Genomic DNA, 144179 nt, shown 5'->3' on the forward strand with positions numbered 1-144179 from the left:
CGCCTTATCTCCAATATACAGATCAGACTCAATTAAAGTGCAAAACCTGAGGAATTGTTTCCCCGCAACCCATTTTTCATTATCTAAGTCCCAACACGGGTCCCAATTGTGCCATAATTTTAACTTTACTTTATTTTATTTGAATTTATGCAAATTGATATACGGCATTTATGCAAATTAGTATACGGCTTTTGGCGGATTTGGGCAACAAAAGGATCTCGAAAGGTACCCAGGACTAGAATAATGATGAAATCAATGTAAAAGGACTAATTGTTGTTTAAAGTACCCCAAAAAGCAATGTAGGACGAGAGTTATGGCCAAATCAACATGAAAATCATATAAATAGTGGCCATTTTGAATTTATGCAAATTACGCATATTTCTACCACTTGGATTTTTTTTGGACTTTTTGGGGGACCTTATAAAAAAAGTGATATTTACACATGTGTACATAACTGAAGTTGGATTATCAGGAAAAATTCAATTGTGATATGTCCACACATGGCAGCCATAATTTTTACTTGTAATTTATGCAAAATAATATACGGCATTTATGCAGATTATTAAACGGCATTTGGCAAATTTGGGAAACACAGAGATTTTGAAATTTACCTAGAACTATAATAATGATGAAATCATTGTACAAAGACTAAAATTGTCTTTTAAAGTACCTGAAAAAAGGTATCTAGTATGAGAAATATTACCACAGTCAGTTGCCGTGTCACGCGTAGCTGCTCTATTTTCTCGTCCACACAACTTACAGCAACGCGAGGCCAACGAAAGTTGGCAATAAAAGGGGCTTCAGAAAATTCGCAATTTTCATGACAAACCACAACCGATCGAAACAAACAAAGTTGTTTTTGGTAGTTAAAGACCTACTTCATACATCAATCAAGGTATTTTTTTTCTCAAAAAAGGATTTCGGTGCATTTTGACGATATTATTTCACGGACAAATCTACTAAAAATTAGGTCATGAAATTTCCGCCTTTCTTTTTTTCTTCGACGACGACAGTCTCCTAAATGTTGAGGTAATCAAAGGAAAGAATGAACCTTCGTCTACAAAAAATCTCGTGAACGTGATGTCGTTAATATTTTAAGAATTCGATGTACACCTAATGTTTCCAACAACTTCCATTTTTCACAACGCGAAAAGATCATCGCCATTGTAAAGCATAGAAAGAGGAACCCAAACGCCGGCGTGACCTTGTGACTCCATACACCCACTGATTGGTCGAGCTCGAGCATGGCCTGCTTAATATTCATAAGTCATTTATTGCACGTTCGCACGTGCTATTCACAATGTTTTCATGCCAACGTCGGCGTACTTACGTTCGTTTACACGCGTACATGTGATTGCAAATCATGAAATCTCGCAATAGTCTTCATTTTCAACTGGCGATTTGGACCAAACATTAGAAGTCTCCTGCACGTGTTTCAAATGAAAATGAAGCGTATGCTTTCCTCTATCTAATGAATTAAGCCGTGTCTTTCGGCCTTTTTTAAGAATCAAATGTACACCTAAAAACTATCGGCCCTCGCTTTTGTCGATAAATAATATGATTTTGTTTGACAGGCCGTAAGAACACTTTATATTTATCAAAAGCAGTTATTTTGGGTATCAAAATAAAGCACACGATTTCAACTTTTAACATATTTAGCCATCTTGGCCAAACAGTGCATGTATCCAGGCACTTTTCGTGTTTTTCTGTAGTCTCGCATAAATCTCGTAAAACCTCGCGTACGCTTTTGGGCCATGCGTGTGCGACCTCGGTACAAGAAACTGAGGTCAAACAGGGCTGTGTGCGTGACACGGCAGTGACTGACCAAATCAATGTTAAAGTCCTAAAATTTGCAAAATCCATTTGGGATTTATGCAAATTAGGCATATTTCCACCACTTGGATTTTTTTTGGGCTTTTAGTATGTCATTTTAGGGACCTTATAGAAATGCAGTGTGGTGACAAAAATTATGTTGCAATTTGTTTGATGTCAAACCATATATTGCCTGGACTAAACCTCACGTATGTTGCTTCATTATGCAGACTAGGCCAGTAGTACCTGTCCTTGACAAGCTTCAGGATCCTTCCATAGCCGAACTTCTCCATGTTTTCGTGAAGACTCTTAAAAACCTCCTCCCTCTGCTGTCGGGGAAGCACTGCCCGATACGGAACCTGGCCGCCCTTCTTGTACATCAGAAGTCCTCCCCTCACCTATAGTCGACGCCGTACTCCTAGCAACTTCTGCAGCACTCTGGTTTCTTGGGACATTTGCGTCCTTGTCATCAGGGGGCTTGCCGTCTTGAGCTCAACAACCCGCCTAATTACGGGATCATTCAGCTGAGCATCCGTGAGGCTTATCCTTGCAGAACTTGTACCTCCCTGAGAGCTGGCCTGTGTCGCCTCACCAGCGGTGCTTGAGTGTATTTCTGGCGCTGGATGGGCGTGGGCTTGGGGACTTCTTGAACTGGCTGCGGGTTAGGGTTTTCGGAACTGGCTGATGTGGGATGGGGACTTCTGGAACTGGCTGTAGTACATCTGTGGGACGCTGTTTCACTTTTACATCTAACAGGAAGCGCACTCCAGACTCTGTATGTAGCCTTTCTGCCGTGCCTGTTCTCCAATCATCTGCCGCATCATCTATTAAAACAATTCCTGGCTAAATTTTACTTAAAAAAATATATTCCCTACCAGGATTCTCCACCCAAAATTTTGTTTTTAAAGTAACCGTGAAAATAGACAAACTATGGGGGAACTCGCAAAAAGACTCAATTGGGATTTACTAACAAAACTAAACTAAACTCAGGATATTGAAAGGAAAAGGCGCAAGGTAATTGAATTAATAGAGACAAGGGACACAATTGTAGATTTCAAACTAAAAAGGACCAAATATAGAATCTATTTACAAAAACCTTAAACCAAAAAAACAACAACCCAGAAACTAAAATCAAAGAATAAAACCCAAAACCTGAAACTTAAAACAAAGACTTCAACCTAAAACCAAAGACTTAAACCAAAAAACTTAAACCCTAAAACCAACACAGTGTGTAATAATAACTAGACCTTAACGAACACTCAGGCAGAAAATCTGTAAGACAAGATAAGAAAAAATAACATAATAAGAAACAAGTGAACAATGCAAAAGTCAAGCTACACTAGATCTAGATAATATACACAAAGTCAAGTCTTAGCAAGAACACCAAAATCTCTTGTGAATATTTAATGAGCAAGATAATGTCCGGACACTTCCTTGAGTTGAGCAACAAGCTGGGTCTTATCAACAAGGGGCTAATGCAACATTCCTGAACAATAAACTTGTGCATGTCCATAGCACATAAGAATTAACAGAAACAGGTGGCTAAGTACAAAATAAAGGAAAGGCAAATCTACACTAAATGAACAGCTTGAACAAGTCTACCTATTGAATAAACATAGCAAACTAATCAGTAAGAAATCAGTGGGAAAACCACTCCTCTTGGCTTCAGTCATGTACAATAGAACAAAAGAGGGAATGAAGAAAACAGCATCCAAAATCAGTCAAGAAAACCATGGAAAAATAAAACACAGAAAACCAAGTCAACAATAATTAACTTCTTGTGACAACACACTATTCCTACAAAATCCCAAAACTTGCAACTATCAGGATCCATCATATTAAAAACAAGCAAAAATTCTTCAAGTCACTAAACTCAACTGGTATAAACTTGAAATCACAAGAGGCTGCTCATGAACTTTATAAAACCTAGTTGTCAAAACTCTGAACAAAGCTAAAACAGATCGAACCTTCTAAAAACTTCATGATACACTTAATGAGAAAATACAAAGAAAAACATATACCAATAACTCTAGCGAAAAAAACACTCACACAGGGCAAAGCGCACCCAAGGAAAATCAAGGGGAAAGAGAGGCTCAAAAATATAGTGTTCTCTTTGCTGCCGCTGGTCTGCTACTCATCATGAGTGGTTTGTGGTCTTACAGGGTGGCAGGGCACATAGTCTTGGGAAGGGAACCAATGGCATGAGTCTAATTTACATACAATGTGGACTTGTTACAGGGGAAAGCTCATCTGCAGGGGGATACACTACCATGGAAGGGAAGGAAAATCTAATAAAAACGCTGGATTTATTCAGGGGGGGGGGGGGCTAATACTAAAGCACTACAAAATACATTGGAAAATACAAGTTCAATTTGGCCCTGCCACAAATGCAAGTGCCTATAGGCTGTGTACATGTACAAAGAAAGCCCAGTGTGATCAGCCGAGCGTACTCTTTACAAAGAACGCACGTACACGGTGCACTTTATCTCCAGTTTCAACATCAACTACAACGGTGCACCTTTTGACTTTTGAATGAGAAATAATGCCAAACACTGAACCCCTATTCATCACCCGCTAGCCTGAGCGCGGTGCACGATCGAAAGCGCTCAGTGAACCTGTAAAAAGCCCTTCTATTCAAACTTTTTCCTACTCCCTGCTGGAAACAACAGGTGGGAGCTGATCTAGAAATGTGTTCGTGCGGCAATGCGGCTACGCCCGCTCCCCGGCACATAGACTTAACTCAGTCTGCGGCCATGGCCGCTTGAAACAGTTGCAGTGCTGATTCGTAAGAATTAGACTTGTAGTTGGGGAGGAATTCTAGGGTTCCCATGCGACCCCCGGAATATATATTTTCAACCTACTTTTTTGTAATCCTTAAGGTGTCTAGTAAATGAATTTTGATGTTCCCAACATCAAATATTGTCCCATGGGGTTTATTTGGCGGCCATCTTGGCGGCCATCTTAGATTTCGACGAAAATCGGTTATTGACATAACTTCTGAACCAGGCACCAAAGGAAGACAAATGAACACGTTTTTCGGGGTAATTTGGGTGGGAGGAATCGATTGATTGCGTTATATTTTATAATGTGGCGGCCATCTTGGCGGCCATTTTGGATTTCGGCGAAAATTGGTTAGTTGACATAACGTTTGAACTAGGCATCATAGGAAGACAAGTGAACACGTTTTGGGGGTAATTTGGGCATTGCGAATCGATTGAATGTTATTTGTTTATGATTAAAACAAGTTAAATACTAAAACTTAAAATTTGCACTTACAATCTTGCAAAACACTAATCTGCATGTTTTCCAAACTCTAATATTCCAGGGGTTAAAGGGTTAGGATGTGCTGGGGTGGAATGGAGAATAGAGCTGTTTCATTCCAATTGAAGTTTCCCATTGTATAGCACAACGTCTCATCATTAGCCTCTCTTAACGAAATCCTACTGTCTGGCTTCTCGTGCAAACCCTGTTTCTGCTGAATGGCAGAGGGTGTCAGCAAGTCCTGGTATTATAAAAAGATTGCTTCGGGAAGGTGGAGCTCGTTGGTTGTCAGTCCACCTAGGAGAAGGACAACAGTGATCACAAACCCTAAAAAGTTAAAGGTAAAGGGGACGAACCTGTGTTCACAGGAACACAGGATCTTAGGAACACAGGATTTTAGGGTTTGTGATCAAACCCAAGTAAGTAGAACTCGTAGGCCTGGGTAGGCATTCTGCCTAGGAGAGGAAAAACTCTGATCACAAAGCCAGGCTGATCGAGCTCGTTAGTCTTGGTTGACAGTCAATTCAGCCGCTGCCTTGCAGATAGCCCTAGGAATGGTAAAGGCTAAGAGAGTAAACCCTACAGAAAAATCAGGGGTGGAGCCCCTATTGTGGTTGGTAGTGATACAAACCATTCCCTTTTTTGTGGCCAGGAAAGAGAAGCTCGTAACAAAAAAACCCACCATATCAAGACTAGGGGTCACCGCAAATCACCACATGCTGTATCAACAACCCAGAGAGGACTCAGCAGTTTGTTGACAGTCTAGGAGAGGCTCTAGAAGAACCTACAGGCGGTGGTGACACTGTGGAATTCAAGTGGTCCAACCTGCGTGATGCCATCTACAACCTCGCCAATTCTGCCTACGGGAAGAGAGAACGTAGGAACGCTGACTGGTACATCGTGCCGTACTGGGAAAGAATGGTGTTCCTTCGTTTTGAACGAAGGTAGTACGGCAGCAGCGTAGAAACTGATCATCGCCCAATGAGAAGCTCTGCACAGGGCGCTCTATCCAACTGTGACCGGTGTCTTTGTTGAACATTATAAATATGCATGTTTCAAAAGAGCTCGTCCGAGAGAGGCGTGAACACAGCTCGTGGCCAAAGCGGAGTGCATCATAATATATGTGGACACCAACTGAACATCCTCAGACAAGGCTTTCTATGATCAACCAAAATCTCATTTGAATGTTAACAACACACCCGAATATCTTCAGACAGTGTATTATATGACCAACCCTTATCTCATTTGAATGTGAACAACACACCCGAATATCTTCAGACAGTGTTTTCTTTGACCAAGTGAACCCAAATCTCATTTATATGTGAACACCAACCTGAATATCAGACAATGCTTTTTTATGACCAACCCAAATCACATAACTGTATGTGAACACCAACCTGAATATCCTCAGACAGTGCTTTCTATGACCAACCCAAATCTCATTTGACTGTGAACCAATCTGAATATCTTCAGGCAGAGTTTTTTTTTATGACCAACCTAAATCTCATCTCTGTATGTGAACACCAGACTGAATATCTTTAGATATATGACCAACCAAAATCTCATTTGAATGTGAACATGACACCCAAATATCTTCAGGCAGAGCTTTCTATGACCAACCCAAATTCATTTGAATGTAAACGCCACACCTGAATATCTTCAGACAGTACTTTCTATGACCAGCCCAAATCTCATTTGTATGTGAACACCAACCTGAATATCAGACCACGGATCCTAGACGCCAGGATAAACGACTCGGCCCAACTCCTGGTCAGACGCGTGATAACGGCCTGTACTTGTGGCAAATACCATGAATACTTTTTAACAAAGACCACTGCGTGCGGTGGATTTCAGATTTGCAAGGCTCTGCGCCCGATCTGGCGATTTATATTTTTGAATATTCATGAGTCTACGTTTTAGGTCTTTATTATTGAATTATGATAAGTGATAACTACATAACCATGGTAATGCTGAGCACAATATCTTTAGCTTTAAGATGAACAATGAAATGTCGCTTTTGTTTCATCGGTTCGGCATCACATCTCTCTAAAACTTTTTAATAAAAGCCGCATTAAAAGCGAAATTTGGTCTGACCAATTAAGGCAAGTCCGCTCAGTGCATTTTGTACTAGAGCTCAGAACAGTCGTTTATCCTGGTGTCTAGGATCCGTGATCAGACAGTGCTTTTTCATCACCTACCCAAATCTGTTTGTTTTTGTGTTTAATAGGAAGAGGCGTAATCATACATGTCGCCACTACATTTTAAATTAAATGGAATGGAGTTTTTATCAGACTGGTGTTTTCTTAAAAGAAGTGTTTTTTTGGCTAGGAAAATAGCAAGGAAGAACCGGTTTTGTGCAAGCAAAATTCAGGGAACAATCTGTTGATACTAATAACTTGTTGGAAAGTTCCAAAGTCATTCCAAGAAAGTTGCCGCCGTGAATTAGGGTTTAAGACATCACCTACCCAAATCTCATTTGAAGGTGAACACGAACCTGAATATCCTCAGATGGATGTGACCACCAACCTGAATATCTTCAGGCAGAGTTTTTTTAATTACCAACCTAAATCTCATATCTGTATTTGAACACCAGACCGAATATTATATGACCAACCCTAATCTTATTTGAATGTGAACACCAGCCTGAATATCTCTAGACAGTGCATGATATGACCAACCAAAATCTCATTTGTATGGGAACACCTGACTGAATATCCTCACAGTGCGTTCTATGACCAAACCAAATCTCATTTGAATGTAAACACCAACCTGAATATCTTCAGACAGCGCTCTGTATGACAAACTCAAATCTCATTTAAATGTGAACCCCAACTTGAATATCTTCAGACAGTGCTTTCTTTGACCAACCCAAATCTCATTTGTATGTGAACACCAACTTGAATATCTCTAGACAGTGCATTATATGACCAACCCAAATCTCATCTGTATGTGGACACCAGCCAGCATATCCTCTATGACCAACCCAATTCTCATCTGTATGTGAACACCACCAAACAGAATATCCTCAAACAGTGCCTTCTGAAACCTCAAAAAATTATATGCACAAAAAGCACCTGATTTATGATAACCAGGTTTGTTGTTTAAATTCAAATAAGATCGTTGGGCATCATGTCAGACAGCAACCAGACACCCGAGCCCCTGCTATAAGCATGACCAGTTTGCCCTCTCCCAATCCTCAAGGATACACATACAGCAAAAATCACAGAGGCCAATAAGGAATCGCATTTTAATGTTATATTGAATATGTAGTTGTTGGGGGTTATTTTTTGCATTCCTTGTTTCCGACATTTCAATATCTCCACATTCCCTTTTGTTTGGTTTCCCAGCGATTTTTTTCTCTTACTGTTGCCCTTGTCTTGCTATTGTGTTTTTGAAAATTTCCTGGCGATTGGAACCTGTTTCTTTTTGGCCTTGACCTTGAATAGGAATTTAGGAGAGGGCCTTGGTCGAGGAAAGACACTCAGGAAGAACGTCATCGTCGGTCTGAGTATCTTCCAACACCATGGAGTCAGTGTCAGTGTTCGTGTCAACAGTCGAGGCAGTGGAGGACCGGAGGGGTACCTGTTGATTACAGGGGTCACCACAACCCGGGGGGGGGGCGGGGATTGAGACGTGGGTTTGACCAGTCTGGAACAGAGGGGAATAGATGGTTTTGAACTAGATTTCTTTCGTTTGGAAATGACATCGGTGGATTGTCGGGATGGCTCGGGTGGACATATTTTCCGAAGGTGGATGAGGGTGGGTTTGGTTCTTTGATAAGGGCTTGGTAGTTTAAAAAATAGCGGCAGGGCAGGGTTGCCACCGGGCACGGGGTCCCTAGCCGCGGGCGTGCCAGAATATCCCGAATAATGACCACCGGCTGCTAACGTGGCAGGGTGAGGTAATACGGCCCGCACCCGGGCGGAGAGGGACAGTTTTGTCCCCTCGGGGTGCAGGGACGCAGTCTTCGCGGCAGAGGCAGGACGGATGGGTGTGGCGGGTTTTGATTTTGTTTTGATTCGTTATTTTGGTCTTCTTTTGCTTTATGCTTTATGAATAAAGGTTGCAGGTACATTGGTTTCAGCGGTTGGTGGGATATGTTCGTCAGGGTCGTGTTGCGGTTTTTTTGCAGGAGCGGCTAAGATGGCTAAACTCTCTAAAATTAAAATAGCACACCGATTTTGTCGATAGGAATACTCGATAGATCACCCCGAGTGTATGAATGGATGTGGTCATTTGTTCTGATCGAGAATTGTCGAGCACCGATACCAGTCACAAGTTCCTTTTTCAGGCAACGCATCACAACTTGTACCAAAGCACACCAAGCAGCGCACACTGCAGAGTGACCCAACGTTGAAGAGCAAATTCAATACCGAGATAAGAAACCAGATGTGCGGTGCGGTAACTAGATTCGTTGTCATTAAGAGCGGAATATTTCTCTCCTCACCAAAGCCACTCTACTCGGCTGTGCTGTAGTCGAGTCCATCAAAAGTCCTCAATTACTTCAGAGTGCCTCACAGGTCAATCTAAGGGCGGATCCAGAACACAATTTTTTTTGGGGGGGGGGGCCAAAACAAATTTGGTCCCCCAAAAAAGTGGGTCAAAAAATACGGCGTGGGGTTTGGGGCCCGCTTAAGGGCCCCGAATTTTTTTTGGATTCTAGATGCTCTGTCGTGCGATCTGAGGAGGCAATACCTGACTACTTTAACCATTTTTTTTTTAGGAAAAGATGGCGGTGTACTCATTGCCTGCCTTTATTTCGATGTCACATAAAAAAAAAGTTGGTTTCGTTTGGGGGGGGCATGGCCCCCTTTGCCCCCCCCCCCCCCCGGATCCGCCCTTGGGTCAATCACGAGTAAACCAATGAAAAATTAAGTAAATATTCAATAAAAAAAGGCATTTTAGTCGCCTTTTACTTGATTTACTTTACTTTATCTCTAATTTAATGAACTGAAAATACATGTAACGTGGCGCACTTTGAGTTTTCGGCTCTTGCGCCTTGCTAAAGCAAAAGTTTTACCTGAAAAGTGAAATTTCATCAGGCTCTGAACATCACTGTTTATACATTTTAAGTTTACCCATACTCATTACACGAAACAGATACATTTATTTTGGCGTGATTTTCCAATTTTATTTTGAAGTGCACAGTGAACACTTTGAAAATGCGCCAAAAAAATGAAATAAAAATCTGACAATTTTCTAGTTGGGTATGTGAGTAAAGATGATAATGGTTTAACAAAAATTTTCAACTTTAAAGAGATTCTCTGAAAAATTTTCCGAGGTTCGTTCAAGTGCGCCACTTTAGCCGATTTGTATGCCCAATTTCCCGACGCCACCAATTTTTGAAATTCCTACTAAATTTCATGTCACTGAAATTTTTCACAAAGGTTTAACAGCAAGAATTGTTGGGGTAATAATACCAGTATTTAACACAATGAAATTGAAGTTTGTCAACAAAGAGTATCACCACTATACAAGTCAAATAAGGCCAGGTACCAGTGTCTGGAAAGAATAATCTGGTACCAAACAGTATCAAGGTTGCATTTACGCAATATCAACTGTGGACGCTGGGGTACATGTTTGGATACATTGATTTCCTAATCAATACATGTATATCGGAAACAAACCAGACACACGCGCTGTGCACAGTACACGTACTTAGATGCGCTTCTGCACCGCACAGATTGTGTCGCTTGCTCAGGAGAGAATCGTCTTCAAAATATTTTTTGTATTATATTATTGAAATAAAAATCTGATTTGGTGGTAGTTTTGGTCGAGTCTCGAGTCTCACAGGTTGAGTCCGCGTCCAAATCTGAGTCCGTGGGATTTTAGTCCGAGTCCGAATCATTTGTCATCGTGACTCGAGTCCGAGTCCGAGTCATGGAAAACTGGACTCGAGTCACGAGTCATGCTAGTCTGGTAATTTAACCCCTGATTGAATTATATCAAAAGACTACATATTATCTTTTACACAATCAATGAGACGTTTTTGATCATAAACGTTGGTGGGATCGACTCAAATTTGTACAAAAAAGATCGAACTTTCCAAACGTACAAGGTGCATTTAAGTGTGTTGCATAATGTGATTTGGTCATAAACTGTTCTTTTTTGTTTTATAACTTTTACAGTCTTTCAGTTAAACGGAACGGGAAAGGACACGTCATCTTCCAAACCGATGTGTAACCCCGGCGCTTTGGAAAAGATTTTGACAAGCAAACCAGCTGTTGTCAAAAAGGGAACAAGAATGGTCCTTACTACAACGAACGTGGCCTACTTAAAAATGGCTGAAAACATGCTGGCAAGCATCCAGCGAATTAGAACCCCTTCTTTCCCAAACGTAACCGTTATCACCGAAGACAAGCAGTCTTATGAATATATGACAAACCTCACGACATTCTACCAGGGGTTGATTGTGCAGAAAACCAGTGCTGGACTGACTACCTCTGAGAAACTGAAGTTGAACACAAAGACATACAACAACTTCGTTAACAGACGTCCACAGTATGTACTGGAACTACTTGAGAAGGGTTATGATGTGCTGTTTGCGGACACTGATAGCTTTTGGCGCAAAGATCCGTTCACAGATTTTGAGGGAGACTTTGATATTGCCGCGCATGACGAGGTACATCGTCCCCGAAAACCTGTATTTTGTGACGGTTTTGTCTTATATCACCCCACAAATAATACAATTAGTCTAGTAAGGGAATGGGTAACATTTTTAGAAACAACAAAGGGTTCTATTGCGGATCAAAAAGTTTTTAACTGCCTTATAAATAGAGAGCTAGATAAGAATGTCGCCGGGGGGTTAAAAATGAAGACACTCAATCCTGTCAACTACCCGGACGGTAAATTGTACTATCGTGTCCCTGGCTGGAGAGACAAACACATTAACCAAACAATTGTAATTCATTTCACTTACCTGAATGATCTTGATTCCAAAGTGAAGGAGATACAGAAACTTGGTTGGTGGTTGGTTTGATATCATGTTAAGGTCGCTGAAATGTGTTAACCCACTTATAGTGGTGCGGCATAGCCCCGCATTTTGTGATAAAACCATGAAACTTCGCATGTTCGTTCTTCATGCCATGATTTTTTTTCAGATATGGAGGCATTTCATCTTTGAGCTCGGGTGACCTTTGAGAGGTCAATGACCTTTACATACTCTATTTATGTCAATTATCCTTCGAAACGTTACTTTCCTATAACCCAAGTCTGCATCATATCCCTTCATACATGTCTTACAATACAAATAATGATTAGATGTTTGAATGACTCATATATCTGACCGCTGGTGACCTTTTAGGGGTCAGTGACCTCATTTGTAGCTATTTATAAGATTTAAAATCCAACTTTTTACCGTCCAAGGTCTAAATGGTAGGTGTATTTTCATACATGGGACATTTCATATTTAACCTATTGTGACTTTCCGAGAAGTCATGACCCTTGTAAATCCTATTTACAGAGATTTATAGAATTTACTCTTGTAAATTTTACTTTTTCATGACCCAAGTCTAAAAGTTATCTCTTTGTACGATGAAAAGAATTTTCAGACGAGGGGACATTATATCTGACGTCTGATACCCTTGGATCGGTCAATGGACTTTGTATACCTTATTTGTTGCTATTTACCATATTCATTCGTAACAACGTCATTTTAACTTGACCCAAGCCTCAATAGTGCCAAAGAAAGGTATTGTACCTATTATTCTACAGACATGGTATGATACCAGACTCAATAAACAATTTTGAGGTGACATCTGACCTCTGTTTTGTTTGTTTTTTAACTGGAAATGCACGGTAGGACTGTACTGCAATGAAGAAATATTTGAACTATTGGCACGCTTCACTGTGTACTTATTACACTCCATTTTATCCATATGGTAACCATATTTTCAACTTTTTACCAAGCTCACTGGTCAATGTTAGAGTGTGATGCTGGACCGATGTGCCTCTTACATTCTGTTGCGCTTGCGTCTGCCCTCACAAAAAGAGAAATGGAGATCAGAGATCATGAAAAAAAAAATTGGTGGTCTGAATTCATGATAATGCTGTAGAATAATTATCAAACAACACTTCTTTTGCACTATTTAGACTAATTAGGTCCTTAAACAATGGCATTTGAAAGATTAAATATGACATCAAAAAGGTAACCAGAGGTCAAATATGAATTGTCTACATATCTGAAAATTTAAATCATGGCAAGATTACCTAAGTTTTGATATAGGTCATGCAAAAAATTGGGTTTTGCAAAGTAAATCCTCTATTATCCAGTTCATTGACCCCTTGAAGGCCATCAGAGGTTAGATATAAAATCTCCTAGTTATGATTTTTTTTCACAGCATGAGCACTTAGCATTGAGATTTGGGTGTTGAAAAAAGTTGGGCTTTAAAGAGTATATCTTATATATAAATATAAATAGAGTTAGTACAGTTGGTTCAAAGGTCGTTGACCTCTGGTAGGTCACAAGAGGTCAAATATGAAATCTTCCCACAAGTTATCATTGCTTGCCTTGTATGAAAACCTATGACATAGACTTTGCTTATAGAAAAGTGATATTTTTAAAAAACAATGTGTATAAATTGAATACGTAGAGGTCATTGATATACTTTTCAATATAACACACTCGTTTATGATGTCTTATTGTAGAAGCTAGGTACATGGGTGAACGTATAAACGCTGCCTTGTGGGGTACCAGAACAATGGGAAGTACCCCACAAGGAATGCCCACCGAATTGCAGGGTACCGTTTTGGTACCCAACAAGTTTTTCACGAAATAGAAATATGGAATATACTCAAAACCTAGGAATTTCCTAGGTGGGTTGATCCGTTGCAAATGGAAGAGTTTTAGAAAAGGGATATATTAAGTCCGAAATTCAGCCCTGGAATTATTTCTGGTTAAAATAAGAGCATTTTGAAATTAGTGTGCGACATTGCAAAATGTCAGTACACGAGAACAAAGCAAGCACCCCACTTCTGTGCCTGTGTAACGGTGTGGGCACGTACATGGGCGTCGCCAGGATTTTTCTAAAGGGGGGCAAAGCACATTTCCCAAATTTCCTCAAATCGCTTCATTTTTCCAGCATTTTCGATTTATTATTTTTCGAGGGTGAGCAAGGATATTTGCCCCCAACCCACCCATTAAATTGACAGCAATATGACTTCGCACCTTTTATTCTTTTTTTCCCCTTGTTTTTCTCTCTCCTTTTCCCTCCAAGCGACGTCCATGTTTACGTATTCATTTTTTGGCTTTGTTTGTGGTAGTTATATTGTTGTTGTTTTTGTTCCGATTTAGCGAATGTTACAATTGGTAGAAGTTCTCCGGGAGAAAAAGATTTCCATTTTCAGAAACTTCTTAACCCTGAAGGGGCCGGGTTATTTGACCATCTCTCAGCCGGGGGGGGGGGGGCGGATTCCGCCCCCCTAAGATCTCAGCCATCGAGTTACGCAAAATTTTGAAACTCAGCACATGCATAGAGCAACTCTTCTTTAACATACCCATGAAATTTCATGACTATAGGTCAAAGGGTTTTGGAATTATGGCTAATTAATTATTCATATGTAAGAATGGCAATTCTGCTCTGTGTACACGACGTATATGCGAAAATTCAGTTTTCACGGCGCGTAGCGCCGGAAAATTTGTCGCTACGCGGCAACCCGTAGTCCTATTTTTATGTTTTTGGTATCAAAAGATGAGCAAAGCTCGAGGCTAAAAAGTCATAAATGCTTGGGTCGCGAAAAAAAAATGTTTTAGAGGCTATATCGCGGAAAATATTGAGGGGGGGGGGATTCCCCCCCCCCGGCCCCTTTAGGGTTAAATTGCTTGAGTTTCTTTTATTCCATAATGGTCTGAGAATGATAAATACAATTTCGTCAATTTTGTAAATAAGTTACTTGTGGGGTCTCTAATCTAAATGAAGTTTGTAATACTTTATTTGTTCATTGAATCTCTTGTCATTTTGTCTTTATTCAAAAAAATAACTTGTATCTTGACAAGAACTATTCGCAGTTACCCTTAGGTGAAATGTAAATATAGTTGTTTTCGAAGTAATGTTAGCTTCCATTGCTTCGGTAACTCTGCTCAATTTGTTTAATAAAGGCCCTGTCACACTGTCTGCGATCTTATATGCGCTGTCACTGCGTCCTTGAAAAATAGCTGGGGCGCAACAACAACTACAAGATCGCAGCGACAACTAAAAAGGTCACCAGATGGGCGCCAGAGGGTCTTAATGGTCTCCAATGAGCGTCAAGGTCTTTGAACATGCTCAAAACAATCGCAACACCTCTGCGCTCTGGCCAGGGCGCCGCAATGACGCAACTCGGGCGCTGTGGGAGCGTGAATCGTGCGACATTGGAGTGGCATTGAGGCAGCCTAGGCGCAAGACAGTCGATGTAGTCTCCATGAGAAAGTAACTCGACTGAGATGAACTTGTAGAATAATTTTGAAACTGGACTGTGTATTGACCGTTTTGCCGTTGTATTTATACAGCGCAAGTTACGTCACATGAGCGTTTTGTAGTGGAAAGTGTTTGGCGACTTGTAGCCAGTTTAATTACTACGTCATTCCTATTGCACTAACGTAAATTCACTGTGTGTTGGTGACTGGGCGGAGCGTAAGAGCCCAGTGGCTGAATGCGCGTACGCTATTGGTTGCCTTAGGCCCATAGGTTTAGTACATGCATATGTGTTTGTGCGGCGTATGCATGTTCACGTGAGGGCTATTCACGTGATCGCGCGGAGGATTTGTGCTGTGGACAGCGGACGGTAAGGTCGTATATTGCTCGCGCTCTGTGTTTTGGGTAATGCTGACGCGCACTGTGTAAATTTCCTGACTGTGCTGAAGTTGCACTGTGTGATGCTGACGCGCAGCCGTACTAGTGAATGTACTGTACGATACTGACGCTAGCTTGCATGGGTACGGGTAAAGCGTAAATCGGGTAAAGGCTGACAGCGTATACTTACATTGGCGTGTGTTATTTACATTGGCGTACACTACTTACATTGGCTTGTGTTATTTACATTGGCGTACGTTACTTACATTGGTGTGTGTTGTCTACTTAGTGTACGTTGTTGACTTCGTGTACATTGTTTACTTAGTGTACATGGTTTACTTAGTGTACGTTGTTGACTTGGTGTACATTGTTTACTTAGTGTACATTGTTTACTTAGTGTATATTGTTGACTTAGCCGTGCATTGTTTACATTAGTGCACATTGTTGACTTACCAGTGCATTGTTTACATTAGTGCACCTTGTTGACTGACCAGTGTATTGTTTACATTGGGCGCATTGCTCAAGCTGTGCGCGTTAATTTCTGCTTAGGTGAGCTGTTAGCTGACTTGCAAGTGTATTTAAGTGACCCTGATAATTAACCACCTCATTAAGTCTCAATCACTACTGCATATTTCTTGATTATTGTATAATAAATTACGATCATATTTGTGGTGCCGACATTCCTGTTGTCCAGGTGTATTTGTTGTTGGTTTATTGTGCAATTAACAGTGGGTAATCACAATCATCATAATCGGCGGTATACTTCCTCCAAAACGGACCTGCTCCCTAGGCCTTGAGGTCGCTCTGAGCGGTCTCTCGTCTTGGGAAAGTTTGCGTTCAGGAAGATCAGCTACACTCTAATAGGTGTCAGACTTGGTCCAACGAACTTAGGTTTGGCCCGGGGAGATCCCCGCCACAGTATGTTGGTCGAATAGAGAGCGCGACGCGAGCTACTAGGACGTATGAACAGCGAGCAGAGCGTAGTGTAAGGACAGTGACAGCGCAGCAGCAGCGACTAGATCGAGTAATTGAGCTTGACAGGGGCGTATAGAGAGCGAGTTGAATGCATCGCAAGCGTGAGAAGAGCACAGTAGAACGTAGCTTGAGCTTCTTTGAGACAGAAAGTTGTCATTATCTTGCGTCTTCGCTGCGATTGTTAAATTTATGAAATAGTTTTGGTCGCCGTAAGGTCTCCTATGAGATTGCATATAATGTGACAGGCCCTTAAAGCGCTTTCTCCTAATAGTGGAGTTGAATAGTTGGCATGTTCATTATTTCCTATATATTCAATTTGTAGTCTCGGGTATTATTACATTATAGATTATAAACTTGTTCTATTGGTGGACCTGCTGAGGTTCATTTAATACCAAAATTGTGCACTATTTTTGGCAAAAGATTGAAAAGGTTGACGTGTATGGACATTTTTGTCACACGTTTATTTCCGGAAATTGTAGAATATTGACAAAGCAAAACTTTCATATGCTTGTATCTTTCTACATCCCCAAATAGCGTGTTGCGTCAGTTTTCTATAATTAAATCTGTATTTTTTTGTAAAACAAATTGCTGCCTGTTTTAAAAAATGTACATGGTGATTGTCCTGAATATTTGGCTCAGCTATTACCGTTCGACCTCAGTCTTTCCATATGATCTGGTACACGGTACCCTATGGAGACATGTGAATAATAGGGAACAAAAGATTGTAAACGTCTCCTCAGGCAATTAGTCCATGGGCTAGACCAGATATTGGTACCACAAATGCTTTGTGGGATCGACTTAAGTATAAAAACATGTGATATCAACTCCAAATGAGTAGCTTAGTCTCTGTTTTTCTTAGTTTTGTGTTTTGACATTAAGTTACATTATAATTGCATTATATGTACATCCCTTAGCATATGGGTTGGCATAATATTAAAATACAGACAGGTAGTTGGTAAACAATGTATCATATGCCAGTAGTGCATGTTGATTGTTACTATTTTTGTTTCGGGAGAGGGGGGTGCTATGTTACGGCACTCTGGCTTAACCCTAAGGGGGCGAAATTTGTTTACGCGACCCAAGAAGTTATTACTTTTTAGCCTGGAGCCTTGCGCATCTTTCGATACCAACATTATAAAAATTGGACTACGGGTAGCCGCGCAACGAAAATAATTCCGTCGCTACGCGCCACTGAATTTCCCCATATACGGAGTGTACACAGAGCAGAATTATCATTCGTGCATATGAATAATTAATTAGACATAATTCCAAAACCCTATGACCTATAGTCATGAAACTTCTTGGCTATATTCATGATAAGTTGTTCTATGCATGTAAAAGGTTTGATAATTTTTCGTTACTCGATGGCCGAGATCTTGGAGGGGTCGGAATTCCCCCGGTTCTTTTAGGGTTAAAAATATCCATTATTTCAGTACCTTCCGCTGTGCTACAACTGATAATGTAGTAACCAACCGATAATGTATCACAAATTGACCGATATTGTATCACTAACCGATAATGTAGCAAAAATTGACTGATAGTGTAGTAAAATTTGTATTCGATAATGTATCACGTGTCGACGGATAATGTAACTACAAAATAACTGTATCCAATAATGTATCACCACGGAACGGATACTGTATCAACCGATAATGTATCAAATATCAACCGATAATGTATCCGTATAAAAGGGTTAGTTTGTGATGACTTCACATTCGAAAAAAGAAAGATTTTCATGAATATATTGTATGTGTGGAGTTTAATCTGTTTATAAAAGGGAGGCACACCTTTTTTATGGGGGCATCATGACTACCCCCCCCCCCCATTTTACTATGGCTGCCACGCCCCTAAAAGGGTGTGTTTGCGATGGCTCCACGTCTGAATTTTTTTCTCGCGAATATTAACGTTTGTGGGAATTAGTTTCATTCGTCTATAAGATGTGGGCACATTTTTCCCAAGGTGGGCATAATATTTACCCCCTCCCCCTTTTTTTTTTAAATCGCCCCTAAAAGGGTAAATTTGCGATGGGTCTACATCTAAAACATTTTCTCGCATGAATATGAACATCTGTGCCAAGTTTCACACTTTTATGCAAAAGTGCACAATTCATCGATATTTTGCCACATATCCGCTGGACTAATAGCCAATTTATTCAGATTAAAAACTATTTAAAGTTCGACAAGTTCATCATATTTATATAATTGCAAACTGTTCAACAGGTTGACAACAATCATCTTCAATTTATCTTAATTTAAAACAGCGCCACTACTGGAAGCAGTGACACCGTGCAATGGAAGTTCTATTCACCGTGCAATATAACTTCCATTGCACTGTGCGCCGCGCGCGCGTCGTGCGTTGGTACGAATCATTCAATGGCATGTGATCAACGATCCACCAATCAGATGACGGGGATTTATTCAGGTGTTGTATAATGTAAACTATGAGGGTGTGCGACAACAGCAGGTATTAATCTCGTTGGGGACTGGGGTGCTTCTGAAATAACCGTTTGTTCGTCACGGTGAAGTCAGCCAGTATGCTCAGACCGTCTGCATTAGTGGTTCTAAAGATAAACCAACTTTATTTGTGAAATTGTTGCTCCGATTAATTACCCCCGGTTCAGACAGGCGTTCCAGAGTCGCGCCGAACCAAATAGATTACGAGCGACTCCAGGTCAACCTAATTAGATTTTTTGGTTTCAGACAGGTGAACTTAATACATTGGAGTATTGTGTACAAACCAACAAATATGGGATCTTAGCAACAAGCCGGTATTGTGCAGTGTCGATTATGTATCGGCTGCGTGCGCGTTCCTCCATTACGCAAACGCCTGGCCGTGTAATACGTAATCGATGCATGATCCACGCATCGACGCTGATTGAGAGCGTACTGCGCGAAATGCGCGCGTATCGAAGAAGACAGCTAGCACCATAGCACGCACGCCATGTACGCTCACGTTATCTCTTGCACGTCACGCCACTTACAAACAATTTCAAGACTGCGCCGTGCCTGTGCAATATGGATACTGGGAGTCTCGGTTTTCCGCTTCAAAAAAATGTATCTTGTGTTGTATTGGGGCGACAGTGGGACGTACATTTATTGTAAGTTTTTGCTCTGTAACACGACATCGAAATCTCGTGCTTGGATTAAATCTGCAAAAAGAAAACCTTCAAATTATATGCATTGCGTCGCGCGTTAAACGCATCGCCTGCAGTCCTAATATCTTTGAAGGTCACTAATTATTTACATACATTTACATACATTTGCATTGAGTTCGGCTCATGACTAGAGCGACGTCTGAAACCAAGTCACTCCTGAGTCGTTCTAACGACTCCAACAGTCGATCTTTCGCCATCGAGCGCGTCAAGTCGCTCCTAATTGTTTCAGACGTCGGACTTTTGACGCACTTATTTCAAATCAAGACTTTTATTCGGTTCGGCGCGACTCTGGAACGCCTGTCTGAACCGGGTGTAGGCTCTGATCCTCACGAGGAGAAAACCTGACGGAGTGACTGAGTTTAAGTTTACCAGATTCTAAATTGACCTAGTTAAGTTGCGTTGCATTGGTGATTTGCACTTGAAACTTGAACTACTCGGGGTTACAGAACTGAACCAGTGCCCCATAATGGTTTGTTGGAATTGGCAGTAAACAAATCGTATTCGTTCATATTTAAAACTTATCTTGGAGTGATTGCGTGGCTTTGTGGTGGACGAATTTTTCAGCTAACTCGTGAGGTCCGGTCGTTGGTTTTGCATTATGCGGATACTACTTTTGACATAAGACATCAATACTTTCGAAATGAATATATTTGTTTATTGATGTAGAATTTACCATGAGCGGCCTTATTGACTGCCCGTTGCCTGTGAGAGAATTTTCCTACATTAATCACGGCACATACAGTACTCAGTACATGCAGTTATTGGGTCGTGCTGAACTTTTCGCCATCAACCACGTAACCGCACCTGTGTGGCACAATGTTGTAACCAGATTCAGGAAACCATTCTTATTGGTCAAACTTTTTTGTAACTGTATATTTTTTACCAACTTGAGCCAGCCTGAGTTCCAATTCTTTAGGTCCGAGTAATAACGGTAATAGACCGTGAAAACTACGGGAAATGGTTTTGTTTACAGTGGGTATAGATGGAGGGAACTAGGAACCAACGTCTTGAAAGAAAAGATCATCCTTTATCATCGGCCGGGAAATACTTCCAACTGTAATATGGTCCGCCCGATAGTCCGAAGGTTCGATAGTCCGAAGGTTTATTGGTCCGAAGGTACGATAGTCCGAACGTACACATTTTCCACAACCGGGGGTTTTAGTCCAAAAATGAAAACAGGTTTGTTAATCCGAACATTTGATGCGATAGTCCGAAGGTTTATTAGTCCAAACGTTCAATAATCCAAAGGTTCATTTATCCAAAGGTTCGGTATTCCGAATTTAGAATTAGGAACTAAAACTGAGCGGAGGAGAAAACATTCTTGTTTGTATGCATTTGTAATCTACAAGAATACAATCGAATTGTCAACCGAGGTGCTTGCAAAATCAAACTTTATTGTCTCTCAATCTGAGCACAAACAAAATCTTGGTATGCATGTGATGGAAAGCTACCTGAACATTACAACAAACTTTCAAATTCTAATCAATATTATATTTCCAAAGGCTCGCATCCCCTTCAAGTGCTTTTAATCAAATATCTGTTCATCAAAAGTACTAAATTTGGTAACAATGTTACGGAATTAAACAGACATGCATTCGGTAGGAAAAAAATCAAATAAGTTGAGAGAGATTGAAAAATAGGCAAACTTACCGACACTCTGTCATTGTACAAGTCCGGGTAACACTTTGAAAAAGATTTTAAAAAGTGGAAGATATAAAACCAGATTTAATAGTCTCATTTCAACTTGTAATTACTGATTTCAAAGTTATATCATACGCCACAGGGGTGGCAACACCGCAGAATTATTGTCCATGTTGCAGTACATGTAGTAGTAATGTTAGGCTTGGCCCAAGACGCTATTGATCGATGGTGGGCGGTGCAAAGTGCGCCCTCTAATGGCACAACAATTAAACCAGCGGGCCTACTCGCACTATCATCTCGGCCATTTCGTTTTAATGGTTTAACATTTCTTCATTTTGTCCCTAGGCTTTCCTGGGGAACCAATCAGCGATCGAGAAAACGGTTCAATTGCTCGCCCAATGGTTGTTAACATACGCGCTATTGAAGTACCTGATCAAGCATCATCGCTTTCTTATCCAAGCTTTCCTAGGGAACCAATCAGCGATCGAGAAAAGGTTCAATGGCTCATCCGATGATTAAAATGTTTGCGATGATCAAGCATTGACCCTATAAACAGGAACTGAAAGAAAGTTTTTACAAAATGCAACTATCGCTCTTGATCACTGACGTCTTTGGCCAAGACTATATAATGTAAGTCGTAAAATGATGGCTGATTGAATTAGTTTCAAATTCATTGAACAGTCTAGTTTTTATTTCTTTCTAGGGGAAGAATTAACCCTCGGAGCACTTTTTCAAAAAGATCACATCGGGGAACCACGTAGAAAATGTTATCACCACATGTGTTTACAGGTCAATAACCCTGGCATGCCTGTACATGCACAAGATATAGGTCATTCACATTGCCAGGGATTGTTTACAAACTGTCTGGGCTCCTGGCGGCACGAGGGGTTGACACAAAGGGATCGGCGGCGCGCGTAATTTTTATTCCTAGGAGGGTTAGGGGCAATGTCATGAATAATTCATGTTTATCCATGAGAACGGACAATGACATCAACAGCATTGTTGTTAGTTACTCAACTAGTTACAATACATTAAAGCATTTTAACAGTAGCCTAGTGGATAGCGAGATGAGCTATGGATACAAAGATCCCTGGTTCGAATCCACGTCGTCGCTGCTCATTTTCATCAGCTATTTTTCTTCTCCAAATGTATCAATGAGATAATTTTAAATTAAGGGGAAAATTGAACGAAAGTCTTGCAATGATTCAAAGGCAAAACTGAATTATTCATGACATTGCCCCTAACCCTCCTAGGAAAAAAATTACGTCGGCGGCACTTAGGGCTGGCCACTAAGATCTCCAATTACTACACAAAGGCATTGGGCGCCATCTTGGCTTCTGTCTTTCAACACTCCTTACTCCGGAGTGGCTAGGGTCTGGCCAATGGGAGTCTACAGGCTTGTAGTGTGTAGTAGAGGTGAGGATTACATGGAAGCTTGGCCTAAGTGGCCCATTGAAAAAAAAATATGCCCATATTTGGAAAATGTGGACTATAAAACTACCGTCGGACTGCTCGGAGGGTTAATAGGTGAAAATCACTACAACTGATTCTTTTTTCCTGTGTCATGTCAAAAAGATGAAGCTCATTCCAATCCCAACGAAATGTTTTAGGAATGGTAAGATGTTAAAGGCATTTGTGTTTTACATGATTTATTCATTAAATGCAGCCTTGGCAGAAGCATTCTATTGAGTTATGATATTTTATCCTACGGGCAAAGGGTAAACATACATAGTAAGGTCCGGTCGTTTCAATACTGGTCCATCAACATTATTATCGAGTTGTTCATTGTCTGCAAAGATGACAATCTAGAAAAATTTCATAAACTGTAAAACGTATAGCGACCTAAAATGTATGTTGAAACTTTACATGAAAGCACAATCGAACCTCAAATCTCCAAATCTGCACATTAATGTATTAGTACAAGCATCTACAATTTCCCGAGTTAATTTAAGTAAGGCATCCTTTCAGATTATATCATATTAGAAATGCCGTTTGTGTCTTAATATACTATGAATCATCTAGACAGCAATGATCTTCTTGACTGTTTGCGACAAGCCGGCCGCGTTAATTGCCGTCAACGTCAAGTGGTAGTCGGTGTAAGGTGCCAGCGGTGAGACACGCATACCAGTCTCAATTGTCTCCACCCACTGCATGACGTCACTACCTCCTGGGATGGTACCCAGCGATACCTCATACACCAAAGTGGAGGAAGAGGAGGGGAACAAGCCATCCCAGGCAAGATGAACTGTCGTGTTGCCCAGCGAGGAGGACCTGAGCAGACTTGGCGCTATTTCATAAAGAAACATCAATCCAAAGGCAGGTGGTTATGTGAGGTGGTTGGGTAGACAGGTGCATTTTAGGGGATGTAACCTTTACGGTGGTACCAAGTTAGTAGATATGTGCTTGAACCTACCAATTAGCGGCAATTAAATTGAGATTTCAATGTCGTAACCATTATCTTCATTCACCATTCGGACATTGAGCCAAATTGTTTGGGTGGAAGGGTAGGCCTGGTAGGTTGGATGTGAAATTTGGCTTTTAGACTGTTCGGATAATTTAGGATATGGCTTTTGAGCTGTGTAAGGATCCATTCTCCATTAAATCTCTGAACTTTACAGACTTTTGAATATCACAGTTGCGAACTATTCGCAACAAAATTAGAAACACTGAGGTACATACGTCCCACAACAGGCTTTGAAGACCCCACAGCAAAGTTGCTCGTGATATGCTGACTAATCAGACCGGCATGATTGATAGCTCTGACTGACAGGCTATAGGTTGCATCATCAACCAGGCTAAGACCTGACCAATCAAGGTGGGTCTCTGATGTGGATCCACAAGGTGTCCAGGAGGTGAAGGCGTTGGGACCACTAAGAAAGCACTGGAAAGAGAAAACGTGATTTCTAAGGAGGCCTGAGATATGTCACCAAATTCATAAAAATGTTTAGTGCAACCCCCATTACTCCATCCCTCTCCTTTACTCCAATGGTCAGATCCGGCCGTATCCATTATGAGGCTAATCAATATCACCTTCACACTTCAAGCTTAGAAAATGTCACAACTTGAATTTGTGACCACTGTATGTTGAGAGAGTCCAAAGATTGCTAGTTCATGCACATCATGCCAGATAATCATAATGTTACAGGTGTTGGTCTTTTAACAAGACAAACATATTTTACTCGAGTTTCCTGTTATGAATTCTATTATTGCAAAGACAATCGAGCGAGTCTCCCATGTGATGCGCATGGTAACGTTAAATAATCGTTAAAGAAAAAATATTCTGATCACAGCCTTTTCATTCCAAATCAAAGTATCCCGTGTCACGCCGCTACGCTGCGCTCTTCGCTCTAACTGGATCCGTTTGGCACATGTAATCCTGAAAAAGGCAGTGTTTTATTAACAATGTTTATTTCTTTAAACTTTAAATATCTACAGACCTCATAGGAGTGAATTCCGAATGGATCCATGAAACCACTCCATGATGCTCTTAGGGAGTTCCTCTGAGACTGGTATCCGTCGCGTGATTCGTATTGAGTATCTGACATGGTCTTCACAATGACAACTGCTGCTGTGGAATTAGGAGGCACCGTCACTATTGTAACACCATCTGATGATTTCCATGACGACTTTTGAGCATGATTGTAGCACGTGACGGTTGCATACAGGCGCTGGCCCTCTACCATAATTTGAGACAGACTAGCGGTGATGCTAGATGTCACATCAGGAGACGGTGAGCTTGGTAAGATGTCATCCAGTCCATGCTCAGAGCCTGAAAAATTAATTTGCAGGGACAGAACACAGATGTTAAGTGCAATCTGTCTATTCATAGGCTCTAATACTGATTGATGGTCGGAAACCAATAGGATGTGTACTCATCAACTATATTCACTGCTACAACTTAAAACAACACACCAGCTGATAATAAGATGCTGATTATCAAAAGCAGATTATCGGATGCATATTCTCACTACGTGCGGATTAGAGTTGGTCAAATGAGGGTCGGAAATTAGAGCAATGTGTAATCTTTTGATCATTCAAAGCTAATTCTGGGTAAGATTTTATGATGAATTAATCAAAGCAGATGATGACAAACTGGGAGTCAGGCTCTTACTACGAGGGTCATGTGCTAACTTACTGAAAGTCAGGTGATGACTGGATCATCAGGAATGTTAACAAATCATAGGATGTTAAATTGACTATAATGACCAGCTGAGGGTCCGGTTCTAACAAATGATCAGTCGCAGACTAGCTAAAGATCAGATACGGACAAATGCAGGGTAAGACGAGTATTACTAACGGCCGTTTCTACAATGCCAACTTGTACAGATGGCTAAGCAAAAGCGTTGCAGAGTTTCAGTGCATTACATCTGCATTTATCCGAGTGTGATGTAAATCTACTGAGGGTCAAGTATGACAGTCCAAACTTGACAGACGTATACTTACCAACTGCCCAATCACAGTGGTCAATGCCACTCTCAGGATCAAACGCAGACCAACTGAACGTCAGAGAAGAATTATCTGCACTGAAGTCAACATCTGTTACGGTGGAAAAAAAGACACTGGACGAGTTTTTTTTTTTTCGGTCAGCCGGCCATCGCGATATGAAAGGGGAGGCGGATTTGCCACCATCTGACTATGGGAAGCATTGTTCAAAGCATGCAGACAATGTTGGACGCCATCGGACCGAATGTGAAACTCTTCCTTGCATCAAGTAAAGAAAAGCTGACAAAAAAAGTGCCGTTTTGGGGGAGTTGTTGGGCTCATGGCACCATGCCAATAAACACGTCATTGAATACAAGAATGTCATTTTTTTTCGTTTGTTCACATTTCAACATTTAGATCAATGTGCTTTGTGCGTGGATGTTTGAGGATTTCTCACGATTTTGCATGTTAAGGAAGACACTGTTTGTATGGTTGACAAAGACAAATTGTTTGTCAATAAAAATGGGAACGAACAATTCATTAGTATCACTACGCACCACTGAGGATTATTCCCCGTACACCTACATTTTTGTGGCTGAAAGAGGATAGCTTGATTGATTCAAAGCCATGTTGCAGGAATATACAATAATCAAAAAAGGGGGATTTATTTTATACCGTACCATGTTCATCCTTTCCGTCAGTTACAGCATGAATGATAGGAGGCGTGAGATCAATCACTACAGGGTCAGAGGTCGATATGGAGATGAGGTCAGCCGCATTTCTTGACATCACAGTGACGTAGACATTTGAGCCATGTGCCATTCTTAGGTTAGTGTTCATAGCATCTGTCTGTGTACCCACTGATGTGTACGTTTGTAGTTGGGTACCGCCTTTCGTTGTACCTTACAAAATCAAAATCCAAAAAGTAATACCTATTAATTTTTTTTTTTTAAAGCTCTTGTCAGGTAAAGCATGAAAGGTTTACGGTAACACCATGTGAATTTTATCTCTCTTGAGATGGTTATTTTAACGTTTCGAACAGTGTGCTCTGTTCCTCATCAGGTAAGTCTTGTCAGTAAGTTAGTCGGGCAGGTTAGCATATTAAATGTTGTTTTTACAACACAATAATCTATGTGACGATGCAATGCTTTGCAAGTGTTATGTGTGAAAAGGTTAGAATGTTAAAATTATAAGTTACTGAGACCACAACTGTAAGCACCTGCTTGGTGTTTTCAGGACAAATAATCGTAAGCAGATGACAAGAATATTGGTAAATAGAATACAATATTCAACCTACCTATGGCCCAGCTGTAATCCACTATGGGACTCTCTGGGTCAATAAATTGCCACTTGGCCTGGACTGATGACCAGCCTTGACTGATGTGAGTATGGACTTCTACAGCCCCATCACCGGTGCTTTGTCCAAGGGTGATCTGTCTCACCTGTGGTAAATACGAATTTGATGATCTAAAGTACTAAACCTTTGAAATAAAAGCATTTTGGGAAGAGTTTGATTAACTGATGACTGAATGAATTCAGATCCTAATTAGGTATGTTTGTGACCAGCAGGTAATATTTTTTTGTTGATGTATGCTGTTACCAATACAATGGCAATATTGTTTGCTTAAACGTTTGTCTATTTCCTTCTATGGAAGTTATATATATAGAATCTTGGAATATGGAAATGAATGAATAGATGTTATTAATTAACCTGAAACACATGTAATGGCATTTCTACAGTGGCACATCGTTTTGACAACCGCCCCCCCCCCCCCCCCCGAAACGTTAATAGGAAATCGGGGAGATGTACATTTTTTATTGATGTGCCCTTCGCCGACAAAACCCGATATAAAACACAACAATCTTTTAATAGTAAATGTTTAAACACTGTGACTATTTACTCACCTGAACATTATCCAACAGGATTCCATTTGCCGTTCCAACTGAGGAGATTTTTAATGTTGAGACATCGTTACCGGCTGTGAAGTAAAACCTGTGCTGCTGCCATCGGATGGACCTCAGACTCTGGTCTGAGTGACCGTGTGCTGGCCGGTCATACAACCTGAAGACACGATTCAAACTCGGTGCCTCAATGCGACCTTCCTGGTTAAGCAAAGGGTAGTGGGACGGCACGATGTGACTCGCGAAGAGTACAACCTGGTAGTGGCTGCCCGTTGTTGTGTTGAAGGTTTGGGAGATGGATCCGTGAAGAGACAAGAAAGAACGACCATCTTGAGCAATCGTCTTCCCTGAAGCGACCAGGGAAATCTGGCTGTTGGACCCAACATCCCACTGCAATAGTTGTTCATCTTGTTTACCGCTGGTAACATCCTCACTGCTTGTTGTCGGCATTTCTTCAGTTGTCAAATTATTGGCAGTTGATGGATAACTTTCAGAATGACTATCATTGGAATATGTTGATAGTGACTGCACAGGTGAGGGAGTGAAGTTTTCTGAAGTTGACTGATTATCACTTGTACCTGTGCCTTCTTTAGATATCCAGCCTTCAGCAACCGTTGTTGTATCAACAACATCCATATCTGAAATGTTACATGGGAAGTTTCAAACGTCTATTTCATTGTCACTAAAACCTGATACTAAGGTTTATATTTTTCAAATTACGGAGATAAAGGTGTTTGCAAACAATACAAGTTTTTTTGTCTGCTGCAAATGAAACTTGTATGTATTATTGTGTTCCTATATTAATAATTGTTTGAAAGGCATATTTTCAAGATTTTTTGATTCACCTGCATTACCCGGTTTCTGCATCATTTCAAAGGATGGATTCTGAATCAAGTTATCCCCAAAGTGGATGTGTTCTAGTGGCTCAGGGGCTGAGGTGTCCACCACAAACCCATCTGAAGAGACTGTTAGAGACTTTAAGCCGGCGGCATCAACTGCTGAGATCTTGGAGAAGTACGTAATACCTAACAGAGATAGAAATTAATCAATTATTAACACATAGTTAAAAGTATTACAAAGATGTAGGCCTACATGACTCTTAAGCGTCAGTGTTCGGAGGGTTTGAACACATGTGCCTGCTTCCTTTTGGTTTAAACTAAGACTCTTAAAACTGTAGGGATAAAGTATTTGCCCATCTGTAAGCTTGGACTATAAAACGTTCTTACACGAATTGTACAAAAACATAAACCAGAATGCCCAAGCAATTTCAAGAAAAGTTCTTGAATCCTCTAACAGCCTCTACTATGCAGAAGAACTGAACATAACTGAATTGACGTCATTGGGGATTATATCATAATGTAAAGAAAAATTAGCTCGGCTGCACCTTCTCCAATTCTGCAAAATCCCTAAAGCTCCCTAGTAATTTTGAAGAATCAGTGAAGGATACAGACATGAAGCTGCTTGATTTTTATTGTTACCATCTGTGAGAGGTACTGATAGACTCCTGGAGGCAGACAGATGGATTCCAACATCAGTACTGGGCACGACATCATCATCTTCAGTGCTAGGTGTCTGTCCAACGCACCACTCATAATGGTCTATAAAGGATTCCAAATCCACAAAGCCATGCCAGGATGCTGATATCACTGTGCTGGAGTTCTGGTACTCGACATCGTGTAGATCTGGAATGAACGAGTATAACAATGACGGATAAACTGGAAAAGTGCAATTACTTGAGATGACTGTTGCTTGTAGCTGTGGAACATTATAACTGAAGATGCGAACCGGCTTAGTTTAAAAAGTTGTATTATGAAAACGACCTTATGCATACTAATTTGTGTGAGTACGTTTTGAAGTTTAATTAACGAAAATGGATGACACCAAAAGAGTATTCTCTTCTGTACGGAACCTGTTTGTTGTCATTCATGCCAGATCTTTATTTGTAAGGTGTTCAGCCAATGGAAATGGATTTTCATGGCAGCATTACTGTATTGGTTTGACCAAGCAAACGAATCATTGGACGATTTGGGTTATAACAGCTAAAAGTGCCGGGTAGTCGCGTGTTGTGTGGTAAGTTTGCACAACACAAGAACCCTATTTGTCCAGATGTTACGCGCATAATCAGCCAAGATGATGAAGAAAAAAAATGAATGATTTTTTTTCGTAAAGGAGAGACAAAATAGAAACTTAAACCTATTCCATCAAACACCAAGCCTGGATCTGGCCTCCTTGTATCCACCACGAAGCCGTCACTGCTTCTGAGCGTGTGCAGACCGGCTTTGTTGAAAGCCCGTACGTTGCTGTAGTATCGCATTCCACTCTGAAGGTTAAGGTTGGTGAAGCGCGTGCTGGACACCGTGGCTGGGAAAGTGTGATCGGCAAACTGACGAATATCTTCACCTTATCAATAATACACATTACAAGGCAGTTAAGTTATATATGAAAATCAAGGTCACGTTATGTATAACAAATGATCTATCTTTTAAACCTCAAGTAGAAATTTAACTGTTTTGCTAAAGCTAGCCATTATTGCGAGTTAATTCCTAACTCTTGCGTTGGTCAACTGGATATATATTTTTTATTTTTTGGGCGATGATTATTGTATAATTATTTCCAGATTTTATACCCTTACTAGGAAACCAACTGTCACGTAATTTTCTGGCATGACAATAAAATAAATGAACCAACAAACGAATAAACCACTGCTAGGATGAGATTTTCAATTAGTTTGAGTTGGCTTACCTCCTGGAAAGGTACTCAAAGACACTTGGTAGTGGGACATTGCTTCGTCTAAAAACACTCCCTCCCAGGAAATATAGATCCCATTAGGATCTGTCAGGTAATCGGTGTCTTTCTGGGCATCAGATGTAGCAAGATCTTTTATCTAGACATACAGAAAATAATGCATTAGGGTTCATGCTAACGGTTTGATATTTTCAGATTTACAACAATGCAAAGATGGCGAAGAACCCATGCTGCAGCTATAATCTATAGAGTTTAGAATTATTCTATCAAAATACGGCCTAAGCAAATAAAATTTTGCATTTTCCCCTCAGATCCATTTCATACATACATGCTCGTTGGTTAAGATTGTATGGAATGCTACATTAAAGTAGAGTCTGATTGACAGTGTAAGACCTATTAATACAGTAAAGCATGAATATCAGATAACATAACGTGTGGTTGAGGAAGCAATAAAAATGACAAGTCTTAGTAGGCATATTTCATTTAATTTAATTCATTGAGACAATGAAACAAAGGGTTTTAGTTCTCCTACCCAATAACCTGGACGCTTGTGGAAACCTGGACGAAAAAAAATAACGTAACGATCATCAACGAATCAGGCATTTAGTGAAGGTAACCAATCCTGTGCTCTGCAGACAGGATTGGATTCAAACCTGATCACACAAATTCGGAATGCAAAGAAGGTACCATTTCGTCAACTTATATCCCTCGTCGAAGCCTCAAGTTTGTTATTGATTATTTGTTTTCCTCACCTGTCTGCCTCTGATTGTTGATATTTTTGGCGGTGTGATACCAGGTGTAATGCCGTCTGATTTGAACACAGCGTATGTGTTGGCATCATACCAGGCCCGGATAAACACGTGATACTTTATCCCTTTTATCATCTTGTGATCTATAAAATATAAAACAGGGAAATAGTAAAAATGTTAATGTTGTTCGATTAACCAAGCTCACTTATTACAGCAGTTGCTTTGCAAACAAATGAAGTCAATGACTTTGTGAAATATGGCATCCAGGCGGTGGGGATTGTTGTAGAGGTAACCAAGATTGCAAAAACAAAAATATATCAATTACTTACATCTTATATGTTGCAACAATGCAATATCTTAAAGAACGTCAACATTACTGCGTAATTAAAGCAAACGGCTATTACAGTTGTTCACAGTGGCGTATCCAGCTTTTGATTCCTGCGCCGAAATGTAGACATGTTTTTTTCTCCGGACACTTGGCCTCCGTAAAATCAAAAAGCAGGGGGGGGGAGGGGGTGCTCTTCAAAACTTACCATGATTATGCGCACTGGATAATTTATGCCGATTCTCACGGCGCATTGTAATGATTTTGGAACTTAGTTTTCTATTTTTTGGTTCATTTCAGAACTCTCTAACCATAAATTGAAATATTTACTGAAAAAAATATCTTTAAAAAAAATCCAAAATCCGCCGGGAGACAAGGTACGCCACTAGTTCTTCAATAATTTCTTAAATGCACTTCAAGCCTAAAATATGTTGAGGACATGTTTATTTAGTTTTTATTAGTAGTAGTAGGCATTATCAAATGTTTATAGTTGCTGTGATATACACAAAAGAACAGTAATATTGAGTATGCTTGTTTCCTTCAACCCGCTTGACTTCACGTACCTTCATCCAGTGTGATAATAGTATAATTATCCTGTCCTATATCAAACCATATCCTTTCTTCCACTGGATCAAAGACTCCCACTGGATCGGATGAAGAGTCATCACCAATGCTCCATTCAAACCTGAAAAGAGTAAAGGTATATGAAGAGTACCGATGCGGAGTATGATCAGCGTATCAAAGAACTGGAAACTTCTATCACCATCCCATTTCTGCTTTGAGATACTGCAGCTTCATGAATTGCTGTCTCATTTATATCAATAAATTGCGTAATTATTGATATCAATTGCGATATGTATATTCCAACTCACCATCTGATATCAAGTCCTTTCTGCTCGGTTACGTTCCAAACTGCAGCTGCTATACACTGAGTGGCAGTATCATCAATATCAATCAAGGTATTGATATCATCATGCATCAGATCCAGTACATCAAGAACTTCTATCTCAGTGTTGGGATTACCTAAGTAACAGTGCAAGAAAGGGGTTCAAACAGTTGTGGTACTGATGAAACTTGGGATATTGGGTTTAGTTGTTTTAGGTTTAACATAAATAATTGTTTTCAATAATGACGAAGACAGAATTAACGAATTTCACTTCTAATTTTTGGCACTAAGTTATGAATCACCAAATTGTCACAATGAATCCATATATTCAAGTATTAAACACTTAGAGATATCATTTGGGTTACTTGAGGTTGATTTATTATATTTTTTAATAATTCAGCCTTGATGGATTTCCAGTTGTTTACATATATAATTAAGTTAAGATGGTCATAAAATCGATAAAAGGTTTTTTTTTCGATAAGTGCATCCTTATTATAGATGCAAGATTGATGCTTAATTAAAAGTATATTATCTAAATAAATCCCCACGACGATGTTTGCAAATAACAACAAATCTGCATTCGTGTACTTATGCTCCATCACTCATCATTTTTGTTTTAACATTCTTTCTCTTCATTTCTTTTTACCGGTTCGCTAACAACGTCTGTGGCACTGTTGAGGAATTTTGATTACAATATCACAGCTGCATGCTCAAAAGCAAAGATGAGCAAAACAATTCATTAACAAGAACGTTTCCTTTGCTATTTCTTAATAATTTAATGTGTTTTTTCTTTCTTTCAAACGTCGCTGTTGGTTGATATACACAATGTTACTATTGTAGTCATCAGTAAACTGTGATATGTGAGAAGCTCAGGAGAAAAAAGAAGGTGCCGTTGCAGAGAATCTGCAAAGGACATCTAGGCCTACTTACTGTCAGTTACATCATTGCAACTCTGGTCTGGATTACATGTTCTATCCATAGGTGCACACGCACAGTGGCCCTCGCATGTGGTAGGTGAGCAGCGCCGAAGCAGGACAAGAGCGCCCTCAACTGGTGAAGTAGGAGCAACCTCAAAAGTGGAATGATGACGGCCGCTTGGTTTCCCAACCTGGGAAGACATAAAAAAAAACGAATTAATGAAATGACAATAGTTAACTGCTGGGAAGATTGTTCCAAGTTGTCATCCTAAATACATTGTGGTTCTGGGCGACTGTGGAAAGCTCCCTGAAGCGGGTGTTAATTCGGCCTATGTCATCGGGGCACTGTGGCCCAATGGTTACGGTGTTTGACTCACGTGCCATGGTACACGGGTTTGAACCCTGACGGGGAACATGGTGCTTGTGTTCTTGGACAAGACACTTTACTACGATTGCCTCTCTTCAGGCAGGAGTATAAAATAATGGGTACCTTGGAAGGTAAAAACCAAATTGCACTGATCTCGAGCTGCTCCAGAAAAATGGTCTCATTCCTGATGAACAGGGATTATAATTGTGAAGCGCTTTATAACCATGGGTATAAAGTGATATATAAGCGCCACATAGATACCTAGCATCAAATATCTAGCATTACTAGATATTATCGCAGGACGAGCTTAAGGCACAGATTCAAAAGTAGCTATTTCGGGCTTCCAGATAAAGTCTTAAGAATTGTTGGTGTGTGTTAAAAGAACGTTTGAGCAATTGATCAGGAAAGACATTAACTTTTACCCCATTAACAGCCCAGAGCGAGATGTAGAGATATGGATGAGGTAAGTCTACTATACTGCCCTCTAGCGGTATGATGGCGGTCTGTGCGATGCCTTCATCCAGAGACATGCCCTCGTTGCTGTGGTTTACACGGATTGGACCATTCTGGGAAAACAAAACGTGCCTGTTACACATTTATGATGTTAATGTGTGAATTTTTAGGGAATAACATAATTTAGAAACGCGCATATCTGGGGGATGATTTGGGGAATAAAGAAACCAAAGAGGACCAGCCATGAGCAGGGTGGAGTCTTCATACAAAAAAGTACACAAATAAAAGTAACACAAAAATCATTCACATACCGCAAAACGAATGCTTGTAAACAATAAATTAAAAACTCCAAAGAAACATTTGCACACAGAACTGTAGGGGGAAAAGGAAAACTTGATTATTTTGGGGCTTTTTGTCCAAATTCTTTTTTTTTTCACACACACAAAAGCAATTTTAAACGTAACATCATTATTTCATTTCATATGGTATTACTGACAGTAATGACACACTCATTTTATATATTTCAACCAAAAAACAAAATTACCATAGTGAGTTCAGCCCCGCCATAGGTGCTTCCGATGGAGATCAAGTAGTGGCTGATACCAGAGTGTATATCAGAAAATCCCAGCCAGGCAAGGGCTAAGGAACCAAGGGATGTACGGGGGTCTTCTATCCAAGTCATCCAGCCAGAGTGGTAGGGTGGGAGAAATGGGGTAGACGGTGGAGTCTCTGTGGTAGAGTTGACCGAGTCGGTGGTGTTGCCGACTTCAGCGGTTGAGTTGGTGGATGAATCACTGGTGTTGTCGAAATCAACGGCTGAGTAGGTTGAGTCCGTTGTGGTTGGAAGATGGTGTGAAGGCAGTGGGGTGCCCGGTGGTGTCTCGGTGGTGTTAGGAACATCAGTAACATTAGGCTGTGTTAAGGTTTGAATAAAAAAAAGCCAAATATTTACCCGAATTCTTTTTCAGTGACTATACAAGTGTAACCTATACTGAAAGTAAAAGGTAAGGTGGCCAATTATTGACAAAACGGACATTTGATTTTCCTGCTTATACCATATTTCTCTTTAGCAATACTAAAAAGGGTTGAAAGCCTTCAACTTACAAACAAAACACATTTCTAAGTACCTTCCATTATGTATATATACTCTAGTAAAATACCTATAGCCTTTCCCTTGGCAACATTAGCGAAATATTAAAGAGACACACAAGCACGCCTAAATTTATATGACATGTTACATAAAATATTGTTAATAGGCGGCTACTTCACAATGTTTTCCCCTATCATTTCGACAGTTAACATACTAAATAATAACATGAAGAGTACTATTGCAAACTCACGGTTGTGCTTAGCTCATTCGGTCGAGTAGTTTCACCCAATTCAGTTGGGTCAATCCAGATGATATGATGCCTATCCAAGTTAGCAGCACTCTCCGTACCAACGGCAAACGTGCCAACGGACGGTGGACTACCATCAACCTAGAGACAATGCATATCACAATGAATGGTGAAGCTATACAGTATACAAAACTTGGAGAAAAGATTGTTGGGAAGAGAACTGCGATGATTGATTACATCAGAGACCACCATTTTACAGGGCAAAATATTGGTGTAGCTTAAACCTATAAATATTGCAAATTACAAATTAACGTAACCATTCTACAGGGTGAGTCTACAAAGAAAATGACCGAACAAAAGTATTCAAAAGATACATGGCTCGTTTTATTTAATAAAAATGACATTACTGGCTAGTAACTGCGAACATTTCACGGTATTTTACGGTATTTTAAAGTTATTTTTTTATTTTATATTTTAATAGAAATGCCACAACAGTCAAATGTCCACCAATGATAATTCCCCGATATACGCATTGTTGAAAACCCCTTTAAATGCAATAAGCGAAAACGTACAAAGAAAAAAGACAAATAATAATAATAATAATAATAATAGTGGATATTTATAAAGCGCACGTATCCACCAGGACTGGTGCTCAAGGCGCTACATCATTATTACCCCTGCTCATTGGGCACATGAAACAATCCAAATACCATCTCAGCTCCCTGGGGAGTATACAGCTCGATGCAGCCTGTTAGGCGCAAGGAAGCTAATTCAATCACAATAACCATCTCCGCCCTCACAGGTACCCATTTACTCCTGGGTGGAGAGAAGCAATGAGTGACAAAGTGCCTTGCCCAAGGGCACACGCACCATGACCCCGCCAGGACTCGAACCCACAACCTGCAGCTTTACCCGCAGACCACGAATCAGTGCCCTTAACCACGAGGCCACAGCACTCCACAAATAACCATTTTCAATCCAGAAAAAGACTTAAACTATACAAAAAAATAATTTTATTTGAATTTGTTTGTCTATGTGTAGTCTCAGGTTCTAGCAGTAAAACATGCATAACTTGTAATAGCAGGGATTTCAGATAAGATGAGGAATATGTTTTTTTTTTAATACGTGCATCATCGGTGTATCAAATGCTATTTGAAGGCAATACAATAATTAATCCCGGTCACTTTCCTTTTGACTCACCATGTACACAGATATTCTTTGAGTCCGAACAATGATGGAGGGAATTCAAAATGATTTGTCAATTACGAGAGAGTAGATGGTTAGACGTTGGTTCATTGTTTAGACAAACTTATCGCAGTTTTTCCAAATGATTGCCATGCTGCTATTAATCATCAATTTCTTCAAAAATTGCCATGCGCTTAAATTATGCAATTACAATAAATTCAATATAGGATTTGTCCTTCATAGATGAAGTTTATTAACACTGTATACTTTGTGCGTTGCCCGAGTGAGCGAGGGAAAACATTTTTCTCACAATACCTTCGGGCAACACTGTCACTGACTTTACAATACTTCGGTAAAGAGCAAAATCCTATACTGAATTTAACAACCCAACGCAAATTACATCTCATGATTAGTTACAAATAAATTACCTTACTTTAAGTGTCTCAATTTTACTGCCACAAGTACAAAAAAGAATTTACTAGTGATTCGTCTTATCCTACATGCAAAAGAAAAATTTAAAATATTGCGGAAGTATAGACTATCGTCATACAAGGGCGGATCCCGAACACAATCTTTGGGGGAGCAAAAAAATGGATTCTAGGCGCTTTGTGGTGCAATCTGAGGCAATTTCTGACCACTTTGACCAATTTTTTTTTTGAGGAAAAGATGGTGGTGTACGCAGAGCCCACTTCATTGCAACTTAAACAAAAAAAATGGGTGGCTTTTTGGGGCGGGGCGTGGCCCCCGTTCCCCCCCCCCTGTATCCGCCCTTGTCGTCATAAAGCAATTTTGGTAGATTCTAGAGGTGATTTGACCTTGAGAGTGAATGTAACTGATGTCACCTACCAATAAAGGTTCTGTCTGGCTATCTGTGCACAGACCAGCGAAGTTGCAAGCCACCACGGTGACGATGTAACGGCTGCCTTCATGTAAAGTCAGATTAGTGAATGTGTGATCCGACTCGCTCCCTGCTATCTGAGAATGGGTGAAAAACAAGATGGTTTTTATTCGTTGGAACCGTACATCTGGAAACCCCACTATACCATTGGTGCAATTTGCAATCAATAAAATATGAATTAATTATTTCATAACAGATATTTCTTCCAGTTGCCAGAACAGTTTTTTTTTCAACCAACTGGTAGGTGGTAAAACTGTTTTGGCAACCGTAATTATTTTTGCTGGTCTTTTCAAGACGAAACTAATAGGCTTGGTAATTTAGCTGGTGAAAACCCATTCACGGGCAACTTCTTTGAGAAAGAGTACCTTTATTGTAGGTATGTTGACATCTCCGTTGTGGTGAGTGCTGACGGATATGAAGTGGTTTTTAATACCACTCTCAGTGTCCCTGAACTTCCAAGAAACGTGAATCACATCCCGCGTAATCTAAACAAAGATTATTACAAAAACACAACAAGGTAAGAACTGAAAGACCGAAGAACGACAACCAGAAATTACCACAAAGTTAAACACAAGAAGACTGTCATTAATAGTGTTAGTATAAAAAAAAATAACTTCCACATAGCAACACTGCGAAAATACAAAAATGACACTGCAAACACATATATCAAAACATTAATGTTCTTACTTGAGTGTTTTTAAAAGCCATTTCCTGCGTCTCGCTCACAGCAGGTGCATGCACCGCATCAGGAGGGGTAGAGTCGACCCGGAACCCATTAGACGTAGCCTGACTCCACAAACCAAGCTGGTTATAGGCGCGCACAGTGATGTAGATATCTGTACTGATTGGCAACTGGCCTGAATCGGACAGGAATGTAAGCGCATCCTCTGACAGCTCGATGCGAGTAGAGGAGAGAATGTCTTCAGCTCCTTGTGTCGTACCAGCGCGCCATTCGTAGTGGGAGAGGCCAGAGTGAGGGTCGTGGAAGCCCCACCAATGAGCACGCAGCTGCAGCCTATCGACGAACAATTTAATACAATCAACAATAATTCAAATTGTCTGAAAAAGAAAAAGAAACTTCAAACTTGAAACCTAGCTGCCTTGATTTGAGTTAGCATACCTCGAGGAATGAATAACCACACTACTAATGTCTGTGATTAACATTAATTACCAAAATGAATTTGCAAATTAGAATTTAATTAGAACCACTCATTCATCCCACGCCATCCCATGACCAACTCCTAGGCATTGTAAATTTGAACGCTGTCCGCGGGAAAGAGCATGCAGGCTACGCGTTGTTAGGAACTGATTTCCGGACGGCAATACAACAACTCAACGCGCCACCCCGATCCATGACGCTCCCTTGCCGACCTGTCAACCCTGGGATTCTTCTTTAGACGGAAAGAAATTCACAGGTTGACATAATTATCCAACGATGGTCACACAAGGAAGGAGTATTGAAGGATCGACCACATGTTGACTAGAGAATGCTCACTTGTCTGGTCTTACGTGTCTTCAGGGGCGCAGAGATCCCAGCAAACATAGATCACCGACTAGTTGTTGACACGATCAGGCCTACCGCAAACCGCCGAAACAAACCTCCAAGCAGTTCGATGTCAGATCAGTCCTAGACAAAACACACGGTCCCATCATTTACAATGTTGCTGTCAAAAACAAATTTGAAGACCTTGGTACTAACCATTTAGTCCTCCATGCGATCAACGAATCTCTCTGCCGCCTCAAAAACCATCGGCGCCGCAGGCACCAGAGACGTCTTATGTTGGCCTCTGGAACATTGGATATTGTGGACGAGACCAGAACTGCGACGCACGTCTCCGCGGTGACACCGAACAGCACGTAGACTGAAGGCCACCTTCAAAGCTCAGTCCAAGGGTGACCTTGAAAAGTTCTATGGCAAAATTGCTGACTACCCCGAAGAAGGGCTGCGTAGAAGCGATCTGCGTCCAATCTTCCAAGCCATCAAATGCGTTGCCATCCACAACAGGGATGTAGTTTCTCGGCGCCCACAGCAAGGCGGCTGAGGAGACGCTGGCCCGCTGGCGAGAGCCCTACAACTCCTTGCTTTACCACCCTCCAGATACGCCCTGCCCAGACCTCACTACACAGGCATCAGACGCAGTTCCAGCTGAAAATGTCTCCTCAGAGACTCCCACCCTGGCTGAGGTACGACGCACTGTCAGGAAGCTAAAGAATGGACGTGTTGCAGGGCCTTATGACATTCCTCCTAAGCTGCTCAAGTGGGCAGAGCCCCCAGTTTGCGTGACCCTCCACGCCGTTGCCCCCAGCAGTCACGAGGGGCAGGTCAACAGTGGATGCGGTGCGTGCCCTAGCTTCTTCTGCTGTCAGAACTTCACCGCCAGTTTGAGATACCTCTCTATTTTGCATATGTTGATGGGGAAGACCGGGAAGCTCTATGGAAGGTCTTTAAAGCAACCGGAGTCCCACCATTCCTGCTTTACCTGATGAAGGACCTGCACAAGGACAGTTCATCCACCAAGCGCATCGGAGACGACACCTCCACCCCTTCCCCTACACTTCAGGTGTCCATCAGGGCTGCATCCTCGCCCTAACGCTAATCTGTTGTGCTATCGACTGGATTCTAGAGGTTAGAGGCACGTCCTTCACAGAACTGGACTATGCTGACGACGCCGTCCTATTCATAGGAAATCCCGACCTGTGGCCTATTTCACTCCAGTGGTTTGGTGAAGAAGCCGGGACGATTGGGATGGATACATAACGGACCAAAACCAAGATCCAGAACTTCACCGGCCTTGGTCCACTACCCACATCAGTCACTATCAAGGGCCAGCCTATCGATACAACACAGAAGATAAGGTATCTCGGCCACATCGATTACTTAGGGTACTCCTCTCCAGACATCCTTAGACGTATTGCACTTGCCAAATCAACCTTCGGCCAACTAGACCACGTGTGACGGAACAAACGCCTCAACCTCAGAACCAAATCAAAGGTATATACAACCGGTGTTCTTCCCGCCCTTCTCTACGGGTCAGGTGTTCTCCCCGCCCTTCTCTACGGGTCAGAAACCTGGACAATTCTAGCAGAGGTTGGGCGACGGCTCCAAGCCTTCAACATTATAGGTGCCAACGGCGGATTTTCGTTATCCGATGGTCCGATTTTGTCAACAACGCAACAATCTCGGATGCCACCTGTCTCGAGAAATCTATGTCACCATTTCACGGAGACGCCACTCCCACTTCGGCCACGTCCGACGGCTTCTGGAAGACACGCCCGCCAACGCCGCCCTCAATATGTGCGTTGAAGTGCGAGGGGGATTCCAACCGTGCCCGGCTTGGAGGATACCCAGAGACCGACCACGCAACACCTGGCTGCGCCAGCTGGAAGCAGACCTTTAGACGCGGGAGCAAAGGCTGTGGTAGTCGCAACTTGCCCACTTGCGGCATGTTTTTTATCGTTGATGTTTCGACGGTTTTAGGACGGTTCAGGTGTCGATATAGTAGGTCTTCATTATGCCCCCGGCACAAAAAGCTGGACCAGATTCGAGCAGTACTCCAACATGGCCCCTGACCATGTGAAGTTGAGTTATTGGTTCGCTTCCTGGCTCTTTAGGTTAAAGGCGGAGACCTTAGTCTATGTAAGCGGGTTCTTCACAAATTATTGAGCGATGCTGCGCTTGCAAGTGCTTTTGAAAACTGTGTCATCGATATACCTACAAACTCCTTTTCCTAACATACTTGGGTCACTGGCATGGATTAATCGTCTAGACACCATATTCGTTATTTGGTCATTGGTGTATGTGTTGAACATGTTTGTGCACAGACATAGACCTGTGAAAGGCCATATAATTCGTTGTCGTCACCATCCTGGGCCAATTTCATGGAGCAGCTAAGCACAAACATTTGCTTACAATGAAAAGTCTTCCTTGGCAAAACCAGGATTACCAACTAAATGTCCATGTGATGTATATCGCTTATGATTGGTATTCCAGCAGCTGTTGTTTGCTTAGCTTGAAAATCACATGGAGTTTTGGCTGGTAACCTGCATCTAGTAAACCAGAATTTAAGGTGCTAAGCAAATGTTTGTGCTTAACAGCTCCATGAAATTGGCCCCCTGATCTGTTTACCATGCAGCATCACCAAGAACTTCCATTTCTGGGTTCTGGTTCCTATAGGGTCTGTGAGGGCCAGGTCTTAGACATATCCAAGATCTTACAGAAGAGTTTACAGTGGTTGATGGTGTCATAAGCTGCTGTCAGGTCCACGAATACTGAACCGATGATCTCAACTGCCTCAATGGTTTGAGAAATTGGTTGTTTGTTGACCTCCCAGGACGGGCGCCAACTTGTCTGAGTATCACCAGTTATCCACGGAGCCAAGTCTCCTGTATAACGTCTGATATATCTAGACATGCAGATATATGCAAGCCGCGTGCCAGCCAATCGGAGTCAACTTTACTAAATCATGACGTCATTTCATTCCCAAATCAGTACTAAATAGTTTGATTGGTCAATTCGAATGCAGTGTTTTGTAATACAACAACAGACGGGCGCATGGGTGAATGGGTGAATTACCGAAGACCCGATATTGAAAGCGCCCGCCAACCTGCTCTGGGATAGAATGTTGATCCATGTTGGATTCGAGTCTGTTCAGGATGAGGCGCTGAAAAAATTTAAGTGTACCACATAGATGGGATATGGATGGTGATGGATCCTTTCCTGGTTTGAGAAGGGCTATCACTCTGGTCTTTCTACACATCTTTGGTGTTTTCCAAGTGTATACTTTCCAATTCTCACGCATTCGGCGTCTGTCAAACGCCTCAAAATCAGGTTAAACGCCGCACTTCTTGCTTAAGAAGGTATATTCTTTGTTAAAATAAAAAAAAAACATTTACAGCATGCATCAGTGCAGTGTCCTGCCTCTACCACTGTAACTGTTTGGGCTGTCGGGAAAACCACTCTCCAAATAAGCAATTCAGGTTTTTTGTTATTCAATTTTCGGAATTCAATTTTTGGTTCACCTTGATGATTGGTAATTTATGTCACCACTCCCAGGACCGCCATCATACACCCGCCCTGGCACCGGTGGAGAATCATCAACCATGACCCCATCAGATGTCTTTGATGTACAAAGGTCAGCAGCATTACAGGCTGTCACGGTCAAGAAGTAGGTCAGACCTGCCACTAGGTTCAGATTTTCAGCAAGAACACCTGTAAGCCAAATATGTGTACATCGATTTCTTTATGTACTTTAAATATTCTTTCTTGACCGTCAAACATGAACTTCAACGTAAAATTTAAGGATTACAAAACTGTAATAATAAAATCATGGTTAAATGCTCTATTTAATTGATAATAAATGTAAATGACAGACAAAAAAGCTGAAAGACCCGCGTGAAAAAAACTTAAATAAGTCAGTGGTTTGTTAAAATTCGTATTCGAAATTTACCGGTATCCATGCCCACTTGCTGCTCAGGAACGACATCGCTACACCCTTGACATGTACCAGCTCTCCAAGAATAACCAACGATGGCGCTGTGAGGATCATTAAAACCTTCCCATGATGCGCCGATCATTCTGCGATCCTCCTGGAAGTCTTGGTCTCTGTGATTGGCTTGAGCAAGCGCTGGGTTTCCATCAAGGACTTGGCCGGCCAATGGCGGGCTTGCATCAACTGCGAAAGCTCCGTAACTCTTCATAGATATCAGACCAACTCTGTTGATGGCCTAAAAATGTAGAACGACATAATGAAGAATTTTGTCACACATTAAACGTAATAGGGTCTGATATTTCGATCCTTGCAGTATCTGTATCAAAGGCAACAGGACATGCGAACAATGACAAATAAGAAGCAATGCAATTGTCTAACGCAGTGTTCTTTGTCATATATCACAGACATAAATCAAAGGGTTTTTTTGTTTCATTCACGGGAGGTCTTATACCGAGTCTGTAAACACAAACCCACCTTTACAGAAATGAAATACGCGTGACCTTCTTGTAGAAGTAAAGGTCTGGAAAGGTCACTGACTCCGTTCTCTGTACTCTCCCTAGTAAATTGCATGATGTCTGCATGTCCCGGATGTGAACCCACGGCCCACTCATAATACGATACACCACTCTCCTTGTCAGAGAATATATTCTCCCAACTGAAAGAAGAGCAGCAAACAACACAAATGAGTCAAATAATCACAACTGTTTAGACGCACCCTGTCGTGGTCGTGCTCGATAGGAGGGATGTCCACAAGACGTGGTTCAGTTTTCATATTATGATTGGTCTATTTCATGCCACTCTAATGCAATTTTTTTTCTCGACAACACAAATCCTGCATTATCAATAGTTCCATTCCTAGCTCTGAAGAAGTGATCACTGTTGGGCCATCTACAAAGAATAAAACTGTATTTGATTCAGTTGCTTCTGTAAATTAAAAATACAAAAGCAACACCACTCTATATATACATATTTCACTTGTTTAACTCACATGAGGCAAACTGGGCAAATATAAACCAGAACGGTACTCAGCTTTGTAGCTAGAAGATACACACACACGCAACCCTGAATGTTCAAAGGACCTGCCCCTTTCCCTTTTTGTTCCCTTTTGTTTGTACTCTGACAATCTCTCGACAACTCCCATGGGGTTTGTACACGAAATTCTCGAGGACTAGTGGCAGCTTCGGTCCCATTGTTTTCGCAAAAACCAAATTGTCCCAAGTCCTCAGTGGTATAGGATAACCTGTACACATCCCACACAGCCATGTACCTACTGTGAACATTCCTTGCTGTGTAGTTCAACAACTACCGAAGAAAAACATCATTTAACTCGCACTGAGAAAACTCTTTCAAACCAAACGTTCCTCTTCATTTAGCGATAGATGAACCTAACCCGATAATGTCTCTAAACCTGTTCCAGAAAGGAAGAAGCTAGTGTGAACGTGCATACGTGTGGAAGCCCACAAAATGTTCACGCTTTCTGTATCCCGTGAAGTTCTTTGTTCACAGGTTCACAAAGAGCATACATACATGAATCTTTCCATTGTATTAAGAAATATGATAGCGATATGACGAATTATGAACATAAGTCTAGTCTCTTGTCCACTACCTTGCGGAGATGGACGTTGTAGACCGGATGAAGATGCCTCCAATGTCCAACGTATAATCAGCACTGACGACAGGAGGTGACGTATCGATGATGATTGAATCTGACATTGCTTGTGATGACAGACCGACAAAGTCAGTCGCTGGTTGTTAAAGGGAATATACAACATTTGCAAACATCGAAAAATAAAACTACCAAGTTTTTGCGAAATACCTTAATAGGATGTTGGTAAATGACAGTCTAAAGCATCCTGTAAAATTATGGCACCTGGTATACTGTCATTTTCAAGAAAAGTGGTATTTTTGTATCAATTTCCAACGCTGATCGGCCGATCAGCGTTGGAAACAACTGGCTTTTTTTCAAATACTGGCCCCAATTGACCATTGCACTTGTTTGCAATCGATTACAAACCCATGAACGGGTACGAGCCAGCTAGACTGGTTCCCTGACCTTACAATTCCCCAATGTATGTTAACTGCTCTGTTTCTTCTTATATGGAGTCAGGGAACCAGACTACAGGAAAATGATCGTTTTTCTTGGTTTTTATAGCATTTTCGAACCCAAAACCTCCAAAACGTCAGTGTAACTATATTTGCTTTATATTTCTAACCCCCCAATTCCATCCATATCTGAAAATTACAGCAAAAGCAAATGATGTATATTCCCTTTAAGGAAATTACAACTTTTAAAAGCAGTCGGTCCAATCAACTTGTATACGATAATGGTCAAAAAATGATTTGATTCAACTTTCCACACATACAAATCACCATATCCGATCAAACGAACTTGATTTACACCGCGTATGAAAGTTATTTTTAAAAGACTGAGACCGCACAATATTGACCACCTTAATCTTCCAAGGCATATAAAATCGAATTAGTACCTGTTTGGAACTGAACGAACCATAGAGGAAAATTGACTACCCGGCTAACATTTGACTATCGTCTCAATCCGGAGTACCACGTGAGTTGGAAACATCGTCTTTTACTTCTTGGGAATAGAACCAGTACGGTACGGCAAATTGTATTGCAGCGGCTATCAGGCGACGTGTGCTGTTGAAGTTTGGTTTTCGTTATAATATCTTTAATTAGTTTATGGTGTCATTTAAAAAAAAAAAATTGTACTACAAATTTCGTATTAAATCTCATGATTTCTTACCTTTCACTGTAGCGTAGTACTTGTGTCCATTCTGTAATCTCAGATCGTGTATTATAACACTGTTGGTGATTCCAACACGCGTGAATGCTTTCACGTCACTTTCTCCCGGCATTGAACCTGCAACACACAAAATTAAAGGGAACAAAATAAATAATGGCCATTCGTAATTTCTGATTATTGAACCAAATTTGGTCCATTGAAAGAAGTATTGGCAAATCCACACAACAATATAATGTAAGAATAGGCCATACACATCCCCAAAACAAATAGAGTAGAGCCATTCTAGAACTATGGGCCGTACAGAACATAACAGTTCCTACCGATGGCATATTCATAGTACTTGATCCCTGAGTGGTGTGGTGCCATGCCGTGTTCCTCAATGTCAGTAAATGACTCCCAATGAAGAACTAATTCAGAGCTAGAACTCTGTCAAAAAGAAGGGGAGAAAAAAGGAGATTATGCAAAGGTAAAGGCAAACTTGCTCAACCACCAAGAAAGCAGTACCTCCTCTGAAATGTGGAATTTTTCCGTAAATTTGGTGTGATGCTCAAAACCAAGTTCAACAGTCCCAATTCAATAGTTGCGTTCACAGTTGCGTGGAATGAATTTGTGCAAACAAATATTTATATTACTTGATAGGCTTGATGCCTGTTCCATCCAATCCACACAGAGCCAGGGGTTGGTGGGGTCGTATCTATGACAACACCATCACTACAGGTGGACACCGCAGGCAGAGGTTCATTCCACAACTCATGCTCCAATGTCACTTCATCAGCATGGATGCAAATTCGATAACGCTTTCCATGAGCCAGGACCAAATCAGGAACGTTGACAAACTCTTTATCTACAAGATAAATCAAATCTATGTCATTCCCATGCCATCAAATGGGTCCATCCATCACACCGACTGGCCTGTTGAAAAGGCCATCGTGGCCTTGGGTTTTGAATCCAAGCGGCGGTCTCGTTGTCGTATATTGTTGTCTGATGTAGAGCGTTTCATTTCCCCAATGAGCAGGGGAAATAGTTATTCTTGTACAGCTTATCGGGACCTTGTGTGGAAAGCGCTTTGTAAGCACGTTTTTTTTATTATTATTTCACAATGGTCACCCTTGGTTCCTTAAATTCATTCTGAATCTTTCTTACCTGTTTCCCCACAGGCCTTCATCATTGGGTGATCGCAGGGGTACTGCAGACCATGGTCCAAGTTTCCTAATGCATTGGATCCGATGTCTTCAATGACTGCCCAGATATAGGCTCTGTGACGTAGAGTAGGCCAGACTGCTGATAATGAGGACGTAGATGAGATGTAGTTCTTGTCTGGTTCCGGCAACAAGGCATTCTGCTCAATGTTTACTTCATCTGTATTACAAAGGTTGATAAAGATTATCGTGGTTTTTAGTAGTCTTCGGACTTTCGACTGTATCACAGGCAATAAACGGCAAAACAAACGAAACTAACATAATGAGAGTGATACACGATGTATTTTTCTAAAAGGCCTAAGCGTGCACATTTTAATAAACTGATAAAGCACTTAAAAACTTGATTATGTAACTGCAGTGCATACTGACAAAACTAGGACTTTAAATGCAGTAATTAACTTTTATTAATTGATCAAATGACTTTAATTGTACATTATGATTTCAAATTCGAAAATGTGAAAATATCTTTCCTGTTTTCACATTTCTTTTTACTAACAAGCAGAAATATTACTCTTGGTGCAATTTTATAGAAAATATTAAACTGCCGCGGCTATACAAAAACATAAACAAAACAAAAAACCCAAATAAAGTTAGTAACCCTTTAATGAACAGGCCTATACTAAAGTGTGTTCATTCGCTTTCTATTTTTTTCTTTTTGGTGAAAAACATTAATGAATGCCTGAAGCTGCTTTTTCTTGCCTCAATAGGGAAATTGTGGGGGGCATGAGTGGGTAGTTAATACATTTTTGGTACAGCCCACCTGCAGTGGAACGTTTCAAAATTACAAGAAGGCACACAACAAAAATATCTGTCATTTCAGTATATTAGAACCTGGTTCAAAGAAACTTACGATCTGCATCTATGACAACATGAGGGACAACCTGCTTCACATCATCACAGTCAACAATCTCCTTGCTGGCAATGGAGGACAGACCAGCGTTATTGTAGCCCCTCACTGATAATCGCAAACACGAATCAAGGTCCAACGACCCATTGTAGGAAGCTGTGAAGCGGGCCTTTAGAGAGAAAAATCGTATGACTAGGGATCATGTACAGTTAATGTTGAGAGGTGTCTAAGCGCATTTCTCAATATCGGGGAGAAGTGTCTAAATGTATTTCTCAATACCGTGGGCAATCTGATTATACTGTGTTAACCTGATTATTTTTTTTACGATTATTGCTCAGAGGTGTTTTTTTTTGGGGGGGGGGGTTACATTCAGCAACCTTATACCAAAATTGTCAGTTGCCCTATGACTTGTTTACTTGACATGAAAAAAACCTCAAAGAAAGATTGATCGTACATAAATACTATTGAGATCTATATCATTTCCTGAGTACACGTGCACGCGTGCACCCTGGAACTTCTCTAACGCAGATCCCATTCGTCAACATTTCACTATCGTGGATGATATACAGTTTAAGGTGGTATTCTATTTTACTATATCCAGCGCTCCTTTCTGCTTCGAAAACAGCACAAAATACGTACCGCATCCCCAGTAACCATCAGATTCTGGATTCGTGTCCACTGGCTCAGTAAGGCTCCATCACTACCGTCCTCAGCAATGCTCCATTCATAGAAATCCATCAGTTCTTGTGGTTCGTCACGACGGACGTAATCATGCGCAAAGGGCTGAAAGACCACACGGAGCTCTGTCCCGCCTTGCGTAGTCTCAGTGCTGTTGACTGTGATCTGACCGACCTCAGGTGGTTGGGATAATACCCAGAATCCATCAGTGACGATCGGTCGGAAGCAAACATTACTATGGCAGAACCGCACCTACCATACAAAATACGACCTTTTCAAACATGTATTCTCATAAAAATATACATTCCACTTGTTTATTCAATATTATATTTCACGTTAAATAATTTCATAATGCTATGATATTTTCTTACCTTTGTTCTGTAGTGATTTCCACCATGGAACCCCATACCAGCCCCGACATGTTGATATGCCATGCCAAGATTTTGATCATCAAGCACAGGTATCCACTTTTTTGTAGTGTTGTCATCATCTGAAGTAAACAAAATTTGCATCAATCATAATATCAATGACGCCTACTGTAATATTTTTTTAAACAGATCCAAACTTAATTCAAAACATTTAAGCGGCTTGTTTGGTTTCTTGCACGTCCAAAGAGAAAAACATCAAAATGCTTACCTCTACCATCTTTTTTTTAAAACTAATCCTGTACATTTAGAAAAAAAATAAACAGGTTCTATTTCTCAGAGTGAATAACAGGGTTTTAAAATTTAAACGAAGAACAACCAAGAAGAACTACAACGTCGGTATGAACAAATATTTACAAAAAGCAAATGAGATGTGGCAAAATTTTGTTCACAAAATCATTTTGTACTCACCCATTCTTACTTTATGCATTGAAATCCAACACTTCAAAATTAGACTAAAAAAACTTCAATTGCAAAAAGCAAGTTTAATATAAATATACAATAGCTTTAGTCCATGCTTTCTATCGACAAAAAAATATTTCGGTAACTCCATTATGTAAACGGAAGTTTTAAATTAGTTCAACACCTATTTTTCCCCGCTTTGATGTGTTAAATTCCAATTGTCGTAGGCCCAGGTGTTAGTCCTTACGTGCATTATTCACTTGACATGTGTTGTACGCTCGGTTATTAGCTCCAGGACCATGTAGGCTGCATGGCAGTGCCTGCTAAATTTGTTACAGTTTACAGGTATTACTGCATAGTAATTTTGACATAATTTGCATCACTTTTATTCCATAAAATGATGAGATTTTATTTGTATTATAATTGTAGAATGGTGTGATGATATGACGAAAGCATTGTGACGAAATCTACGAGGGTTTGGGTAGCCCACTTTTGCACCGATGGCATGCGAAGTGTGACCAAGTGCAGTGCACGTAGGGGTAATGTAATGTAAGTGTAATGTGTGAGAGTGTGCAAGTCGTGGTCAGCCCTCGGCAAGAGTTGAGGAAACTGTGTTTTTTCCCTTAGTTGTTCGACACAAGGGTAACATAGCCATACATGTAGTTTGTGACTCGGTTGGAGTCTGTACATGGGTACGTATATGTACTTTAATTTTCAGTTATGTCTTAATTAATTTTATATAAACCTTGTCTTAATTTGTAAAACGAAACTAATTAGTCCCTGCCCAATTTTTACAAGCCACCAGCTGTCAGCCAGTGCATAGTAAAGTGAATGAAGACAGATTGGAGAAAGAGCTGTCATGTCTTCACTTCATTGGGCCCTTCTTTGAACCTGCGTGCCTTCCCACCCAAGCCCAGGTTGGCGGTCGCCCCACCTCCAGACCCGAACCCTCGCTAGAACAACAGCCTTCCCCACCCCATGAACCCCCCCTCTAAGTTAACAATTGCGGTTACCTATGTATATTTCAATCTCCCGTTCAACAGTCCAGACGACATTAGTCACAAACGGTACAAGCATCTCTGGGATTGTCCAACGAGCTGAGATGTCTGAAGTAGACGACTGGTATGTGATGTCATCCTCACAGGGTTTGTCAGCAACAGATGAGTGATGAGATAATCCTGACGGCACAGACACTGCAAGAAGGAGGCAAGGAACTGGATATGAAGAGCGAGACTGAGGAACGGATATAATGGTCAAAAAAGTAACTTGTCTAAACATAGAGTTGAGAGAGATCTAGAGGGTGGTCACAAAACTTAGATTGCTGAGGTAGAAGAGCTCATGAGCAATGGGTAAGTGTTAAGATAACCCTGACACTGCAAGCGACCTGAGATGTCAGAGGTAGAAGAAAAAGTGACGTCATCCTTGCAGAATTGACATGCATCAGACGAGTGATGAAAGAATCCCGCTGGAACGGAAACTGCGAGAAGGAAGAAAGAAACTGTGAATGAAGAAAAAGTAGAGAGATCTAGAGAAATGGTCCAACGAGCTGAGAATCTGAGGTAGAGGACTGGTAAATGGCGATGTCATCCTGACAGGCTTGATGGGCAACGGATGGGTAATGAGATAATCCTGATGGCGCAGACACTGCAAGAAGGAGGCAAGAAACTGTGAATGAAGAGAGAGAAAGGAGAGATCTAAAGGGATGACCGAATGAGCTCAGATGTCCGAAATAGGGGACTGGAAGGTGATGTCATCCTGACAGGGTTGATGAGCATCGGCTGATTGATGGGATAGTCCTGATGGCACATGCACTGCAAGAAGGAGGCAACAAACTTAGAATGAAGAGAGAGTAGTGAAAGATCTCTAGGGATGAACTAATGAGCTGATTTGTCTGAGGTAGAGGACTGGTAGGAGTGAGGTTATCATGAAAGGGTTGATGAGCATCAGATGATTGATGGCATAATCCTGATGGCACAAAAAACTGCAAAGAGGAGATAATGAATTGTGAATGAGGAAAGAGTAGGGAGATCTAGACAGATGGTCCAACAAGCTGAGATGACTGAGAAATAGGCCTGGTAGGTGGTGATGTCATCCTTACAGTGTTGATGAGCAAGATATGAGCCAGTGGATACATCTGATGGCATGGACATCGAATCAAGCCAAAAATATTGAATAAGGAAACTTTGAATAAAGAGAGTATAGAGAGGGGAATCTAGAGGAGTGGTCCAAGCAGCTGAGGTGTCTGAGGTAAAGGACTAGTATGTGATGTCATCCTGACAGGGTTGATAACCAACATATGAGTGATGGAAGAATCCTGATGGCACATGCACTGCAAGAAGGAGGCAATAAACTGTCAGTGAAGAAATGGTAGAGAAATCTCAGAACAGTGGTCCATAGAACTAAGAAGTCTGGGGGTATAGAACTGGTAGGTAATCACACTGACATCATGCTACTAGATCAGCAACGGCTGAGTGTTGGAAGAATCTTAATAGTACAGACCATGCAAGAAGGATGCAAAAAACAATAATTGAAGAGAAGGGGAGAAGAAGAGGCAGATCTAATTAAAGTGGCAGTCTTCTGAGATAAGCTTTATCGTCTTAGCAATTGTGCGTAGTAATTATGTATAAAGATGTATAAGATAAGAATGAAGCAGATAAGAAAGTAAAAAGAAAGGAAGTGAACACCTTACTTTCATCTTGATCACAGCCCAGTCCATCTTTGATCACAGCTCCCTCCAGTGCCACACCCTCCTGAATGACTTTGACGCCGTCTGAAGTAACGTTGACGCTACCGGCTTCAGAGTTGGCACGGATGGTCACGTAATAAGTCTGTTGATCAAAATGAAAACAGACGGTTTCAGCCCGAATGAAAAAAGTCTACAGAAACCACCAAGATGATGTCAGGAGATCTTAGTAATCATAAGATGGAGTTTGCGTCGGGGTGATGTAAATTTAATTCACTTTTCGACAGTTTCAAAGCAAAAGAAGAGTTCCGGGGAACCTCTTCAATAAATTAAACTGATGTTATTACCCCGAGCGAAGTAAGATCTAGTCCATGCAATCGATAGGAGGTTGCACTGCCGATATTGATGAAACCACCGCTGACGTCAGTAGGGCCTCCTTCTGATCCAACGGCAATCTCATAGTTGATATTAAGATGAGGATGCTCAAAACCAAACCAACGGGCTGAGATGCTGGTGGTGTTCATCTGAACGTCAATATCGTTGGCTACCTGTTTTGAGACACGGTTAAGCATGGTGATCATCCTCGTGATATCTTTTAAGTCTTAATACAACTGTTTACATTGATGTCTTCATGTAAAAGTCTGATATAAAAAAATGCACGTTTGGAAAGAAAATCATATAATTGACCATTTGAAACAATTTACGATAAACGAAGGGATTAAAACCCGTAGATTTGATATCAGCATACATTACCCCAAAGTCCACATCGGATTCCTCCTTAGGGGGTGCAACATCAAATACAACACCCACGGACGGCAACTGCACCATGTGTCTATACACGGATGAGGTCCCAGCTGTGGTTAATCCAGCGCCATTCTGTGCTTGAACTGTTACGTAATACTCATGATTGCCGTGGAGATGCCAGTTGATATCGTCCAATGAGAATGCAGCACAGTATGATCGTGACAAACACGGCCCAATTCGGTAGTCTTTCTCTGTCTCGAAGGTAAGAGTTTCCGTGCCACCCGGGGTACTCCCTGTATTTATGCAGATAAATATTTAACTTTCAAAAATTATAACAATTGTCCATCTCGGGATTTCAAATTTAATCCAAAACATGTTCGGACAATACGTTCCTGAAAATAACTGCAACAATTAAACATTTGATTCAATACTGTAATCATATTAAATTTGGCCGGGCAATAACCGTGGTCGATGATGTTATATTTTAGGTTAAAAAAATGACATTTTTGATCATTTATTTTTATCAAATATCACAAAAGTACGACTTTATTTTTTTTTCAATTGAAAACTAGATGATTAATTTAATGTAATTGCTATGAATATTTAATGTAACTTGAGAATATATAACTTTGTTAAATCGCTTAGACTTTATATATGGTAGCTTGTTATTTGACTAAAATGCTTATTGCTCGGTGTACCATCTACTCAGTGAAAGAAATCAAGTAAAATTCTCCATGATATCTCATTCTTGTATGCACATGAAGCAACTATCTCCCCATTCTGCAACCAAGTACCAAGTAATCATCCACATTGATAGAGACACACCCAACAAATACGGGCGGGGCTTTTCTGGACCAATAATCCACACTATCTAGGTTTGATTGACTCACCGATGGCAACTTGGTATCTCAGGCTGGTATCCTCGTCATCAATGAAACCACTCTCTCCCCATTCAGCTATCAAGTACTCATCCTCCGCATGAACCGAGACACGCCCAACAAACATGGGTGGCGTGGTGTCCACTACAATTGGTCCAACTTTCTGCGATATCGGAAGCAAAAACTAAATATTGGTATCAAGTCTTCCAGATTTGAGTTGTTTTGTACAAGTCCAAACTCAAGTCAGGCTTACTTTTTGGTGATCGACATACACGCATTCCAGTCTGAAATCACTCATCGTTCATGCCATGCACTTAAAAAAAACTACACTGAAGAAATCTGACAAGCATACATCAAACTGCTTTAAATCTTTTTCTAACAGCAAATTGAAGATGACTTCAGATAAAAAGCACATCTTTGTAACCAAAACAGCTTAGATTCTGTAACGTCTCCGTTTACTATACGTGTAGGCCTATTCATACGTGGGTGAGCATCTAATGAATTCTTCTTTTATCCTTTGGTTATCTGAGATGAACTCGTTAGCTCTAGTATTATTCATCACTTACCTTGATCGTAGACAACTGAGCCTTGTTGACTGCCTTCAAAACCAGATAGAACACAGATCCATGACTGATATGGGGATGGTACATCATAAAGTGATCTTGACCTGATGTTGACCTGAAGGTTACGAGGTCAGGGGTCAGACTTGATGGGTCAGTGCTAAGACCGATCTCGTAGTCATAAATGGAGCTCTCTGCATCCTCTCCGGTCCAGGAGATGGTAATCTGAAATTGGAAACACGACGAAACTATAAAATAAATTCTGCTTCACTACTAATGACTATACAAGTTTAATCACATTTGCCAACGGACGTTGCATACAGTGGTGATAATGTGAAAAGTAACAGTTGAGGGCGCCATTCCTGTTGACCACCTGCATTCCTTGGTGCTTTCCTTTTCAGACAAATATCGATGTGTTCGTTCACCTCATTTGACAATTGGTTGAACAGTCAATCACATCATGTGTTCTCAGCTTTCTGACTGTCATGCTTGTGACATGGGACCTTGGACTTAAATTTTCCAATCTTCACCTTAAGGTGTACTAATGTGTACCTGCTAAATTAACTCTGCAGCTAAAAAAGAATTCAGGACAATTAATGGGCACAGCTTCAAACTCAAAATCATGACATCTGACCACATGACAGGTCCAAAACAAAATGTTAATATGACCAATCGTACATGTTTGTCGGTCGGGAGGAAGAATGTCTGCTGAACGGCTGAGATCCAGAGGCAGTCCAGGTCTTCTTGGGGTATTTGTGTAGTGTCATTGGTGGCAGACATCTCAGGATAAACAGACAAATCATCTACCAGAGCTGCCTTGGAACTGTTGGTAAATTACATCAATCGGCTAACACATATGAGTACACAAAACTCCCGTGGTATTTGAAAAGCATTTATCAAGAACAAGCAGTCAGTTGCGCTTTGCAGAGTCACAAAACTTGAAGGTTAATAGGCAATTATAGAAAACTGTCTTGCATAAGAATATAGTACAACAATCACCCATCTGTTTTAATCATCCACAATTAAGCTAATAAAGCATCAGTTTGATGAGAAAGGAAAAAATCTCAGACTTTCTTTTCCCTACCTGCAGTCACTAGATGCATTAACCAGCTCTATCTTCCTGCGATGCTCGTTGATGAACCACACCCGACCCTCAGCATCCTTAGCCAGACTAGGCCACATCCGGGCATAGCTGATAGCAATCTGGGTCAGCTCTGGAGGGCTGGTATCAATCACGACGCCATCGGAGCACACGGCCTCTGAAGGTTCCATAGCTCGGTTGTAAGCAATGACAGTTACGTAGTAGAGGCCAGGAGAGGGCGCTGCCCAACTTGCACGTGTGGAAGTGGTCCTTATCATCTAAAGAAATTAAGGTATTGTAATAAATTAAATACACTTTTTGTCAAAAATTTGGATGCTAGCTGTTTCCGATTTTTTTGCTTTTGCTATGAGGGGGAAGTTATTTCTACTATTTGTGACAAGGTTCGAGAATGTTAATCGTTAGGGGAAAATCAGAAATTCGCATACTGCTTATATCAAGGAAAAAGGCGTCAGCACAAACTCACATCATCTCTGACCCTTCCAATCGACGCTTCGTCAATCCAGCAGGAGTTGTCAAACAGATACTGGTAGAACTTGACCCCACTCTCCTTGTCAAAGAACCCCTCCCAGTGAGCTGAGAGGTCATTGCCTTCCTGAAAGTCTACCTCATTGGATCCACGTATCCCATCATGCACCACGCCGGCTTGAGGGGCTGATGTGTCGATTGTTACCTGTGGGTCATACATATTGGTTAAGAATAAAGTTGATTACACAGACCAAGTTAAAACTTACTCTGAAAAGCTGTATACTATTGCAAAATAGGCCCACATACCTTGATAGTCTGCGTAGTCATCAGTCTTGCATGGTTGGTAACCGTCAGCGTGATGAAGTAGTCATGGTCGTGCACAATAGTGATATCTCTTTGATGGAAACCATAGTCTGCGGCATAACAGTTACCGATTGGGACACACATGCAGCTTACAGGATCACAAGGCTCGTCGTCCTGTGCCAAGGAACATTACAAATACAGCTTGCTTATTTTTATAAAATAAAAATGCTGTAAGTAATATCTGGAACAGTAATCAATGAAAGTGTATTGGCCTGAGGACATGGCTTATAACGATAGCGTTTATACTTTAGATGGCATGCCTTTCTATCAGCACGTTCTAAAAAATACATTTGAACGTCGCTGTGTTTTGTAATGGAAGATAACTCTCAAATACTAGATGTTTCGAAAATCTATTAAGAAGGTAACATATCAATTTTTGCAAAGAAAATTAATGAGTTCTACTGTGAAGACAGCAACCTCAATTGAATTGTTCATCATGTTAAACAGTTGAGAGTCACCTCAAGAGCCTGGATATACCACCGCAATGATTATGGATGCATGGATTTTGTCTCAATAAATGTGAAGGATTGAACTAACCCTCTGGAGGAGCTTATTTTAATTTTTTTTTTTTTCTTGTTGACAGTTGGACAGTTGCGAGTTATGCAGGACGACACTCGTGAGAATCTCCTCTGCTCACGATTTCAATCGATATGTATGGAACTTCACTTAACAGCTGCTTTGCATTTCCTGTATGTATGTTTGTAATACATTTGAAGTGTAATGGGCCTTATTCACGCGTTGGCCATTTTTGGCGAGTTCCCTGAAAGCATTTCATTAATTGTTAATTGCTAAATGGGATGGCGCCAGATTATTTATGCAGGCACAGTGCAGCCTTACTTTACTGTCATTTTATTTTAAATATGGCTTTAAACATTGGGGAATGTTTAATTACAAACTATAAATATTTCATTGAAGCAGACTGGAATTTATTAGAAATTAACTTGCTTTTATTTCTCCAAAATGTATCATCTTACCTAACTTTCAATTCAATATGGCCGACTCGTGACTAAGGCCCATAATCCTTTAAGATCGTCATTAATTCAGATATTTCTTATTTTAGAACTTTGGGAGGGCGTAGGAAATAGCAAGTCTAATAATATGATTACCGTATTGATTGTCCTCGCTGGGATTGTTTGATGGTCAAGTTCAACCTCAGTTCCAGTGTGATTGTCAAAGAGACGCGTTTCGATGGTTCTTACGCCGCTGTGAATATCATAGGTCCTAAATGCAACACTGGATATAATAGAAGAAATACAAAATATGCAATATCAGGAAAGAAAGCTCTTATGCTTTAACTGGTCACTGTTGTATCAATATTTTAATTAAATGCCAAAAACTGTTTCACTAATGTACCTATATTCTCCCCTTTCTGAAGTATTTGATTGGCCCGTATTTTAGTCTCTGACAACTTTGATTTAGGCCTACTTTTAGTCCGGTATTTAATTAATTTCCATAATGCCGTACAAAGCTGTTTTGGTCATATCCTTACTGCTAAAATAAGGTGACTGGGCGGATTACAACAAAATTCCAGCAGGTTTTTGTAAAATAGGGTCAACTTTCCAGTGAAAATAATCAACCTATAATGGGCAAACAAGTAATTGAATTGTAAGCCATGACCTCAATGTTATACAACGTTTCAAATTCTTTTCCCAGATGCTACTAAGTCATTGCCAATTACAATATTAATCTGCACCCTTTAGGCCTAAGCCAAAGTTGTTGGACCTACATTATGATGTGCTGTACGATAATGCATTCTTATCTATCCCTAAAAAAGCAAGCAGGTGGCAACAAAATGGAGATTATTGCAAGAGGTTTTGGCCATTCTGTGAGCCAGAGCTTTGAGCTGACTGAAAAAAAATGTATCATTTTGTAATTGTATTAAATCCCTGCAGAGTTATAATGAGCTGATTGGTGAACTGAAAGAATGATGGTTAGGCGGCCCATAGGCTTAGTAAAATAACAATTAAAAAAAATACCCCCCCCCCGAAAAAAACGCACTTTTCGATAGTCCTGTGCAAATTTCAACCCAAATGTCCCTGTGGTTAAATAGATATAGGGATTCTAATAAATGTACCTTTAATGTGTATAACATCTGGTGACACCATCCTGACGTACATGAATTTTCATCTATTACACGTCACTGTCACTTTTGTACATACAAAATGTCAAACTAATTATACTTGTAGTTAAATAGTAGATAAAAGGCTTTATAAAGTGCACTTTTAATGTAATGTGGTCATTATGACGTCATCATGACATCAGATACGTTTTCATCTATAACACATCCCTGTTCATTTATAAATTTGCATATTAAGTATCAACCCCAATGACCGTGTGATTTAATAAATAAGGGGCTTCATATAATGCAACTTTAATGTGATTTTCGTCTGTATCACACATATAATGTAAATACTAAGTATAATACCGGTCGTGTATGTAGTTCTGCAAATTTAAGGCTTCAAAATATTCAACTTTAATGTAAAGTAAGTTCACCCCCTAACGAAGTCATCATAACAGCACATCAATGTCCACCTACAATTTATCTATGTGTATATATGCATACAAATTTCCAACCCATTTGGCCGCGGTTAAGCAGATGTAGGCTACATGCATATAATAAACATTATATAATACAGCATGACACCTGATGACATCATAATGGCGTTCATCTGTAACACACCCCTGTCTATTATGCGAACACCAAGTGTCAACACAATCGCACCAGTGGTATTGTAGGTATAGGGCTTTGAAAAATGCACCTTTCATGTAATGTAAGTGGACACCTGATGACTTCACGATGACGTCAATTTCGGCACAAATATATTTCCAGATGCTGCTCAAAGTGTATGCCAAGTATAAAGGCGATCGGATTGATTGACTTTATGAGATTGATGCCTTCAGTAGCCAAAGTGCTGGCAACAAAAATAAGTGTACAAATGCTATGGACAAGAGTCTAAAAAAGTCTTGACAAAAATAAGGGCTTTCTACAAATTGCCGAAACAGCGAAACAAAAGCCGAAGCAAACGGAATACATACCTCATTTCATGCAGATCCCCTGAATTATGAACGGCTAGATTCACCTCCCCGTCCCGTACCAGCCAGAAGTCTTCAATGACAGGCGAGGATGAATCAGCGTGAACCAACACACTGTCCCTCAGAAAGTGACCAGCTAGGTCTCTGGCCTCCACCCAGAACCGAACGGAATCGCCGTCTACTAGGGTCACGTCATAAGTCGCTTGCTTAGTTAAGCCTTCACTGCTCCAGTGGTCTGAGTTGTCGTCACTCACGTTGACAGTGGTCCTGCCACCGCTGTGGTCAATGTCATATACCACGCGGAATTCTGTCACGCCAAAGGCATTGGAGATGGCTGCACGGCCACGAAGTCCAAAGTTTTGATCATAATCTAGGCAGGAAATATAGGCAAAGCAAAAAGTCACCATAGGATGTGATCAATGTTTGACATGAAAATGTCAATGCCCACAATTTTCACAGCGTGCAGTGGTAAGGAACAGCAGTATTTATTTTCGTCAAAGGAAGTATTTTCACCTTACTTTGATTCCGTAAAATCCATTTCTCTGCGAACGTCCGACTACATAATGTACAAGGTCGTTAAGTTTAGTCTGTAACTGTTTTCTGTTCATCAGATGCGATGTGTTACATTCATCCAACAGCAGCTCATTAAACTGAATTAACGGAATTGTCCCTAAACAATAAATTATAAAACTTTGGTGATAATAAAACATTGCCACAAATTCTCATTTGATTTGCATTACCATAAAAATGCTTAAAGTCACAATTTAATTCATTCTCTCAAGTCAAAAATATTCAATTAAACTAAAACATGTTAGATAGAAACAGGTGAACTCTGCTCTCTTTTTTATTTCTTAACCGGACCTTGAATGGAAAGTGGTTCACAGTCGAATGTGTAAAACTTACCAGGATGAATAGTTGCAGGGACATAGGGCCTAATGGGTTTAAGTAAACCTTGGTTGTGATGATATTCGTTGATAAAACGATTCGTCCAATCAAGGTGCACAGATGTCGTCCCTGCGAGGGAATCCAGGTGGGTCAGCCAGACATAGTCGGTTTCTTCCGTGGCTGAGAGTACACGCACAGACGCGTTGCTCTGCGTGAACGTAACGTCACTGTCATTGTCGTCAAAGAACACAAAGCGTCTGCTATGTTTGACATTGCCCGCGTTGTCATAGACACCGAGGACAACAGAGTAAACGCCTGTCGGGATGACAAGAAAGGCGGAGATGTTCTTGTTGGTTACTCACGAGTGAAAATACTATTGATATTGCTAAATTTTACTTTAATTTAGATCAAGGAGTACGACTTGCTCCTACTGTTTAACAAGAACCGCCTTTGCATGTTTTGGGTACGTTCAGTATCACTATTCTATGATACTCCCAACATCAGTAATCTATTATTTGAAACACCCAATTACCTTTAGCTATTACCACAAGTTCTACCAAAAACTGTACTAAACAAACTTGAACAAAGCTGTGTCACAGAGAAAGAGGGATGATGATTTGAATCCATTCCCCGTGGCTATAACCAAAAAGGAAAAAAAAGGACAAACAGCGAGCCAGACGAAATCTTAACAGTAAAGGGTGTCTTGGAGGGACCTCTAATGATGTAACGCGGTCATACTCTTACGATACATATGTTATTTTTAGAGAGTGGCCGAAATGTCGAGAGCTAAAGATGTCTTGTCAGGAGTCTACGGTACAGAAATCTGTCTGGAGTCTACAGTACAGAAATCAACGCTACAGGATTTGTTTGAACTGCCATGCGCCATTTCCACACATTAATACCCTCCCATTGGAACCCAGACGGCTGACAACATTCCAGGTGAGGGGTTTCTAGCTCTTCTATGTAAATTGGGGAAAAAAATTTTTAAAAAATCTTAGCAGATAACTGTATTTCAGTCAAGCAGCGTATTAGTAGACGTTTCAAAGGATCTTTTTTTGAAATTAAAACTAGAGTTTTCTAACAAACAGTTTTAAGTTCCCCAGGTCTTCATCAATCGCTAAGATATGACGATAGCCAATTACTTTTAAAAAGAAAACAAGTGCACAACAGCAAATGATTGTTGCTTCTCGTGGACTTACCAACTTCAGTCAAGGTGACATTTTGACCAGAGCTCGCTATCCCAGAGAAAATGGGGTCGCTGTCGAAGATTTCTGTCATCTCATCGCCATGGCTACCTGACAACTGTCGCACTTCCAGATAGTAGTCCTTGATGCCAGCCACACTGTCTGACCAGCCATCCCAGGTTACAGCCATTGTTGCCTGTTTGAAAAAAAATAATAGTGACAATATGCCTTTGTATCATATCGAGGTAAATTGATTCACAATAAGGCCAAAAAAAAATACCCGGTCTCTTCAAATTAACACGGAAGCTACTACAGCGCCCTCTATTGCCGCCCTCCTCAAATTTTTTGTACCAAGAAGCACCAAGGAATGGGGAAATTGCACCAAGGCAAATGATAAAGGGCACCAGGGCAAATTATGGAGGACACAAATGTATAATATGGACACAAAAAAGCAAAATAGTACGCACCTTGTCTGTACAATTCAAGCTTGAAGAAAAAAACACGTTTATGTTCTTGTAATATCTTATTGACGTTTTTACTGTTTCGACAAAAAAACACAAGGAAGTGATGTGTCCTTAGCTTTTAAGCATTAGCATGACAAATGCTTTTTCTTAAGAAAGTATTGTGCAATGTGTTGATTACCAACCCGCTGTGAACAAGCAAATGGGGAGGTCGACCGTTCATGACATATGCCTCTCCCAGCCTGGCCAGCTATACAAGCAGAATATGTAGTACCCCCATCACCTTATACCATATGCACACCATAGACTATTGTTACCTAACACATCACCCAGATATCCCAAAAGAATTCCCGACATTTTGATAAGGCAATGACCAACACAAAAGAGGGGGTGGTCCCTCTGTCACATATCGAGCTACATATATGTGGCCAGCTATCGTGGCATGTTCATAGATATTGCAGACTGCATGCAAACTGTCAATTATCATGAGTCAATTTATGGTTTGTGGGCATGTGCAACTAGAAGTCTATAAATAGAGACTACTGATCTATGTTAAAATAGTAATGAGTGTTGATTCGGAATGTGGTACATTCTTATGCCGCCTCAGCGAGAAAAGGGTGGCCGTTCAGTTGTCATGTAACACTAACACCTTTTCCAGGACTGAGGAAGTCAGTCTTTGGATTATTTCTTCCATGCATAGTGTTATATCCTTGCCATTGCATTACCAGGTTTTCGTAAATTCCCCAAACTTCACCTGAGAAATAACATTCTCCGTGTCCAGCATTGTGTTCCTACAGCCACTGCCACCCACGCAGTGATACGGCTGAACGAAGTCAAAAGTGAAAGACGGGCTGCCGTATCTTGTGCTGCCGCTGTAGTACCGGGTGATGATGCTGCTATAGCTGTCTCGGTTGTAAAGTTTCATGTAGCCGCCACTGGTTGAAGATACATCAGCCCTCAGTCTGCCGTACCATATCAGTGTTAGAAAGAAAATTTGAAGGACCATTAAGTACTGCACCAAACAAAAACAAAATAAGAAGAAGAATATATAGGCATCGGGTTGGCATAATTTGACTTCAAAGACATGGGCTAGAATTTCATACAGGTTGAAAAATGAATCCTCAGCCCGACCTGATACCGAGTGCTTCTATGAAAATATCCTTCCATGTGTTTCTTGCAACCTTTGAAGATGCACATTTTTCCATCGTCTTACTGTGAAAAGTATTTTCAGACATCCGATCTCATAATACAAGTGCCACTGAGAAAACCGTGATTTTATTATAGGAATTAAGTGATACAAAATCAAGAATACCCAGTGCATAAAAACACAGCATCCACAAGCAGCTGTTTAACTGTTACCGCATTTTGTCCATGCATCCGATCGCTAGGACAGCTTTATATAGACTTACACATCACCGGTAACTGGCGTCCAGCTATTACTGTCGATAGTGAATGTGTTTGCACAGGCTACCAGGCTGGTTGCGGGTTGGTTTTGATTGAAGGACTGTCCACTCGTCGATCTACTACATTGCCACGTGCCTACTTGATATGTTACTCCCCGAACCCCTGGAAAAGAGACGAATTAAACCGGCAAATTCAAATGTTCGGATTATGAAGGGTTTATTCAAATATTTCGTACCCGGTATAATACTCGAGTACTAATTGAGTTCTCTTTTTGTTCTTTAGAGCACTCGTACTCATACTCGTACTCGAATGTCAAAGAACCCGTACTCGAAAAGACGGTATTCGTAATCGGGCAGCAAAGTACTCGTACTCGACATTGGACTCGATCATCAAGGTACTCGTACTCGAATAGCAGAACTCGAAACAAAAAAATGGTAAAGCTTTACTTAGCACGGTCTATAATTTTATCGATACTTTAAGTTTGAAATGGTAATTGGCTTGCGGATACATCGAACTTCCCGACTTTCCTCTACGCATATCTGGAAAAACATAATTAACAGCTGGCCGTGAGTGGGCTTGTATAGCAGTCTAACTGGGCCTGGGCCAATTACGCACAATGACCCATTTGCCGTGTGTGGGCACAATGGCTACTCATGGGCATGAAACGCCGAGGTGTTCCTTATTACATGGTCGTTCGATTAACTTGGGTGACGGGAGCAAGGCCATTTTCCGAACCCCGGTTTCAATTTTAAAGTAATGGGTCTGTTAATGGATGAACGTAAAATATTACGTACCTAGCTATGCGGAATAAAAGTGTCTCTTAAATTCGTGGGTGGTTGATGTTTTCCTCTTTGTGTGTGTGTGGGGGGGGGGGGGACACAATTGTGTAGAGTTTTCAGCCTATCTATGATATTAATAAAACACTGTGATAATCAATTAAAAGCGCATACGTTTTTGTGAATTTACTTACGATTCACAACAGCTGTCACCCCTGCATCCACAACACCCATCCGGACACTTTGGATGTATGGATGTCCACCACTACTAAGGCTTGGTAGTCCAGAGGGCTGGTAGGAGCTAACCCACGTGATTGTTAGGTTTGTGAAGTTTGCTACGTTGGTGAAGACGGTGTCTGTACTGTCCTGAACCGATGGGGATTCCAGCGTGGTTGTTCCAGATATCAGGGTGGCTCGGTGCTCTGATATCACTGGTGCTTCACTGCTGCTCACTGTATTTATGTAATACTCACAAACTAAGTCATGGTATAGGTTTATGTTAAACGTTCTGGCAATACTTCTATATACACTGTTAATATAAAAAAAATCGCTGTTATTTCACAGAGATCTTATGTCAATTTGTATTACAATGGTCATGTTACTGTACAGTGGTTTCTTTGTTGCCAGTAGAGGGCGCAACAACACCTTTTTGAGAATTTACAGAACTGTTGTAAACTGTACAGTACATGTGCTCTGTTGGCGAACAGTTGTTTCTATGTTTCTGCTGTTAGAGAACATGACATGCAGTGTGCCAGTACATAATATATTTGTCTCTTTCAACCATAATGGTGGATTAAGAGTGCTGTATAAAAACAGGGGAAAAAAGGAAAATGCAATGCCTGTATCAAACAAAGTGACGGTCAAACAGCATCTTAATCCAGACAAAACAATGAACCATGTAGCCTTGACATACAGCGGGCAAAACATGCTGGACAACATGTACGTTCACAAGTACTAGCTTAAAGCGCGCGCAACACACACAATTTCAAAGCATTATCCAAATCTTTCGGAAATTGGGCTTGTTCCTGCAAGAGCAAATCCTGAACTAAGGCAGGGACAACACTTGAGTTAGGAACTTAATTTTGACAAGCCCTGCTTTGAAATTGTCTGTGCTGTTCGGTATGTACTTGTACGTACATACTTCCGATCACACGCAGGTCAGGTCTGATAGTGGCCTTTTTTAAGAACAAAATTTTATTCATAAGATGAATTTTTTGCGTCGGGGAGATGTAAATCAAATTCGGCTATGCCCTTCACCGACGTATACACGCTGTGTTACCTCCCGAGTGGAAGTTGAAAAAGTAACTCGCGCGGGTTTCGAACCCACGACCTCTTGCTTTCTAGTGCAGAAGTCTTACCACTTGACCACCGAGCTAACGGGATCGGTTAGCTTGTTCGAATATGGTGTACATAGCAGCGGTTACCGCATTAACTATTCATAAGATGGAAGTTTTGCGTCGGGGTGTGTAAATCAAATTAGGTTTTGCCCTTCACCGACGTATAAACACTGTGTACTCAGTGTGTTGCCTCCCGAGTGAAAGTTGGAAAAAAATCACTCAGGTGGGACTCGAGCCAACGAATTTTTGCGTCGGGGTGAAGTAAATTGAATTAGGGTTTGCCCTAAAAAAAAAATCGTGACAGGTTCAATTAATTTATTTAATCGTTTGAATGTAGGGTTTTCAAATAATATGCAGCATCGATTAAAACAAACAAAAAAATCCAGCATGAGCCAGTTTTCATCAGTTAACCTTTGTTTCTTAACATGGAGGCTGTACAATTACAAACAGTTTCGAGGATACTTAATATTCACTGTATTTAAGCAATAACAACAAATTCTTTGAGCTTTTCGATGATTTTCACAGAGATTTTTGCTTTAAGCCAATGTAAAACAACATATTTTTTTAACAGTGTTTTTTTTTTAATTAGGCAGAGGAAAGTCATGTGGAAATGTTCAGTTTGAATGTTTTTTTATACGGTTTGCCGACATCATCTCCAAAGAATATCCGGGTTTTTCCTTTAGACTAATTTGTCTTTCTTCACATGTTTTTGCCCATTGGGAATGGTTATTCACATGACCTTAAAAAAATACAACTTTTGCAATGAAAAACATGCAATAAGTTTTTAATAAGATTTCATTCTGAAAAAAAAATTATTTAAAAAAAACATAGGAAAGTAACGAAATGAGTGTTTTTGGAGTGAATCAGTGTGAAGAACAATCGACAAAGATTACGATTTATCTAGAAATCTCTACTGAGTCATCACTTACTTCTTCTACAATCAGTTCCCCAGAATCCACTGCTGCAGGTGCACTGGCCATTTGTGCAGGACCCCGGGTAGCAGGCATTGCTGTCACTCCTCCATGAACATTGCTCTGTTAGAGGAAACGTTTTCAATTAGGAAACTCATCAAATCTCTAGAAATTTTTAAGCTTACCCATCTACAAGGAGGACCACAACTTCTCCTAGACTGGAAGAGGCTGTGCGACTGAGGTTCCAACCGAAAAAAAAGTGACATCTTGTCAGTTTCTTCAGGGACGCTTTTAGCAACTATGCGCCTGTACATTCAGATCTCCTGAAACCTAACCCATTGTTGTTCTCATGCATGAATAATAATAATAGTAATACTACATATCTGGTGCTTACATTGCGCTATACCTATACAGTTTCAAAACGCTTCATCATTGTTATTATACCCTGCTCATTGGGCCACTGAAACATTTCAAATACCATCTCAGCTTCCTAGGGAGTATACAGCAATTTAACTCCTGGTTTTGGTATAAGGGTGTGTCCTACATTGATGCATTGTCTCAGCGAAAATATTTGTTTTTGTCCCCAGTATCCCTGATTCTTCAGGTATATAATTCAAACGTTATCACAGGCAGTTTAGTCGCTCCACATTTTTTTCGTGAATTATTTTCTCATATTGCACCCATTTGCACAGTATTAAAGGTGAATGATTGGAGATGGATAAATATTTCGTTCAGTCCGTCTTCATTAAGAGCACGAACCATCATTCGCCTTTGCAGCAATTCGTTTCGATCTGTCACTGAGAATGTGGTGTTTATCTAATTTCGGTCTCTATATTCAAATACGGCACTTGCCGGCCCGCAGTGCGCTTTTCGCAGTTAAAATGCTGACGTTTTATGTAATGCAATCAAGTACATAATGATGGATTTTTGTAAAGCGATTTTGTAAACTGGTCTTTGATTGGCCGATGACGATTTCTGTGTGCATCAGGTGAAACAGTAATTTTTGCATGGTTTGTTGATTTAATCTGTAACATCTTTTGACCAGTTTAACAGTCTATTTTGTATTGAATATTCCTGTGCTTGATCTTTGCCCTTTTTTTTGGGGGGGGGGGGGTTCTCAGCGAATTAAGCGGCTTGTTCCTACCATTCATGTTCAAACTCGTTCCTTAAACGTGTTCATTTAATAATTGTCTCCCCCATGAGGAATATATTGAAGAAAAAAATCTTTCGGAAGAATGGAGGAATAAAGTTGAATTAATTAACAAGCTGCAAACTTACTAATGCACCGGGTCATGGAGTAAGACTTCTTATACGCCGATCCTAGAGATGAGCCGTAATCACCATCACATCTATCGCATCTCTGGTCCGAGTAAGTGCTGCAGTACACCTCAAGGCAATGTGCGATGGCCGTGCACCCTTCAAACAAAATTCATCCAGACTGTATCAACAAAAGTCCCCAAAAGGTACCGAAATAAAGATGCAATTTAAAGGGAATCCCTTGAGAAGGTAAGAGCTAGCCTATTTAAAGGCTTATAAAAAAATCACTCAAATTCCATTCTTGAAGTATTTCAAATAATGAGACAAGGGATTTGTTAATCTGCAGAAGAATCCTTATTGTCACACAGATTTCAATGACCATAATTTCCCGAAACCTTGTTGCCTTTTGCAATGTAGCCATAACCTGTTAAATTCAAGGCACAACAGGCGAAGCCATGAACTGATTTGCGCAGAGGCTGTTAAGGCCGCGTGACTGTCTAGAGGGTTTTGCGTTTGGTTTTTTGGACAAATAAGTTCTCGGAATCGGATATCTCTGCATGTGCACGTGCCCACACGGTGCATAATTATTCTTTACCGCGCTTTTGGTGACACGAACGTTGAATTTACATTGAAATTACACTGATAGGCCAATGTGATTGCAGCTACTTTGTTAAAATCTGCTGAAATAATTTTTCCACCCTAAGGGTTGAGAAGTTATAGAATGAGATTAGGAATAATAAACAAGTGTAAAAAACATTCATGATGATGAGTAATACTCGGCGTACAGGACTGTAGTTCCCATTATTACGTTTGTTGGTGGGTTACCGCTCGGTAGTCCGAAGATCTGATAGTCTGAAGGTTCATTCAGGCGCGGTTCCAAAGCCAATATTTCAGGGGGACTAGCAGGGGTGGATCCAGAAATGTTTGCATGCAGGCATGCTGAAATGCAGACCGGTTTGTTTCACCTAGGGGAGAGGGGGACAGCCCCCCCCCCCTTACAACCGCGCCTGGGGCTCATTAGTCCGATGGTTCGTTAGTCCGAAGTTTCAATATAGTCTGAAGATTCAACATAGTCCGAAAGTTCAATAAAGTCCGAAGGGCTGACAATTTTGGGCCTGTCTCCAACACTTGGGCTGTGAAAAAAAGTGTTCCTGGTAGGATTTTGTCCTCTTGACTTTCTGAGACCACACGTATCCCTGTTGTAGGTTTGGGAGGGTTAAAGCTATATCATTTGCGGTGCTACTAACATGTGTCTTTACTTACGATTACATCGCGGAGAGTAGAAGCCTCGGTTGCAGTAGCTGCAGTAGTCAGGACGGGTACACCGACCTCCATTGGGACATCCGTAAGAACAAATGGCTAGCGACCATTCAATAAAGGGGAAAAGATTAGAAACACCCAATACAAAGGAATAGCACCGATGCAAAATCACTTTGAAGATTTAAAAATATTTCTCTTAAGACACAATTTTACTTATACCTCAACGGTACGTTTCGTTGATTTTATTTTTCCTACATTTCTATTTGGATTTGAAGTTAATATTCTAAAAAAGGGTTCAACTTACGGGTTGGGCAGCGATCTGATTTATGCCCAGTCCATCCTTCACAACACCTGTAACAGCTTATGTACCTGTTTAAACAAAAACAAATAAAATATATATGTTTTACCTGCCAGTGGCCCTGTGTGTTGTCCTGCATACCTTTGTTGATAGCTGTCCGAATTTCCCAACAGATCGGGCATAAGGCATCATAATTATAAGCCTGAAATTCTTGAGTTGTTTCCGAATTGTTTAGTTAAATATGGATCGTTTGACGCGGTTACAATTACAATTGAAAAGTACAATATTGTACAAATTCTGGACACATCCGTCAGCAAGTTCGTTTGTTTTTTTGTTTTTTTTCCTGTATAGAATGTTTATGTGTATCTTTGAGCCGCCCTCTTTGAATTTGTAATGGCGACTTTTTGTAATTCTAGTTTCTAACAACCGGGTCTTAGCAGTAGTTTCATAATATAACATGAGTTTTACATTAAAAACAGTACTCTCTCATTCTATGAGATGAAGTTGAGTATAATGTCAAAAAAGCTTCCCATAGTTGCTTTTGACCAAAAACGGGTGCAAATGAGAAAAAGCGTATCGTGGCTGTTGCCTCACAGGCCTTCTAAAGTCTTCTGTCAGACTACGGTTCAACCTCCATTCCTTCCAAATTGTATGAACATTACTACAGATGCATATGGAAATTACGACGGACCACAAAGTGAGCCGCCACCTTTCCGTCCCCTTCCACCCCAGTCCCGAAGAGCCCAATAAGACCCCGATCCTGATAAGGTACTTGAGAATAAACACTAAATTCAACTTATACAGGACAATAGTTGTTGTGAGCAAACTAGGGCGAACTGATTAAACAAAACTTGGCTTCAATCAAATTTAAACAATTATTATTAAATAATGAATCTATAATCTGCAATTCACAATCCGCAATTCGCAATCCACAATCCGCAGACCGCAATCCGCAATCAACACTCGGCAGGTAAAACCCAAATTTGGGGGTTTCGATTCTGGCAAGCTCTGACTTTAAGGTCTTCTTGGGGTATTCCCAGACAAAAGTCGACACACTTCATGTTAAGTATCTCACCAAACAGCTTTTTGTCTGGTGACCTTCAGACAATACAAGCTGACAAAATGTAGCCCTCAACTCTACTCCTGTCTTTTCCACGTTATCTTGTTATATTCTTAACAGATTCTAAATGTATGCCATTGACCAAAACGACTACCTAACTATCGACTTCTAAGGCACATGTAAATACTAAGGTACCGTAACGAACTGCATAAGCAGTAGGACTCCGCCGGATCAATGTCCGATCCCCGCCGGAGCCCCTTGTTTGGCCAAAAACGTTCACCCTTGGAGCTATCCCTAGAGTACCACCGTTACTAAAGATCACTTTATAAGATGAAAATGTTTCCAATAGTTGAGCTAGAAAAAGCAAATAGGCTTACCTGTATGTGGTGGTGCGACCCCATTTCCAAAATCCAAATTTGGTTTGGTACCTCTGCGAGCATGAGTAACTACAAACAGATCCGCTAAAATAAAAGGTTTAATGTCAATCAATTAAGGACATACCAACTGTTTACTAATAACAACTTCAATCCCAAATATTGTACTTTTAAACTTTAGCTGTGTGAATAGGGTGTGTGTAGGATTCAACAGTTGCTAAGCTGTGTGTGACGCTAGACATTCGAGGAGATGTTTTTGTAAAGTAGGTTTAATACAAACGTTGTGTAAGGTTTTGTTTACTTAATATCCTCAGTTATGGTAGTCTATATCGGGTCTAAGGTCATTCACCCGTTGCACGTCAAAGACATGGTTAAAAAAAACTTTGTCACGCGCTCTGTATCATGTTACGCGACATGCACCCGGCTGTTGTATTACAAACCACTGCATTCAAATTGACCATTCGAACCATTAGTCCTGATGTGGGAATGAAATAATGTCACGATTTATTAAAGTCGACTCCGATTGGCTGGCGCGCGGCTCGAATATATCTGCATGTTTAGACATCAGACATTATACAGGAGACTTGGCTTCGTGGATAATGGGTGATACTCCAACTCCTTACAAAAATGTATCAACTACACAGGCTTGTTTTTTTTGTTTTTGTTACCGTACTCTTAAAGGTAAATTCATGATGAGGTTATGCAAAGGATAATGGTGTGTGCGTCGGTTTCAATTCCACCTTCAAATTGTACCTATTGTTCACTTTTCAATATGGCAAAAACAAATCATGCTCAAACCATTACATGGTTTCAGCAGTAAGTGACAAACTGGCAGGCAAAGCTTCCTGCAAAAATATTAGAAGAGAGAGAGACGTTCAAGAGATATACGACCGATAGGCAAAATGCTTCAGGTTTCAGGACTCCTCCTGTATGACCGTACTCGTTTTCAAAGTAAATGAAAAATCGACTTTGGACAACATGATCTTTATCGGTTTGTAAAATTTCAGGGGCAGCAGACACAAGGCACGCCCCATTCTTCATGATAAAACGAATGATACTGTTTTCATGGGAATGAGCGACTAAGCGGAGGAGCATTAAACTCTAGTTTGACTCATTTGATTAACTTCAATACAATGCAACGTTCCCTTCCTTAATAGTCACCTAGCCTCCAAGGTATCGGGAATCTGTATTCAAGATGAGTAAACCCGGATTAGAACGGCAATCATCCAAGGACTGTCCACCAGCATTTATTCAGCAGGCTAGTTAAGCCATTTATACATGTAGGGAGACCAAGTGCGCCCTCAGTTGTTCGTCCAAAAGTTTCGCGAGTGATTTGCATATCATGACCTTTGTGCTTCCCGCGCATAGGCAACTTGTAACAAGTTTTCTTCTGTGGGACTTGAACAGGGAAGACCACCACAAATTTGGGGCATATATTCTCTCTATTTTATAGGGAGCATGGCTCCGGCCATGCTCCAAATTTATATCATTTTGGAAGGTTAGTATTATAGATTATAGATTTGTGAGAATATTGTGTTCATTTTGAGGCCGGATGATTCACGTCTGTGATTTGTAACATATGTAGCCAGCCGTGTGTTGACATTTGACCTTAATCGTTCTATTTTATTGTGCCTTACATTTATCATGGATTATTGCTTTGTGTAAAGATTATTATCATCTTGACTCTTGTGTGGAAATAATGTAAATACAAGTTCGGTAAGCTCATCTCATTGTTGTCGTCATGACATAGGTTCATAGTTTTACTGGCATATATTTTTAGTGGAACACTCGTCCTCTTTAAATAGAGGGCCGGCCTCCTTTTGCCATCCCGCTACATACATGTGGGAAACATATCACGTGATTGAGAAAATATATAATGTGATTTGAAATAATTTCAAATGGGTTTAGTTAGCTTACACGAGAACGTTCGATTAGCCATTACGTGAGGCTCGTGTCTGCTGCCCCGGCTCGCGAGCGGGTCTCTGGTGACTTCCCGTTCCCGGGTGTATCGACGTAAAAGGACGATTTCGAGGATAACACTATTGAGGATGGCGGGATTTTTAATACAAAAAAAGTACAATGGAGAGTTTTAGGACACATATATTTCAGATTATGACAGGCATTCTATTGGATAGACAAAATTTGTTTTATGATATATTCCGATAACATCGTCGATTTTCGAAACGCATTTATATTTTATTTATGTGTGCATCCAATATCCAACAATGGAGGCCTGCCATTTAGAGGTATCATTTAAACAAATACAAGTAGAGCAAACTGTGTTTGCTGAACAGAGCATATATTTTCCGCACTTTACATTTTGGAAACTTTTGTTTCCATTATTGACGCCATTATTACTGTAGCGGCCAAACTCAGATAGATTTCTTATTTTTTGCCAAGTGAGGGCGCTGTACCGGGAAGAATGTAGCTAAGCAAAAAAGCAACATGGCTTCAGCTCGATCTCGATAGAGTTTGCGACTTGTGTAATTCTTCGCCCAAAGTATTAATCTGGCCAAGGTTTATTAAACGGTTCGTTACTCTTAAATAATTTATATTAATGATTCAGTGATAAGTGTGATATTTAGTGATATTTTCTAAGCCTAAAAGTTGTATTTTCAACACGTGTATTTTCTTAAACATTGCTTTACGTTTGGACATTTGTGTGCATGTATATAACATGTACATGTAAGTGATATGTAATTTGAGCTGATTCTTTAAATTAGATTACACAAACTCTGGATAACTTCTTGTAACACATACATTTTATTTTCTGTTTGTACAACTACCAAAACTGTAAGAATTTGTACAAGTCAATATAATTTTCTGGATCTGTGCACAGCATTTTAGTCAGTAATCTTTGGCAGATTCATTATTGACGTTTACCACCAGGATGGATAAGGGGGCAGAAGACCTTACCACGCAAGGAGCTACATGTCATGACCATGAGAAAGTTGACATGGACAGTGAAGATGCTGCTTTACATGAATCATCGAGGGCAACAATGCACACAGAAAAAGGGACTTGCCTACCAAAAGGACATGAAAGCAAAGCGCGTGTCACAGCTGTTCAGGCAAATAAAGTCGAAAACTGAAAGGCTTGAACTTCTCATGAATGAAAAGCATGACCAAAGTGAAGTACTCGCTGAATATAAGGAATGGATGTCAACTTACGAGGACTTGCTCAAAGAAGTTCTTCAACAGGGAAACGGTCCGGTCACAGAAAGAACAAGATGTCGGAGTTCCATGCCAATACCATGGCACCAAAGACAGCGAAAACCTGACAAGCATATCACGCATGAGTGGAAGGGGCTCAAGAGCTTCCATTGCCAGCGCTGTATCATCGGCACGACTCAAGGCGGAACAGAAGAAAGCAGCTTTGGAGGCAAGAATAAATGTCAATAATGACCATTCTGTTTCAGCTCAAGGTGACAAGCACTGTGACAGCAACTGAAGTGAAACTGGCATGTCAGGTGACAACGCTCTTCTTGCAGTTGTCAGACAACTGAAAAGGCCTACTCCTGAGATCGAGCGGTTTAGTGGGAAACGAGTTGACTACCGGAAATTCATCCGGCAGTTCAACACTAAAGTCGCAGTGCATACTGATAATGACGATGACCGAATGAGCTACTTGTAGAAGTTTACTACTGGAGAGGCATATAAAGTTGTCTCAGGTTTCAGCCATCTTCCTGCTAAGCAAGGATACCCTGCAGCTCTAAAAAAAATTGGCATCTAGATATGGAGACGTGCATCTCATGGCCCATTCCTTCATCAAGAAAGCGCTCGATTGGCCATGTGTTCGTCCGGACAACCCGAAGGCACTTGGTGACTTCTCAATTCTGCTGGTTGAATGTGAAAATGCTGTAAGATGCATTCAAGCAGTGAAGGTCCTCGAGTACCCCGACAACATGAGGAAGTTGGTGGGTAAACTACCATTCTATCTTCATGACATTCTATCTGCAGACAAAGGCGAGACTGTCCAATTTAGCCAACTGGTTCGATTTGTAAAGATGGAGGCAAAGAAGGTGTTGGATCCCATGTACGGCAGAGAGGCACTGAGCCAAGATGTAAAAGGTACAGGGGCAAAGGTCGTCACCAAACACACTAATCGTTCAAGGGGCAGCTTTGCAACCGAGGTTTCAAGTGGCCAATCCGAGCAGACATGGTGTAACAGAGAAGGAGACAACAGGTCGACAGCAGTAAAGTCTGGCAATGAAATGAAGAACGTGTGCATATATTGCACTGACACAGGCCATCTTACTGACAAGTGCAAGCGTCTGTCCAGTTTGCCTCTGTCTGAAAGAACAGAGTTTGCAAAATCCAAAGGTCTATGTTACGGATGTCTCAAGCGTGGTCACCAGAGTAAGGAGTGTCGCGATAGATCCACTTGTCACATTTGCAAACGTCGACATCCAACCTGCCTCCACGATGAGAACAGTGTTCCCAAGCTTTAGTCAAAGCGTAATCCAGATGGCAGCAGTGGGCAGTGTGCAAACTTTGCAAAGCATGCAGGTGGTAATACGAGGGCCGGTCGGCAGGGTCAATGCACCATGGCAATTGTACCAGTTAAAGTCCGGCTGAGAGATGGTATCAAGGCTGTTCAAACGTACGCATTTATGGATCCTGGAAGCACCGTTACCTTCTGTAGTGAGAGTCTAGCCCGACAGTTGGGAGCAAGTGGTCCATGTAAATCCATTACATTGGACACCATGGGTAAGCCCTACTCCATGAAGAAGTATCTCATCGACGGGCTTAAGGTCAGCGACTTGGACATGACGAACGAGATTAATCTTCCAGTCACGTATACCAAAGACACAATTCCAGTTTCCCAGCACCATATCCCAAAGACTGATTACATCTCCAGATGGGACCATCTTAAAGACATCAGCTTGCCTGAAATAGATGCAGACATTGGACTCCTGATTGGTAACAATGTGGCAGACGCCTTCACCCCGTTTGATCTGAAAACTGGTCCAGCAGGTAGCCCTCATGCTGCAAGAACTATGCTCGGTTGGGTGGTTTGGAATGTGATGAGAGACGCTGAACAAGTACAGAGTGACATAAGTTGTAGTTACTACAAATGCCAATCTCAAAGAACAGCCGGTTGCCTATCGTCTGAAAGTCCACCCATTCGGAGCAGTGTCGTCACCGAGTTGCTCAAGCTTTGCTCGAGTCTTAAGCAAACTGTTGAGGATAATGTTGGTGACTACGGAGAGGCTTTATGTGACGTAGTAAAGAGAAGCTTCTATGTTGACGACTGTCTTGTCTCGGTTGGTACATACCAAGAAGCTGCTCACTTGATCCAGAGTACCACAGCCCTGTGCAAACAAGGCGGCTTTCATCTGACAAAGTGGGTGTCAAATAGCCATCAGGTTCTGCAGACGGTGCCAATAGAGGAACGGGCAAAAGACATCAGAGAGTTGTCGATGGAGAATCAGAACCTTCCCAATGAGCGAGCTCTGGGGGTTTATTGGTTTGTGGAATCAGACAGTTTGGGGTACAAAGTCAATTTGCCAAAGCAACCTGCAACACGACGAGGAATACTTTCTGTCACAAGTTCAGTTTATTGCAGCTCCTTTCGTGTTGAAGGCCAAAATTCTCCTTCAGAGTCTTTGCCGACGAGACATAGGATGGGATGAAGAGATCCAAGGAGAAGATCTTAGAATCTGGAATCAGTGGCTCCGTGAGGTGAGAGACCTAGATCAGCTGAGGATCAGGAGATGCTACAAGCCTTCGGGGTTTGGGCAGCTTGTAAGCTGTCAGCTTCTCATCTTTGCAGATGTTAGTGACGTAGGGTATGGTGGGGCTGCCTATCTCCGGCTTTGTGATGAATCTGGGCGCATCAGCTGTTCGCTTGTTACAGGCAAAGCAAGGGTTGCACCTTTAAAGAAGATGACTATCCCACGTTTGGAGTTGACAGCAGCAACCATCGCAGTTAGACTTGGCAAAGCGCTTACTCAAGAGCTGGACTGCGACATACACGGCACGTACTACTGGACAGACAGTATGACGGTATTGCGGTACCTCGCAAACGAGAGTTGTCGCTTCCAGACCTTTGTTGCAAATCGCATTGCAATAATCAGAGATGCCTCTTGCTTGCAGCAATGGAAGTACGTGAATACCAAATCCAACCCTGCTGATTGCGCAACACGTGGTCAGTCAGTGAAAAGGTTTCTTCAGTGCTCCATGTGGTTTGAGGGTCCAGGCTTCCTGTCTCAGCCAGAAACAGAATGGCCTCAGCAAGATACAGGTCTGACCAAGCTAACAAATAATGATGTTGAGGTGAAGAAAACCGTGCTGATGACAGCAGAGACACCTATTAGTCCAGTTGACAGACTTCTGGAGCACTATTGAGATTGGACCAGGCTGAAACGGGCAGTTGCATAGATATTAGTTGTGATGAAGCGCCTTCAGAATAGAGTGGCTGGAAGCAGTAAGTTGAAACAGGAGCCAGCAAAGCAAGAGTTCGAACAGCAAGAACCCAATCTGTTGCACCGTTCACATAAGCTTGAATCAGAGCAGAGCAGAGTTAACCAAACTCTTTCATCAGGTGCCAGAGAAAGTCCTCACCATACTCGACTTACCACAGAGAACCTTGAGGCTGCTGAGAGGGTTTTGGTGTACTATGTCCAGCAGAAACATTGGAAGGACGAAATCAAATTGTTCAACGAGACGGAGGGAAAACCATCCTTGGTAGTAAAGAAGTCTTCTTCGTTGAGAAAGCTTGATCCTAAGCTGGTAGATGGCCTTCTACGTGTTGGTGGTCGGATTGGTAGAGCAGATCTCGACTTTGAGTCCAAGCACCAGGTACTGATGCCAAGAGACTCACCCGTATCCAGGCTTATTCTTCAGCATATACCCAAGTCAGTTGGACACTTGGGCAAAAATTCCATCCGAGCAGAGCTTCGACGACATTACTGGATAATTGTAGCACCTTCCATCATCAAGGGTATCGTCTCGAGGTGTGCCACTTGCAGGAGATACCAAGCCCCAGCTGAGCAACAGAAAATGGCCAGCCTGCCACGAGAGCGACTTGCGTTGAATGAGCCTCCATTCAGCAAGGTTGGAATGGATTATTTTGGTCCCTTTGAGGTGAAACGTGGTAGAAGTATGGTGAAAAGGTACGGTGTAATATTCAATTGTTTGACTTCGCGAGCTGTCCACTTGGAGTTAGCGCATTCACTTGATACGGATGCATGCATCAACGCAATCCGCAGATTCAGTGCCCGTCGTGGATCAGTGAAGAGCATTCTCTCTGACAATGGAACCAATTTGGTTGGCGCAGAACGTGAGATGCGTGAGCAGATGAAAAACTGGAACAAACAGAAAATCCATGACAACTTGCTACAGAAGGGCATATCCTGGCAATTCAATCCTCCAGCAGGATCACATTTTGGAGGAATATGGGAGCGTTTGATTAGAAGCGTCAGGAAGATCCTCTACTCTCCGATGCGAGAACAGAATGTCCATCTGAGCGATGAAGCTCTCCAAACTTTGTTGTGTGAGGTAGAAGCTATCATGAATGGACGACCACTTACCGAATGCCCTAACAGTCCCAATGACCTAAATGTCCTGACTCCGAATCATCTGCTTCTTCAACGGTCGGGCGAGAGTCTGCATCCTGGTTTGTTTGACAGGCATGATAAGTATCCTGTTAGGCAGTGGCGACAAGTTCAGTATTTTGCAGACATCTTTTGGAACAGATTGTCGAAGGAGTACCTGCCTATGCTTCAAGAAAGGCAAAAATGGACCCACACCAAGCGGAATGTGACTGTGGGAGACATTGTGTTGGTGGTTGACTCTTCGCAAAGAAACTCATGGGCGCTTGGTAGAGTACTTAAAGTTGTCAAGTGTAATGTGTTAACGTATTACTGTTTATGTTAAAGAGCGCCCTCTCTTGAAGTGGAATAAACGACACCGGAGAGTGTCTCGTGCAAAATGGCCGCCACGTTTAGTTGACTCTTCCTAGTGCCCGCTCCCCTAAAGATACCACAAAATTGGCGACGAGGATGGGATCCTGAGGTACCAGAGTCTTAAATTGTTGAGATAAAGTTATAGATTACGATCGTTATACGATGGCGGCGATCATCGGAAAAGTGGATGAGTTTGACGAAGGAAAGGAAACCTTCACGTGCTATTTGGAAAGGTTGGACCAGTTCTTCATTGCCAACGACATCAAGGATGCAAAAGCAGTGAGTGTTTTTCTTACGGTCATAGGGCCGAAATCGTACTCGCTGTTGAAGTCAATGGTATCGCCAGACAAAGTGAGTGATAAATCACTGGAAGAACTGAAAACCTTGCTAAAGAATCACTACTCACCACAACCTTTGACCATCGCAGAGCGCTTCAAATTCCACAAAAGAGACCAGAAACCAGGGGAATCTGTGAATGAATATGTGGTCGAACTGAAGCGTCTGGCAACCACCTGCAAGTTTGGAAACTTCCTGAAGGATGCCTTAAGAGATCGACTAGTGTGTGGGTTGATCAACACCACATGTCAGAAGAAGCTGTTAACCGAGAAAGAGCTGTCTTTTGACAAGGCACTGCAGCTGGCGGTAGCATTTGAGATGGCAAATAAGCAAGCTCAGGAACTACATATACAACCAAGAGCCAGTCTGGAGGTGAAAAAGATGACTGCCAAGCAAGTCTTCGCTCCAAAGAGGAAGCCAGCACCCACTGCAATAAGTGGTGGGCCTAAATCGGCACAGAACCAACCAGGAAGTGGGAACTGCTACCGATGCACAGGTCAACATTCGCCAAGGGAATGTCCCTTCAAAGGAGCAACATGCTATTGTTGTAACAAAGTTGGGCACATCTCCAAGGCGTGCAGAAAGAAACGGTACCAGAATCAGACACCCAAGGATGGCAAGTCTTCGAAGTCGGTGAAACACGTGGCCGCAGACGCGGACAGTGATGAATCAGGCGACTTTCTGGTTTACACGATAAGTTCGGTGAGCTCACCAGCAAAGGGCATCGCTGTGACTGTTGACCTAGCAGGATCTTCAGTAGAGATGGAGCTGGATACCGGGGCAGCTGTATCCATCATATCGGATAAGACCTACCAGCAGCAGTTTTCAAGCTGGACATTGGAACCGTCGTCCGTGAAACTGAAAACCTATGGAGGAGAATCCATAGAAGTGCGGGGAAAACTCACTCTGCCAGTAACGTACGAGCGTCAGACACAGACACTGCCACTGTACGTAGTGGTGGGAGACAAGCCAGCCTTATTCGGTCGGAACTGGTTGGACAAAATCAAAGTGAACTGGCCTCAGATCTTCAGAGTACAAGACACAAGCGGAGCAGCCAAGGACTCTCCACATGTCAGTCATCCAGCCAAGGATATGGCAGGACTGAAAGAACAGTATAAAACGGTATTTAGTGAGAAGGGGGGCCCAATCACTGAGTTCAAGGCGCACATACATATGATTGATAATGCTAAACCTGTGTTTTGCAAGGCGCGTCCCGTACCGTATGCTCTGAAAGAAAAACTAGAAAAAGAGTTGAAAAGGATGCAAGATGAAGGCATCATAAGTAAGGTAGAACGCAGTGAATGGGCCTCGCCTATTGTACCAGTACCTAAGCCGGATGGTAGTTTGCGATTGTGTTGTGATTACAAGGTGTCAATCAATAAGTTGTTAGATGACACACAGTATTCCTTGCCAAACGCAGAGGACCTATTTGCGACACTAGAAGGGGGAAAGATTTTCACAAAAATCGACCTCGCACAAGCATACCTACAGCTCGAGTTGGATGCAGAGTCCAAAAAGTTCCTGGCCATAAATACTCACCTTGGGCTGTTTCAGTTCAATAGGTTACCGTTTGGGGTATCATCAGCACCCGGGATATTTCAGGGTGTGATGGATCAGATTTTGCAGGGGATTGAGGGAGTTGTCTGTTATCTAGATGATATCCTCATCTCTGCACCCTCTGAACAAAAGCATAGTGAAATACTCGATGAGGTCCTGAAGCGTTTGGAGAGGTATAATGTGCGGGTAAAAAGCCAAAAGTGTGAATGGCATAAACCGTCAGTAGAGTACCTCGGGCATGTAGTTGATGCTGAGGGTATCCACCCAACTGTAGAGAAGTTGGAAGCGATCAAGCAGGCTCCCAGCCCCACAAACATCGCTGAGCTCCGGTCCTATTTGGGACTACTGAATTACTATGGAAAATTCATTCCAAATGTTTCAACGCTGTTGCACCCCTTGAATGAGCTCTTGCGAAAAGATGTGAAGTGGAAATGGACTGCTGCCTGTGAAACCGCTTTCCAGCAAAGTAAAATCCAGCTCATGGAAAGTACTTTGTTGGTACACTATGATGTAAGTAGAGAATTACATCTTGCTTGCGACGCCTCTCCATATGGAGTAGGTGCTGTGATTTCGCATGTAATGCCAGATGGGGAAGAAAGACCCATTGCATTCGCCTCGCGTACTCTGTCACCAAGTGAGAGAAACTATGCACAAATAGAGCGAGAAGCATTGGCGTTGATATTTGGAGTCAAGAAGTTCCACAAATACTTGATTGGACGGAAATTCATTCTGGTCACAGACCACAAGCCACTCACAGCCATTTTCAATCCGCAGGCATCCATTCCGACACTGGCCGCAGCGCGAATGCAAAGATGGGCTATCATATTGTCTGCATACACTTATGAGATTGTGTATAGGCGTTCTGTAGACCATGGAAATGCAGACGCATTATCCAGATTACCAAGACAGGTTGACCATTCTAATGTACAGGAGGTCAAGTATTTCTCATACATAGATGAGTTGCCGGTTACATCAGATGATATCAGTAGAGCCACTAGAACTGACCCAGAGTTAGCCAAAGTGTATGACTTTGTAGCAAATGGTTGGCCAGGTTTTGTTCCAGATGAACAGATGAAACCATACTTCAGGCGTAGAGCTGAATTGTCAATTGATAAGGGCTGTATTTTGTGGGGGATAAGGGTAGTTATTCCAAGTAAGCATAGAGACAGATTGTTAAGTGATCTCCACAACCAACACATGGGTATGTGTAGTATGAAAAGCCTAGCACGTAGCTACTTGTGGTGGCCAGGGTTAGATAAGGACATCGAAAACCTTGTAAACGCCTGCACCACGTGCCTATCAGTCCGAAATGCTCCTCCTACGACTCCACTCAAGTCATGGGTGTGGCCTACCCGAATTTGGCAACGGGTACATATTGATTTCGCCGACCTAAAAGGTCAGCAATTGTTGATTTTGATTGATAGTCACTCAAAATGGGTCGAAGTGTACCCCATGAAAACGATAACTACGGCAAAAACTCTGGATGTCTTGAGGAGGTTGTTTTCCTCGTATGGATTACCAGAAGAAATCGTCTCAGACAATGGGCCACAATTCACTTCAGCTGAATTCAAAGAGTGTATGGACAGAAACGGTATCAAACATACCCGAGTGGCACCATACCACCCTGCTTCAAATGGAGCAGCAGAGCGGACTGTTCAAATTGTCAAACGAGCACTGATCAAACAAATGTTGGATCCAAACCCGAAAAAGCAGCATCTATCAGTGCATCACAAACTAGCCAATTTTCTCATAATGTATAGAAACACACCACAGACTACTACAGGTAGAACTCCAGCAGAGTTATTCCTCAAGAGGCAACCTAGAACAAGATTTTCTCTCTTGAAACCCAACTTGGCACAAAAAGTAGAGAGTAAACAAGAAAAACAACGGGTATATCATGACCAAGGTAGAGTAAAGGAGCGAACACTCCAGGTAGATCAGAAAGTGAGGGTCAAAAGTCATGAAAACAGTCTGGTCAAGTGGTTGCCTGCAAAAGTAGTCAAAGTTTGTGGACCACGTACATACATTGTTCACGTGTATAAAAATGGCAAAAACAGGTATGTGCATATTGACCACATTTTTCCCTCCCAAGAAGAAAATCAGTCAGAGTCTGTTGTACCGGTAGGGGTCCCAAGTTACACAAACGGTCCAGAATTAGTAGTAAACTTACCACAGTCACCAGAACAAGAGAAAAAGAGCGACACATGTGATAAGACCGATGTGAAAACTCCTGATAAATGTCAGGTCACTCCTCAAAATCTAGCTAGGGATTCTCAAAGTAGTCCAGTGCGGGGAACTAATGGGACAGGGACAAACTGCACGGAAAATTCTCAGAGGCGTTATCCACAAAGAAACAGAAAAGCACCCGATAGACTTGATTTGTAATTGTAAACTACATAACTGTACGCAAAACAAAAAGAAAAGAAACGGTGTTCATGGTTACATGTGATTGTATTAAAATTTATTCACAATTTTGTCAGAAATACATGTGTTTAAACAGTCAATACATGTACATGTAGTTATAAATTTAACCAAGGTCATTGGTTATTCTCCAAAAACAAGAAATTAGCAAAATTAGGATTTTGAACACATTTTGGAAGGATAAAGGGGACATATGTTAATATTTCTGCTTTTATAGGACCAATGATAAATTAGGGACACTCACATGTATCTCATTTTTGTATGGTGAAATAATTTGCTGAGGAAAGTAACTCATTGCATTTTTATTTTTTTTTTACTTGAAAGTTCATGGGGTCCAAAACTAAGGGGGGAGGAGTGTAATGTGTTAACGTATTACTGTTTATGTTAAAGAGCGCCCTCTCTTGAAGTGGAATAAACGACACCGGAGAGTGTCTCGTGCAAAATGGCCGCCACGTTTAGTTGACTCTTCCTAGTGCCCGCTCCCCTAAAGATACCACAGTCAAGGACAAGAACGGATTTGTTAGTAGTGTCAAGTTGAAGACGAAAACTGCTACTTTAGTTTGCCCTGTATAAACAAAGCTGTGTCTTCTAGTTGAAGGCAGTGCTGAGCAGTTGTCAGTATTTACAGACGTATTCTTATGCATTGTATCCACCACGTGTTCAAGTGTTAGTTTAAAGATAATAGTAAAGTTTGACCTTGTTTATTGGTATCATGTAATTACTTATTGATTAATAACCAATTGAAGGGCCGGTATGTAGCGGCCAAACTCAGATAGATTTCTTATTTTTTGCCAAGTGAGGGCGCTGTACCGGGAAGAATGTAGCTAAGCAAAAAAGCAACATGGCTTCAGCTCGATCTCGATAGTGTTTGCGACTTGTGTAATTCTTCGCCCAAAGTATTAATCTGGCCTAGGTTTATTAAATGGTTCGTTACTCTTAAATAATTTATATCAATGATTCAGTGATTAGTGTGATATTTAGTGATATTTTGTAAGCCTAAAAGTTGTATTTTCAATACGTGTATTTTAAAAAAACATACCTTTAAGTTTGGACATTTGTGTGCATGTATATATAGTACATGTACATGTAAGTGATATGTAATTTGAGCTGATTCTTTAAATTAGATTACACAAACTCTGGATAATTTATTGTAACACATAATTTTATTTTCTGTTTTATTGTAGTCAATCTGTGCCTGTACCTGAGCCTGACATGTGTTCGACTACCAAAACTGTAAGAAGTTGTACAAGACAATATAATGTTCTGGATCTGCGCACAGCATTTTAGTCAGTAATCTTTGGCAGATTCAATTACGTCACTGAATTTTGCATACTAGTAATAAACACTCAAAAAAAATACACAAGTTGTGTAAAGTTTAACCATGTTTTATAGGTATAATACGAACTCGCTGTAAAAAGTTACATAATGCGTGTTGGGTTAAAGTTTTCTTAACAGTTGTGTAAACGTCTACTTGATGTACGTGTAAATATATTTACACATTTATAAGGTAAAAGACAATTAAGTAAACTTTACATAACTTTCAGGTGAAACAATACTATCATGTAAATTGTGTTTTGTAAACGTAAACAACTACAGAAGCCATCAAAACACGACCTGTTTCATTCAAATTTTATTAATTTCCTTCCCGAAATGTGCAGCATATCACAGCATTTCCTCAAGCTCTTTGTAATTGTTATACCGTCCCCGACCCAAAGCAGTTCTCGGACATTTTGCAGGATAAGATACACAGTACAGGATGCATAACACATCTCTTCCAGAATTAATTGTCCCATAGGTTGTTATTATTTCCTTTCATCATTTTGTATTATACACTTTAATTGTTTTCTTGTGTAAAGCGTTGTGATACCAGTTTGTGTAAGAATGCTATATAATTGCCCTGATTATTATAATTATTATTATTATTATAACCCATGCCCCACAGCTCGGCCACGGCGAGTATGCACGCATGAATATATACGTGTACCATTGGCGGATCCAGCGGGGGGCGCAGGGGAGGCAGGGGGCGCACGCTGCCCGGCAAATATTTCAAAATGTATACTATCGGTGAAGAACGGACGGTGATCTGAAGGGCCAGCCGTTTTGAGTTTGAGGAAGAACAATCCGTCGGTTGCACCACGAACCGACGTATCGCATTTTTTTTTGAGTTTCGAGAAAAACGGATTTAAAGTTGGTCATTATTTTGTAGGCTCATTACATTTACATGTACTCCCCGTGTAAGCGAAATTCAAGCTGTTTCGTTTATGCTAGTAAATTATAGATTACACTTTATTGTATGCAATCCATGTGCATCTGAGTTGCTAAGTTTTTGAGAAATTCAGCTCCAAAGTTATTCGTCACTTCGTGAAACAGATTTTTATCATGTTTATCGTACGTCATACAAAGCGCTTAATAGTGGCCGTTTGCCAGATACGGAAATACGTCGGTTCGTGAAACGCTGAATTCAAATTTTTTATGTCGACGGTCCTTTGTGACGTCATAGCACTGTGGGAATAAGCGTGTAAAGCGGCGTATCGGGATACGCCCCTTCGTGTGCAGTATTTTTCATTTTTTTTCTAGAGCTATGTTGCACAGCCTAATTAGCGTTCTTAGTTAATTAGAACTCCGATCAGAATAAAAGTTTCGGAGAATGAGCACTTTGATGAAATAATAACGTTAATGACAAAACTCAATCTGGCAAAAAATCGATATAAGCCGGTTCGTGGTGCGACCGAAAAGGCGAGGCAATTTTCACGCAAACTGTAGTGGAGTCTCATTTCGCGTATTTGTTTTTATCGCGTCATACGTCCATGGGACTGCACGCGGACAATTGCCGCGTACAATGCGTATGAAGGTCAAACCGTTTTCACGCTCCGGGCTCGGTGACTTAACAAAATCAAACAATGGCCACTTCAGATTCTGTTAAAATATCTTGTTTCTGATACGTTTCATGCCAGTTTGTCACACTCCCCAAAAATGCACCAGCTGTAATGAAATATTTAAATTCATGTCAGTTATGTGACCAAGCGCGGAACAATTACAAATTATGTGCATGTTCTCAACTTTACGGTTTGAATACCGAAGAAACTTTGTAAGAGCAAGAGAATAAAGGCCTTTATGTATTTGAAACAAATGAAATAAAATATGCTCTCATAATTTTAAAAACGTCTACTAAAAACTAAAAAAAAATCAGGGGAAAGTGGCCCCTCAGATTGCACCACAGAGCATGTAGAATCCAAAATGTTCCCGGGCCCTAAGTGGGCCCTGGACCCCTCGCCGTAAGGGTTTCGCGCTCCGCGCTCGCGTTAGTCCTCCGGCCAAATCCTCTATGCTATAATTTCACCCTAGCGGTGCCTCCTACTTTTTTGTACCTTCAGCAGTGAATGGCTGAGGGTCGGACTACTAGTGGCCTAAAATCCCTTTCCAAACTAACATTTGTGAAAATAATACGGAGATGCAACAAGGTTCTCAACTTTGAGTTCATAACAAACTTTATAAGCACAAAAAACTAACAAATTTAAATGGAATTTTCGATGTTTAAAACGTTTTCTAATCGGTGGAAAGTGGCCAGGAATCGCCTCAGATTGCACCACAGAGCATCTAAAATGCGAGTTGTCGCACACAGGACAACTCGCGAAAGAATGTTGCAACCTGGCGCCACTTCAGTGGCTGTTTACAAAGTCTATGGAGAGTCTAGACAATTTTCTAAGTATTTACTAACAAAATTGAAAATGTTTCTCAGTCCCAGATTCATGGCTTATCATCGCGGCGTCAGGTTATTCTTTCCACAATGGATACGTGGACAAATTCGTACGCGGTCCAACTCGTACACAGAATTAAACTCGTTTAGAAAATTATATGTGGTCGACGATTCTTGACTGTGTACTGGGAATGGTGTATCATTCAATTTCTTTAAATTGGCTAATTTTGGCCGGCATACAAGTTTGCTGGCGTACGAGTTGGACCGCGTACGACATGTACGAGTTGTCTCGCTATAAAGTTGGTTCACGTACGAGTTGTATAAAACGAGCAGTGGCCGAGTTAAACACTTCTAGTATTTAGATTATCCTGGTTTTTTTATCGTACAAAGTGTCCATGCATTTCTGGGGCTTGGGGACGGTATAACAATCACAAGAGCTTTTGAAAATGTTACCTTCAAAGACCGAAATAAGCTGCGGCACATCCCCTCGTTGTTATAGACGTCACAATGTACTCCATTCTCACTTATGCTGTGCTGTGCTAGCTGCACCGCGTCACCGCGTGTTCGTTTTTACAATGGTTTTTAGCACGTTTGTTCTAATTGCAGTACGTTTTTACATAATGAAGGTAAACTTACTGCTTTACTCATTTAGTTTGAATTTTTCAATTAACATGGTTTCCAAGTATTTTTTTTCCGGCGAATTTTACCGAAGTTGTGTATTATTTTACATAACAATTTTTACCTCATTATTTTTTACATATCTTTTTGAGAGTTTAGTTTAGGCAACTGAGCCTTTCTTTGTAATATGTGACGTTTTTTGTTCTCATTTTTAAGACGTCAAGATTACGGTACACTTTTTTTGGAAATGTTATGTATTAATCTATGATCTGACAAACCAATTACAAAAATAATTTTAAACTTTGCTTGTTTTGTTCTCGACATATGCAGATGAGATGATAATTGGAAAATCAATTTAAAAAAGTCATCATGACGTCACGGATCTTGCAGTCTGCGGCTCTCTTAATTCTCGGAGTTAATTCTCTTAGATTTGTTAGCTCTATAAATAGCGTTGTTGCTCTCGAATGCTTTGATCAATCTCTCTCTGCCCACATGTTAATACGAGGCGACTTGGTTTACGCTCAACTGGCGAATCAAAACAATTTCGGCGCTTAAAGTTCGTCAATTAGAATTACAACAGTCTGCAAGAATAATGGTGGTAGCGCAGACGAGAAAGTCCTTGACAAGGGATCATTAAGTGAGACAACTTTCATTATTGATCATGCTTGTAACTTTTAAGCGCAGGAGTATAACTGTAAACTATGTACTCGGAAGAAAACATGAGCAGAAAAACGTTGTTTGATCTTTGAACTCGCACGCATATCAGACTCGATAAAGGCGCCGTCAAAAAGTTAAAGGTCACGCTACAAGCATTTCATCCCACAGGTTGACTGTAACACAGGTTTTCATCACGTTTGATTTCCAGTTTGTTATAAAGATTTTGTTTATGTTTTTAATTAAGGGAAAATGAAACACTTGCTATTTTCAGTCATTTGCAAATCGATCTTTTGAACCACAGGCTTCGCTGACCTACATCGGTCTAAAAGAGATAATCACGAATAATCAAGGATCCTCCAGAGAATCTGTAGAGTCATGGTTGTCAATAATATATGAACCTGGAATGACAATTAAACATAAGAACAAATACTTACTGAGTAAATTGCAAGTTTGCAATCACGATGACTATTGCGTACAAGAAAATCATGGTTTCCAACTGCTGCCAAATCAGGCATTCGTCCTGAAAGAAAAAAAAATAAAATTGTGGATAATATAAACCTCTGCTAAACGGTGTGATAAGGTGTGAGCTTCTATACGTTCGAATGTTTGTGTTTCGATAATATCATGAGTATTTTTGAAGCCGTAATTTCAGCCGGCAACGTCTTATCAAGTCCATATCGCTTCCTCGATAATTGACCTAACATCAAATATATACGAGAACACGGGTACAGTCCTACTTCTACTTATCACTAAGGAATTCATACTCTGCTTTCGCACACATGTTGTATATCAGTGTCTTTCTGCAAGGCCTTGCAATTACCTGGAAGGTGCTGTACGTGGATATGAATTCTTCATAAGGACTCCTCCCGTATTGAAGATAGTTCGGTTGCAAGACTTGTTGCTGTTCCACAGACTTTAGACTAGTATGTGACTGCAAGTACTTCCTGCTGGCGGCAGCGCTGTATTACAGCGCATTGTATTGCTGGCTGACATTGCTCATTAAAAATGTGACTCTTTTCTCGTGTGGACTTGGGGAGTGAAGTGCTCAAACATAAGAGACCCGCAACTCGACGCATGCGTAGTTCCCAGCCAACCGAGCCATTTTGGAGTAACCCAAACCGTGTTGGTCGTGGCGTGTATTAAAAGGCTTTCAACTGTATGAAAGAGACAGGCTTTGGGGTACGTTTTCCTCTGATTCTGCGACAAGTCGGTAAGTACCGAAGTTAACCTAACATAACATAAGAACACGTCCAGTGGTTAGAAACCTAAGACAATACTATGCACTATTTTGATACAGTTCGAAGTAATTAAGTTGTTGTGCAGTTTTTCCTTTTTAAATTTTTTCATCACAGCATTCACCTTTTTCGTAACAACTCCTGTGAATATGTATATTTTGATCTAATTATTTTTAACTTACAAAGCTTTGCATGGTTTATCCCCACACTATACTAAATCAGCTGTCGAATGGCAAGGCCATAGGATCCCCATGGGATCCTATAGGAAACACATGGAAATTTAAGGATTCTCATGGCGGTCACTTAAAACACCAAGGCAGTCTTTTAAAACACCATGGTGCCCCATGCATGGGAACACCATGCACAGCTAAAGAAACATCATGGTGGAAAACCATGGGCAGCTATTGTAACCCCATGGCGCCACCATGACGTCTCATAAACCACCAGAAATGCACCATGGAGGTCTGAAACACCACCATGACATTTTGGGGTGACCACCATGGGGGCCATGGTGACCGATGTTGACGCCATGGGAATGCTTTTGTACACAATGGAATTTAGAGAAGATAGATGTGCTTTGTAAACACCATGGCGGTGCCTATATATACCATTTAAAGCATGGGTGACGTCATGGACATTTTATTCAGGCCATACATATAATCCCTCGTGAGGATTCATGGGAACACCAAATTAATTGGCATTTTGATTTAATTGAATGGATTTTCCCATCTGGTCCCGGGGGTTAATTAAAAAGAAAACATCTTTATGCATGCTGACCACCAACTCATGGGAACCAGCTAGCATTTCAACCATACGAACACTATGCGTGATAAACTCCATGGGGATAAACACCATTGGGATGATCACCATGGGGATGATCACCATGAGGAAAAACACCATGGGGATGAACACCATGGTGATGAACACCACGGGGATGAACACTATGAAGACGAACACCATGGGAACACCATGGGACATGTTTTTGAGGATTGTGTCAATTAAGACTGTTCTAATTGCATTTTTTTCTGTTGATAAGTTAAGTCAAATGAAGTGTATTTTTATGTGGATATTAGAACATTGCATTAATGTGAATAATTTTAATTCAGTAATCATTATTGAAAAAAAATTATTATGAGAAATAAATTGGGAATACTGTGATAATATGGTACCGGTAGCACCTGTTAAGTGGAAGAGGAGCCATAATATAATCATTATTCATAGAGTGCTAAACGCTCCCTTAACTGCCGTACTATGGGACAATCCCAGTGGAGTATCGTGATGGCCACTCCCCATTGGGTGAACAGTCTAATTCACATAAATGGGGTTAAACAATGTAAATATAGGATATTGTTATGGAAAGGTACTGGGGAAATATTGGTATCCTCATAATATGGTATTCTGAAACCAGCTATGGGAAAAACCCCATAATAAAAATTCCATGGGAAAAATCCCATAGGAAAAATCCCATGCTACAAGGGAAACTCATGTGGCACTTGGAAAAAAAATACAAGATTACCGTACTATACGCAGTGGGACTCAACAGACACAGTACAATAAGAATCGAAAGTTTCATCATAACAACATTTTTGCTATGGTGCTATTTTGGATATGTTTACTATTGAAATCAAAATAATCAGTAACTGTCATGAAAATGAAAATCCCCAGCTCTTCTGATGGTGGAGCTAGTTATATCTATGGAGTAACAGTTCTCATTCCATTTTGCTATAAGACAATTCTCGACTAAGCCAATTGTAGTGCTCAGTTTGATGGAGGCATATTTCAGCTACCTGTGGGTGTATCGTACTTTTCTGCCTTTCTCCACGAGCCTTATACTCCCAACTTCATTACTATTATTAATCATGGTTCATTTTACAGCCAAAACGCCGTATAACAATTTCATTTACGTTCATTACACTCTAAAAAATCATTAGTCAGATTTGACTAGAAACCAGTCAAATTTGACTAGCCATTCAGGGTCAGCGGGTGCAACTGAAAATCAGTCAATCTGACTAGATTTTTCCAGTCAGTATTATTGACTTGGGAAAACTAGTTATGCCAATAACTGAATTTGGAGTCGAACCCAACAACTTTTTCTAGTCATAGTATGAAACTTTACATGTTTAACTAAATTCCTAGTTAATTTTCAATAACTAGGAAAACCAGTCAATATTTTGACTAAGTTGTTTTTAGAGTGTACCTTCAAACGACTTGTTTTACATTCAAATGTATCTATACATGTGAATTATTAAAATACATTAACCCTAAAAGGGCCGGGGAAATCTGCCCCCCCCCCTCAACTTTTTCCGCGATTGAAGAAAATGTTTCGCTACCCGAGCTAAGGCCAAAAAAAAAGTCTCCGGTTTCTGGTATGGAGCTTGCCCCAAAAGTGGTGCGGCGACGCGGCTTTTTTTTTTTACCTGTTTTTTTTTGCCCGACTAAACTTAGTGCAAATATATGGGAGTCCAGAGAGGCCACATAAATCTTATTCTCGATCATAACCCCATCTAAAAACACGTTAAAATTGTGCAGCAGTAGAATTCCACTCAAACCAGTGAGTTTGGCGGTTTTGAAACATCATCTTGTATTGAAAAAAAAACTTTTGCATTTTCCCGTCGCGCATGGCTACGGCGCCGCGCGCGCATACCAGAAACCGGAGACTTTTTTTTTTTGCCTAATCTGACCTTTTAGCCTCGAGTCTTGCGCATCTTTTGATACCCAAAACATAAAATTCGGAGCACGGGTTGCCGAGCAGCAAAAACTGTTCCGCCATGAAAACTGATTTTCCCCATATACGTAGTGTATACAAAGCAGAATTACCATTCGTGCATATGAATAATTAACTAGCCATAATTCCAAAACCCTTTGACCTATAGTCAATAATTTTCTTGGGTGTGTTCAAGATAAGTTTTTCTATGCATGTATTAAGATTTAAAATTCGTCACTCGATGGCCGAAATATTAGGGGCGGAATCCGCCCCCGGCTGTGAGATGGTCAAAATACCCGGCCCTTTTAGGGTTAAAGGTTAGAAGTGGTAAAATACAGAGAGGAGACATATACTGCGTTATAAACTTTCATTACCATAAATGGCATGAATAGAAAATATATATAAATAAACAGAAAATATAAACACAAACATTATAAAAACAACATTTGAATACCCATAACTCAATGGGGAGAGAAGAGGAAGAAAAAGTGGTCCCATCCGTACTCTTATGTCGTACCCCCACTTAAAACACTAAGTCGACAAGGACACTTCAAATCTACAAATCCCTTCCAGTCTGCACCCCCAGGAAACAAAAACACAACCAAAGACCAATAAGAAAAATAACAGTTTACCAAATCAGAAAGCCGAGGTGATATTTCCTTCTTTTTTTTTAAATTTTCTCAGCTTATATTGGGCTACATTTGTACCTTCTTGTCTACCTTTTGTACCTTCTTGTACCTTCTTGTCCTATACATCACTATGAAGTGCTCAGATGGTCATTATTCCATAATCCATTATTCTTAATTCGAGCAGCCAGTCTTTGAATTTGTTGAAGGTAAGGGGCCATTCAAAATTTTCAATGTTTTTAATTTGCATTTTTTTTTCCAAATTGTGGGTGGGTGGGTCAAGGTAAATAATTGAAAATCCAAATTCACTTTTCATAAAAAAGCAGGAAAAACAAAAATCGAGATTTTGACTTGCCTACGCACCAGCGTTCCTTGCGTGCGTTTATTTTCTAACTTCGTCCGCAATACAGGGTGAGTAAAAAAAAAATGAAATCCAAATGTCAGGACCATTGTGAAGTTCTGCTTGAAGCACTTTCAAAATCTAAGATATAAAAGCCCAATTCATAAGCTTTCTCTTAGTACAAGAATAGTTCAAATCACTTAAGTACTTTTCAATTTACGGAATTTTAAACACAACTACCCTTTTAAAGTTCTCTCCACAGAGCACAAACAAAAAAAGGGTGCGTTCTTTCAGCAAAACGAAAACTATTCACATACAACCCTATGTGATTTGTATTGGTTTTGCTGAAAGAACAATTTCCTTTTTTTTTTTTGAACCGTGGACGGAACTTTAAAACGGTGGTTGGTTTAAAATTCTGTAACTTGAAAAGTACGTGAGTGATTTGAATGATTTTTGTACTAAAGAAAGCTTATGAATTAGGCTTTCATATCCCAGATTTTTAAGGTGCTACATGCAGAACTTGTACAAAACCAAGGGGGTCCACGATTGCGGTGTTTACAAATGTGTGTGCATGCTCGTGCATGTACCGGTACACGAATTGCATGACAAATCATATTTGTAAATCAAAAATAGGGATGGGTGGGTGGGTCAAAACAATTTTGGAAAAAAAATGCAAATTTAAAAGCATTGAAAATTTTGAATGAACCCTAAGCACTGATTTTTCAAAGCTGGAACACACATGCTCTCTGCACAATGTGATAGTAAGTTATAGGAAAATATTTCACTGTATTGCCAATTTATAAGACAAGATGTAAAAACCTGGGGGTGTAATTTTTTCCTGACACTCTTCTTGCTTTTTTGATAAACTGTCGGAGTTGCCAGACAGATTGTTGCATAATCTAGGGGCTCTACGCGATGTTACCAAATACCTGTGTTCCCCAAAACCCTTAGGGTAAGGGTTAGGGTTAAGATTAGGGTCAGGGTTAGGATTAGGGTAAGGGTTAGGGTTGGGGGGACATAGATATTGGGAAATATAGGTATGCCCCCTATTCTAGTGTGGGTCTGATACACATTGATTAAATCGGAAATAGAAACACCACTACGTTTTCTGTGACTTAAGAAAAACAGTCAGCAACTAAGACGTGTTGTACAAAAATAGTCAATCTGTTTGTCCCACTTTAGCTTACTTTTAACTAAACACACACTGGTAATTTAAAAAAAAAAATCTATGTATATCGATGAGTGAGTCACCGATTCGAAGGGTAAGAAAGTTACACTTAAATGTATTAAGCTTTATGTTATTGAGCGAAGACCATTGATGAAAACAGTCTAGTATAATTATGTTGTATAATGTGATGCTGAGCTGAATTTTAATGATCTGAGGGGGACAAAGTCAAAGCATTCCATTACAGCATGGGATCTTTTTGTAAATAATTAACATATGCAGGGGCCGATACCAGGTCGCGATCAACGATTGAGGGTATATTTCCCTAGTTTCTCCTGTTGTATAATGTGAAAGTGAGCTGAATTTGTAATGATCTGAGGAAAAGGCCACAGCGTGCCATTATAGCAAACAGGCAGGGGTCGTCTTGTCAGGAAACAACATATGCAGGGACCGACACAAGGTCGCGATCCACGATTGAGGGTATTTCCCTATGGTTTCCCCAGTCAGTTGCCGTGTCACGCGTAGCTGCTCTATTTTCTCGTCCGGACAACTGACAGCAACGCGAGGCCATACCAGCGAACGATGGCCGTTTAGAAGGGCTTAAGAGAATTCGCAGTTTTCATGGCAAACCACAACCGATGCAAACAAACAAAGCTGTCTCAGGTAGTTAAAGACCTACTCACTACATTTATCCAGGTGGTTTTTTGTTCTCAAAAGAATGATTTCAATGAATTTTGACGATATTATTTCACGGACAAATCGAATAAAAATTATGTCATGAAATTTCCTTTTTTTCGACCACGACGAAAGTCTCCCAAATGTTAATTTACTCAAAGGAAAGAATGAACCTTCATCCACAAAAAATCTCGTGAACATGATGTCGTTAATGTGGGAGTCCCGATATAATAGGACACCGCCATTGTGTATGGTGTGTTTATCGTGAGAGCGTATTCTCTATGGCACCGCGATTGCGTGCGGAGGGACTTTCTCTCAATGAGAAATAATTTTGCGGGGAGTGGGCGATCGATGAGAAATTCGGACACATGTAGGAGAATGCTGAACGCTAATGTCAGGAACTCAGGAATGACAACTCTGCTTCCTGAAATGAGACAGAATGGTATAATTTCGGGGGACTAAAGTTCCAGGAAGGTTTTGTTTTGGGGGTTTTCTATTCCTACCTCTATGATATGACCAAGCATCCGATTGGTAATAAACCGTAGTGATCGAGAAGTGATTGATTGGTGTCCAGCTTTCATCCGTGTTTAATCAAAGACGGACCCCAGCACTAGAATTATAGTAGGGTAGACTACCACATGAATATCTTAAGAATTCGATGTACGCCTAATGTTTCTAACAACTTTCATTTTTCACAACGCGAAAAAGATCGTCGCCATTGCATGCATCGTGAAAACATAAGCAAGGAATGCAAACATGGTATGACCTTGTGACCCCAAACGCGCCGCCCGCCCACTGATTGGTGAAGCTTGAGATGGCCTCCTTACTATTCATAAGTCATTCATCGCACGTTCGCACCTGCTGTTCAGGCCATTGGCCTACTTACTTTCGTTTACACGTGATTGCAACTCATGAAATCTCGCAAAAGTCTTCATTTTTCAACCGGCGATATTGACCAAACATTAGAAGTCTCTTGAACGTGTTTCACATGAAAAAGCGTATACTTTCCTCTATCTACTAAGCCTTGCCATTTCTTTTGGCCGTTTTAAGAATCGAATGTATGCCTAAAAACCATCGGCCCTCGCTTTTGTTGATATAAAATACTATTTTGTTTGACAGGCCGTAATAACACTTTATTTATCAAAAGCAGTTATTTGTCAAAAATAAAGCACGCGATTTAAACTTTTCACTTATTTAGCCATCTTGGCAAAACCATGCTCGTATCCAGGTACTTTTTGTGCTTTTCTGTAGTCTCGAATACATCTCGTAAAATCTCGCCATGCTTGCGTGACCTCGGGACAAGAAACTAAGGCCAAACAGGGCTGTGTGCTTGACACGGCCACTGACTGTCCCCTGTTGTATAATATAAAAGTGAAAGTGAGCTGAATTGGTAATGATCTGAGGAAAATGCCCTAGCGTGCCATCATAGAAAACAGGCAGGGGTCGTCTTATCAGGAAATAACAGGAAGGTCGATACAAGGTCGCGCTCCACGATTGAGGGTAGTTTCCCTAGTTTTTTCGATACTGTCTGAGCAACTCTGCTTTTGATAGTATAATAACTGATTTAATTACTTTGGTATGTGTATTTATATAATTAATAAAGTTCCTCTTTTGCTGGAGAAAAACATTACAATGGTCCGTCTTAACTGGCAGTTATTGTGAAAGACATAATTATGATTATAATTATGATGACTTCATAGATTAATGATACCATGAAAATGTGTCCGCCTTATAAAGAGTTGAATTTTCGGGGGGGGGGGCGTGTTCAATGTTTAACTACTATTATTCAATTCAATTCAATCGCTGAACTTTTATTTCAACGTTGTTATGTCACTAAAAAATATTACATCGTTATGTTAACATTTAAGCATACAAAATATAATACGAAGTAATTTTACACAACACCGTTATTAACATAATGAAAATATATGCATAATCCACATAACAACACGGGGATAGGGTGAAGCGATCGCTTTTGTTCCCTGACCCGTTGGACACTTACAGACTGACGGACAATTAGTACGAACTAAGGACAATGACAGACAGACAAACAAACACTGTGCTAGTGATGCATTTGTGGTCTAGTTAAGAAGTTTGTTGACTAGGTCCCGTCCATGTGCATTTACCGGCCAACTACAGAAGTATGCATTGTGTGCATGACTGCGTGGTACGTGGTTGAACGGATATTGAAGAAACAAACAAACCAACACCCCAACACACCTACAAACCAAACAAACAAATAAACAGACAAAAGCAACTTTCCAGTATCGAAACTTCATGAAATCAAGATCGTAAGCAAAAAAAAAAGAACGAAAGTGATAACTCCCTTGTTTCTCAATACAGTACTCCAGTTATCTTAGAGCATCCAAGGGGGTTCTCTTAGAGAATTCCAGGGCGTTCTGTTAGATAATCCCTGGGGTTCTTTTTAGAGCATTGCGGCACACACTACTGACTGCATGGGGTTCTCTTAGTGTGTGCTCGGATACTCCGAGAGGATCCCCAGGATGCTCTAATTAGAGCCCCTGGGGATCCTCTCGGAGTATCCGAGCACACAATGCACTGATTCCATGTTGGTTCTCTTAGAGTTGGGTTCTCTTAGAGCATCTTCGCCCATACCGCACTGATTCCAGAGGCTTTCTTTGAGTTCCAAAGCAATCAAAGCGCTGTGTGGCCGGGATGATCTAAAGAGAACCCCCGAGATGCTCTAAAAGAACCCAAGAAAAACCCTTGGGATACTTTCAGAGAATTCTCTGTGTTGCTCTAAGAGAACCCTAATACTGTGTGGATAACTTAAAAAAAAAAAAAAAAAAAAAAACCTTGCAGTTACAACATTTTTCATGTGATTTTGGTTTATGGGGTTGTTTTCTTCTTCTTAATCCGTGCAAACATGTACGTCGCATTCCTGCACACAAGGCACACTGTGTGGGTCGGCTATCATAAGCACACTTAGGGAACCTAATAGTAATAATAAAAGTACGAGTAGTCTCATATAATTGCACGTATCTACCATCAATGAGGTACTTAAGGCGCTAGTAAATAGGTATTTTTTTAAAGACAGGTAAATGAAGTTTATGAAAATATGAGACCCATTATGTAGCACCTTTATAAGGGTTTACACAAGGTGCTGTGGCGCATATCGCAGCCACTGCCAGAAACACACAATCGCGTTTTACTATACTCTCGAGGACAATGCTTTGTCTTTTCCTTTGTCCCTGTAATATAACACTCTCCCATAGACTAAGCACACAAAAGACCCAACAAAAGACCCAATGCCTGAGGACTGACAGGATCTGTTGTTCTCCCTTTGTGTGTCTGTCCTCGGTGGTTATGTAGAACACGTACACCGGGGCAAACCAGTTAATTTTCTTAGCAATAAGTGTTACTGGGTTCTTTTACGTGCATGACACAACGCACGGGACCTACGGCTTTACGTCCCAGGACAAAGCAATAATGGTTAAGTTTCTTGCTTAAGGACACAAAAAAGTGTCAAGACCGGGACTCAAACCCACACTCTGCCGAACAGAAACACCAGCTGGTACGATGCTCAACCGCTCGACCATGGCACCTCATACACACGGAATCTAAACACACCCGCAGCGAAGTGCAGCGATCGGGGTCATGCATCGGGTCACACGGGTTTTACGAGAGAGATTTTGAAGAAGGAAATACATGAATTGATCTGCATGATGTGTCAAATGTAAAATACCAATAGGCGGGCCTCATGAGGGTCACGGAAGCTCGTCGCGTGACTATTTTTGTTCAGTTTCTTTTGAGGAGAGGGGGGGGGGACCGGATCTTTACAGTGTAGTTTTGAGTGACTGCCCTTTTTTAACCTTGGCATAGCCATAATATACAGTGTTTTCCATTGTTTTGCCTTCCTTCCAATGTTTTGCCTGAGTTCAGTGTTGATGGCTGTCTGACCTGAATGCTCAAGAGCAACTGACGAGAGGAAACGGATTTGTTATTACTATTTTTTTTTGGCTGGGGGTCTTTTGGGCACTGATGAAAGTCATTGTAAGACTTGTTGAGTAATTTGGCACAAACCGACCGCTTCAAAAGTGTTAGAATTCTGGACAAATATTCTCCGCGATTTTGTCTTCTAAACCTTCTACACTGATTGATCTTAAGGTGTCTATTTATTTTGATGACGTCATGATCTTGTCATCAGGTATAAACTTACAAGTGATTATGTTTTGGAGAAAAGTAATCTTCGTTCATATACAGCTATGTACCATACAAAACGAACATTCATTTCCCTTTATGATTTAAGGACCATACCTTAATTAAACTCGGGTACACCAAAATGTTTGAACTTGTAACACGAACTCATCGAAACAAAATCTTAGACCTCTGGGTCAAGCATCACCAGACCTGCAAAGTTATCAATACCTTGACTTTGACATGTATGGTTATCGTTGAGATGTTTGTCTGCAAGCCTTTTTCATCAAACACACCGTGAACACGTACATCACTGAAAAAATCAAATTGAATTTTCTTTCGAACAAATTGTAACTGCCTTTTCTTATAGTGAGGTACGTTAGTAACACAAATGCTAAGGATCGTTACACGGTGGAGAAAAGCACCATTTTTTGACCAAAGCATCTCCATGGTATACCTTTTCGAAAAAAAAGACGGACGCAAACAATTGGGTGATGGGAAGGGCATGTATGACGTCATTAACAAATATTAATTGATAATAATCTTCAGAACTACAAGCATCACAACAACAAATGTGGGACAGCAAGGTATTTTATTTGAGTGGTACATTATTGGGATGAAATATAGTTAAGGGTGATTTTGTGGGTCAAAAAAACTTGTTTTGGTCAAAAGACCTGGTTTTGGGGGGGGGAAATCATGGATTTTTGGTAGTCACTTTGGCAACTTGTTTTAACATGCAAACAGTATGTGGTATTGTGAGATGTTGTTTTTTAGTCAAAGAGAAAGGTTAAAATTCTATGCCAAAAGAATTTTTTTGGCCCTTCCATCATCCATTTTTTTGCATCCCACTTTTTTTCGAAAAGGTAAACCATGGAGATGCTTTGGTGTGAAAATGGTGCTTTTGTCCACCCGTGTCACGATTTTTTTACTAAGGTACCTCACTTCCCGCCTATCTTTTGAACAAGTTTAAACATTTAAGATGCTAATAATCAATTACAAAAACTCTTTTGGCATAGAATTTGATCCTTTTTTCTCTGACTTAAAGACAACATCTCACAATACCACATGCTGTTTGTATGTTTAAACAAGTATGTTTTGACCCACAAACTCACCCTTAAGAGTCATTTCGTGTAAATACTTCATATAAGTGTCCACGTTAAAAAAAAAATCGAATTTTTTAAAACTTTGTGGGATGAAAGGACTTAGGGAGCAAGCAGTCAAGCAATTTTGAGGCTGCAACAATTCATTTTTCGCGTTTTTTTCCAAAGGTCATCCAGCTAAACTGCAAAGTAATGTCAAAAAAGTAACTATATCCGACAAAGTATAATCCTTACCCTAACAAGAAAAAAATAAAAACACTTCTGAAAAATCTCCTTTATACTATTTTTAGACTCCATAATATAGCATGTTTTTACAACTAACAAAACTGCATTTTTTACCCCATTTTTATCACTCTAAAATGGCACTTGCCAGGGCACTCAGAATAATTTCCCTCCGGCTATAGTTAGTTCAGACATTGCTCTTTTCATATCTGGTGAGAAAATTTTGGGTTATTGTATAACCTTTGTGCAGTAGCGCTCCAAAAATGGTAAATTTCACAAAAACCTTAAAAAGTGTATTTTCAGTGGTTTCCTTTGTTTTGAGTAATAACTTGTATAATTGGTATTGTTCATGAATATAGCACATATTTACAAACAGAATTAGACTCTGGATCATTTTTAGACCATTGGATGAATAGTAGGTCGTGTACTTCCCCCACATCTGGCTAGGCCCCTCCCACTCCCCCTGTGCCACCGAATTTTGAACTTGTATGTTGCATAACGAAGCAAATGTTAATAAATAATATGCAAGTGAACACTTAAGAAATAACATAAAGATCCTTTTCACAGCCTCCATTTCCCAACCCCGGGAGCATTGCTTGGGGTTGAGGGTGGGGTGTGACCACCCACCAATAACTTGGCATTGTCGGTACAATCATTGTCACATGGGCAAACCTCATGTGTTTGCAAGCCGCAATGAATAATGGACATATCCATTGTCCTCTGATTGAAGTGCACCCTCATTCCAATGATGTCCAGTCCTCCCCTCCCAGCTAGGCCCCGCCCCTTCCCTTGCCACCGAATTCACATTTTGATTTCTGCATGTATTTGCCTAAATTAAAATTGTAAATAGATATCAATTTCCAAGTGAAGCTTTCATAATCTACACCAACAGGCGTACCCGTCTCACAGCCCACTTCCTGCCATCCCTCTTCCTACTCCGGTGCTCATTATGAGCACCTACCCCTCCCCCTCCCAAAGAATTGTACAGAATATGTATTTTTGTTAAGGTTACATATTGCCTTGCGGAAAGTCCACATATTTACATACACTATGTAGGTTTGGCCATTCTTTTTCAACGTGGGACTGGTTTGGAATATCAGGAAAGCGCAGGGGGGGGCCGGAGTGTGATATGGATACATGTACATGGTACATGTACATAATGCTGAATTTTGTTTAAACAAAATTGCATTTATTTTATTATTTTCTATTCAGAGAAGTGATATGGCGATTACGAAAGCAAATAACTCATATGTTTATATTAAAATACATGTACTTTAAAACAACTATCACTCTAGTGAAAACTCAAAATGGCCCCTATTTTGATTGATTGAATTGAACGTGTAAATATGGTCAGATCGAGCACATATAAAGTCGAATATAGTACCGTTGTGGGTGCTGCTATGCCCTCCAAAATCGTAATTTCGTAATCAGCATGGCGTTTTGAGTCTCTTCTAAACTGTCATCAGCAGTCAACATGGCCACACTTCTGTGGTGCATCCATTGTTACATGGCAAGCAATCTAAATGTATTGGTGCGTATAAATTACAGGGGTTTTTGTATACAAGCAGGGAATGTTTTGTTAATGTGTTAATTAATAAAAAATCAATTTCCCCACCGAACCACAAGTGCTTACAGATTTTAACCCTTTCTGGTGGGTACTTGGGGTTTTTTTTCTGAAAGAGATGGGTACAACACACTGTGATCCCATGTTGATTTGCACATACTTTGACCGATTTTTCTACAATCGATTTGGCAGGAAAATTTTGGTTGACCATTACTCTTTAATATGATATTCTTGGTTCTATTGCTGTTACCACTAGAGGTGTTTTTATATATTTTCCAAACTCTTGTCTAGATAATATTTTGGGCATAATTTCTGTATTTTTGTGTAAACATTCATCCCAGTCAAGCAATTGTATGCATCCATTGTCACTGCCATAGGGACTTATAATTACTGATTTTATTCCAAAAATGTGTGGGTTTTCAACCCCAATTGGCAAAACTAAAGTAAATATACATAATTGTGGTGATGTTATTTAATGCTCTGCAATTGATTCATGTAATAACAATCAGAAACGTACATCAAAACAAAGACGGCCACGTTACTTACTGAGCATGTATTGTTGTTAATTATAGCCATGAATTTCAGTCATAGGATAATACTTCCGTGATAGGCTTTGAAAAATTGAAGTATTTTTGAATTAAGTTTATGAGCACCGATGTCTTTACAACGGTTGCCATGGTAATGATAAGCACACTACAGAAGTGTATTGGGTGCCACAAAATTTCATGTTGATCAGGCAAATACCAATTTGGAGGACACTTCCACTAAAAAAATACTTCAGACCCTAACTACATGTATATAGCCAAGTCAATTCAGAGTGAAATTCATGCAATCAAATTGATGCTGTGTTCTCGCGGAGCATTCACTGGAGTGATCGTTGTTTTGAAGTACATGCATTTCAATATAAACAAATAAGAGTTAGTTGCTCTCTAAATCTTTTCCGTTTCAAAATAATAAGATTAACGTCATTTTGTTCACCACACCTTTTACTGTAATTCCAAAGTAACTTGCAATATAAACAAATGTGTACAGCGTACATGCGCGTGTCCAGATCACCCTTCCCACCCCCACCCACCCTGCGACATACACACCCCTTCTCCTCCTCACTTTTCGGATATTTCAAGCTGCCCCGTGTTGTAAAAAAGCCAGCTTACATAATTAAGACATTCCCCAAGGCCATATGCATGTATGTAATCTCAACAAAATTGTACATGTTGACTTGTTGGGGAGGGCGTGGTTCTCTTTTGAGCTTTGGGAGTGGGGGTGGCAGGGGAAGGGCTATCTGTGAGACGGCTGTTGGTGTAGATCGTAAAAGGTTCACTTTCAAATTGATATCTAGTATTTACAATTTAATTTAGGCAAATACATGCAGAAATCAAAATCTGAATTTGGTGGCAAAGGAAGGGGCGGGGCCTAGCTGGGAGGGGAGGACTGGACATCATTGGAATAGCGGTGTATTTCATTCAGAGGACAATGGATATGGCCATTATTATTCATTGCGGCTTGCAAACACATGAGTTTTGCCCATGTGACAATGATTGTACCGACAATGCTAAGTTATTGGTGGGTGGTCACACCCCACAATCAACCCCAAGCAATGCCCTGGGGGTGGGGGAAGGGGAGGCTGTGAAAAGGAACTCTATGTTATTTCTAATGTGTTCACTTGCATATTATTTATTTACATTTGTTACGTTATGCAACATACACGTTCAAAATTAGGTGGCACAGGGGAGTGGGCGGGGCCTAGCCAGGTGTGGGGGGAAGTACACTAGTACCTACTATTCATCCATTGGTCTAAAAATGATAAACAGTCTGATTCTGTATGTGAAAATGTGCTAGATTAATGAACAATACCAATTATACAAGTTTATTACCCAAAACAAAGGAAAACACTGAAAATACACTTTTTAAGGTTTGTGTGAAACTATTTTTGGAGCGCTACTGCACAAAGGCTATACAATAACCCAAAAATTTCTCACCAGATATGAAAAGAGCAATGTCTGAACTAACCATAGCCGACGGGAAATAATTCTGAGTGCCCTGTCAAGTGCCATTCTGGAGGGATGAAAATGGGTTAAAAAAATGCACTTTTGCTAGTTGTAAAAACATGCTGTATTATAGGGCCTAAAAATAATATAAAAGAGATTTTCCAGAATTGTTTTTATTTTTTTTCTTGTTAGGGTAAGGATGATACTTTGTCGTGATATAGTTACTTTGCAGTTTGGGTTGATGACCTTTGAAAATAACGCAAAAAATGAATTTTTGCAGCCTCAAAATTTTGGTTACTTGCTCCCAAAGCCCTGTCATCCCACAAAGTATAAAAAAAAAAAATTGAGCGTGGACACTTATATGAAGTATTTACACGAAATGACTCTTAAGTATTCCATCCCAATGACACACCACTCAAATGAAAGATCTTGTTGTCTCCTTTAATTTGATACCACATTTGTTGTTGTGATGCATGTACTTCTGAAGATTATCATCAATTTATATTTTTTTCATGTAATAATTAGCTGATGACGTCATAATGACGTCATACATGCCCTTCCCATCATCCATTTTTTTTGCGTCCGTCTTTTTTTCGTAAAGGTAAACCATGGAGATGCTTTGGTGAAAAAATTGTGCTTTTGTCCACCGTGTAACGATCCTTAGCATTTTTGTTACTAATGTACCTCACTACCAAGGGCCGATACAAGGTCGCGCTCCACAATTGAGGGTATTTCCCAAGTTTCCCCTTTTTTGCCTTTTTTTTTGCAAGTGTTTCCCAATACTTTCTAAGCCACTCTGCTATTGAAAGTGTAATTGATTTTTTTTTGGGGGGGGCATGTATTTATATAAATACAAACGTTCCTCTTCTGCTGGAGAACAAAATTACAATGCACAACTTTATACTTCAGGTCCATATTTTTTTTAAAAAGAATAAATTGGTCCGTCTTAACTTCGGGAAAATTACATTTATTTTCAAAGACAAACATAAGTAAATTATAACTATGATTACCTCGTAGATGATGCTATCATTGCAGTGTTGGCTGGGATAAAAGAACCCCATGGATGCTCTAAGAAAAAACCTAAGATACTTCAAGATAATATTCTTTGATTCTCTGAGAGAACCCGATACTTAGAAAAGTATAATTGTGGATAACTTAACAAGCCTTGCATGCAGTTAAAAACAAATCTTGCGATGTTGATTTACTGTTATTTCGATTCTGGATTTATATTGGGGGTTTTGGTGGGGTTTTTTTTGGTTTTTTTTCGTTGTTAGTTCGTTCAGCTTCTTCTTCTTTCTATCCGTGCAACATATCGCGCAGTCTTGCACACAGTGCACACTGTGTGGGTCGGCTATCATAAGCACACGTACGAAACCACACACTGGCAGCGAAGTGCAGCAATCGGGTCACGCCTTGGGTCACACGGGTTCTGCGAGAGAGATTTGGAAGAAGGAAATACATGTACATGAATTGATCTGCAGAACGCATCAATTGTAAAATACCCATAGGCGGATTTCGTGAGGGCCATGAAAGCTCGTCGCGTGACTTGTTTACTTTCAGTTTCAGTTTTGTAACCTTGGGCAAAGCCGTATTAAAGAGTGAACGTTTAAATTTTTTTTGGCTTTTGAAATCTTAAGCGAAAAAATGACAGTAAACGATCGAAACTCAGAGTCTTTTTGCCCCTTAGAAACCACTTTATAAGGAAAAGTAACTACGTGAAATTTTTCCCCACAATGAATTTGTAAATATTTCTCTAAATTAAGCGCTTAAAAAAAGTTAAACTTGGCATCTTAAAAGAGGAAGTGCCTGATTGCCACGGCCGATTTCGTATGGTTTCTCTGGGCGCAGTCAAGTTCCCTGTAGATAACTTATAAATATCGCACGTTCTATGTGACTGAAAAGTACGTGGTACACGTTCATCCCAATCACGTGACCGATGATTGATCTGCCATCTCATTTCCTGCTGCTATACCAACATCTGCCAACAAAGGTGAAATAATCCATGTTGGCTGCCCCCATGAAAAGTGCAAGTTGCTTTTCATGTCGAGGCCAAGCGGTTATACATGTGTAGTTGTTTCGGAATCTGTCCAGACAGATCTTGCTCACACGTATAGAGGGCCTTTAAGTAATCAATGCCTCGTAGGTTGTCATGTATTAGTTGCAATTTTACCTTAACCTACATTCTTAATTTCTACTTTACGCGAAACGGAGGTCAATTGTGCGAAACATATTGTTCAAAACAGAACCATGACGGCTCCACAAACGAAGGCATGGTATGGTCAAATTAGAACATGCGGGGAAGATTCCGTTTCCCACCCTTGTTTCTTTTGGGGGGGGGGGGGTTTCTCGGAGATAATAATTTAGTATTTTTCGTGCCCTTAGCTCTTCTGCATCTTTATAGTTGATGAAAAGAATTAAACTATTACAAACTGCTCATTGACTGGATTGTCCTGTACTATGCAGATCTAAAAATTAAAATGGCCATTATGTTTTTAAATCTGTATATTTTATTAAAAAGAAATAACAATGTGGCCAACCTACACGAAACGTTTAGGCTACATCATACATGTATTGCACGTACCAACTAGCCTGTGTACATGTTTTATTTATTATTTATTTTTATTTATGCCGTCGTGTCTTAAGAAACAGCTACTTAAGGTAAAAAAAAAAACAAATCTCCCCATTTCCCACACCCAAGAAAATAAACAGCTTCTTTGAATTTCCTTTAGATTTTGCATTTCAGTTCTTAAAATTTTTCGCGATTAACATTAATCAATGCAGGAATTTTTTGCGCAGAATTATTGGCTTTATAATTTCAAGGTTGCCCCAACCAAGCCTTGAAAATGACAAGTGCATATTTGGAATCTGAAGCAATTACTCCTTTTTATGCAGACGAAACGAAGTTAACGATTGTAAAATTATTTGTATATTTCTGCTTATGAAACAAAGGATTCCTCAAAAGTGTATGCCCCAGGCACTGTAGCTCGCAAGCGTGAAGAAACGTATAGAGAGAAGACAATAATAAAAGGAAACTAGAAATGTGTTTGTGGACAAACACAAGCTGTTTCGGATATTTGAAATACTCTGTGCACGTGATGAACAATTAGTGATGTCACTACAAATGTCATCTATAACAGCACATTATACGAACATATGAAGTTACAACCAAATCGAGCATATATAGATATAGGCCTTTAATAGAAAAGTGCCCCTTTGATGGACGTCACATGACATTTGATGATGCCATCACTTGAATTTTCATCTGTAACACATCCAGGTATGGGTACATATCAAGTAACAATCCAATCAGACCTATGGTTCTGTAGATATAGGCCTTAGAAAATGCCCTTTTATTGTGAAGACACATGAAATGTGATGACATCATGATGACGTTACTTCAATTTGCATCTGTAACACATCTTTGGGGACCATCTCCGACTGCTGGTCTTAGTGTGTCAATCAAACATATAAAAGTGCCAAAGTGTATGGTTTGAAGAAAAACGTGTTCAAAACCTATGGGGAAAATGTGCATCTTTTAATGTGACGTAACGTGACACCTGATGACGTCACGATCACAAATTTCTTCCACAACCATTTGTAGGTGGTAGTCAAAGTGTGTACCAAGTGTAACGTCGATCAGATTTACGAAAGTGGCACAGTGGAATGTTTCAAAAAGTGTACAAACCTTATGGGAAAAATGTGCATCTTTAATGTGACGTAACGTCACACCTGATGACGTCACGATCACGAATTTCTTCTAGAACCATCTGTGGGTGGTGGGTTAAGTGTGTACCAAGTGTAACGTCGATCGGATTTACAAAGATGCCAAACTGGAGTGTTTTAAATAGTGTACAAAACATATGGGGAAAAATGCATCTTTAATGTGACTTAACCCGACACCTGATGACGTCACAATCACGAATTTCTTCTAGGACCATCTATGGGTGGTGGTCTAAGTATGTACAAAGGCTGAAGTTGATCGGATTAAAAAAAAGTGGCAAAGTGGACTGGTAGAACAAACGTGTGTAAAACCTATGGAGAAAAAGTCTGAAAAAGGAGAAGAAAAAAAAAGAAAAAGAAACTAGAGGTCCATGTTTGTTTGCAACAGAACATAGGGCTTTTCCGCATTATGATTGTTTTAATCTATAATATGCCCTGAATATGTATGAACACAAAATCTCTCAAAGATAGCCGAAAATCGGCTAAAACGGTCACTGTGGACAGGATTTGACCTCGGCAACACGATGTATGTGCGTGTGTACATGGTCTTTGCTTGGACAAAGAGTGATCTAAATGAATTACTGGCAAAGAGTCGAAAATGCACTTTGAAAATCGACAATTTTTTTACATTTTTGATGAAATCATCGTGACGTCACTTCGAACTTTGCATACTAGTACGATTATCTACCTACCCACCAATTTTCATGACAATTGGACCTTTCCTTATATGAGTTTTGAAAAATCGCATTTTGATGATTTCATAATGGCGTCACACATTTTTCAAGTTTTGTGCGAATTCCTCTTGCCTAACAGACCAAATGCAAAAAAGAATTTTGCATTTTGCATGTTGCGTTCGGGAGATATGGCTAAAAGGTCCAAAAAATCAAATATTCATATAATATCTCAGGATGACGTCACCATGACGTCACCTCATTTTTAATCTATAACACATCCTGGTATAGCCACATACCAAGTTTCAACCCAATCGGACTTACATTTCTGTAGACATAAGACTTCACAATATGCACGTACATTTTCAAAAATCAATAAAAAATTAGGTGATGACGTCATCGTGACATCGTGATGTAATAGTCTTGGCATAATTTTTGTATGAGGGTCTTCCCTGGCTGTAACTTTGATGACGATTCCAGATCGCCAAGTTATAAAAATGGTGAATGGAAAACGTGTACAAAGTCAATGGGTTAAAAATTCCACAGCCGAAAAACTGCACCTTTAAATACGTGATTTGCCTTTAAACTGAAACATTTTTATAAAATGTTACTTGCTATTCTAACTCTTGGGAATATTTTCAATCAAATGACAGGCGTAAAAAAAATACGATTTCTTTTTCATTCTCATAGTAATTCTCGGCCGAAGTTCAGAACAACTCAGTAAGATATATCAGTGTTGTATAGGGAAAGACTTGTGGAGAAAGCTGTGTACAAAGTCTAAGAGAAAATTTAATTATTCAGAAATCCATATTAAATCACTTGATGACGTCACCATGACGTCACTCTTCGGGACACATCTTGGCTATAGGGACTATGCTTATGCCAACTGTCAGTGATTTCTGACAAAGATTAATGCCAAAAGTGCTATAATACGCATATAATGCGCATGCATAGACAGTGACGTATTATAAATGTCGAGATTTTGAAGAAGGAAATACATGAATTGATCTGCATGATGCGTCAAATGTAAAATACCCATAGGCGGGCCTCATGAGGGTCACGGAAGCTTGTCGCGTGACTATTTTCTGTCAGATTCTTTTGAGGAGAGGGGGGGGCGGGAAACCGGATCTTTACAGTGTAGTTTTGAGTGACTGCCCTTTTTTAACCTTGGCATAGCCGTAATATACAGTGTTTTCCATTGTTTTGCCTTACTTCCAATATGTTGCCTGAGTTCAGTGTTGATGGCTGTCTGGCCTAAATGCTCAAGAACAACTGACGAGAGGACACGGATTTGTTATTATTATTTTATTTTTTTTTGGTTGGGGGTCTTTTGGGCACTGATGAAAGTCATTGTAAGACTTGTTGAGTAATTTGGCACAAACCGACCGCTTTAAAAGTGTAAGAATTCTGGACAAATATTCTCCTCGATTTTGTCTTCTAAACCTTCTACACTGATTGATCTTAAGGTGTCTATATATTTCTATGACGTCATGATCCTGTCATCAGGTATCAAGTTACAAGTGATCATAATTTGGAAAATAGTAATCTTCATTCATATATAGCTATACCATACAAAACGAACACTCATTTCCCCTTATGATTTAAAGAACATAAATTAATAAAATTTGGGAGACCAAAAATGTTTGAACTTGTAACACGAACTCATCGAAACAAAATCTTAGATCTCGAGGGTCAAGCATCACCAGACCTGCAAAGTTATCAATACCTTGTCTTTGACGTGTATGGTTATCGTTGAGATATTTGTCTGCACGTCTACCTCATAAAACACACCTCGTACACGTTCATCACTGAAAAAAAATCAAACTGAATTTTCTTTCGAACAAATTGTAACTGCCCTTTCTTAACCTTGGCATAGCCGTAATCTAGAGCGTTTTCCATTGTTTTGCCCTCCTTCCCATTTGTTGCCGGATTGCAGTGTTGATTGTTGTGTGGCCTAATTGCTCACGAAAAAGTGACGAGAGGAACGAATTTGTTAATTTGTTTTGTCTTTTGGGCACCGATGAAAACCAAAGTAAGACTTCTTGATCAATTTGGCACAAACCGACCGCTCTGGACAAAATTTCTCCGCGATTTTGCCTTCTAAACAGTATATGGTATAAACCTAAAACTTTGACCAAACTTCTACACTGATTGATCTTAAAGGTGTGAATATATTCTTATGACTATCAATATATTCTTATGAATTTGTCATCAGGTATCACATTACAAGTGATTATGCTTTAGAGAATAGTAATCTTCATTCATATAGCTTATGTACCATTCCAAACGAACAGTTATTTCCCTTCATGATTTAAGGACTTTACCTTAATTAAACTCTGGTTCACTAAAATGTTTGAACTTGTAACATGAAATCATCGAAACAAAACTTTAGACCTCTGGGTCAAGCATCACCAAACCTCCAAAGTTATTAATACTTTGACTTTGACGTGTATGGTTTTCGTTGAGATATTTTTCTGCTCTCCTATTACATCAAACACACTCATGTTCATGTGCATAACTGAAATATAAAGTTGAATTTTCTTTCGAACAAATTACAACTGCCCTTGTTTAACTTTTGCATAGCCGTGATATAGTGTGTTTTCCATTGTTTTGCCTTCCTTCCATTTTTTTGCCGGATTGCAGTATTGATTGTTGTCTGGCCTGAGTGCCCACGAACAACTGACGAGAGGAAACAGATCTCCGTGATTTTGTCCTCCAAACAATATATGGTATCTGTGTGTCCGATGTGCCTGTTGCGCCTGCTTCGGCAAACGCTTCGGCAAACTTCGGAAATTTTCGGGAAAAAAGGAGGAATTTCTCCCGTTTTAGTCACGTGACGTAAAGCTACCGACCTAAGATTCATCAGGAATAGTCAGAATCTGTTGGTCTGGGAACCAGATTGTCGGCTGTTACAAGCACACGTACGGAACCTACACACTCGCAGCGAAGTGCAGCAATCGGGTCACGCCTTGGGTAACACGGGTTCTGCGAGAGAGATTTGAAGGAGGAAATACATGAATTGATCTGCATAACTCGTCAAATGTAAAATACACAAAGCTTAGGCGGACCTCGTGAGGGTCATGGAAGCTCGTCGCGTGACTTGTTTACTTTTAGTTTCAGTTTTGTAACCTTAGGCAAAGCCGTATTAAAGAGTGAACGTTTCTATCGTTTTGCCTTCATTCTCACGTTTTGCCGGATGTAAGTGTTGATGGTTGTCTGGCCTGAATGCTCACAGACAACTGACGATGGGAAACAGATTTTTTTTTTTTTTTTTGGCTTTTGAAATCTTAAGCGAAAAAGTGACAGATGAATGATCGAAACTCAGAATCTTTTTGCCCCTTAGGAATCACTTTACAAGGAAAAGTAACTAATTGAAATTTTTCCCACAATGAATTTGTAAATATTTCTCTTAATTAAGCGCTTAAAAAAAGTTAAACTTGGCATCTTAAAAGAGGAAGTGCCTGATTGCCATTTCGTATGGTTTCTCTGGGCGCAGTCAAGTTCCCTGTAGATAACTTATAAATAGCGCACGTTCTATGTGACTGAAAAGTACGTGGTACACGTTCATCCCAATCACATGACCGATGATTGATCTGCCATCTCGTTTCCTGCTGCCAACATCTGCCAACAAAGGTGAAATATCCCATGTTGGCTGCCTCCATGAAACGTGCTAGTTGCTTTTCATGTCAAGGCCGAGCGGTTATACATGTGTAGTTGTTTTGGAATCCGTCCAGACAGATCTTGCTCACACGTATAGAGGGCCTTTAAGTAATCAATGCCTCGTAGGTTGTCATGTATAAGTTGCAATTTTACCTTAACCTACATTCTTGAATTCTACTTTACACGAAACGGAGGTCAGATGTGCGAAACATATTGTTCAAAACAGAACCATGACGGCTCCACAAACGAAGGCATGGTACGGTCAAATTAGAACATGCGGGGAAGATTCCGTTTCCCACCCTTGTTTCTTTTCGGGTTTTGTTTTCTCGGAGATAATAATTTAGTTTCTTTAGTGGCCTTAGCTCTTCTTTATCTTTATAATTTATGAAAAGAACTAAACTGTTACAAGCTGCTCATTGACTGGATTGACCTGCATTATGCAGATCAAAACATTAAAATGGCCGTTATGTTTTTTAAATCTGTATATTTTATTAAAAGATTACAATATAGCCAACCTACACGAAACGTTTAGGCTACAGCCTGTGTACATGTTTTATTTGTTATATATTTCTATTTTTACCGTCGTATCTTAAGATACAGCTATTTAATGTAAACAAAAACAAACTCCCCATTCCCCCCCTCCAAAAAAATAAACAATTTCTTTGATTTTCCTTTAGATTTTGCATTTCATTTCTTAAAATTTTTCTTTTCCTCAGACTGTGTATTTGTTGTTTTTCAAAAAATTTCAGAAGATTCTACAAGCCAGCCAACTCAGTGTGCATAAAAATATATAGAAAGGCATAAAAACATATGTCTAGACCGCAAAGGCCCAGATATATTTCCCCAGATATTTCTTTTAATAAAATCCTGTTTTGTATTGTTTGTTTGGGGTTTTTTTTGGGGGGAGGGGTGTTTGGGGGATTTCTAAACCTACTATGGGGGGCTTCGGCTCGTTCACATTGGCTGGCCATGGTCAATGAGGTGGTCCTCAAGCCCAATTTAAAAGCTGCGGCAGTTTAATATTGGGTTTTGAAAAGCATTTGATCATCGTGAAACATGTTAGGTTTTAACATTTTCATTAGGTGATTGAAAAACACTCGAATTGTTAAAAAGAAAAAAAATGTTAGGTATTTAGATGTTCATTCGGATTTTGAAAGCATTGGGATCGTAAAAAAAATGTTTTACAATTTTCATTCGGTTTGAAAAAAAATACGTTCCGTTTTACAAAAAAATGTGCTCCAATCTTTTTTATTCTAATTCTGCTCCGTAGTTGACCTGTCTTTAGTCCAGTAGCATAGGCTCATGCCTGATGTAGCCCACATAAAACTGTTCAGATATTGTCAATTAAATGGGTTTCTTTGATATACCGTTTTGTACTTGTTTTCCCCCAGATACTTGAAGTAAGCCTATTTTATACCGTGTTCCCGCGAATGAAGCGGGCCATCCATCAAGATGGTATCGCTGGCACGAGGAACCAACCTCCGGCTCAGTGTCACCATGATGAAGCTCGCTCTGGTCCTGTCCATTAGCACCAGCTTGATAAGTCCAGTCCAGTCCAGTTTCATCCGGTTTAAACCAGACACCGAGTACATCTATACTTTCCACTCTTCCACGGATCTGAAGAAGGTCCGAACACTGCACGCCGAGTCTCAGGTATCGGCTAATGTGTAAACTCATGACTTCACATGGGCATTACATCCAGAAAAGCGTATTTGAATACTAAACGCGTTTAAACGAAATTATTTTGAAAGAACATTTGAAAGTAGATTCATAAATGCCTGAGAAAGTTTTCCATTTCCTATTGGTCGAGAGCCGCAGCGCGTCACTGGGCTGGTCTTAAATTGATGATAAAGATCTGGTCTTAAAACACTTTTCCAGTGATGACTCCTATAAAGTCTGCTAAATGTTACGCTTTTAGTGGTTGAACGTTCAAGATCTTCACTTAGACTGCGCATTATTACTAATGAGTCTGTACTTCGAGAGTTCTAAATTTAAACTACACCGCCGCCGCTGCGTTCCGGGCCACTTGTATACACGGGAATCACTGAACCCCGACACGGGAATCAATGAAACGGCTATATTTATTGTGTAAAGTTGCCAGATCGAGGCTCTGCATGCCTATGGCGGAAGCATGCAAAGAGCAAATATTTAATGGGAGACTAGGGGAGGTTCTTATGGTCAATTTTCAGGGCCAGCCTTAGCGCAGCTTGATGGATGCCGCAGCCCACGCTCGCACATTTTGTATGCACAATCTCCGGTCAAAGTTCTGGACTTTCATGCAACATAGACAGAGCTAATTGTGCACTTGCACTTGTTAATTTGCGGCGTACGTAGGAGTCCCCGAATGTGGATAAGCTATAAGAGAAGGTTTTCAGTGATATTATAATGTAATTTGATAAAATAAATAATGAACAATAAAAGTCAGCACAAATTACTTGAAGAACATCTTTAGCAATATTCTCTTGGAATCTTCAACGATTCATAAAATGATTACTATTGAGAATGCTGCATTCGGCCTCCTTCGTACGTTTCTACTAACAAACCCATATTGCCTCTTTCAAGCACTGCAAAAAGGTTTTAAAAAGTTAGCAATATTTTTTGTTCATGTTTAGGCAAAAAAAAATAAGTTGGTCTCTGGTCAGCGCGCGCGTCGATTTTAATCATGCGCGTCAATCTTTTTTTTTTTCCAAAATGTTCCGCGGTAGCTCAAACAGCGCGCTCTATTGCCGCACTTCTTCATTTTTTCCCCAAAGAGCACCAAGGAATGGGAGATTGCACCAAGGCAAATGATCGAGAGCACCAAGGCAAATTATGGAGGACACCAAAATAAGCAAAATAGTTCCCCACCTTGTCTGTACAATCCAAGCTTGAAGAAAAGAGAAAAAAAAGCAACAACAAAAAAAAGCTGCGTCCCCGCGTCAATTCCGGAACTTTGATCTGACCAGAGACCGAATATATTTTTTTTGGGCCTTATATATCGGATCTTCCCATGCATTCAGCCTTGCCTGTTGCACTCACACTTTATGTGTTTTTTTTTACTGTATGAAAAGATTGGCTTTGTATTGGTGAGGGGATTTGGCAAGAGCAACGAGCTCCAGGAGATTTATCTGCGGGTGCATTCGGCGTCCGTTACTAGCCAGGATGAACGAGGTATAGCAAGTTCTCGATAAAAATAAACTATAAGAGCAAAATAGGAGTTAACTATATATGTTCAGCCATAATTGTATCTGTCCTTAGTTGCCAACACGATCTTTGCTCGGCAACACTACCCTATCCGCTCCGTTCACAAGTACCCCCTCACCGCCGGGCAAAGAAAGTACAGTCGGGGCTGACCGAACGACGCCATCTTGCCTGACTGAAATATTTTGCCGCGAAGCGCGGCCACTGCGTGTACGTAGTATAAATCCCCTGGTTTACGTGCGTCACACACAATGAACGGTGCACGCGCGTCAACCAGCGAAATGTATGTGTCCCTCCCATGGGACGTCGTTGCTAAGTAAAAGGGCGCCCTCTTTTTGGCGCACGGAGCCTTGAGCCCTTATTTGAAACTAACCGACTGACAAACTCCCGTTTAAATAAACACTTAGTAACAGTGACTTAGTTATTTTTGAAGAAGCTTCCTCATTTATTTTGTTTTTCAGTTCTTCTGAGTGAAGAGAAAGACTTTAGCGATTGGTAAGTTTTGTTTTTGACCTGTGTGTTTATCTTTCATTCCATAGCAATATACCATTTTGATGTCAGTTTATTCTTTGATATTGTTGTACGATTGTAGTTGATGTACAAATTTCACTTGGACGCCCCACGAGTGTCATGTGAATGTACCAATGAAGACAAAGTAAATATATTATTGAAATTAACTGAAAGAATTTTATGTTTAAATATAAACATAAAGTTAAAGTTATGCAGGTCGTTGAAATTCAGTATTTGTAATTCTGCAAAATAAGGGAGATGTATGTTCTGATTAAGAGGATTTTGTAATTATTCTGACAGCTTTCTTCTGCAATAAAAACAGTTTATTACATTTTGAAGTTGCGCCACCTATATGAGAATACCATTATTAAATATGAAAGAACAAAGGAATTATAAAGTGCTAAAAGAATAGAAGTATAATAGTAGTTCAATAAATGCTTTGAAAAAATCCAATTCGCCGAACTAGCCTTTTAATAAGCTACAGTTAGGAGCTTTTCTCATTTTACTCACGCTGTGAAAGCTCTTGCAACCCAATTTTTTCTCTGTTTCCCTTTCGTGTTTCTCTTCATTTTGCCACTGATTAACTAAACCCAAAAATCCCCGTAAAACTGTTTTCCACAGAGGGGGAAACATTGTTTGGACGTGCACAAGTCCACACAACGGCGCTGCTACCTGGTTTATGTGTTTACTGGCCTCAGAGTACGCAAGCGCGCCCCCTATCCAGTAGCTAACCACGCGGCAGGAAGTAAACCGTAGAGTTGAAAGTTGTACTCTTGTCTTTATTCCAAGAACTACTTCGCTCTTGCCCTGACCTTAAAACTGTAAATCAGAGATTATAAAAAAAACGTATGTCAGTTCTCCATGTTTATGAGGTAAAATGATAAAAACCAGCATTAAGTACTTCAACTTCTTGTCAATAAATTTAAAAGGCCCTTAACATTAGACAGTCTCATCCCTAGAGATTATAAACACACACATGTGAAAATGGCTCATTCATGAAAACCTAATGTAGCACAGTTCACAGAAAAATGAAAGTTATGTTAAACAAAATCCTAATACACGTACATGTACAGTATAGTCCCAAGCCGCTTCATAAAATGAAGTGATTACATGTTTACCATGTCCAGCCATCTACATTATGTAAATCCAGTAAACTTACAGACTTGTGATTTCCAGGCTTCCTGGAATAATCAGAACGTCATCTAAAGAACTCTGTCACATACACATGTGTTCCTAAACTGTGCAAAAATAATCCATACATGTAGGCTCAAAAAGAATGTGAGGGTAAATACAAGAATGAGTAATAAAACTTCTTTTACCCAAAGGTCGTAAATAAGAGCTCAACTTATTTGTTCCAGCATTAATAGACTTCAAAGTTAACACTTACAAGGCTTAAGAAACATAACACTCATCCCGCAAGATGTCTCTTGACACTGCAAATGTGCGACTTCCTATAAACAAGGTTTCATGGGGGGGGGGGGCAGTCGCAGTGGCATGGCCACGGGGGGGGGGCGTGTGGGTGACAGCCCCCCCCCCAAAAAAAAAACCTTGTCACCCACCAGGCGCCCCCACTGTGATTTTGAGTTTCTAAAAATATTATCATTGATTTACATGACACCCCCCCATAAAATGTTCCAGCCCCCCAGCGCCGCCCCCCCCCCCCCCCCCCACTGAAAAATTCCTGACTACGCCACTGCCCTCACGCCCCCCCCCCCCCCCCCCCCGTGGCTACGCCACCGAGTAATTCGTACGTGCGATTTATTAATTCGTACGTACGGTTATTAATTTGTACTTACGGTTTAGTAATTCGTACGTACGAATTAGTATTTCGTACGTACGAATTAGTTTTATTTTAACCATGTCCTATCTACACTTCCATACGTTATACATGAAAACTAAGAAAACAAACCCAAAATCACAAGTAAATGCCACGCTTTATATCTAGATAACAACAAAGAAATGATTCTCCACTTACATATAAACATGCGGATGTCGAACCCCAAAGGATGAAGCCTCTAAAAACACTTATTTTAGAGCTTTCTGACACATGATTGTGCAGACCGTTAATCAAAAAAACGGTCTTGTCTCGAAACAAGAAAATACGCAATGCGCATGCGCAACGCGCGCTTTCGCATGGGTATGGCACGCCTGGACGCGATATTTTTTTTTACACAACTATCTTGGGTACTTTGTGCGCTTTCCTGTGGGGCTTGGTTTTTATAACCAGGCTTGAGTGGAGGCTACTATTTTTCAACTTAGTACGGATTTCGGACTTTATTTCCCTTTTAAAAAAAATCCTTCAGAGCCTCAGATCAGGAAAAGAAAAAGGAATTTGCTGCTATACAAGTAGTATCCGACTGAAAAATAACGTTTTTAAGATACAATTTAAATTGTTGAAAAAAAGAGCAAAATCTTTGTAAGCAAAGCGAGGATTCGAACTCGAGACCTCCGATCATTAGCCAGCATGCCTAACCACTAAGCAACGGCGGTGCTCGAAAAAAAACCTGCAATTCATAAATTGTGCAATTCATGTGCGGAGAGTATACGCGCGCGCGCGTAGGTAAAAGGTTACAGGATTGTAGAGCGCCGCTATACAATCCTATAACCGTGATTCAAGTCGCCTGAAAAATGGGTACCCCAGATAGTTGTGTAAAAAAAAATATCGCCGCCTGGACATACCGCCTTGGTATGGAACGCCAAAAATGAACAAAGAAAAAATTACGTACTTCACAATGTGGACCTATTTTGTTCGAATGTCCGCACAGTGTTGTTCGAATGTCCGCACAGTGAATGTAATGCTTGTACACTCTCACACACGTTTGTTTATGGTGTAAATCGAGGATTTTCTTTTGTTCCTCTTCCCTTTTCCTTTGTTTGTAATCTTTTTGCAACAGCTCTCATTGGTTTTGTACACGTTTTCCAACCGAGGAGTCTTCGATTCGGTTTCTGTCCTCGATTTTTCGATGGTGTTGCAAGTGTGTGTCCTCGATTTAACCATTAACACGCGCAAGTGTGTATTTGCCTGCAATCGGGGGTCTCCTATTGTCCCTCTTTTGTTTGTTCATTAACTTTTAAGAAAGACCTCCCATAATTTTTTGTACAAGAATCAAAATTGGGGACCCTATTGCCCTTTATTGTTCAACGTCGCCTATTCAATGCAGAAACAAACTCACATGCACACAGGATTTCTAACTGCAAAGGAAGCTCTTATTTATTTCGCCAAAGGACTCTGCGGTCAACTCGCCGCACCGCTATCAGAAGTGCAACTGCTGTTTCCAAGCATAGAAAAACACAGCTACACACAATGTGTTACACTGTAACAACTTCAGCCCTCCCTAGAGTAGCCACACCTTTTAGTGATCTATTTATAGGGCCTATTTCCGAAGCGCGCGCCATTAACCAGACAATAGAACAAAAGAATAAGGCTTTTAGAAGCACAGAGAGCTCTTTGGCGCAGTGTGGGAGATTACAATAATCTGAACGCATTGGATTTTTTTATTCATTTAAATCGATGGGCATTGCCTGGACGATCAGTCTTCCTCTTACTAATTATGGGAGTGTGTGAAAAATCCAGTTAATAAAAGTTTTGAAGCTGTTGAAATTCTTTATAACCAAAACTGTCTTCTGTTATTTCTTTTGGGGCATAGGTTTTCCTTTGATATCAGTGAAAACGGAGCGATCGGTCAAGTATACTACCCACGTGATGAAGACGATCACGTGATATGGGCCAAGAAAGGTCTGGCTAGTCTCTTAGCTGGTAACCTGCAACATCCTCCAGCAGACAAGGTACAGACAACTTTAGTTCTAAGATTATACATAGTACGTAAACTCAGATCACTTTCAAATTTAATATCATTGGGGTTTCCCTTCACCATAGGGTCTATTGTAGTTTGGGTTTATACCCAACTTCCCACTTTCCAGTTTTGTAATTATGCTCTGCTTTGAGACAAGCGTATTTCAGTCAATGTGAGTGTATTTCACAGATATCTGATTCCTACGGGTTACACCTATATGTTCTGACACCCCGATGCTCCGACTGCACATGTTCCTATTCCTAACCCTAACCCTAACCCTAAGCAGGAGTAACACAATTTTATGTGCGGGCTGTCGGAACATAGGGGTGTCGGAACATACAGGTAGGGGTGTCGGAACAAAGAGCAGTCACCATTCCCACGTTCACTGAAAACGTTTCCCTTGTCAGATTTGCCTCGGAATCTGTGTATTGTTTGGCCTAATATTATGACAAAACTAATTTTGTTTGTGTAAAAATGAAACCTTTTCTGAGATTTCCGGGTCAAAACTGAACCGAAATTGAATCGGAGAAGTGTCATTTTTACTCAGAAACTTAGTGTATTTTTGAACCTGAAAAGTGTAGGCCAAATGTAACACTGATTCTAGGTCATATCTGTCCAGCGAGTTTTGCAGTATTTCCTGCAACTGATCTGCATCAAATAACTTCGGTTTGTACCTGATAAGAAGCTCAACGCTCGCTAGTGCAATTATTCATGAAATATTAAGTTGACCTGAATGACTTAAATATAAACACCGCAAAAGAATTCCACACTCACAAGAGGGGTTATACTTGATGACGTCATTTTTATACACCTTTTTGGGGAATTTTGCTAGCTACATTTGAATACCCCGTTTGATAACAAAGACTGTAGTTGGAAAAGTTGCAAATTGAAAAGATTACGCGAGTGGAAATGGCGAGGTGACAATGTTACACTTCCCGAAACGAACGCCAAGGAATATTGAATGACCCGTGCTTTGTTCGGGCACTGTGCAATCGATACGGGCCAATTACGGGCATGTGTGGTTACGCTTAGCAATCTCTCCTGATAACCTGATTTCATAAAGGTATCAAAATGTGGCTTACAAAATTCTCCAAACGTCTATGACGTCACCATCAGATCCAAAATTAGGACCCCTCCAATGAGTGTTGACCAATTTAAAGTAATTATTCGAAATAGTGTTCTGAAAGAACTGGATTAAGTTTTGTTCCTAATCTCAAAATGATCGTTGTTACCCAATTGTATTGATAAATCGATTCTCTTTCACCTCCCATTTGGACAGATGAAGGAAAGCGGCTGGAGCTACGACTGCAATGAGACAGGTCACGAGGGTCACCACGAGTCGTCCTACACGGCTCAGATGGCACCGGGCAATGATGGCATTATTGTCTTCACTAAGACTAGACGCACACACCCAATACCTTACGGCAAATCCAAACACCAAAAGGTAAGCATATGAGTGGGGCATTTTGGGACCAGGACAAAGTGTTCAACTAAAGATATCTTCTGCACCATTTTCCCTCAATTGAAATAGAAAGGCTGCATTGTCCATTAACATTAATCAAAATTCGAGTTGTACCCAGTAGCGCGCGCCGGAACCTAGGATGGATGATTTCATTTTCTTGCGAGTACTCTAGCTGCGAGTGCTTGCAGAAATTGCCAAGTTTTGAACATGTCCAAAATCCCGCGAGCAACTGCGAGCTTTCACTGCCAGCTGCAAGTACCTGCAAGTGGCTGCGAGTAACCCCCTCACACGGGACAAGTTCCTGTGGGAGACTGCCTTAAATAACTGTTACGTTCCGCTCGTGTCGCCCTTGATACGGAGATTTTACTCGCTTATTGAAAAACAGCGACGACAACAGAACTCGAATAACATATCGGTCTTAAATGTTACACTATAACACCGCATAATTGTTATGACACTCTAACACCACGTTACAATATGTCATGTCCAGGAGAAACTTTCAAAGAAAATCTTCCAATGACAGGAACAAAACGGTCGCGAACTTCAAAAACAAAACACACAGACGGTGTAGCTGGATACAATTTACCTTTAATTTAGATTCCACAAGCTTTTCCAGTAATTGTTTTGTTTTTTATGGTAACCCGGTCAGTTTTGCTAATCCGATGGTTCAAGTGCTGCAGCTAGGATGCGAGCGAGTTCGTATTTCCGAAACTTTAAATGTTTATTCCCCCCAAAAAAAAAAATCCTACTAACCGATGAAATAAAATTTATATAAGATATTTTTTCATTCCCCCCTCAATAATATATTTCCAATATTACAGCTTCGTGATACGAATATGCAAAATGTTATTTCGTCGACTCTTTTGATCCAGAGGACATAATGCCTTTTCAGTTTACAATATCCAGATTAAATTATTATTGTCTGTCCTTCACCTCTTACATACCAACATAGAATTTCTTTTTTAAGGTTTGCATCAAAGTCAGTTCTGAAATTCATATAGATTTTTTTTAAGTCACATATTCTATTTGAGACACAACTATGAACACCAGGTATTAATGTATCTGTTTGGTCTTAACCAAATGGTTTCAAAGTCTTAACTTAAAGGATTTCTGTTGGAAACCATGGCACAGTAAAAGATCTCGCTGCATTGTTTCGTGTTCTGAAGCAGCTATTAAGGTTTGCATTTGTACAAGAATTTGGAATAGTATTCATTGTTGCTGAATGGACAATAAGGTTATTTGAAAGGGTCCTTGTCGAAATTTAATGCAATTATAGTTGGCACATCGGTCGAATTATCCATCCCAATTAGTTGGCATATCGGACGATAAGTCATTTTACATTAGTACTGATCGATAATTCCTACCATTACATTGAGACCAATTTCTTCAGAAGGAGCCTTCGTAAAGTGTTATCATTTATTGGTCGAATAGGAAATCCACTATCATCCTGCCATGAAGCTCCCATTAATGGTCAAGATACTGGATCACTTTGATGCTCCAAGAGAATCGGCACCAGGGTACGGGTATGAGTTTTATATTCCCCATTTTTACTATGATTTTTAAACAATGAAAAGTAGGGGTGTTCTTAAAGATGGAGCATACTAGCGAATTGCAAAAACTAGTTGCAACTTTGTATCTACCCGACAGTTCGGACCAGCTTGGTGCAATTTTATTTTTTTCTTGTCAAATTTGAATAAAGTGTACTACAGAGAGTACTTCAAAAAAGTTCGCCTTGTACTTGTACTCTGGCAAGTACTCGTGTTCGTACTTGTGAAAAAAAGTACTCGACTTCAACACTGCACCAGGGCGTTGCATCTGAGGTCAACATTTTTTGTCAATTTCTTTTTTTTTTAATACAAATCAGCACAAATGAAGTTGAAAGCCCAAATGCATTACACTCTTTCATTTCCCCCCAAAAGTACCCCCAAACTGACAATTTTGTCAAAATAGGGAAAGAAATTAAAGAATGGCTTTTTGCACCAACGGCTATTTGGCTTCACGTCATGAATTACATTAAGGTGTAATGAATTTTGGTCTAAATTGCACGCTTGACACATAGGTTTGCCGAAGAAAACATGCTCTTCACCCTCGATAAAACCTTTTTTAAAAAGTCAGCAATGTTAATGCTTGTCTGTCAAAGCCTACCACAGCGTTTATTCATAATATGCCTCCAATCTTCTGCTGTCCTAAAAATTATGTTTTAACGAATACGTTTTAGCTGCTCCATAAACTTATTTTCAGATGAACTGTTATAGTGACTTAAAGAAGGTCTGGCATTCGATTTTTAAATAGTGAGAACACGTTTTATTTTCAGATTTCGTCATCAAAATCAAGAGGATGAGCAAACAGAAGAAGAATTTGGTAATTAACCATTGTAGTGTATCGATGCCTTAGTGATCGTTGTTTTCAAGAGAAAGTTCGTGAACCTAAAAATATAACAATGGTCCAGTCCAGTCCGGTCCGGTCCGGTCCGGTCCAGTCCAGTCCAGTCCGGTCCAGTCGGTCCGTTGCGGTCCGGTCAAGTCTGGTCCAGTCCGGTCCGATCTGGTGCAGTTCGGTTCTGTCAGATCCGGACTGCATGGTCTGGTGTGGTCTGGTCTGGTGCGGTTCGGTCCGGTCAAATATGTTGAGATGTAACGACATGTATGGGAAAGTAACAATACGCAGGTATAATGAGATTGAAAACATTGAAACGTAAATTCGTTCCCCCGGTTTTGGCATTGATTGTAATATGTTTGAAATAATTTGTTTGTCGCACATCATTGTTAGCTGTTACATATATATTTATGAACCAAACCAATAAGGTTTTAATGCATTGGTTTCTATCGTTTGGATGTTCTTCAGAGTTTCCTGAGATGCAGACCTCCTCTGAAGGGCAGCTGACCTTTGAACGAGAGATATACTATTCATCACCCAGTGGGCCACCTGATGATGAGGATATAGTCACAGACTCAATACACTTGAAGAAGGTAAAAAGGATATATATGTATTCGAGGTCACGTGTAAGTGTTCTACATGGGTCATTTTATAAACTAAGGGGCAAAACTCTAATATAATACCCCGACCTCATCAAGTGAAAGGGAAGGTAAAATGCGGCCCAAAGTAAATGGAATAGCCCAGTGAATTGATGGCGTATGTCTTGTATCCCTTTATGTGTTATTTGCAATAATTTAATTCAGCATTAAGATTCCCATAGGAAGCACATACTGGGATGTCTCGATGTGTATTACTGTTGGAGACAAAATAGTAATGCTATGGGGTTTCATAAAAAAGTGTTTTGTTTTTCAGTGTGCTAATACAATTACGAATCGACCCATAAATAAATCTTCGTATAATATTGAGTGTTTTTTTGATGTTCATTCACGCATCATATACGATTTTTAGCCCCTACGTAGTCATGTGAACACCGATATGGCGTCATTGAAGGAACAGATTTCTGGCAACCTGACATGCATGAGGAAAGCTGCGCTGAAAGGTAAAAAGAGCGATACAGCTGATAAAGTTAGCTCTCTACAGCTTAAAGTGTATGGCACACAAAAGCACTTTTGGAAACCAGAAGTGCACAGTACAGCTGCGTTCCTCAATTAGACAGAGGTTCGCAAAGCCCCTCGAATGAAATTTTCGTATGGATAAATTTTCGAAATTTTAATATTAATTTCGAAATCATCAATGACGTAAAGTTTGAAACAATGTATACCCAGTACCTCTTTAGAGACATTGTGAAAATACTTTACAAAGCTAGCTTAGGTTGGAGTACAATCCCGACCTATACGGAAGGAGACTGCGGATTAAACCAGACCAATGAGAAAATAGGAGGCTGCAATAATAAAGACTATTCTCAGCAAAAAGTACATCTATGTCAATTGATTTTTGCAACACACAGAATCCAAGCAACAAAGCCAATGTTTCCAGGATCTAGTTCAGACCTTGCACTCCGTGCCTGATGGCCAGAAACTGGCAGAGATAGTGGCTCCAATGTACAAGCCACCCATGTCAAGGTATGCAATAGATGGGAGCCTATTGAATGTTGTTCATATGCTTTTCTAATATCATAATTTGTTTTATATGTATGGAAACCTATCCAAGTGCTAAAATCATCGCCCAAAAGATGCTATATGTGACACACTAACCTTATTACTTTTACATCCGCCCTACAATTGTCTCTTCTCAGACGGGTTCGTGACAAGCAGGACAGGCTGAACATGTTGGATGCGGTTGCCGCGATGCACACTGATACTTCTCAGTCACTCCTCACCGATGCCATCCTCTTGTCTCCGAAACCAAACAAGGAGCTGGTAGAGAGACTACTCATTGCCAGTGCTGGCTTCATACATGCTATTTCAGAGGTAGTACATATATATTCTTTATAGGTGGCCACTCGAACAAAGTCTATAAGGGCGACATTCGACATTTGTTTTTACCAATTTCCAATAAACTTTGTTTTTCAGCATTACCTGGAGAATGTGGAGAATATCGTCTTCAAGTCACACACATTCCCTAGTGAGTATTTTGTTATTTCTTGAACAAAGAATCATGTAGTTGCCTCCATGGTTCAAAAAGTAGAATATGTTTGTTCTCCGTGCAACCGTTTTCTTTTTCATTCTGGGCATGCCCCTTCCCACTGGTCTGTTCGCAAAAGGGGAGGGGACCTGTATTGCTGACAACAGGGGAGAAAAAAACAGTACACCTACTGTAATACTATTTTGTAGAGGATCGGGGCACACAATTGCAGAGTAATAAGGACCGAAAGGGGTACTGCTACTTGTACATTTTGTTAAAAGCCGATAGTTGATGGATGAATTTAGCTGAAGGTTTGAGGTCCCATGGGTCCTTTTTGAATAATAATTTGAATGATTTTTCAATTTGCTTTTGATACAGAACCTCTAAGGGACCCCGAGATACAGAGAGTTGCTGTGCTGGTACTCGGTGCCCTCGCTGGTCACCGATGGAAGGCCGGATACAGAGCTCAAGCAGAGTCCATTGTCATCAAGATTGAGAATAAACTCGGCGTACATGGTAAGGGAGAACAGTCCTCTGTTGTTTGAAAAAAGAGTCCACTTTACTAACGCTATCAGTTTAAGCGAAAAATGAAAATCCCATTTTTAAGATGTGGCTATTTCCAACATGATCTGAGACTAGAACTCATTGTTAGAATCACCGCGATTTTTGTAGACTTTTGAGACTAACTTAGAGTTAGGCGACAGTTTTACACAGGTGGAGCAATAGTTTCCATTTACTGAATATAATTTAAATTGATGCTTCTGTTAAATAGTCATAGTTTTTGTATAATTTCAATGTTCAGACCCCTGGGTGTATGAGAAGACCTTGACATCTCTGACCGAGGATGAGCGAGATGATTTTCACCATGACATAGTGGCTTTGATTGAATCCCTGGGCAATGCTGGGCTCCATCGTTCCTTCCCTCACATCCAGAGCTATACCAACCACAGCGCCACTCATCCACTGCTGAAAAGGGCTGGCTTGCACTCCATGAGAGACTACCATCATGACATGGTAACATAAAGTTCAGTTAACCCGGGTTATTTTGAACATCTCACAGCCGCCCCCCCCCCCTCCCCAACCCTTATATCTCGGCCATCAAGTGGCAAAAAATTATGAAACTTTGTACATGCATAGAACAAACAAATATAAACATACACATAGGTTTAACAGTTTTGGAATTATTGGCTAGTAATTATTCATATGCACCAGTAATAATTCTGCTTTGTAAACACTACATTATCGGGGAAGTTAGATTTCACGGCGCGCAGCGCCGACCAATATTTCGCTGAGCGAACAACCATGGCAAGACTTGAGGCTTAAAAGTCTGGAAAGTTCGGATCTGGAAATCAGTTTTTTGCAAGGGTATTGCGGAAATTTGAGAAGGGGGAATTATTCCCCCGGGCCTTGCTAGGGTTAATCCTAAGAAAAAAAATATAATGACACAGGGGCGGCTCCAGGAATGTTCGCAGGGGAGGGGGGGGTTATCAGCAAAAAAATCAGAAAATGTACACAGGTTTTTTTCTCCGGACACTTCGCCTCCGTAAAATCAAAACCTGGTGGGAGGGGGGGGGGGCTGGTACCATATTTCAATAGGAGGCGCTATTCAAATTCGACGATTGTTAACACTAGATTACAGAATGGTGTACCGTATTTTGAACAGGCGGACATTATACCAGTATAATTTTTTGGTCGGTGTTAGGAGGGGGGGGGGTCGACTTATTTTTTTTAGGATTTTGTATGATAATTTTTTTTGGAACAAAGCTGGGGGGGTTCTGACCCCCAAAGCCCCCCCCCCCCCTCTGGATCCGCGCCTGAGACAGCATGTCAAAGATACAGATAATTGAGCAGAAATAAAGACTTTCCTTAACTTATAAATAATTAAATAATTGTATTGTATAATTGCCTATTAAACAATGTTTGTTTGTCTCTCTCTTATTCTCCTTTTTTTCAATCAAATAATATTCGTTTCAGGTGTTTGCAACCCTCGGGAAAACAAGGACGATTTCTTTTTCGGTCGACGTCTTTCAAGAAAACTTGCAGAAAAAACAAAATTTAGTTTTCGGATAGGCAGTAAACGAACTTAACTTGAGGAAGTAACGATTATTGTTAGAAAAAGTTGAGGTTTCCCTATCCTTTTCACACTGTTTTGCTGCACGTATCTAAATGACAAGCTTTACGTCACGATACGTCTGCTTTTGTTTGTCGCATGTAGGCAGCTGGGATTCTTCTCAAGTCAGCCCTGGATGAAGATGAGGACGAGCATGTCAGATACGAGGCTTCACTCTTCTACAAGAATCATCCAATGGGTGGTCACCAAAATATCTCCAAGTTTGTCACCCCAGAGGAGTGAGTATGAAATCTCGGACAGGCCTACATTTTTTTAAAGAAAAAAAACAATAGACGTCAGACATAATGACGTCACGTTTTGTTTACATGTGCGCTTTCCTATTAGAGCTAGGTGAGACGTTTTTGAGGCCTTGTCATGATCATAAATGGAAATTGTCTTACCCATCGTTATTTCTAAATGTTTGGTTAATTTTCCTAAAATCGGCTGAAATGTTAGCTGGCTTTTGTTTTATTGCTCAATAGCCAACACAAGAGGGCGCGTTTTTTGTGTACCCAATCATGCCCATTTCTAATCCAGAAAAAGTTTGTATTAAAAATGCTCTCAAGTTTAGCACATGATTATTTTCTCTAAATTAGTAAAGAACATTCGGCACTCAGAAGCGATGCTAGTGGACAATTTTTCACGTTGTATTAGAAATTATAATAATGCTATATGCATTTGCCTCCCAAATTCGACGCGTTCCGGAGATACAGCTCAAAAAAAGATAGTTTCGTAGAGAACAGACACAACCCTCGCTCTTCGAACGGTTACAATTACTTCAAACAATTATACGGCTAAAAGGTATTGCTCTGTTAGGCATACCGTAATCATAAGCTATACTTTGTCCATTAGTAAAGTCTAACATGAATGCCATTATCATTCCTGATCAGATATTCTGCAGACATTTTCTCCCAAGATGTAGCTTCCGCCGCTATAAGCGTGCCCTCCAGGCGTCGCTTGAGACGGGGATTCTGGGACGGATTCTCCTTTACGTTGCCCAGTCCGTCCATTTACTGGAAGAAGCTCCTTGGCAGCCCAAAGACCGGAGCAGAGTTTGGAGTGACCATCAGGAATGAACTTAAAATGGAAATTGGTATGTATAAGATAGAACACTATTATGTGCTCGACCTCTGTTTATTGGTAAAAAAACAGAGGTGAATTATTTTTCGCAGAACCTGTCATCAGTACTTGTTGAGATTTGCCCATTGGATAACGCACAATTACTCGAAATGGAGAAAACGTTACCTGGACAAAAGATTTTCCCACAGACGAGATGCACTTATTTAATTCATTTTTTGGAACTCTAACAGCTCCCCTGAGTGGTCATGTCGGCGTGGATATTTTAGACGAGGCCTATGCAACAGTCTTGGTTGGACTTGTCGATTTTTCAATGGATATTGTCCGGGCTCGTTTCTGCTTCAATGGTTACGCTGATTATAACCTCAACATACTACAGGTATATGTTACTTCCCTTCTTATGTGCTATATATCTGTCGATAAATACAGGTGAAAAAAAGTTGGCGTTAAATAACATTGCTCTGTTTGTCATGATACCAAAGCAGTTACTCTGATCAAAGTTAAAAAAGAAAAAGGTACTTTTTTGTCACAATCAGGAATTTGGTGTGGAGCGCATCACTGACTTTGCAAAAGTTTACGATCTCATCATTGGGCAAGTAGTTGGAAACATCAGGAGGGCAGTGGACGTTGTTGTTAAACTCTTCAACGGCGAGATAAGCATTGCTCAGCTATTTGACGACTTTGTTCAATCACTAGAGAATATCCCTACCTCCGTAACCGTAAGTATATTTTGACCGTGACATAACGGTACTAGTGGTATTTGGCTGTAATAATTATAGGCTTTATTGCAATAACTTTTGCGCTAATCATACTAGTGTGGCACTGATTAGAAGCTGATCAAAGTCAGTTATTCTCTAAAACTCGATACTTAACAACGCAAATAAATCATTTTCTGAGGCGCCTGCGCACGCGCACCTGAAAAGGAATTTGTTAATAAATTACAACAATAATCCATGTGATTAGGAATTTCGCTTTACCGCAGCAGCACAGGGCCGATATAACTCAGCGTGCAGATGACTCGATGGGGCGCTTCCATTACCAACGATAACCCCCCTATACTCACCTTATAACTTCAGGTAGTAGTTACTTACAATGTCTCATCTAAGTGACTGGTTTCTTCTTATTTAATACTTTTCTTAGCGGTTAATGCAAGGAAGATAAAGATCTTTAGAAGTATCTTTAGTATAAAACTACAAATGGAAAACGTTTTCTCATAAAATTTTGTTTTATAAAATTAGCCTGCCAGGATTGTTTCGTAGCATGTCTGATTGTTCATGAGAATATTTTAATGGATTTGGTGCTAAATGAATTTTATTAGTCGAATTGGGTTTTGCCCTTCACCGATGTATAAACACTGCATACTCAGTGTGTTACCTCCCGAGAGGAAGTCGAAAAAAAATCACTCTGGTGGAACTCGAACCCACGACCTCGACGTAACGGGATCGGTTGGCTGGCTCGAATCTAATGTACATAGCATAAGGTGTTTATATGTCGGTGAAGGACAAAACCTAATTTGATTTACATCACCCGACGCATAATTCAACCTTATTTTATTAGTAATATATTTTATTATTGTTCATGTCCGTTATGCAGAATTTGAGATCAGTGGCCATGCAGGCTGTGTCCAGATTGTCTCAGTTTGACCCAGATCAGATGCCAGCTTCCTTCAGAGGTGTGATCAGTGTCGTCAACAAGGCTACTCAGCTCTTCAGTGATATCAAAACAGACGTCATGGAATTCTACCAGGTATAGCTATTTGTTTTCCTCTGCAGTCAGGTATAGTCAGTATAGTCTATTATACGTATGCGTACAGAAGACAGATAGTGCCACTTAATAAGTCTGAATATATTTGTTTGTACGTGTGAAAACATTTTTTGTAAAGCACCCGCCACTTATTATGTGATAGCCGCCACATAATAAGTGGCAGCCGCCACATAATAAGTGGCAGCCGCTGTACAAAAAAAATATGTTCACACGTACAAACAAACATATTCAGGCTTATTGAGTGGCACTCTCCGTCTTCCGTATATGCGAAGAACATGTCACGTAATTGAAATAGTAGATATCGCGTTTTAAGATGACTTTAATTTAGATATCCAAAAAGGTTGAAGGTCCACCGTGGCTTTGTGGATATGCTAGTGTGGGCGTGTTCATCTATTTAAACCGTGGACGAAAAATTCCAGAGAACAATAGAGAACAATATCGTCACGCTTCCATGCATACGTCTGCGATTGGGGTCGTGAACAAAACATATGGGAGTCTTCCTAAAAAGTTAGGGGTACAAACTAAAGAGGGACAATAGGACGTCCACGATCGACGGTGTGAACACGTTTGCGTGTGTGCGTGTGTAGGTTATAATTCCAGTGATTTAATCTCTCCCATTTCCACCACAATTGTCCTAACAAGTCCACTTTTCACCAAGTCCTACTTCTCAATGAAAGAAATGTACCCTTAAATCCTTTTTGATAGCATTAGAGGGAGATAAAGGCCCAGAACCATTCCGGTAACAACTTACGCATGTACTTTCGAGTCAGTGACTATAATTGTTTGCCAACAAACTGTGATCGACATCGGGCAGATAATGATTGCAGACTCTGTCCATTTCCAAAGTTAGGTTCTCAGATCCTAAAGCCAATACACAATATTTTCTTGCTAAATTGTGGACTTTTATGACAGCCTTATGTCAGTTATAAAGTTATAAACACAGAAAATAGCTGTTAAACTGTTTCGGCAAAACAAAAATATTGTAGCATGTTTATTTTAATTTTTTTATACAAAGCAGCTATTATGAATGTTTCGCTATTCAGGGTGTAAAGAAAACAGGTAATCCAAAATCAATCGGCTAACACGGAAAAGTTAGAAAATTGTTGACTGTCAAAGTGGCTCCATCTTAAAGGGTAGGCCAAGAGCTTTTAATTGATACCATATTCACAATCACACCTTTTCAGTAACAGATGACTTAGTACCTTTGCTTGCAAAACAAAGTCAGAAAAACCTCGATTTCCAAATTTGCTGAATACATGGTAAGTTAATCTGTTGGAACAATGCGCTGTCACTGTGGACAGTGTGTCAGGGAATGTTGTTGCATAAAATGGTACATAAAAATTTCCATGAATGATTGATCATTTCAGAGATTCTGTCTATCATCAACAACACCTACTTCTTCCAAGCCTACCTGATTCAGTGACAAGTTGAGCTGCCAAAAAAAGTCGTAGTCGCAGTGGATTATGTGTTGATTTTGAGGGGAGAAACATGTTGAAAGTGTTTGAGTATAAAATGGAGTAACATGTTTCATGATTAAATCAAAAATTCAAAGATTGTTGTTTATTCATTAAAATAATAACTACCTAATGCAAAAGAGCACTCAGAAATCATTAGCTTGGGCGTTTGCCTAACTGGGCATGGCTTTGACTATGCCCATTACAAGCTACATGTTTTACAGATTTTTTATATGACATTGCCAGTTTGTAATGAATAAGTGAAGCTTTGGAATGATAAATAATATATGGACAACATAAGGCACTATTTTAAGCAACAACATCTTCAACATACCCTTTTTAACGAACTGTCCACAGCTGTGACAGCGCATTCTTCTGACAGCTTACCTCTGAAATAGAGGGTTTTTTGGCCTTTGCATGCTGTACAATCAAGGGTGCTCAGTCAACTGTGACTGAAGAGTTGTAATTATGGTATCAATTGAAAGGTAAGGAACTAACCTTTAAAATGAAACCACTTTGACATATTACAATGATCTAACCTTTATATATGAGTCGATTGATTTTGGATTACCTTTTCTTTATACACCCTGTAGTTAAAAAGGGGCGATTTCAAACGTACAGCATAAAATGTTTTAAATTTAGCAGGATTTCGTTGGAAATTTCCTATTTGTTCTGTTAAGGATGAAGGACCTGTGTGTCTTCATGATAATATAGTATACATTTTCCCTGTACATAGTTTGGATGAACCTTGATTTGTTCCAATTTTCTGCAGGCCGTCAGTGAAGCAATCACTGTCACTTTGCCAGGGGCTGTCGAGCAGATCTGGAAGTCTATCGTTTCAGTTTCAGATTCTATTGGAGGCCTACTAAAGTCACCCCTGGAAACGATCGGAGCCATCTTCAAAGGTGTCCTCAAGTAAGTTTAGACACTGATGTACGCGCTGTAGTATAGAGCCCGGATGTTTGCCCTTAAATAGCAAATTTAATTGCAAACATTTTAAAATGTGCAATTGTTTTTTGGTAAATTTTTGATAAATTGCATGACTTAAAAGAGAAATATCGTGATAAATATTGACTTCTCACTTCCGAAAAGTACATGCAGACTAGTGCAACTCAGGTGTACTCGTACATCGGCTAAAAATTATGAAATACTTTTTGTAGCGGTCATTTAATAACTTAAAGTTGAATAGAAGAGCGGTGTGTCTTTTTGTGTTTACTATGTGTCTGGAATACAGTTTAAGGACTCGTTAGCATTTACGAAATATAATCTGAAGTGAGCGCTGCTAATGCCTTCAATCAAGCCACCCCGACGAAATCTGGAACCCATGGGTTGTAGGTAGGTAAATCCTAGGGTCGTTATACATTCTCGTTCTCATACAAGTGCGCGATGTCGGATGTGTAAGGTCGTACATGGAATTCGTTTTAACTATCTCCAAGTGATTTTTCATCACGTTGTTTTTAAAGAATTCCAAAATAGAATTCCAACGTAAATGCTTCTCGGGGTGGTATACAGTTAGAAATTATTCTGAAAAAAATATTAGCAAGGGGAAGGGCAACCCAGTGTAAAATGCCCATGGATGGGCCGCGAGAGGGTTCTGAAAGCTGAGCTGCGTGGCATCTAAAGCCTTATATAGCGCACGTATCTACCAACAATAGTAAGATACTCAAGGCGCTAAAAAATATGGTTTTTTTAGAGACAAGTAAATGAAGTACATGAGAAATATGAGAACCATTATGTAGCACCTTAATAATGGTTTAATTGCGCATTAAGCAGCCACTGTCAGAAACACCTGGGCAAACCCCTTCTTTTAGCGATAAGTGCTACTGGGTTCTTTAACGTGCATTACACAACGCACGGGACCTACGGCTTTACGTCCCATCCGAAGGATGAAGCAATAATAGTAAAGTGCCTTGCTCAGGAGCACAAGCACCATGTTCCCACGGTACACGAGTCGAACACCCACTCTCAAATTTGTATCCTTGTGAAGACATTTCTTTGTTCTTGTGTAGTAAAGTTTTCAATTTTGAAAGTGAAGTTTCAAAATGCTCTTATTTTAACCAGAATTAATTTCCTTGGCTGAAATTCGGACTTAATATCCCTTTTCTAAAACTCTTCCATTTGCGACATATCAACCCACCTTGGCAATTCCTTGTTTTTGAGTAAAATCCATATATCTATTTCGTAAAAACCTTGTAGAGACCTATTCATCTATAGAAGTTGCCTTGTGGAGACCTTTACAATGTTTTGTTCCCTATTGTGTGCGTGTCTCCACAAGGATACAAATTTGAGCACACCGTAACCATTGGACCACAGCACCCCGTTATTACCGTGTCCATTCTGTTCTAGCCTCTAGACCTTTCAAATGAACAGATATATATGTAAAAGTTACTATGCAGAGTTCATCAGGTGTTACTAAGGTATTGCCTTGTTCCCAAACCCGACATAAGAAACTTTTTTTATGCCATAATGATCATCGTTATGCTTTTTTATCAGCATTAAGACTGCTGTTACTGAAATCCTGAATGCCAAGAAGGAGATAGAAGAAGCCAACTTTTTCAAGGAAGGTGAGGCACAGTTACATGTTTTCCCTCGACTAATTGATCCGGCCAATATATTTGATGGTTTGAGGTATTGAGAAGTTCCTCGAATAATTTCAGCAAGTTCTGTCTTGTCGATCAGGTCAGAGGCCCTACTGGTTTGATCTACCCAAGGTCCTCGGTGGTATTCTCAGAGAGTTACTGGAACACCTCCGCAACATCAGAAGAGATCTTAGCGTTTGGGTGTCCGAGATTGACAGCTCATCAGATCCCGTCACGAAGTTGACAGGGGGTGCTTTTGACTCGGTAAGACACATCAATCTACTTTTTTGAGATTTTAATTAAATTAAGTTATTACATTTTTGAAAATGAAAATGAACAATCTGCTGCAAAACAATTACAAACTGGATTGACCTGAAATATAAAAATCAAACACAAATTAGACGGCCTAATGTTGGCATCCTAGCAGTATCTTTGTCAAAGACAAACTGGCAGGGATTACAGAAATAGACAAATGAGGGACACACAACCTATGTGTGGTTGTGTCTCATTTATGTGTCTGTTTCCCGTTAGGCCATCTTATATTGTTTTGATTTTGATTACATTTTTGATATTTTACAGATTCCCTTTTCTTACTGAAAATAAAAGCAATATTTCTGAATCAGAAAACAGGAATCGATCTATTTTCATTGTTTGATGCTAATTTAACACTGTTGAATCAAATCAACAAGCAAGAAGTTTGCTTATATCTATTTATTGCTCTGTGTTAAAAGGAATATACAACATTTCCTTTTGCTGTAATTTTCAGAAATGGACGCGATTTGGGGGTTAGTATTTTGTAGCATTGTAACACTGATCTGTTTCAATTAAAGTTTTGTGTTCCTAGATAATGGAGAAACAAAGAAAAACAATGCTGTTTTTGTAGTGTGGTTCCCTGACCCTTCTTCAGACGAAACGAAGCCATTTATTGACGTCGGTGAATTATTAGGTCAGGGAACCGTACTAGATTGCTTGCAGCCGTTCACGAACTTGTAATAAAATTTGGTAAATTTGGGGTAGTTTAAGAAAAACATACATTTTTCCTAACGATGGTCAGCCGTGGTTGTGTCTCATTTATGTGTCTGTTTCCCGTTAGGCCATCTTATATTGTTTTGATTTTATTTACATTTTTGATATTTTACAGATTCCCATTTCTTACTGAAAATAAAAGCAATATTGCTGAATCAGTTCACGAACTTGTAATAAAATCTGGTAAATTTGGGGTAGTTTAAGAAAAACAGACATTTTTCCTAACGATGGTCAGCCGACCATCGTTGGAAAAAAAATGTTAGGTCAGGAAACCATACTAGATGGCTTGCAGCCGTTCACGAACGTGTAATAAAATTTGGCAACCAGCCCACCATCGTTGGAAAAAATGTTAGGTCAGGGAACCATACTAGATGGCTTGCAGCCGTTCGAACGTGTAATAAAATTTGGCAAATTTGGGATAATTTTAAGAACAACAGATATTTTTTTTCGAAGGATGGTCAGCCGACAATCGTTGAAAATTGATACAAATATATTCCACTTTTTAGTCAAGTACGGTATTTCATGATAATTTTTGAAGATAAACCTCACGAACAGTAATTACAATGTTACTTTCACATTGTGGACAACTATTTTCTCCTGAGTGCGGAGATGCTGTTTCAGTGAAGTTTCCCTCTCTTGTGAGCAAGCCCTGTGGTCAAACGAATTTTTTTCAAATCGCAAATATCTAGACAAAGATCTTGCCTCAACACTACCATTCCAATGTTTGTGTCCCCTTTGTGGTTCATCGTGTCATTTGTCGCTTATTATAGCACACATTGAGAGGACGAGTGCGAGATGAGATTGAGTCAATCTTTCAAGATCTGATGGATCCGATACAACCCCTTCAGAATCTCCTAGGCCCATTTTTTGAGCTGCATAACCTCGTTATCGGTAGTGTTCATGCTGTCAAAGAAGCGTATCAGGCACTAAAGGAAGGGTGAGTAGTCTGACATTGACAAAATACTTAATGTGCCCGTACTTAGGTTCGCTGTTCTCATGCACACGAAACAATTTTGTACGCGTTTTGTTGACAGAATGTGCCCCCTCCCCTGCATGTCATTGGTCCAGGTATTTTCCAGGAAGCGCTATCATTTGGCTCTTGGGTGCGAGCTCTTTAAACAAATGACACGATGATTAACGTAGAGTTTATGTCCACCTTAATGTTGGTTTTCAGATATCAAAAGTCCCAAGCCTTTGTCATGAAACTGTTTGGGCCCAAGGCTCACGAGAGATTCCCAAGGAAATTCCGTGAACCGGGATCCGGGGCGTGCGCGTCAGGAGGTTTCTACCCAACGGACTCAGCTGGACACTATGAGAATCAAGGTGTGGATCTGGAAATACTACCTGGAGCAAAGGTTAGTATGTCATTCTCTGCCCGTTTATTGTGGCTTTTGTGTGGGCTTTGTACTAATACTGCGAAGAAGTAAATAGCCATATTAAAAAATTGCCATATTTAAGACAGTGTCAGCAGTAGCGTAAACTCGTGTCGTCGAGTGGAAGAATGGTCATACCCCCAAAGCCGGGGGGTGCACACCACGTTGTGATGCAAACTTTCTGTTGGGAGGGAGATGTACACCAAATGACATTAGTTCATGAAACAAATGTGCATTTATATAAACTTGCTCACTTAAGGTTATATAAGACGGGTGCATTCAGTCTCTTGGGATTTTTTTTTCAGAACTATTCCATATATATATATTTTCCTATAGGTTTTCCCGGCTATTTATGAACCTTTATCATTCGAATTCACCGATTCTAATATTCAAATCCGTCCATAATCATCAATTTAGTGCACTTCAATTTTTAATTCCGTCTTTTGTCAGACAAAATCCCCCCGCGGGATTTACGCCCCTCCAAATGCATCAATCTCCTTAGCCAGTGAAATAACGGCATTTTCGCCCACGTTTGCTCAGGCGGCAAGGTCTCAGATGCACTACCGGGAGCACATGGCACCTGCCCTCTTCACAGTCTATCTCACTGCAGACCTCACCAACATCTCGCTGATTTTGTCATTATCAGCACCAGAATAAAGAAACAATTAACCTCGTCTGGCTCAAGGCCAAAACCAGATTCCATATTCTCTTTGTCCGTGAGCTGCTGTATACTGACGACACAGTTTTTGTTTCCCACATCCACGCTTACCTGCAGAAGATCATTGACATCTTCGCCCGTATAGCCAGTGACCTGGGTCTCTCTATTAATGCAAAAAAGCTCATATAGTTTTCACCTCTTCCCCCACTCAACACCATACCTCAAGTCCTGCTCAACGGAACGCCTCTAGCCAAGGTTGACAGCTGTGCTTTATCTCGGAAGCAGAGAGCGACGCTCGACTTAATCCACTAAGTGTAAAGTTTACCGAGTAGTTGATTTGCCAGCCTTCCCTGCACCGTAGAGACTTGTACTCTCTCGTACTCAGTCAGGCTTAGATCCGGCATCTTTGTTTTATCCTTAGCATGAGCTGGCGATCAGGATCCCTAATTCCATGGTTTTGCGACTGGCTGGCATGCTCATGTCACCAAAATGCTTGAGGGGTGTCATTTCAGACGAACCGCGGCAATGTTGTAACGATGGACGATTCCAGACTCCCCAAAGCCGTATTTTATACAGAGCTCCTAATGGGTGATAGACCTTGTGGCCCGCCCAAGCTTCACTTCAAGGACACACTGATAACGCAACTTAAAAACATGCCTCATCGACATCGACATCCAGGGCACCCAGGGAGAACAGTTCTTATAGAGTAACTGATGGGGCTACCCTGGTAAAATAAAACGATAAATTAAAAAGATAATAAACAAAAATTAATAAAAAATAAACGTCACCACCCGGGAGGACGCTCCCAGTGGAAAAAGAACATCCTCACTGGTACAGCTGTCTCCCAGGCTTCACTCTTCACTGCGGTTGCAGACACTCGCAGCCGACGTAATGCTTTTTCCAAAGCCGTCGACGATGCTAACCTGGTGTGCGGAATATCCGGTCATGTTTATCGCGCTCACATATGTCTTTTTCCCCTTCAGGAAGCCTTGGGATGACCTGATCGACATCGACCGGCTGCCACGACGACAACGACAGAGGGCAGATGCCCGGACAAGGAACCCTGTCTTACCTTTTAGCACGAATTGACTGTCGGGAAATATGTCATTCCCCCCAAACAAAAGTAGTCTTGCACATTCCTAATACATCATTGATCCTACATTATTTATAACCGGAGCATTTGTTCCTTTTTTGTCAAGTTGGTGGCACCATATTCAGGCGTCCTTTACAAGAGTGCTGGTAAGCCCAACCAGGTTACTCTGCAGGCTGGTGGTGGGGCCTTCCGCGACATCAAGATCATCATTGACAACGTTGAGCCCAATAGGACCATCTCCAAAACTGAAGGAGTTCATGTAAGTGGAAATCAGCTTAACTGGGTTTTGCTTAAACTGCATTTTGATTTCATGATTATCAAGTTCATTTCTTTTCATTTTGTATGATTCATCTGATGAGTCAAATTTGTAACAGGCATATTATCTATAGCCATACTTTGTAAAGATTAATCAGATGCGGTGTGTTTGCTAAACATCTTATTATACATACATGTATGATACCGCATTGTTAATTCAAAAAGCATTTTAAAGGGAAAATCAAACGTTGAAAATGCTGAACAGGCACTCCGATAATAAAATCTAGATTAAAGAGGTAATTAGTTCGAGTCATCCATATCGCCGGCCGTTTGGAGCCATTTGTGTTTGGCGAAGTAATGAGATTATGTCCTTTGCATAATTTAAACGTTGTCTTCAAAAAAAGCATATTGAAAGAACAGTTTGCATTAAAGCAATCATTAATTAGCATGTTATTTCAACATATTGTATGCATTGACCTTTTGGTACCATAATGGGAGTATAATACGTGCCATACCTGCGTTTTCTGATCCCACTTTGCCAGTACTATACCTCAGGCAGGGTTTAATGGTGCGCAGTGCAATCTTGAAGGTGAAGTCTCCGGTTTCTGGTATGGAGCTTGCCCAAAAAGTGGTGCGGCGACGCGGCTTTTTTTTTTTTTTTACCTGATTTTTTTGCTTCAAATGTCGGCTGGTGACTGCAAATGGTGCCCGACTAAACTTAGTACAAATATATGGGAGTCCAGAGAGGCCACATAAAGCTTATTCTCGACCATAACCCAATCTAAAAATACGTTCAAATTGTGCAGCAGCAGGATTCCAGTCAAACCAGTGAGTTTGGCGGTTTTAAGATATAATCTTTCATTGAAAAAAAAACGTTTTCATTTTGCCGACGCGCATGGCTACGGCGACGCGCGCATACCAGAAACCAGAGACTTTTTTTTGGCCTAAGGTAAGCATTTTGAGGGATCCACACCAGGGGCTAATCCAAGTTTGAATCGAGAGAGAAATTTAGGTGCGAATAATGCAATATTTCATGAGCCATTTGGTTCTTCTCATCAAAGGTAATAGCTGGAACTGTTATTGGCACAGTCGGTTTTTCCGCAACATGTAGACCTTCAAACTACATCCATCTTTCAATGAAGAAATCCAAACCCAACCGCCTGGCGTCCCTTCTAGACGGCGTCCTGGATGACGATGTTTCAGCTGCTGACCTAGCTGCCAAGGATGGATACGTGGATCCTGGCAACTACCTTGGGAAGAGACTTCTGAAAACACCCAAGTGGACACAAGTCTGTGACGATTTCAAAATTGTTTGGTTGGTAAGTCTGAAAAACTGTTCGAGCACAGATCACTGCACATTACGGAGGCATTGTCCTGGTTAGTGAACGAAGCAAAACAATGTCCGGTAAAACGCATTCACCATCGAAAAGGGCCTCTGTACAGTCATGGCGTTACGAACGCCACACTTGCATAATATGCTGCAGTAAATTCAAGGCTGTGTCTCCTCAGTGTGCATTCAATCAGTGTGTATTCAACCCCATGTGCATTCAAACACTGCTAACCGCAGCGTCTGTCGCAGACATTATTACCAAAGACTGATACTAGGACATACGAAGTTAGTGGATTCGAGACCTATGAAACCTTTCAAAATCCTACCAAAATAAATGTTTTCTTTTTTAAAAGGTAAAGCATTGAGAGTCTTTGCTCGTATCTGATCATGGACTTCACTGAAATGGACTACCCTTGAAACAAATGACAGTCAATAAAAAGGGGATAAACCTGATGTTCCGTTCTAGACTATACGTATTTTTGTAGGTCTTTTTAGAGGCATGAAAAGGATCTCGACCACATCACTGATTTTTTACCACTGTACATAGGGAATGGTAGTGAAGGAAGGTACCGTGCTTGGAAATAATAAAGACGGAGAGACGAAGGACACCAGCCCTGAGCGCGAACCTCCCCCTGACACCACTACCGATAGACCTGACCCTACCAAACTACCACCAAAGCGAACGCCCTCTTTTGGTCTAGTAATGTCACCAGGTAATTGAAACATTTTCCTCATGTGTACGTACACGAAGAAAGGTTTTCAAATATTGCCTCCGTATAAATAACACTATCAGAGGCGTAGCCAGCAGGGGGGGGGGGGGGGGGGAGGGTGTTGGTAAGGGGGCATTTACACAAGCCCCAATATCTTGTGAACGGTGCCTTTTTTTCACAAATGCCACTTTTTAACGAGCACCCTTTTTAAAGAGTGCCCTTTGGAATGTTGTGGTAACGTCGGCAACTGTGTTTCCATGAAAAGTGCCACATATTTGTCCCTTAGTGGCCATGATTGTCCAGTTAGAACAGCGTCCCCATAGGAAGATGGTGTGCCCCCCCCCCCCCCCCCCCCCCCCCCCTCGCTGATGATTGGTGAAAATCTCTCATGACGGATGGGCGAGTGCCCTTTTTCAAGTCTACTCCCTAGTAAAATGATCTTGTTACGAATTGGAATATTGGTATTGCTTTGTAAAGATTTAGAAAAGGTAAGTTTTATAGAACTAGCTCATTTGCATAGGCCATTTTGCCCCGTTGCATAAAGATCGCTGTGTAAACGCGAAAGTAACAGGGCGGTTAATAATGTATCAGCTTGAATTAATTCGTCACCGACACCACGAAGTAACACTCTACCGTGTTAAAGCATATTTTTTTCGATTTTCATTTTTTTTTTATTTTTTAACATTATTCATCAAGGCCTTCCATTGCACGAAGTTTCAAAGCTTCAAGAGCGTTACTTTAATAATTACGCTAAATATCCATGGCAACTTTTGCGCAAAAGTGACAATTTCCGTTTTCACGAAGTAACACTCAAGTTCCATTTTCAATTGCAATGCATGGCGCGCACTCTGCTCATAAGTGAGCAAAAACGTTTTCACGAGTAACACTCTTCTTGTAACAAGTTGACCTGAAGTTGCACTTTCCTCGTGTTAAATACATTGAAGAGTGTTACTTCGTGAAAACGAAAATTTACAGTTTCGCAGCTTTTTCGGTTTCACGAACTAACACTCATCTTTTTTCTCTTATTTCTTGTTTATTTCATACACAATCGAGTGAAAAACAGCATAAATTCAATTCATCAAGTGTTCACAACGAGAAACCCAACTGAAAATACTCTGTTGTTTTGACGCAAAGTGTTGTTTTAGAAGCCGTTCAACTTTAGTTGCCGTTTTCTCCGATTGCTAGTTTTTACTGGTATGTAGATGGGTGTTACTTCGTGGTGTCGGTGACGAATTGTTGTCATTCATAAACACTTTTTCACTTTTGGCGAAGACAACACTCAACAAACCAGAGAAGCACTGGGCTTTCCCGAGCCAAAACTTGCCTCGGGGTCTCCGTTTAAGAACTTCACTCTGAGGAACCTGAAGATTGGATCCATCCTGGCATTTGCCCGTAAGCTTGGACTGGAGGAAACAGCAGACGCGTTGTTGACTCTAGTCAAGACCATTGTTGTAAGTTCGATGACAAATATTAGTTAAACTGGCCCCTAACCCCCTCCCACTCCTAAAAAGGGGAAAGTAAACCGTTATTGCACCCGTTCATTCAATTCTCTTCTGGAGTGTATTTTTTACTACAAATATTATCAAAATGTATTGATTTGTGCAAAATTAAGTCAGTGTTTCAGATAATTGCACATCACAAATGAGCTGTCAAATTCAAAATGTAACCGTACAACCATACAATTATTTTTTAGCAATACCTTTAGCATACAAAGCTGTATTATATAAGTCATAAACAAGTTCTGAAGTTTAGATTTTGACTTGTCTTTTTGAACTGCAGAAACTTGTTGGTGACAAGCCGTGCGTTCTACCCGAGTCTTTATCCAATGATATGTTGCGAATTGAGCTGCAACAGCGTGGTCTAAGCTCACAAGGAGATAGACAGACCTTACTCAAGCGATACAGGCAACCTGAGGATCGTAAGTGTGGATTGATCCGGTGGTGGTCTGTGTCTAAATCTTTGTTTGATGGTTATGTTTGTTGTTCCTGAGTAATTACTCTTTGATTGTTGATTTTGAAATTAAACCCCAAAAAAACGATTGCAGAGCGAGGTTGGAACCTGCATCCTGCTTGAGGTTTATATGTATTTGGGGTGTTTTTTGTGTGTACTTTTACCTGTACCGGTATTTATTTGCTCTATTTTGGTAGCGTTGCGATTTGTCAGCGTGTACTTTCCCAATAGATACACCGACGTATTGTCATCAAAATAATGTTTACATTACAGTGGCTTTACTTATAGGAGCCCATTCAAAAAATGCCCCGCAAATGAGCCAGTTCGGTATGCCAAGCATGTGCACATCAAGTTTGACGATTTTTCTTTTGGGATAAACATTTCTTCTTATGCGTGCAAAAGCATAGCAGGGTACCAGCAAAATGGAAGAGACCGTTGTGTTCTGAAGTAACAGTTTGCAGAAGAAAAAAAAACGTTTGGACACCAAAGTGTTTTAGGTGTTTGTGTGTCCAAACTTTTGTGCGAACAAAAGTTTCCATCTCTTTTCGATTGCACGAAAAATTACACAGGATGCGGATTCGGTTACCACGTCCCCCATAGCCTTGTGTGCATTTATCTGCCGCGTTTATCCCGAGATTGTCGAATCTTGTTGTGCACCAGACTATTTTGGAATAAAGAACTGACTTATTAATTACCAAAAAATAGTTTTTGTTTTTCCTTTGTTAAGGCTGCCTTCTGCTTCAAGTTTCCCTGCCCAAGAATGTGTACTGTAAGATAGACAAGAGTTGCCTGGGTGTGGAGTGTTGTATGAACGTCAAACTCTTCATGGTGTCCTTTGCCTTCAAGGCATTCATGCGCTTTGACCCTTGCGAGTTTCAGTTTGTACTCGGTGTCAATTCTTGGAACTACACCATGCACATTCTAGATTCCGAATTTGGTAAGTTGAGTTGTCACTGTTTCATGTTCATATCAATTAAGACATTTGTAGAGAAGGAGAAAAGGGGGAATATGACAAATTAGGAAAAAGAATATTAAAATGAATTTTATATTTTTAAATGTATAGATTACACGTTTTCTATGTAAGTTTTAGACTGTTCTTTGGTTTTATTGTTAATTCCGAGTTAAAATTTGCAGCTAAAAATATATTCACTTTTAGTGCAGTGTTAATTTATGATAATTTTCTCTAGGCAAGGAATTGAATTTTCCAGTGCCCTTTGACATTCCGTTTGCTGATGACATGGAGCTGTCTCTGAGGTATACATTCTTTTTTATTTTTTAATTATGATGTAAAGTGTCATTAAAAAAAATTCCCATCTTTGGGAAAATATTAATACATAATCAAAGAAAACAAATATCTTTTTAGTGTCGTTATTTGACTTTTTTTCTCAAACTAGGATACCGACTGAAAAGTCCCTGGTCACATCCTGGTTTTACTTGGCCCGATATTTTGCAGGGTCAAAACAGTGACACTTACGTTGGTTAAATGACCCTTTTGCCATGATAAGTGGGTCCCAACGAACTGGAAAGTGATGTCGGGAAGTGTTTTTTCCCCAGAGAAGTGGCTTTCTTACCCTGAAAGTCTCGAGCCAAAAAGAACAATGAATTCCGGGTGAATCTGACAAACCGTGCACGAAGGGTATCTACAGTGTCCCTGTACCCCCAGACACACTCCAGACTATTGTTACCTAACGCATCGC

At 40.4% G+C, this 144179-nt stretch overlaps 4 protein-coding genes across 4 annotated transcripts; 3 read left to right on the forward strand and 1 right to left on the reverse strand.

Annotated features, from left to right (window-relative positions):
• Nucleotides 1-22799: 22799 nt before the first annotated feature.
• On the reverse strand, nt 22800-89033 carry LOC119723761. Its single transcript, XM_038194612.1, has 56 exons — nt 88650-89033; nt 88264-88349; nt 70638-70721; nt 69207-69271; nt 68906-69001; nt 67664-67801; nt 66404-66508; nt 64332-64589; nt 63367-63523; nt 62712-62919; nt 61512-61692; nt 60331-60627; nt 59431-59797; nt 57501-57627; nt 56338-56508; nt 56030-56236; nt 55549-55823; nt 55143-55287; nt 54471-54689; nt 53917-54067; nt 53036-53319; nt 52630-52830; nt 52289-52427; nt 50613-50792; nt 49144-49262; nt 48734-49024; nt 48098-48263; nt 47192-47407; nt 46681-46892; nt 46369-46474; nt 46049-46165; nt 44894-45032; nt 43762-43942; nt 43246-43522; nt 42818-43007; nt 38486-38813; nt 38164-38283; nt 37747-37875; nt 35719-35856; nt 34923-35291; nt 34348-34491; nt 33572-33749; nt 32628-32778; nt 32319-32440; nt 31434-31573; nt 30679-30820; nt 30130-30336; nt 29415-29618; nt 28791-28961; nt 27940-28574; nt 27332-27476; nt 26715-26936; nt 26056-26148; nt 25050-25381; nt 24292-24493; nt 22800-23899 (listed from the first exon to the last, which is right to left on the reverse strand). Exons 2-56 carry the CDS (start codon nt 88314-88316, stop codon nt 23631-23633), a joined length of 10563 nt encoding a protein of 3520 aa, XP_038050540.1. The 5' UTR covers nt 88317-88349; nt 88650-89033; the 3' UTR covers nt 22800-23630.
• A 24021-nt stretch (nt 89034-113054) lies between these two features.
• On the forward strand, nt 113055-119841 carry LOC119724017. The gene is made up of 5 exons (XM_038194938.1): nt 113055-113310; nt 114708-114807; nt 115299-115332; nt 118995-119133; nt 119824-119841. The coding sequence occupies exons 1-5, from the start codon at nt 113110-113112 to the stop codon at nt 119839-119841; spliced, it is 492 nt and encodes a 163-aa protein (XP_038050866.1). The 5' UTR covers nt 113055-113109.
• Nucleotides 119842-120419: 578 nt separating this feature from the next.
• Nucleotides 120420-134684, forward strand: LOC119724018. The gene is made up of 19 exons (XM_038194939.1): nt 120420-120585; nt 122035-122120; nt 122918-122964; nt 123448-123572; nt 123988-124078; nt 124487-124601; nt 124775-124949; nt 125052-125103; nt 125482-125619; nt 125906-126117; nt 127319-127452; nt 128104-128306; nt 128524-128669; nt 128827-129009; nt 129884-130036; nt 132281-132423; nt 134002-134072; nt 134188-134351; nt 134667-134684. Exons 1-19 carry the CDS (start codon nt 120421-120423, stop codon nt 134682-134684), a joined length of 2421 nt encoding a protein of 806 aa, XP_038050867.1. The 5' UTR covers nt 120420.
• A 1253-nt stretch (nt 134685-135937) lies between these two features.
• Nucleotides 135938-143565, forward strand: LOC119724019. The gene is made up of 9 exons (XM_038194940.1): nt 135938-136050; nt 136288-136468; nt 138344-138496; nt 139554-139811; nt 140370-140535; nt 141805-141983; nt 142312-142450; nt 143210-143419; nt 143546-143565. Exons 1-9 carry the CDS (start codon nt 135938-135940, stop codon nt 143563-143565), a joined length of 1419 nt encoding a protein of 472 aa, XP_038050868.1.
• Nucleotides 143566-144179: the final 614 nt, after the last annotated feature.

Source organism: Patiria miniata, unplaced genomic scaffold (genome assembly GCF_015706575.1).
Source record: "Patiria miniata isolate m_02_andy unplaced genomic scaffold, ASM1570657v1 HiC_scaffold_17, whole genome shotgun sequence".
NCBI classification, from domain to species: Eukaryota; Metazoa; Echinodermata; class Asteroidea; order Valvatida; family Asterinidae; genus Patiria; species Patiria miniata.

Excerpts from the sequence above, each read along its gene's own strand:
- LOC119723761 (XM_038194612.1), bottom strand. The coding sequence starts at position 88,316 with ATGATTTTCTTGTACGCAATAGTCATCGTGATTGCAAACTTGCAATTT. Across the intron at positions 32,779-33,571 it reads TTGCAATGATGTAACTGACA|GTAATCCCAACACTGAGATA; the intron begins GTAAGTAGGCCT and ends ACTGTTACTTAG. Across the intron at positions 25,382-26,055 it reads CCACTGTGATTGGGCAGTTG|GCTCTGAGCATGGACTGGAT; the intron begins GTAAGTATACGT and ends TTAATTTTTCAG.
- LOC119724017 (XM_038194938.1), top strand. The coding sequence starts at position 113,110 with ATGGTATCGCTGGCACGAGGAACCAACCTCCGGCTCAGTGTCACCATG. Across the intron at positions 113,311-114,707 it reads CACTGCACGCCGAGTCTCAG|ATTGGCTTTGTATTGGTGAG; the intron begins GTATCGGCTAAT and ends CTGTATGAAAAG. Across the intron at positions 115,333-118,994 it reads GAGAAAGACTTTAGCGATTG|GTTTTCCTTTGATATCAGTG; the intron begins GTAAGTTTTGTT and ends TTTGGGGCATAG.
- LOC119724018 (XM_038194939.1), top strand. The coding sequence starts at position 120,421 with ATGAAGGAAAGCGGCTGGAGCTACGACTGCAATGAGACAGGTCACGAG. Across the intron at positions 125,620-125,905 it reads GAATAAACTCGGCGTACATG|ACCCCTGGGTGTATGAGAAG; the intron begins GTAAGGGAGAAC and ends TTCAATGTTCAG. Across the intron at positions 128,670-128,826 it reads ATAACCTCAACATACTACAG|GAATTTGGTGTGGAGCGCAT; the intron begins GTATATGTTACT and ends TGTCACAATCAG.
- LOC119724019 (XM_038194940.1), top strand. The coding sequence starts at position 135,938 with ATGGATCCGATACAACCCCTTCAGAATCTCCTAGGCCCATTTTTTGAG. Across the intron at positions 138,497-139,553 it reads CCAAAACTGAAGGAGTTCAT|GTAATAGCTGGAACTGTTAT; the intron begins GTAAGTGGAAAT and ends TTCTCATCAAAG. Across the intron at positions 139,812-140,369 it reads ATTTCAAAATTGTTTGGTTG|GGAATGGTAGTGAAGGAAGG; the intron begins GTAAGTCTGAAA and ends CACTGTACATAG.